This window comes from Mytilus californianus, unplaced genomic scaffold (genome assembly GCF_021869535.1).
Source record: "Mytilus californianus isolate M0D057914Y unplaced genomic scaffold, xbMytCali1.0.p SCAF_14, whole genome shotgun sequence".
Lineage (NCBI taxonomy): Eukaryota > Metazoa > Mollusca > Bivalvia > Mytilida > Mytilidae > Mytilus > Mytilus californianus.
In genome coordinates, this window is record NW_026262626.1 from 27,996,881 (window position 1) to 28,119,751 (window position 122,871).

At 32.4% G+C, this 122,871-nt stretch overlaps 1 protein-coding gene across 3 annotated transcripts; it reads right to left on the minus strand.

Annotated features, from left to right (window-relative positions):
• Nucleotides 1-8,948: 8,948 nt before the first annotated feature.
• Nucleotides 8,949-118,634, minus strand: LOC127724676 (uncharacterized). 3 transcript variants are annotated; one of them, XM_052231722.1, is made up of 20 exons: nt 118,426-118,630; nt 98,991-99,061; nt 98,324-98,451; nt 91,774-91,867; nt 85,960-86,062; nt 84,959-85,033; nt 79,074-79,140; nt 68,575-68,677; nt 58,869-58,910; nt 56,713-56,808; nt 55,384-55,458; nt 51,450-51,605; nt 50,543-50,729; nt 46,745-46,795; nt 45,149-45,204; nt 38,657-38,803; nt 38,205-38,272; nt 35,252-35,352; nt 18,013-18,148; nt 8,949-12,222 (listed from the first exon to the last, which is right to left on the minus strand). In XM_052231722.1, exons 3-20 carry the CDS (start codon nt 98,440-98,442, stop codon nt 12,174-12,176), a joined length of 1,725 nt encoding a protein of 574 aa, XP_052087682.1. In that variant the 5' UTR covers nt 98,443-98,451; nt 98,991-99,061; nt 118,426-118,630; the 3' UTR covers nt 8,949-12,173. The 3 variants fall into 3 exon arrangements, with proteins under 3 accessions (XP_052087682.1, XP_052087683.1, XP_052087681.1); XM_052231721.1 differs by lacking the exon at nt 8,949-12,222 and adding an exon at nt 17,270-17,851 and having other exon boundaries at nt 118,426-118,632; XM_052231723.1 differs by lacking the exons at nt 8,949-12,222; nt 38,657-38,803 and adding an exon at nt 17,266-17,851 and having other exon boundaries at nt 118,426-118,634.
• Between the last annotated feature and the right edge of the window lie 4,237 nt (nt 118,635-122,871).

Below are 122,871 nucleotides of genomic sequence, written 5' to 3' on the forward strand. Positions count from 1 at the left end.
TAGATCATGCCACTGTGTATTTCCAAAAAAATTTATAAAAATAAAGAAATAAAACGAAATGTTTAATTCATGCGGAATGACTAACCGGATAAAGAAAAAAAGAAATACGATGATTGGTACATATAAAAACGGGTTTTGAATATGATTTATATTGAAAGTAACTTTGAAGGAAGCACTATAAGCATCATATATAGGTCGAATCTTAACAAAATATATTGCAAGATGCCAACTTATATCTCTAAAATATTCCAAAAGTTTAGGAAATAGTTGCATAACATTCTTTATGAATATGGATTATAACAAGGTTGATCAATATTTACTCTCCAAAATAATATATGAATGTATTAAAGGCTGGATAAAAGCATGAGAAGGACAGACAGATAAACCAAAAACTTTTAACGAAATTAGAAAACAAACTATTTGGGCAAATAAATACATTAAATTTGATCGCAAAATTCTATTGGATAGACGTCAATTTGATTTGCGTAAATGGTATTTAAGATGAAAACTGTGAAATTTCACAAAATGCAATTTTGCAAAAATTGAAAATAAACCTCCTCTAAAACTTGATAGCTGAGGTAAAGTCCTTTAAATGCAAAGACAAAGATTTCGGTACAATGTCTTAGATTAGAGAATTCTGTTAGAAGTAGTGTCAATGTTAAAAGACAATGTTTGTCAATAAATAGCAATTATATTGACATTTCCTTTTTGTCAAATAAGTTATTGTATAACAAATTAATAAAGAAAAAGTCGTAAACCGATTGGTAAAGATATATGGTTGAATTTATCATTTTTATTACCATTACAAACATAATTTCATTTGAAATCAATATACAGTTTTATTTTTATCATTTAAAAGAAAATAAATTGAAGATGTATAGATAGAAAAATTTTCAAAGTACATTACCTACACAAAAGTTATCGTTGAGATGGAAGGTAACAAACAAGGTAAATGTTTTACTGAAGATCATTTTATTATTTCTTATAATGTTCATTTTTGTCACAACGTTTTGAGTAAAATTAATAATTTATTGCAAAAAATAAATATATAAATAAAAATACATTTAAAGATTTTTTTTTTGGCTATAAAATATCAGACAAACAATAGTTTGGCTTTACCTATCTCATAACTATTATTGGTTATTCAGTTTATAAATCATACTATGTATCCCTGAAAATGAAAAGATTAGATGTTTTTTGTCTATTTATTAGCGAATTTACAACAAGAATGCAATATGATAGAAAATTGAAAGAAGTTTAATTTATAATTAATATAAAAATAGACATTTATAAGTTTGATGCTTTATCATTTATTATTGCAATATAATTGTAAATTATATTCATATTTCTCGCACGTGTTTGTCAACAAACAATCGGAATTCCCACGGGAACAAACTGTGTTCCTCTTCTTGCCGATTTGTTACTTTATTCATATGAGGCCGACTTCATACAAGAACTTCTTAAGAGAAAGAAAAGAGGTTAGCAGTATCATTTAACTTTACTTACTGCTACATAGATGATGTTCTCTAACTAAATAATTCAAAATTTGGTAACTATGTTGAACGCATCTATCCCATCGAAATTGAGATAAAGGATACAACAGATACAATTAAGTCTGCCTAATATCTTGACAAATTGACAAGAGGGTCGGTTGAAAACAAAACTTTATGACAAAAGAGATGATATCAGCTTTTCAATTGTGAACTTTTCATTTTTAAGTAGCAACATTTCAGCAGCGCCTGCATACGGAGTATATATCTCTCAGGTGATACGATACTCCAGGGCTTGTATTTCCTATCATTATTTCCTTGAAAGAGGATTATTGTACACAAGGAAGCTATTAAACCAAGAGTCCCAAGTGGTGAAGTTGGAATCATCCTTCTGTAAATTTTACAGATGTCATCACGAATTGGTTGACCGTTACGGAATATCCGTTTCACAGATAATAGCGGATATGTTCCTAATGTCGTAACTACAATCACGTCCCATTTTCCCGAATGTGACCTACCGAAGTAGACATATTACCGGGTTTGCACTAACATGAGCAACAGGACGGGTGCCACATGTGGAGCAGGATCTGCTTATCCTTTCGGAGCACCTGGGATCACCCCCAGTTTTTGGTGGGGTACGTGTTGTTCAGTCTTTAGTTTTCTATGTTGTGTTTTGTGTACTATTGTTTGTCTGTTTGTCTATTTCTTTTTAGCCGTGGCGTTGTCAGTTTATTTTCGACTTATGAGTTTGAATGTTCCTTTGGTATCTTTCGCCTCTCTTTCACATGCTAAAGATAATACAACAAGCAATTGGTGGAAATAAAGAAATCTTATAAGTGTAAAATTAGGCAAAATGTTTAATATAAAAACGGAGGAGGTGTGTCATAATTGCCAATGCGACAACTCTCCACCAGAGACTAATCTGCAGTAGAAGTTTAAAACTCTACGTTCGCATACGATCTTAAACAATGAGCAAACCCCATACCATAAAACAAGCTATGAAATCCGAAATGGCAAATGATAAACAATTCAATCGAGACAACGAACGGCCTGTACAAAACTATAAACAATAACAAAATATGATATACAGAAAAAAAAACGACATTTAACGCTAAATGACAGCCTATTGACTTTCGACAGACACACACACATAATATGGCGGGGTTAACCATACTTGCGGGCGCCTATTCCTCCACTAGACTTGGACAGTGGTTTTACAGCATAACATAAGAAAAGAACTAAAAAGCACAAAACAGCTAAAAAAATATTAACGACACAAAGTGCAGATCTGAGAGTACGCGCAGTAACTACATGCTAGTTCAAAGCGATTTAGAACAAATAAAAATATTCATGTATGCAAGACCAACATTTCAATCAGTACACAACCACGTCCAATAGATCTAGTGTAACGACGTCATTAACAGTAAACAAGATATAATATTGTGCAATGCCAACATATAGGTATCGACAGAATGTAGGACTGTAAAAGTTCTTAGCTGTATAGTAATAATACTGAGTTGGGTTTAACTTTATTGATAACACAATCAATATTTATGCCGATAGAAAAACCATAATCAAAGATCTAATTACAGTGTAAACTCCGCCGTGTTGTTGATATTCCTGTATAAAATAAGAAGCCTTTTTTTAAGAGGTTGTCCACGACAGATGCCTGCAATATCTATTTGTGATTGTTAATTGTTTTGCGATAAACCAAGTCAAGGGCTTTCTCGTTTTAATTGCGTAAACCCCTGGGGGTTTACGCAGTATATATTGGACGACCTCCGTAGTCTTTCGGAACAACGGAAGTCTTTTCGGAATACATCTGTTCTTTTCTATGACCACCTGAGTAATAGGTAATTAATTGATATAATGAATATTCATTACCGTTATTCCGTTGTTGAAGAGATAATTGTTTATCGAGACTATATATATATTTGATATCCTCTGGGACTATTATACAATATATTTTGTCACAGATATCCTACATCAGTAGTTAATTGATAGAAGATGATGTGTGAAGTTTTCTGAAGCACAAGCTGTGCTCCAATGTGGGATAAGATTTTAAGCGAAAAAAATGACTGTCAGTGAATATATATAGGGTGTTTTTATGATTTTAAAATTTGGCCATTTGAGTGAAATAAAAAAAGAGCGCAGTCCGTTTAAGCAACTTTTAAATTCTTAACAGAATTAAGTACGGCCAAACGGTTGCCAGTTATTGCTCACCTCCACTTCATTTGAACTCTAGTGGATATATATATAGACATAGTTGTCTCTTTGGCAATCATACCGTTGCATATGTCCATATTTTTTATCAATGTTATATGAAAACAATGCCAGTTAACTCTGGAAATTAAGACGAAATTTAAAATGCAACTTTTGGGTGTGTTAAATCAGTGTCTGGCCAATTAAATGCAAAATTATGTCATATCAATACAGTTGATTGATGAATACGCGTTAGACTAAGTCCTTAAAATTATTCTATAGATCTATATTAAACGATTCAAGAACAATGACTTCTTATTCTTTAAAACTTATGGTCATTGCGATAAACAAAAATGGGGTTTGATATATTCCTCGATGTTTGCCATCGAAAACTATTGTAAATTACTACCGGTATGTGGTTTTCGAGAAAAGATTAGCAATATTGTGTACGTACTTATTTAGTGATGATTATCTTATCAAGTCAGAGATCCGTTTGTCTTCTCTTTTGTTGTTGTTGTTTGGGGGGAGTGAGTTTTCTAACCTGTGTCGACTACCCTCTCCAAAAAAATTGATAATAAATGAAAAAATCCATTTTTTTGTTTTTGTCATGTGAAACCCCTCCCCAAATAATCCTAGATAAAACATAATGTAGCAGGTGCACAGCTTTGTGTCTTATAAGTCTTATAGATGAAGTTTGAGGAATTCCGTAAATTCATTTACAAGAAGTTGCGGCAATCTGTATTCATAAGTCAAGTTAGAGGGTCTAGTTGACAGAGGCCCAGAGCGTGTTTGGCGAAAAATTAGGACAAAATGTAATAAGCAAAATAAAAACATACATAAAAAAACCAGCTTAGTACAAATTATTTTTCTTAAAATGAAAATCAATATCCTTATTTAACGGACAGGCGATTGCAAAAATAACATTTGTTTTTTAATTGCGTACTGGACATGAACTACATGTATACTGCATTGGCCTTTTCATTCCTGCTTCCTTATCAGTTTCTATCACACAGCCGTATAAAAACAACAAAGCTACAGCTTCTTTTTATTTGGGCAAATTTTCAAAAAGACAAGCTAGAAATAAGGTTTGAGTTTTTTGCCCGTGCATGGTATTTATAATTTGATCAAAAATATCATGAATATGATAGCCAATGACCAAACAACGAAACAACACCAATATTAAAAAAAAAAAAACCAGCACCTTAGAATGGAACATCCAATGGGTGACTTAGCATGTTGTCTTTCGGGAGAGAGGAGATAAAAAAAAATGATTCCTTTAACAAGAATATTTCACCCCACATTGAACAGTAGTTACATTAAGTAAACAATCAATGTCAGTTTCTAATTCTTATACAACAAAAATAATATAAAACAATACACCTTTATTAAACAATTATCTGATATTTAATGCCAAACAAGCATTTGGGTTTACGATTTCATTTCTTTTTTTAAAGAAAGCAACTTGTTGTTTAATGTTATGCACATCGTACAACCAACCCTTATCATTTTCATCGAAATACGAGGAAGATAAGCATGCACATCTGCTATCACTGATAAAAAAGGAACGAATGTTGGCATTTGTTGGGAAGTTTCATATCTTCACTACCTGTATGAAATAGATTTAATAGATATTGTGCAGTTTAATGAATATTATCGTAATAAATCAACATACTAGGCAATGTTATGAATACATTTTCACATGTTTTAAATGTTAAATTCGGGTAAGGAACAAAGTTTTTTATGACGAGTTCCTTGCAAACTTTCATATTAATCTGTTCGAACTTCCATTTACATTATGAGAACCTTGATATTGTATCAATTTATGTTTCAAATGGTGACTAAGATTAGGTGATGTGTCTTCATGTAAATGATTTTTAAGGGTATTAACAGCAGGATATAACGGACGAAAAGAAAGAAAAGTAGGGACTAATTTAAAATATAACAGAGCATATTTGTAATCATCACATGCATGTTAGTGAGATATTAGTGAGATTTTAAGGGGCATGTACAATGTAATTTTCGTGTCTGGTGTAGAAATTGTTTAAAATATTTTAAATTTGTTTGGTTTTGTCATTTGTACGTTGTGTTATTTTGTGTAGCCTTTATTGAATCTCATCTGAAGTTTCTCCTGTGGAATCTCATTTTCATCGCTTATCTTTTGTTTTGAATACGAACATATGTATGACTTCTGTTCACACTCACAATCTCAGTTATTTTATCGTCTTTCTAATTTTTTATATCGTAAATTCACGTGCTGGCACATTAATCCCTTACACATGATCAGGTAAGGCCTTTGCAATCTCACTATCAATTTAGTTCAACCAGGCCTTTAAGCTTATGTACCGGTAAGGATGTTTTCCTATATCTATAATGGTCCTTCCGTATCTTGCTCAAACGTATACTCGTACTGATAAAAATTCTACATGCCAAGTAAAAACATGTCATTAAAAAAGCTATTGAGATTGTCATCAAAATACCTTTCATATGTATTTAATATACAAAATGAAAAAAGCTATTGGGATTGTCATCAAAATACCTTTTATATGAATTTAGTATACAAAATCTACTATTTCCTTAAAACATATTAAAAATTTGTATTTTGAAAACTATAGATACTGCCTGTATAACTTTGATTTTCCAAAATGCGCAACTTTTGATATAATGGACATTTTGAAATACCTTGTTGTTAAGTTCTTAAAAAAACACCTGCAATTATTTAATGATAACTTTTTTCATGACACGAAGTTATAATTTCTATATGCTTTATTTTCCGAACAAAAATAGTTTATGACATCATCTGCCATTTATACAGAAGCCGTTATGTATTCATCACATTCGCATAAAACTGTATTCATTACCCCTTTCAAAACTTCATTCTCTGTTCAATTTATGTTTGGAAATCACTGTTACAAACCCTCATTCAAACCAATACAAACTTACAGCTATCATGTCGGATATTGCAAGTCACAGACTTTTCAAACCAGTTCGCCTTGGAAAAGATGAAAAAGAGAAAAGATCTTTTCTTAAACTTTCCTTTGCAAAACACAGGTCTCGATGGCGTCAACTTAGGCAATTTCCTTCATCATAAATTAGTTCAGTCGAATTTACCTCCTTATTTTAAAGATCAGTCTGTACCAAATGTCTTATACCTATACCAAACGAATTGCAACTAAAATTTTCAATTACAAACACGTTTTGCAGGATCTCAACATTGACGACTTCAAGTCTAAACCTCCTGATTGCACCTGTGCTAGTTCCCAATTCACAAATAATCCGGCTGGCCACGTTATTACCGGATACCTCAACATTGTCAATAACACTTCCCTGCGAAATTTGTTATCCAGAGGTCCGAAATATCGTGAGCCTAAATCCTTCAATTGGAAATACAACTTCAAAATACTGATGGATTCAGTCGATGATTATGCCAGGCAATGGGCTAAACGCGAGAAAGAAGACGTAGATACTCTTTCCGAATGGATTAAGGCTGTGAGGTCGTTGATACAAATCCGAATTGAAACTAAATGGGCCTATCAATACCCACGCTACGTCAATTTTTAAAGACCGAAATGTTGCAAAACACTTGTCCTACCTCCATGACAAATATGGTGTTGTCCCCGCAGATAAAGCCTCAAACAACATCGTTTTTGTGTGAAAATATCATTACATAAACTGCTTGATAAATGCATTAGGTATTGACAATTCACTTGGAAACTTAACATATACCCTCACGACACTTACCAAAGAGGAAATCCTGGATAATCATAGGTCTTTTCTATGTTCCTTTGGAATTTCAACCAAAGATGAAGAACTGGATTTTCTATCACTGTATTGGATACCTAAACTACATAAGTGTCCTTACAAATGCTGGGTCTTCCAAGTGCTCCACGAAACCTCTTTCTAAATTATTAACATTTATTTTATCAGCAATCAAAGCCGGGCTCCAAAGTTATTGTGAAAATGCCTATTCTAGAGGTGGCATGAATCAGATGTGGATACTAAAAAATTCCAAAGATCTTTTAGAGTACATACAATCTAAGACTCTCATCTTGCAATGATATTAAAACATTTGACTTTTCTACACTTTACACAAGTTTTCCCCATTCAAAACTAAAAGACAAATTGAAAGAGTTGGTATTACTTTGTTTCAATAAAAAGAATGGCGAACGTAGATACAAGAATCTTGTCTTGGGGAGGGATAAATCTTACTTTGTAAAGAATCACTCTGAAAAAAATTCTCTGAAACTGACATTATCAAGATGCTTGATTTCTTGATTGACAACATATTTGTTACGTTTGGAGGACGTGTTTTTCAACAGACTGTCGGAATTCCAATGGGAACCAATTGTGCCCCTCTTCTTGCCGACTTGTTTCTTTATTATTATGGGGCTGACTTCATACAAGAACTTCTTAGGAAGAAAGATAAGAAGTTAGCAATATCCTTTAACTTTACGTTCCGCTATATAGATGATGTTCTCTCACTAAATAATACAAAATTTGGTGACTATGTTGAACGAATCTATCCCATCGAATAAGAGATAAAGGATACTACAGATACAGTTAAGTCAGCCTCATATCTTGACTTTCATCTAGAAATTAACAATGAGGGTCGATTGAAAACAAAACTTCACGACAAAAGAGATGATTTCATCTTCCCAATTGTGAACTTTCCATTTCTATGTAGCAACATTCCAGCAGCGCCTACATACGGAGTATATATCTCCCAATTGATACGATTTTCCAGGGCTTGTGTTTCCTATAATGATTTCCTTGATAGAGGATTGCTGCTCACAAGGAAGCTATTAAACCAAGAGTTCCAAATGGTGAGGTTGAAATCATCCCTTCGTAAATTTTACGGACGCCATCACGAGTTGCTTGACCGTTATGGAATAACCGTTTCACAGATGATATCATATATGTTCCGTATGTCGTTACTACAATACCCTTCCCTTTTCACGAATGTTACTTACCGAATTATACTATCTACCGGATTTGTAATAACGTAAGCAACACGATGGGTGCCACATGTGGAGCAGGATCTGCTTACCCTTCCGGAGCACCTGAGATCACCCCCAGTTTTTAGTGGGGTTCGTGTTGCTTAGTCTTTATTTTTCTATGTTGTGTCATCTGTACTATTATTTGTCTGTTTGTCTTTTTATTTTTGGCCATGGCGTTGTCAGTTTGTTTTCGATCTATGAGTTTGACTGTCCCTCTGGTATCTTTTGTCCCTCTTTTAAAAGAGAAATGATACAACATAACTAATTCACAAAATTTATTTAGAATAACAGTCAATTTGCAGCACTTGATTATACAAAATACATTAATGTTACATTAGAAATTACCATACATTAATTCCTTTATAAATAACTGAGTTTAGTTTGTTTGCAACCTTTTCCTTATGTTTAAGTTTAGCATTTCTGTATGATTGTTTACACTTTTTACGTAATTGTGTTTCTAACGACTCGTATGAAGACGTTTAAACTTTCAGAGAATTACCATCATGTCGGTACTGACATAAGTTATAGTATAATTTTCTAAAAATTCCCCGTCGTAATAAAATCAAGAAATTATTAAGAATGGAGATTCCAAATCATTTTAGAAAAATAGAAAAATCATTATGTTGTATTCGAATTGATGCCCTTGAAACTTAATCATTTTTATCTTTTACATAAATCAGATCCAACACTAACCTCATTGGATCTTTCACTTTTCTAGCTGCATTAGCAAATGAATAAACATTATAAAGTGTATTTTTCAATCTCAATGGGGAATTGGTGTGATAGTCTAATTTTCTTGAGCTTGAGTTATATTATGATTTCCAGTTAGATAAACTTTGAATTCAGAAACACTTATTAGATTTCATAATATATTTACATCATTAAGAAAATCTAGTTTGTAAACTTCGATCTAGGCTTTGCCAGCATGCTATTGTTAGAAATGTAAAATATAATTGATTAGTCATTATAACAGTGATAATATAAGTGCTTATATAAGTAATCAGTTTGGTTGCATATTTTACCAATAACTTCATAATTTATTCCCTGTTCTTCTTGATCGAAAAAATTTAGATAAACGTTCATATATTATCATACAGTTCTATTAAAGAATAATTAAAAATGTAAAGTATGTACAAGTTGATTCAAGAACCAACAACGTAGAGCCAATCAGTCTTGGAGAAAGATACCACCATGTGGAATTCTGTGCACAAGTTATTCATCATTTTTGTATAAGAAAATCAACATTTTATAGTACATTACAAGATTTTGTGAGGTAAACAAATCCCACCTAAAATTATCAATATGACTTTTAATTTACAAGTACAGGAAGATCGAGCATACTTTGATTTCATCAACTCATTGCTTTCATTGAGGTTAAATTGGAATGATAATAGCCTGAAAATACCCCTTTCTGTTCAGATACACAAGCTAGACGTGCGTAAAATATATTTCAATTTATGTCTTTAAAAGAATAACATTTTCAAAGAATAAAAACGGACGATCTGTAAAGTTTCTCTAATTTTGGAAGATTGCACTTTTTGATATTATAAAACTCCACTGTACTACGAAATTTTTGTTAAAAAGTAAGAACCTTTCATACCTAGCCTTATGATAACAAAAACACGAACTCTTCCAGTGTCCAGTTTGATAGCCAATTAAATTATTGTACACATGTATTTAAAAAGAAATGCAAAGTAGCCTGTTTGCAGATATATGGAATATATTTCTATTTTAAAGACATTCAGACTAGGAACTTAAAAAAAGTAAAATTATGTCTTATTAAAAGTTTGAAGGTCTGGATGGGGTTTCTGAATTTCTGTATTCTTTAATGTGTTATGCTATTTTTCTCTATTCTTCATTTATGATGCCCATTATTCTCTAGACTGTAATCCTCATGTTAAAGAACATTGCTTTTATAATATTTGTAAAGAAATATCTAATGGGTAATTTGTAGTACAACAGACTATTATTGTTAATCCACAAACAAGAGTAATTTTACAATTTCCGTTAAAGAATGTTAAACTTCAGATTTAGAGGTGGCATACATGTACCTGTTAAAGAATAATTAATTGTTACGTAATAAAATTTCGCGTTCTGACATAATACACACAGGACAAATTTGAATAGGTAAACAGATAAATGTGAAGCAATAATACATTCATCCCATCAAATTGCGTAAAATTCAATAACATTGACCAGTTCATATCGAAATAAGAGTTAGGGATGAATTGGGTAGGGAGAAAGGGTAAAAATGAAAAACATTTTAATACAACTTCTTGTAAGTACTACAAAACTCTTATCACCTAAACGTTTTTGGTTAGAAGTATAAAAACCTATATGTCTGTATTGGCATAGTTTTCCGAGTTTCATTTGCGTATTTAAAGCAATAAGCAATAGAAAGTTTAATCTTCAAAATTCAACAAAATTATTCACTTAATACAAAATATTCTTCATTTTAAAGCGTTTGTAAACACATTATACACGGATACATATCAAGATCATTTCTTAAAATACTGCGAACATTATCATGCTGATTAATTCAGTGGTATTGTCAAAAATGGGTTGAAGTGAACCACGGTATAACAAACATTGAAATGCGTCACAAAATCCGATCACACACTATAGCCTTGTATCAACTGCAAATAAGTAAATTATTTACAATCATACAGTGAAACTTCTTTTTACAGACCACGTAAGGGAGAGCATATTAGTGGCATCAGAGGCACTTAAAATCAATGGCCTTATAACACAGGAATTAAGATAACAATTACAAGATTTCATGCGTCAAAAAAGCTTTTCTGGATGAAAAAAATTAAAGAACACTGCCTTAATGTTTTTGTGTTTTTATGGACAATAATGACTATAATATAATTGACATTGAAGACTATTAAGCTATAAAACTTCTGCAGGAACATCACATCAACAGGGGTTATTTATTTGATATGCTTATTATACTAGAATGCTGCTACATAATCATGGATCGTCCTTTATCAAAATTAAAGTAATTTCTTTAGAAGTGAAATCTAAGATAATTAGCGTCATTTAATACAACCCATTCAGTCATAAGTACTTTACTTGTCCGATGAAAACAATTCACAGGTTAACACTTTTTGTAAGGCACAAAATTTGCAATACCATACATAGAGCTCAAATTTGATAGTTTTCAACCAACCTTTACATACTTGTTGATCATTATATTCCTCTTTATCTTTACTTGCTTTCGTTCCAGTAGAAAGTTTAAATTCATTGTACAATACATGCAGTTTGAGTAATTGTTTTTCATGAGATATTTTTTTTGCTTATAATACATTTTTTTTATTTATAACATGTTTAGATATTTATAACACACTATTAAGTACAATAAAAAAAGTAATTTCAAAAGACTATGAATAAATAAATATGTTTATCAAAATCAATAAACCAAAGATTTCCGTAATGTGCATTCGAACGTGTATTTCTTGGAAGTATAGTGAGGTATACATTGATTTTAAATCTTAAAGTAAATCAGGTAAGCACCAAGATGTTCTTCAGAAAAACTGAAAAGAAGAATAAAGTTTAAATTAGAAAACGGAAGAATACGGACAAAAACGATACGATAAAATAAATGCACGTCTTATAAAGTCGAAGGACTTAAAATTGCTAATATACAACATCTGATGTAAACAATAACTGAATACCCGAAGCTTACTAGCCTACCTTAAGAATTCTTGAATGTATACGTACGTTTAAAATCTTAGGTGAGCACTGCATTTCCATTGGTGTGGTAATGAGTGCTTCGAAATTAGACTAGTTTTGTACCATACCAACACGGTGTGCGATTATGCTGGGTTTATTTTTTTGTTACAGAGAGTGTACGTTTTGTGTTTTAAAAAATTATTTATATCTTATAGATATCGTTTTTATTTCACATTTAGTTGCAAAAAAGCAGGCTATATAAAAAAAAAAAGATGTGGTATAAATGCCAATGAGACGACTTTACACCAGAAACCAAAATGACGTGTAAGTTCACTATAGGTCAGCAAACGGCCTCCAACAATGAGCAGAATCAATACTGCATAGTAAATGCCCCGAAATGACAAGTGTAAAACAATTCAAACGAGAAAATTACTAGCCTGATTTATGTAAAAACAAATAATCTAAAAACAGATATGACATACAGCAACAAGTCCATTTAGTCAGTGTGTTCAACTCAGCGTCTTTTTATCATTCTTTTTGAAAAAAAACAATTTTACTTTAATTAGAAGTTCACCGACGACGATACCAACAAAATACTATTTGTGGATTAATTTTTCAACAAATAGATGTCATTGCAATTAGGTACTATCAATACGTATTACTACTGATTGTCGTGTCTTGCATTTTAATAAAGACGAATTCATACACAACCTTATCTACAACATGATCATGTAAGACACAAGACAACGGCATCTTTCAATTGTTTTTAGTACTTGTCAGATATATTGATGATGTCATTCCGCTCAATTCCCCTTTAAACCAAGTGCTTGCATTTATTTTATTTTGTAATTATCAAATACCCATGCAACCACGCATCCGTTAATGCGTCATAGGACCCGACACTATTTTAGTGTTTCGGCAGTTAAAACTTGGGATGGTCATCTTAGGATGTTTTTTTTTTTAATATAATCACATATACAAATTATTCATGTATATATTGACATATTTATATTTTAATGCTTCATCAATAGATTTAGATATTATACCAGATCTGCCATCATCAGGGGTCCAACTGTCAATTTTATGTTAAAGTATTTTTCTTTGAAGCATATATCCTACACTTTAATAATGACTATACGCAACTAATGGTTTAACATTAAATACTTATACATATTCTTCGTCAAACTGCAATGAATGCCAGTGTTTCATGGTGCGTTTTTATTTTTTTTTATTTTACGTAAATATGGATTTTACTAAATTATTAAAACTAACGGAATATTTTCTTTTTCCTTCGATTTTATTTGCTTTAATTATAAAGTACGGTCAATTGATAAGGCATCAGTAATACTATCATCTATTTCGACGTTATCATAACCCTTATCTAATAATTTCACTTTGAAAGTTGTTATATTGCTTATTAATATGGTCACTTGTGTTTCTTATCTGCCATATTGCTTCACCTTTGATAAATCCTCGCAGTACATAATGTGAGTGACAGCTATTTCGATGCAGATATAGAAAAGAATTTGTTTCTTCAAAATATTTTTCAAGGTCCATTATGCCATGTGTTGTAAATCTTTGACCTTTAATTACACCAACATCTAAGAACGACATTTTATCGTTTGAGATTTCATAGGTGAGCTTCAATAAAGGGTTATCATCATTTGCTAGACGAAAAAAAATCTTTAATTTCATCTGATTTTCCATTGTATATTCTGAATCCATCGTCCTTATATCTGCCATGATAGAATATTTTGTTTATATGTTGAAATGCAGAAACTATTTGATTCATTATTTCAAACATAAATATGTAACAGATTTCCGATGAAGGGACTACACCCTTTGCCGTATCTATTATTTGTTTATAAATTTTCCCATCAAATTCAAATACATTGTGTTCTAAAATGAGTTTCAAACAGATGTACTAGACATTAATTGGCGGAGCATCGACTTTGAAATTTAAATTGTAAAAATTGTCATATTCTCGTTGAACTGCATTTAATAGAGCACCTTAAGGAAGATCAGTAAACATGTGTGTTATATCATACGAAACCAAAAGGCCTTTTGCCGTAGATTTTCATTTCTCAATGATATTAATGAAAGATTTAGTATATTTTATATATATGTAGACTGTTTATTAACTATCGGTTTAAAAGAATAACCTACTAAATGGCTGATAATTTCAGTTACGGATCCACACTGTGATACAATTGGTCTGCCAGGTGGAATTACATTTAATTCATTTAATCTAGCATGTTGTATATGTTTGAACGTCTCCGGTTAAAAACGGGGAATTTTTGGTTAGATATAACTTCTCCCTAAACATGTTTCTCTTAATTTTTGACCATTTGTTAACACTTTAAATGAATTTTTGTCGATGATGCCTTGGTTGTATAATAACATACTCAATGACCTGGGTTTTTAATTCTGCTATTTTAAATGAATCTAATTGGCGGTAATGTTGAGTATTCAGTTGTCTAAAATAACACATTATTGTAGTAAATAAACTATTTTTGACGTTTCGACCACTGTCCTTCTTCAGTTTCTTTATTATCCTGTTTCCCTACATGGTAGACATTTTACTTTCACAATCATTAAAATGTTATAGATTTACTTCCTTGGTGCTGTTATGACGTCATAATATTGTTTTATGAATGAAGGTCAAAGTATATGAATTAGATTAATGAAAGTTATTCTTTTTTAATGTTGATGCCAGATAGCCTAATTGTATTTAGTCTTTGCATCCACCGTGCTTTTATATATCTTCTGTAATTGGCAGATTTTTCGTAAATTTGTTGAAGAACTTGAACTGTCATGTCCCCTTTACAATGGTCCTTCTGATTAAAGTGTCTTTTCCCTGTTATATCTGACATCTGATATGTGCTCTTTTTTTCTTTCATTGAGGGATCTTTCAGTTTCTCCTTCATAGACATAATGATCCAATTGTCCATAGTGTAGTCCATAAACAAGGTTCACAAGTTTGTATCCATGAATATTGTCTTTAAGAACTAAAGTTAAAGACTTTAACATAAAATTTGCCTTTTTAATTACAATTGTATTATCATTTTTTAAATTGCGTAGTGCTATTCGTTCGCCCTAGTAAGATTGTTTTTTTCACATTTTTTTCAATTGATAGAAAAGTTAATTCAAGATTCGTTAAATTGATATAATTTTCCAACATATGGCACGTAGAAAATATTCCGTTAGTTTTGATAACTTCATATAACCCATATTTACGTTTAATAAAAATAACACGTATCATGAAACAATGCCATTTATTGCAGTTGGACAAAGAATGTGTACAATCTATTCAATGTTAAACCTTTAGTTGCGTATAGCAACCATAAAAGTGTAGGATATATGGTTACATGATCAAAGTTAAAGACTTTAACATAAAGTTGACAGTTGAACCCCTGATGATGGCCAATCTGTCATAATAACTACAGTCATGTTCGGTAATTCCGCCCGTCCGGTAACTCCGCCCGTCCGATAACTCCGCCCTTTACTTCCGTGTGCGTCCCTCCCGAAAAACTTTGAAGAAAACCATTTGCCTACGACAGGTCAGGTTCAAAGGGAGATAATTCAATTTTAAAACTATGGAAAGCCAAAAAACAAAATTTAAAACTCCTTCAAGATCCGGTATCTTTAAGAAATATGTATGTGAAAGTTTGAAACAAGCTTTCTGTTTTTTGGTGGTTTTTTATACGATTCTAAAGAATAAAAATAAAATATATTGACTCTGAAATAGAGTTTTGGGTTATATATTTTAATCACTATATACTGCAAAGACTTTAAACCCATTGACAAGGATGACGGTGTCTGTAGTGATCTTTTATATTTCGATGGACGTAATCAATCAATAACTGGTAAATTGTAAAAAGTAAGGAATATTGTAAAAACGAATTGATTCTAACCTTTACTTAATTCCTGCAGAGATAGGAAGATTATTTATAAGTTTTGATATGACTGTAGAACCTTCTGACTAACGGAATATTACATCCTAATCTTCACAATGATGTTATTTATAGATCCCATACACTTAGATACGATCAACATAAACTTATTGATCCTTTGAATATTTTATTCTTAAAGGTTATATATTTAGCTGTAGTTAGATCTTTAAATATTGTGTTTATCGGTACGAAATTGATTTTGTTTTAAATAGACTAAAACCTTACTAGATACATATTGCTATACAGTTTTATTATTTTGCATTGCAGAAGGTGATTTTTCACATATAGTTTATGAAGTATCAACACTCTGCCAGTTAGATAGTACTGGTTATATTTCAAATGAGAAAACATAATTTATTTTTTAGTTGTTATTGTCTTGCAATGAGCTTTTAGTAATGCGACTTCGTTAAGGTGCGTTTGAGTCTAGAAATCAGTGGTTTTCGTTGTTAGATTTTATCTGTTATACAACCACTGGTAAACGAATTTTAGTTTGAAACGGTAATTTTGATCTTAATATCATCTGCAAAGTCCTATAAACTGTTAAGTAATGATCAGTAAATCAGGAAATTTTCAGATTTATCGACTGCGGTAAATTCAGTACTTTTTAGACAATTTGCCCGATCGTCGATTCGTCATATTCGTTACGGAATAATAATAAAACATAACGAGAGGAAGATCTGTGTTGATTTGTTAGATTACTTCATATAAAGCCAATGTCAACGGTCCAAAAATAGACCAGAAAGAGTGCATGCAAGGAATGTCCCTTTAATAACTCAATAACCTCATATGGGATTGGTGTCAAAACTTACATATATGAACTCTTATGATTAAGAGATCTTAGTTGATTTTGATATCAATGTTTTTAGGTCAATGTCTATTTTAGAACCAACAGGCTGACATTATTGCAGAAAAGCTGTTTCCGAATTATGACCTCAGCAAATAAGTACAAATACATGGTTTTGATTGTTTTGAACTGTTTGATATTGATTTGACTTATAAACTCGATCCCTTTACGGCACTGCGTTTTTAGCTAAAATATTGTGAACTTGCTGAACAATGTTATTTAACATGTTTGATAAATCATCTTTTGAAATATATCGATAGCTTACAAAATAAACGTTTACTGTTGTTACTTGCTTATTTTAGACAACGACGATAGCCGAGGCCAGTTAGATGCATACGACTATTTAAGATACATTTTCTTTCCAAACTACTCCAGCAACGCTACAATTAAGACCACAAAAACACTTGCATCACCATCAAGATATTTGTTCGTTTCAGTGTTTCAGTGTTTCGGTGTTTCAGCGTTTCTTTCTTTTTTTAAAGACTATGTAACTCTTATAATGATTCTGTATGTCTACTATTGTCCAACTGTCATTCCTACAGAAATCACTGTGTTCCTTGCTTCACTACCCTTTAGATTCTAGAACTGGTGTTTCAAGCATTACATGAGATGCATGCCTTGTCAAGACAACCGATTTCCTTCTATTCAAACTTCATACGATTCGGATTGTTTTTAATTGATGACTGTCTGTTACTATAAGAAATATAAATCAGATTCATACTTAATATCGAAGTCACACGTCCAATAAAATCAAATAAAGCCGGATAAACAAATCGATAGCAATTTAATCTCTGGTTATAAACTGCATCTTGTAATTAAAAGCATGTTTTTGCCAATTATTGTTCTTTACTTACGGGTATCCTTGACGACGTAGACTGTTCTGAACGGATGTAATCAATATTGGTTGTTTGTCTTTACTGTGTTTTCCTTTTCCCGTGACTATTGTTAAATCCAAAGGTACTGCTTGTAATGGCCTTTCAGATTTTATTTCTATTAATACAAGTTACAAAAACGATTTTAAATTCTACAAGTAACTTTGAAAAAAGTCAGATTGATTAATTGATTGGTTGTGTTAAACGCAACTTTCAGCACATTTGGCTATTTAAAGGCTTAAAGGCTAACATTCTTTTTTGGTAGAGAATGCAAGAGAAACAGAAGAGAACGAACGATATGTATGTTACTAGCATATGGATTCTACTTAACTTTTCTTTATATATATATATATATATATATATATAAACGCCTGGAAAGTGTACAAATGAACACCAATAATAAAAAAGGAGACATTAAATGTAATTATCTATAAATATTTCGGATAACAGATATCCTTCATCAGTATGCTTTTGATGTTTAATGAATCATATCAGTCTATTCTGATTTAACTATAACAATCTTGAATTTTCTACATAAAAACGGAACACAAAAACGCTTGTACATTTCTAAAATTTCAAAAATGACGTAGATTATATAGGTATTTACAACAGAGACTGCTTGGAAATACATTCCAAATGAAAAGCACTGACCGATCTTAGCTGGTACAATATTTCAAATTTGACAACAGTAAAGTAATTACAACAGAGACTGCGTATTAAGACAGCCCAAAAAATTACCAGTTACATAAAGATTAACGAAAAAAAATAATAATAATAATTTTGACAAAGATTAAGTAATTGAACGTGGCTGCGTACTCAAACATCCCAAATGAATAGAACCCTGCGATTTAAACTGGTGTAATTCATTAATTTTAGAGATGACAAAGGTGAAGGAAAAGCAAAAGAGACTGTGTAATAATATTTAGTATAACCCAAATGAAAAACACTGCGCTAATTAGAACTATACCTTTTCATTTATCCTTTTTGGTGCCACAGTTTTTAATTTTCTTATCCAAAATCTTTCCCGAATGAATCTATCCTCCCTAAACCAAGCAGTGTTGTGGTCTATGATGGTAATGGTTAGTCGATTGAGATCTGCCTGAGTGTCTCCAGGGAATCGCAAATGTCGACTGAGAGGAAGGTATGGCTTGCATTCATAGTCGCTACGATGGCCATTCATTCGTTTGTGAAATGACTGTTCTGACTCACGAACATACTGTTTACCACATTTACACTGAAGAAGATACACAGCATTTGTAGTCGTGCAATTAACATTGCAGAATATGGTGTATTCCGTACCAGTGGAGTGACTATTAAAAGTCTGGGTATTCAGTATTTGTTTGCAAGTAAGACTTCGTTTGTTCCCGCATCCCTTGCAAGAGCACAAAGACGAAGAGCCTGCTTTAGAGGATCAATCAGCTCTCACCACTAGAAAGTCTTTAAGGCTTTTTGGTCTACGGAAAACCAGAACAGGTGGCTCGGGAAAGATCTTGGATGTTTTTCGATTTCTTTCCAATTTCCTCGGATTAGGTGTGATAACTTGTCAAATTTGGGATGGTAAGTCAGCACATACGGAACTCTTTTTTTGATCTTTCGGTCTTTTTATTGTAAAAACTCATCACGGCTGATGTTGTTAGCACGAGAGAAACCTTTATCATTTTTTTTCTTTTGTAGCCCCGATTGTTTAGGTGACCGCGAAGTGTTGTAGTCGTCGTTTTGCAGTTTCATTGGTGGAACAAATCCGTTGTTTTCGTATGGCCTGGCTGTAGGGAATGCTCTTGGTGCAATGTTTAGGATGACAACTCAAAGGAGAAAGATATTGATGTTTGTCTCTGGGATTGCAGTACAGATCTTAAAATATGATTCCATCCTTCACTTGCGCAGAAGTGTCAAGAAATGTGATCTTAGAGTCAGAGATTTCATAAGTGAATTTTATTGAGGGATGAGCATCGTTGGCATGTTGAAAGAACAAATTTAGTTCTTGTTCAGTATTTTCCCACTTCATGTTAATATCGTCGATGAATCGAAACCAAGAGAGAGGTTCATAAAGAGAAGAATTGAGAATTCGCTGTCCCCATAAAAATGTTGGCATAAGATGGGGCCCACTGCTGTTCCATTAACTTGGAGAAAGTGTTCACCATTGAATGTGAAGGTATTACATTCCAATACCAAAGTTAGAAGCTGGACTAGACATTCAGCTGGTGGATTTAAGGTGTTGAGGGAGTTCCAGACTTCCCTACAGGCTTCAATACCATCGTCATGGGGGATGTTAGTATAGAGAGAGCTAACATCAAGCGAGACAAGGATCGTTTCAGGTGGGAGTGGATTCAAGGATTCCATTTCCTTAAGATAGTGTGTTGTGTCCTGTATATAGGATGGTAAATTTTCTACATGTGGTCTTAAATGAAAGTCAATAAATTTTGATATTTTCTCTGTAGGGTGGTCTTTGGCAGGACAATGCATTATGATTCAAGTATTTCTTGATTCTTTTTAATAAAGCTAATGAAGAATTAACTTTTTTTTTATTATATGATTAATTTGATCATACCAAGAAAGAGTGGCGTCAACAAAAATACCAAGATCTTTTTCACAGTGACTTTCATTAATATGTTGGCATGAAGTGGGAAAATACTGAACAAGAACTAAATTTGTTCATTCAACATGCCAACATTGATAATCCTTCAATACAATTCACTTATGAAATCTCTGACTCTAAGATCACATTTCATTACACTTCTACGCAAGTGAAGGATGGAATCATATTTAGAGATCTGTATTGCAAGCCCACAGACGAACATCAATATCTTTCTCCTTTGAGTTGTCATCCTAAACATTGCACCAAGAGCATTCCCTACAGCCAGGCCATACGAATAAAACAGATTTGCTCCACCAATGAAACTGCAAAGCGACGACTACAAGAACTTCGCGGTCACCTAAAAAATCGAGGCTACAAAAGAAAAAAAATGATAAAGGTTTCTCTCGTGTTAACAACATCAGCCGTGATGAACTTTTACAATAAAAAGACCGAAAGATAAAAAAAAAGAGTGCCGTTTGTGCTGACTTACCATCCCAAATTTGACAAGTTATCAAAACTTAATCCGAGAAAATTGGAAAGAAATCGAAAAACATCCTAAACTATCCAAGATCTTTCCCGAGCCACCTGTTCTGGCTTTCCGTAGGCCCAAAAGCCTTAAAGACTTGCTAGTGGTGAAAGCTGATTTATCCTCTAAGGCAGGTTCTATCTCTTTGTGCTCTTGCAAGGGATGCGGACACAAACGATGTCTGACTTGCAAACAAATACTAAATACCCAGACGTTTAACAGTCACTCCACGGGTACGGAATACACCATATTTTGCAATGTTAATTGCAATACTACAAATGCTGTGTATCTTCTTCGGTGTAAATGTGGTAAACAGTATGTTGGTGAGTCAGAAAAAACATTTCACATACGAATGAACGGCCATCGTAGCGACTATGAATGCAAGCCAGATCGTAGCGACTATGAATGCAAGCAAGACCTTCATCTCAGTCGACATTTGCGATCCGCTGGCCACACTAGGGCAGATCTCAATTGACTAACCATTACCATCATAGACCACAACACTGCTTGGTTTAGGGAGGATAGACTCACTCAGGAAAGATTTTGGATAAGAAAATTAAAAACTTTGGCACCAAACGGGATAAATGAAAATGTATAGTTCTAACTAGCGCAGTGCTTTTCATTTAGGTTATACTACATATTACTACGCAGTCTCTGTTGCTTTTCCTTAATCTTTGTCATCTCTAAAATTATCATATTACACCAGTTTAAATCGCAGGGTTCTATTCATTTGGGATGTTTGAGTACGCAGCCACGTTCAATTACTTAACTTTTGACAAAATTATTATTATTATTTTTTTTGTTAATCATTATCTAACTGCTATTGGGATGTCTTAATACGCAGCCTCTGTTGTAATTACTTTACCGTTGTCAAATTTGAAATATATTACCAGCTAAGGTCGGTCAGTGCTGTTCATTTTGAATGTATTTCCATGCAGTCTTTGTTGCAACATCTTAAAACTGTCGTCACCTTTGAAATTTTAGAAATGTACCAGGTCATATCGCACATTACTATTTGTATTAGAAGCATATCTATGCAGTCTCTGTTGTAAATACCTATATAACCTACGTCATTTTTGAAATTTTAGAAATGTGCAAGCGTTTTTGTGTTCCGTTTTAATGTATAAAACTCAAGATTGTTATAGGTAAATCAGAATAGACTGATATGATTCATTTAACATCAAAATCATACTGATGAAGGATATCTGTTATCCGAAATATTTATAGATAATTATATTAAATGTCTCCATTTTTATTATTGGTGTTGTTTTGTACACTTTTTAGGCGTTTATATAATTTATTTATTGTGCACATGTATCGTTTCTTGTAACGATCTAGCGCCCTCGTAAAAAAGATCGTTGACTAATATTCAGATGTTTTATATATATATATAAAGACCAAAAGAGTGAAAAAGTATATTTTAACAAAACGCATTTGACTAACAGGTCGAACAACAAATGTTCTTAAACCCTGCTGACTGCCATTGGCGATTGCCAAATAAACGGATCACAGATGTAATAAATGGATCTTAATTAAATTTTTAATACTAAACAGAAAACAATTAACTTGCGGAAACGATGATATACCGCAAACAAAAGGTGCAAAGGTTTTTGTACACCATATCCGGATTTCGACAATTAATGTCTCTTCAGTGATGTTAGGAATCGAAAAGGTATTTGGAAAGCCATACAATTTACCTCAATTTTTGATAGACTCTTGAATTTTGAGGAGTCAAAATAAGATGAACGGATCATATAAACCCGAAAGCAAATATAATACAAGCCCAAACGAAAAAATATAAACAAGTCTAAATTGAAAACAACGTTCAAACCTATGATTGCGTTGGATAAAAACCGCAATTTTTATACGTGTGCATGCAAAACAAATTTCTTGTTAGAGGGGTCTTAAAGGGAAATCACACTATTTATACTACTAATATTAATTCATTGAAATTTTGCATGTAGACAGATCATACTTATTAAGATATTTTAGGTGAAAAAAAATTTGGGGTCACCGATGTTGTTTTCGAGATATGACGTCATCAAAACTTAAAGAATCGCGTTATAACGAAATATAGAAATACCGCTCTAAATTGTTAAAAAAAGACAAACTTATTGAAAAACCATGTTTAACTGGAATAACAAAAACAGTCAAATGTAACTTGTACCTTATGAACATTTATTTGTCTCGGTTTCCTTATTTTTGAAGGCATTTGAACATTTCCCGCCATTTTTAATTGCTATTTATAATATATTTTTCTTGAAATAAAAAAAATCTGCTAATGTTTTTCCCTTCAAACTTCTGCATAAGTTGCAGCTTCAGGGAAGATTTTAAAAGCTTAAATAAAAAAGGGGGGTCACCGATGTTTTAAATCCGCTAAAACGGAAATAATCTTTATTATTGAATTTTGGCGGGAACTATAGCCTTTTAACGTTATAGAACGACGTTGCTGGCATAACCATAGGCGGATCCAGGGGGGGGGGGGGTTTCCTGGAGGGCCCGGGCCCCCTTTCCTGGGAAAAATTTGGTTGATTATATAGGGAATCACTGAAGCATGACTGGAGCGGACCCCCCCTTAGGTCAGTCAGCGCCCCCCCTCCCCCCCCCCCCCCCCCTTATGAAAAGTTCTGGATCAGCCACTGATAACAGCATTTCTTGCAACGCTTGGGTTGAATTTAACCTTTTCACTACAAAATATGATATCATTTTTGAACAATTTTTAAGGTATTTTGATTATTCATTGATATCTTTATCAATCTATCGAATCGTTAAACATAGATACGGTAACAGTTTATTATAAAGTAATTGTCAAAGTTGAAGTCATCTCATTTTTTTAATTCCATTTTTTGTACGGGGAAAACGAATGTTTGCCTCATGCCGTATTATAGAAATAATTTTCGGCTTCCAGATAAAGAATCTTCTACCTCGAAAGACTGAGGGTATCCGGGCTGAAAAGTAACACGTTCCTTTTAGACTGCAGGCAGGATAATTTCGTTACCATAATTTCACTAGCTTGTCCATTCGCACCGGGAAGATAAAACCTGAAATGCCGTGTTAAAAATGCCACAAACTCAGCACGTTAAAAGAAACCTATTTTCGGTAGGAATTTAAAATTGGTTCCGTAATTACACAACGCTTCATAATTTATTGGAACTGTGGAAACCAAATTTTTTTCTGAGTTCTGTCATCCCGCACCCATTTTTCATACATCGTTTCAGTTTCATTGTACATAATATGTTCAATGTTCATCGCCTGTGTATTAAAACTTTATGTAATACGTATATTCTATTACCGTTCGATTAATCGCTCAACGTTGGTATGTTATGAGAAATACAATGCATCTGATAATTTAGAGTTAATTGACAATAAAATACACATCGCCATATTGTATATCAGGAACCTATAATGTTCCCAGTTCATATGTATTAAAAAAAATCTTTTAATTTGTAATAAACGGATCTAGTTTTTTTTTAATAAAATTTCTGTTTTTCCATATTTGACTTATAAATGGGCTTAGTTTTTCTGCCAGGAAACAATACATTTACTCTGGTTAGAATTTTTAAATTTTTAATAACTTTCTTAAACTATCCTGGATTTGTACCAAACTTGGTCAGAAGTTTGTTTATGATCATAAGATAGTATCCAGAAGTAAAGTTTGTAAAAAAAAAATCTATTTTTTCCGTATTTTACTTATAAATTGACTTAGTTTTTCTGCCAGGAAACAATACATTCACTCTGTGGTTAAAGTTTCTAACATTTCAATAACTTTCTTAAACTATCCTGGATATGTAGCAAACTTGGACAGAAACTTGTTTATGATCAAAAGCTTGTATCTCGAAGGAAATTTTGTCAAAATTTTGTACCTGTTTATCCGTATTTTACTTATAAATGGATTTCTTCCAGTTAACATTACATACAGTATGCAGTAAAAGTTTTTAAAACATTTATTAGATCCATAAACTATCCTAGATTTATACCAAACTTGGACAGAAGCTTCTTACAATCAAAAGATAGTATCGAGAAGAATATTTTTATTGATTTTTTTCCTCATTTTTGTTGAGCCTGCGATTAACAGCAAAAGTAGGCGAGACACTGGGTTCCGTGGAACCCTTACGAATTTTTTTATCAGAGGACAAATGAGAGTGTGGATAACCTTTGATGTAGAATAAGAGTTCGAGTTCCAGCTAAATTTAGAGTTAAAGTTCCAGTTTTATTTTTAGGTCGAATGTTAATTCGAGTAAGAGTTTTAGTTAAAGCTCGAGTTCCACATAGAAACTTCCGAGTTATACTGTAAGATAGAATAAATTCTGGTATGAGTTAAAATTTTGAGATCTGAGATCCGATGAAATTAAAAGAAAGGTTGCAGTTTCTATTTTCTGTTGGTGCACTTCTCTTTCTTGAATTGTATATTCTTTTATCACATTTATGTTTCAGTATGGTATTGCCTATATACTTTTTTTTGCCAAAACTGATTAATGATAGGTAATTTGAAAATAACTGATTGATTGTGTGTGCCACTTTCAGCACTCTGCTATATCATGTTGGCCTTTTTTTTTTAAAGAACCAAGGTATCAAGAGTAAATCAGCTACCTTTGTATTAAACAAATGGTTGTCCTTTACAGTCATGATCGGAATCTGACAATCTCCCTATATCACTGTTTGTTGACATGCAAGTGATCACATTGAGTGATCTGAACACTAACCTACATCTGAACTACTAGTTTTTGTTTTGTTTTTGTTTTCGTTTTTTTCTTGATTTTTGCAAAACTTTCAGTGGCAAATATTACATGAATATCAGCACAAAATATTTTTCTATATGAGATGAATACTCTTTCACAAGACGGACCTTAATGTGATGGTTACAGATTAGCACTCTGAAAGACATGTTACTCTACATAAATACATGTGTGTGTGTTAAATATTTCTCTTGTTGGAGGCTTGTAAAGCCAAATATACAGTGTGGATTTTTTGTTGTTGTTGTAGGCAGTACGGTCATCAATAGTACAAAAATAACTAGGCATAGTGTTTGATATTCCCAGATTGCTCTGACGTCTAGCGGCCTTATTTTTTAACTTGCTGGTCGTACACTTCGCTTTAATTGACAGTTTGAAGAAATACTACAAAATATGATTTATTTTTTGTGCCCAAATTATGTAAGCCTGTACAAAGCATTAAAGGAAGATTGAGTATAATGTACTATATAATACGGTGCTAAATTGTCTTTGATTTCGACAGCCAGCAACCGATGTAAAAAATTTTATCCTGAAATCAGCTAACTATTGTACAAATAACAGGTACACAAATAAATTTTTGCTTTATTTGTACTTGTACAAATAAAGTCTACTGTTACCCCGCTTCCATGTTGAGCAAGCGGTAATGTGGATATTTCTTTTTGCGTACCAGTTCATTTTGGGGTCCTCTTCGCGGTCCGCGTTTAAACTATGTCGATTTCTTTGAATAATTAGAGACAATGATTTAGATTTTAACAACTAAAGTTTGAAGAAATCTGCGAGATTAATAGTTATCTTATATGAAAATTTAAACTTCATAGTAAAACAAAATGTTTTTCTAAAAAAAAAAATTGACCGGACGGATTTCACATTCGCCGATGTATGCTTTGATTATACTGAAATGATCGACAAATAGTGTTATAAATATTTCTTTTGTTTTTAAATATTTTTTTTCTTCGTGAAACCAAGAAATCTGCGAGATCAATAAATATGTTAATATATGAAAATATAAAGTTTACAGTAAATAAAAAAAGTTTTTCTACAAAAAAAAAGTTGAGCTGACGGATTTCGCTACAAATAATTAGGGGGGGGGGGGGGGGGGGGGGGTAGGAGGGGTCCTGATCCCGAAATCCCGGGCTTAAAAACAAGGAATCCCGAGTTCCACATAGAAACTTCCGAGTTATACTGTAAGATAGAATAAATTCTGGTATGAGTTAAAATTTTGAGATCTGAGATCCGATGAAATTAAAAGAAAGGTTGCAGTTTCTATTTTCTGTTGGTGCACTTCTCTTTCTTGAATTGTATATTCTTTTATCACATTTATGTTTCAGTATGGTATTGCCTATATACTTTTTTTTGCCAAAACTGATTAATGATAGGTAATTTGAAAATAACTGATTGATTGTGTGTGCCACTTTCAGCAATCTGCTATATCATGTTGGCCTTTTTTTTTTTAAAGAACCAAGGTATCAAGAGTAAATCAGCTACCTTTGTATTAAACAAATGGTTGTCCTTTACAGTCATGATCGGAATCTGACAATCTCCCTATATCACTGTTTGTTGACATGCAAGTGATCACATTGAGTGATCTGAACACTAACCTAAATCTGAACTACTAGTTTTTGTTTTGTTTTTGTTTTCGTTTTTTTCTTGATTTTTGCAAAACTTTCAGTGGCAAATATTACATGAATATCAGCACAAAATATTTTTCTATATGAGATGAATACTCTTTCACAAGACGGACCTTAATGTGATGGTTACAGATTAGCACTCTGAAAGACATGTTACTCTACATAAATACATGTGTGTGTGTTAAATATTTCTCTTGTTGGAGGCTTGTAAAGCCAAATATACAGTGTGGATTTTTTGTTGTTGTTGTAGGCAGTACGGTCATCAATAGTACAAAAATAACTAGGCATAGTGTTTGATATTCCCAGATTGCTCTGACGTCTAGCGGCCTTATTTTTTAACTTGCTGGTCGTACACTTCGCTTTAATTGACAGTTTGAAGAAATACTACAAAATATGATTTATTTTTTGTGCCCAAATTATGTAAGCCTGTACAAAGCATTAAAGGAAGATTGAGTATAATGTACTATATAATACGGTGCTAAATTGTCTTTGATTTCGACAGCCAGCAACCGATGTAAAAAATTTTATCCTGAAATCAGCTAACTATTGTACAAATAACAGGTACACAAATAAATTTTTGCTTTATTTGTACTTGTACAAATAAAGTCTACTGTTACCCCGCTTCCATGTTGAGCAAGCGGTAATGTGGATATTTCTTTTTGCGTACCAGTTCATTTTGGGGTCCTCTTCGCGGTCCGCGTTTAAACTATGTCGATTTCTTTGAATAATTAGAGACAATGATTTAGATTTTAACAACTAAAGTTTCAAGTTTTAGGTGTAAATTTCAGGATAAAAACAATATATGTACATTGCCGGAAAATATAAAATTTATTTGTAATCTCTACGAAACAGGAGACAAGCTTGACGAGCCTCGCTTTTCGTCCTGTTTCTAAAGCTCATACAAATAAATTCTATATTTACCGACAATGTACATATAATGTATATGTATGCTTCTTTTACAGTGATGTTTAACTAGCGTTATTCTTATATAACGTTTGATGTTTCAACAAATAGGATTACTCTACGAATCATTGGTGTTCATGTGTTTGTGCCCCCCCATATCTACATTCCTCTAAATATACACATGTCATAATTACACTGGCCTGAGGGAAACTTAATTGATAATTAGAGGATGAAAGGATTTAATTAAGACAATCCAAGGCTGTTATCCCTATATTTTATTACTTTGTTGGTTTAATGATTAAAACGACGTTTTCTGTTAGCTTGATTTGAAGACAAATACTTTTTCACCTTATCATATCAATAAGAATTTTTTTTAGAAAATGACACCAGCTGAATTTAAGGATATTGCAAACTTTATTTCCACATCTGTACCTAGTGCTCAAATGTATAGCATTCTAAATGAAAACTGGAATCCACCTAGTTCTTTTACTTTTCATAAACAAAAAATGTACGGGTTAAAAAGTTTGACGACAACCCCGGACAGTTTGTTAAAAAACCGTTCAGAATTGTGTTAAGCAAATGGTGAATGTTAATCCCCCCCCCCAAAAAAAAAAAAAACCACCAAACAGCCTTATTAAGATCACAAGACTTGACCAACACACATGATAAGACGGCTAGTGGAATAGATGAAAGGGCTGATACAACAATTGCAAAACGGGTGGATACGATCTGTAATTAAATAATTAAACTAATCTAAAAAGTTTATTTTGAGTAACCATATGCCGGATGAACAAAAAATGTGCCAATTATTGAAAAAAAACATATTGTTTGGTATAACAAGAAAACTTCTCTAATGTTCAAAAACATTTCTTACAAACCCCTGGATGAGATATAAATAGTCAGAACTTTTTTGTTATTTGATAGATTATTTTAATATTTGAAGACCTTAGAAATATTAGACTATATTTTATGAAAATCTAACAAAAAAAAGTTGACCGGACGGATTTCACACTCACTGATGTACAGTTAACAATATTGAACTGATCGACAAAAAGTGTTATTAGTAATATCTCTTTTGTTTTACAATATTTGTTCATACAACTAAGAAATCTGCGAGATTAATAGTTATCTTATATGAAAATTTAAACTTCATAGTAAAACAAAATGTTTTTCTAAAAAAAAAAAATTGACCGGACGGATTTCACATTCGCCGATGTATGCTTTGATTATACTGAAATGATCGACAAATAGTGTTATAAATATTTCTTTTGTTTTTAAATATTTTTTTTCTTCGTGAAACCAAGAAATCTGCGAGATCAATAAATATGTTAATATATGAAAATATAAACTTTACAGTAAATAAAAAAAGTTTTTCTACAAAAAAAAAGTTGAGCTGACGGATTTCGCTACAAATAATTAGGGAAGGGGGGGGGGGGGGGGGGGGGGGGGGGGGGGGGGGGGGTAGGAGGGGTCCTGATCCCGAAATCCCGGGCTTAAAAACAAGGAATCCCTAGGTCCCGAATTTAATAAAATTTAAATCCCGTCATCCCGAACTTCGAAAAAAGAATTCCCGGATCCCGAAAGGATCAATCCCGAAATCCCGAGCTTAAAAACACCCGATCCCGGAGTCCCGATAAAGGTCCTACCACCCCCACCCCCCCTCAATAATAAAGACCAGATCAACAAAAAACGTTGATATTTCTCATATCTAACAATATTTTTCGGTGAAATTAATAAACCTTTAAGAAAAATAATTGTATAAATGGAATTGTATGTAAATACTAACTCAATAATAATAATAATAATAATAATAATATCTTTATTTAAAGAGAGTAACTCATTTGAATTAAACCCAATCGTAAGGTAATTCCAGACTATATCAAGACCACTTTCGGCTATTTTTTTGGCATTACATTTTGTCCGTTTCGAGTAGCATTTTCATTTTTGCACTTAAATCAAAACGTCGTTTGCTTTCTCTTGCTTTAGTGAACGTCCCTTTGAGCGGGCCGCCATTTTAGAAATAAGCAACCTTTACGACGGACTCGAAACGGCGACGTCATAATACGGTCACGACACTATAGCGGCGCCGAGAGCGATGCGTATAAACAATAGTGTGATTTCCCTTTAATACAGCACAAACAACATTTTCCAAAAGACCAAAAAAGTGAAAAAGTATATTTTAACAAAACGCATTTGACTAACAGGTCGAACAACAAATGTTCTCAAACCGTGCTGACTGCCATTGGCGATTGCCAAATAAACGGATCACCGATGTAATAAATGGATCTTAATTATAAATTTAATACTAAACAGAAAACAATAAACTTGCGGAAAAGATGGTATACCGCAAACAAAAGGTGCAAAGGTTTTTGTACACCATATCCGGATTTCGACAATTAATGTCTCTTCAGTGATGTTAGGAATCGAAACGGTATTTGGAAAGCCATACAATTAACCTCAATTTAGGATAGACTCTTGAATTTTGAGGAGTCAAAAAAGGATGAACGGATCATATAAACCCGAAGGCAAATATAATACAAGCCTAAACGAAAAAATATAAACAAGTCTAAATTGAAAACAAGGTTCAAACCTATGATTGCGTTGGATAAAAACCGCAATTTTTATACGTGTGCATGCATAACAAATTTCTTGTTAGAGAGGTCTAAATACAGCACAAACAACATTTTCCAAAAGACCAAAAGAGTGAAAAAGTGTATTTTAGTAAAACGCATTTGACTAACAGGTCGAACAACAAATTTTCTTAAACCCTGCTGACTGCCATTGGCGATTGCCAAATAAACGGATCACAGATGTAATCAATGGATCTTAATTAAGTTTTTAATAATAAACAGAAAACAATTAACTTGCAGAAACGATGATATACCGCAAACAAAAGGTGCAAAGGTTTTTGTACACCATATCCGAATTTCGACAATTAATGTCTCTTCAGTGATGTTAGGAATCGAAACGGTATTTGGAAAGCCATACAATTTACCTACATTTGGGATAGACTCTTGAATTTTGAGGAGTCAAAATAGGATGAACGGATCATATAAACCCGAAGGCAAATATAATACAAGCCCAAACGAAAAAATATAAATAAGTCTGAATTGAAAACAACGTTCAAACCTATGATTGCGTTGGATAAAAACCGCAATTTTTATACGTGTGCATGCAAAACAAATTCTTGTTAGAGGGGTCTTAATACAGCACAAACAACATTTTCCAAAAGACCAAAAGAGTAAAAAGTATATTTTAACAAAACGCATTTGACTAACAGGTCGAACAACAAATGTTCTTAAACCCTGCTGACTGCCATTGGCGATTGCCAAATAAACGGATCACAGATGTAATCAATGGATCCTAATTAAATTTTTAATACTAAACAGAAAACAATTAACTTGCGGAAACGATGATATACCGCAAACAAAAGGTGCAAAGGTTTTTTGTACACCATATCCGGATTTCGACAATTAATGTCTCTTCAGTGATGTTAGGAATCGAAACGGTATTTGGAAAGCCATACAATTAACCTCAATTTAGGATAGACTCTTGAATTTTGAGGAGTCAAAAAAGGATGAACGGATCATATAAACCCGAAGGCAAATATAATACAAGCCTAAACGAAAAAATATAAACAAGTCTAAATTGAAAACAAGGTTCAAACCTATGATTGCGTTGGATAAAAACCGCAATTTTTATACGTGTGCATGCATAACAAATTTCTTGTTAGAGAGGTCTAAATACAGCACAAACAACATTTTCCAAAAGACCAAAAGAGTGAAAAAGTGTATTTTAGTAAAACGCATTTGACTAACAGGTCGAACAACAAATTTTCTTAAACCCTGCTGACTGCCATTGGCGATTGCCAAATAAACGGATCACAGATGTAATCAATGGATCTTAATTAAGTTTTTAATAATAAACAGAAAACAATTAACTTGCAGAAACGATGATATACCGCAAACAAAAGGTGCAAAGGTTTTTGTACACCATATCCGGATTTCGACAATTAATGTCTCTTCAGTGATGTTAGGAATCGAAACGGTATTTGGAAAGCCATACAATTTACCTACATTTGGGATAGACTCTTGAATTTTGAGGAGTCAAAATAGGATGAACGGATCATATAAACCCGAAGGCAAATATAATACAAGCCCAAACGAAAAAATATAAAAAAGGCTGAATTGAAAACAACGTTCAAACCTATGATTGCGTTGGATAAAAACCGCAATTTTTATACGTGTGCATGCAAAACAAATTCTTGTTAGAGGGGTCTTAATACAGCACAAACAACATTTTCCAAAAGACCAAAAGAGTAAAAAGTATATTTTAACAAAACGCATTTGACTAACAGGTCGAACAACAAATGTTCTTAAACCCTGCTGACTGCCATTGGCGATTGCCAAATAAACGGATCACAGATGTAATCAATGGATCCTAATTAAATTTTTAATACTAAACAGAAAACAATTAACTTGCGGAAACGATGATATACCGCAAACAAAAGGTGCAAAGGTTTTTTGTACACCATATCCGGATTTCGACAATTAATGTCTCTTCAGTGATGTTAGGAATCGAAACGGTATTTGGAAAGCCATACAGTTTACCTCAATTTGGGATAGACTCTTGAATTTTGAGGAGTCAAAATAGGATGAACGTCTATATAAACCCGAAGGCAAATATAATACAAGCCCAAACGAAAAAATATAAACAAGTCTAAATTGAAAACAACGTTCAAACCATATATATATATATATATTATCAATTTATTTGGCAATCGCCAATGGCAGTCAGCAGGGTTTAAGAACATCCGTTGTTCGACCTGATAGTCCAATGCCTTTTGTTAAAATATACTTTTTTTACTTTTTTGGTCTTTTGGAAAATGTTGTTTGTGCTGTATTTAGACCCCTCTAACAAGAAATTTGTTTTACATGCACACGTATAAAAATTGCGATTTTTTCCAACGCAATCATAGGTTTGAACGTTGTTTTCAATTTAGACTTGTTTATGTTTTTTCCGTTTGGGCTTGTATTATATTTGCCTTCGGGTTTATATGATCCGTTCATCCTATTTCGACTCTAAAATTCAAGAGTCTATCCTGAATTTAGATAAATTATATGGTCTTCCAAATACCGTTTCAATCCCTAACATCACTGACGAGACATTAATTGTCAAAATCCAGCTATGGTGTACAAATTTTTGCACCTCATCTTTGTGGTATACCATCTTTTCAAGAAGTTTATTGTTTTCTGTTTGGTATTAAATTAATATTAAGATTTTAGTTTAAACTACAATGGTCATGTTCATTGACAGGCGGGAACATTGCATAATGTTAAACTCGATAAACCTAATGATGATTTTAACCAAGTTTGGTTCTAATTAGTGAGTAGTTTCGGAGAAGAATTTTAGGAGCTAACAGACGACAACATACGACAAAAGACAAGTAATAGACATAACTCACACTGTCATTGAAACTAGGAGAGATACAAAAGGGGGGATCGTAATTAAGGGCAAAAACTTCGACACATAGTAGAATAAAGAAATACGATTATGTAATAAACTTGTTTATAGATCTTATTTTCCTGATCTTGTTTGTTATTTTACCTCTATCTACACATGCTTCATATATATAATAGATAAAAAATAACCCTTTTGAAATTTCGTGCGAACGAAGATTTTTTTTTTAGGTTTTTTTTTCATCAGAGACGCTCGAACATAAAAAAATTGAAAGCCCGCGAGATTTTTTCCCGAACTCGCAAAAAGGATTTAAATGTTTTAATAGGCTTATAAATCCGATGAGATGACGATTTCAAAAATGTAGTTATTAAGGCTATAGCACAAAAACACATAATAAAAATAGTTTGTGAGGGGCAGTAACTCTTATCAGGAGTCGACTTTTTGACGATTTTGGTCAGATGACTTATTTGTAGATCTTATTTTGCTGATCACTTTGTCATCTCTACTGAGAATCTCTATCTTCTAAGGTTTTCGCAAAAATGCAATTGTTGTGAAATATCACAGACTATAAAGGTCATTTGACTTGTATAAAGATTTTTGGAGCTAATCATTTTGATTGTTGAAATTCCCTCTTTCTATCATAGTTTTCAAGGTTATGGACTTAAATGCAAAATAAATAAGATAGTTTTACTTTAGAACCATAATTCCTTTAAACGGTTGACTGCAACATTGAGTACATATACGTTAATTCATATGAGATCGTGTTTGCCATTGCAATTTTTCCTCTATGTATGATACAAAGCAGGGGACAAATGCATGACTAGTCATTCAACTTTTGCATTTCACCAATATGTTTTATTTCACAGCCATATCGGACAGGTTTTATGACTAGCGTATTTATAGGACTCATTTGTAAGCTAGATACTCTACGGATGATTGTGGCTTTTTTAGTTGCAATGGCCTAGCAGATTCAAGGACAAAATGTTCATAAATAAACGGACGATTGACGCCAATTGACGCTCACACTGGTCCTTTTAGGCCGGCCGAGCCAAAAATGTGTTGTTCATGTTTGTTATAACAATGAACACTTATTACTTAGTAGTGATACATATTTCCTCACTTCAAAACTGTCATTACGAATGTAGTAGGAGTAATCACGTCTCTAGGTTATATAGTTCAAAGGTTCAAACTTTAAGTTTCCTTGTACGTACACGTCTTATCCTGATTTATCGAATCAAAGTCTTGTAGTTTTAAAGTTCGATGCTTTTCCGCACAGTTGGTTTGCATTTTTACCCGTATGTGAAATAAGTGATTGATTTAAATAGAGGACTTACATGCCTCATAATTGTGCAAGGGAAGCAATAAAGGAAAATAAACGTGTTTAACACAATATTACCGTTTGTTATGGATGGTAGTAATATTTCCAACGAGTCTCTAGCTTCGTCTTGGAACAAATAATGTAGATCTAGCTGGCGATTTTTTTGAAGCAGCTGGCACCTGTTAACAAAAATTCAAAACAGTTTAATATTTGATTCGCAAATGTCGTTGAAAATACAATTTAAAGTAATACATTTAAACCGTTTAGTAGCCTATAAAAGGCCCCGCTATGATTAAATGTGACACAATTCAATAGAGAATGCCTTGTGAAAAATTATGAAAAAATATGGTAGACAGCAACCAAAAACAACCACCAAATTGCAGGTTCCTGGCTTGGGTCAGGCACATTCATAATGCTGTGGGCTAATAAAATTTGCTGGCGTTTTAATGTTTTACATCATGATTCTTTAGAATTTCCATATATTCATTATCTTTGATAATGATGAAATTAAATTAATCATTGTCGTTCTTTAACCGTAAAATAACATAAGAAACGAAGAATATATCCGCGAAAAATATACAATTTTTCAATTGTGTATATTTGCCTTTGGTTTTTGAGTGATTTTTTCTAAAACGGTAAACATTCCTTTGTTAGTCCATTAGCTGGGTTATTTTCTCGAACGACATTTATGATCATTGCGTCACTGAAAGGTTACCAAAGTCTACGAACCGATATAAATCGAAATTTGATCTAAAAGCTATCCTTGTATTTTATTCACATTATTGGAAATATTTTAAGTAAATACGATCAATTGCATTTTAAATCATGCGTTCTAATGACAAGTTTATATTAACATAATGAACCACAAATTATCACATGTGACTGTTAATCAGTGTTTAATTAAATATGATTGATTTCACAGATATGACTTGGAACTCAGTAACCGAAAATGACAGTAACTATTGATTTATGATGACATGTGAAAGGTGAAAACCATTCAGTGCATAACCAGTCGATATATACGTTTACAGGTAATTATAAAGTCGAATAAATACAAATCCTTCCTCTAAAGTTACCCATGACAAAAAAAAAGGGTTTTTTCACGAGACAAATGAAGTTTACAAAAAAAAAAGAAAAAAGGAGATTTGAAGAAATCAGTCGACAAGTACCTAAATATATTCCTTTCAGTTATTTTTGTTGTTGGGTGCTATCTGTTTGACTTTTATGCGACATCTCCTATGTTTATGTAGGTATTTGTGTCGAAAGTTTGATATCAGACCTAATTAAACATTCCATGATAGTTATTGTTATCCGTCGCATCGTAACTTCCAAGCAATTGGACAGTTGGATTTCGAACAAAACCACTTTTATGTTTCTGTATTTTTATTTTATTATTTTTATCATGTAAATATGGGTTTATATCTTTTGGTTATTTGTGTTGTTAGAATTATGTCTCATTGCCGTTTACCAAACATATTCTTAATTTACATGCAACAGCAATCAAAACCTTGGTTACATTAATTTTTATAAACTATTTAGTTATTTCTACTGTGAAACTTATTAACGATGTTAGCCGCTTTTTGATTTCACCCATAACATCAACGTAAATTTTGAGTGTCTAGTTGAGTGAAAGAAAATTATTTTAATAAAGGTTCGGGTCTCTCTTCCTACACTATCATATGACTGAAATAGATGGTTAGTTACTTTTAAATTTTAACTATTTGTTTAACAGATTTTTATGGAAAGAACTGCAGAACGTTTATTTACGTAAACCCACATTTCCCTTACAGACTTAACTCATATACATTTCATATTACTCTCAACGACAGTTTCGTTTAGGTAAAGCAACTGCTCATATTTAATATAACTAAAGCAAATGTAAAATTACTGATTGCAGTCAACGTGTCAAATTAGACATTTTTACGACGTTTCAATGTCATTATAAATACCAATTCAGCACCAAAATAACCATAGCTAAAAAGAAGACCAAGTTCTGGTCTGCGTCCGAATAAAATTCACATGCTCTTAATTCATAGAAATAAAGCAGTCACAATTTCCCTTAAAAGATTTTGTCAGGTATATTTGGTATTTTAAAAGTTTGTATTATGATTCAACAAACAATCGTTATTTATGGTTAAGAGCATTTTTGTAAATTAAAAAACAAATATTGAACTAGCTGTTTTTTAGAGAACCTCCAGGAGAATGCATCCAAGAGGTATTTTCAGAAGGACTGTAAACTCTATCAAACACATCATTAGTACTTTAATTATGATATACTAAACTGATAATACATAGATATTAGTATATAATCAGAAACAATATTTTTTCGTGATTGTTAATATTCTTTCTAGATTCAATATAAAAATAAGAGAATGTGGTATGACAAATCTCCACAAGAGATCAAATGACACAGAAATTAACAACTAAAGGCACCATACGGCTTTTGATAATGAGCAAAGCCCATACCGCATAGTCAGCTATAAAAGGACCCGAAATGACAAATGTAAAACAATTCAAACGAAAAAACTAACAGCCTGATTTATGTACAAAATAATGAACGAAAAACAAATATGGGACAGGCACATACAGAATGTGGCGGGGTTAAACATGTTAGCGGGCGCCCAACCCTCCCCCTAATCCTGTGACATATATGTACGCGAGTAAATTTCATCTATGTGAGTCTAGGTTATTATTGTACAGAGGAATGCGGGAATCTTTTCAATCAAATTGTTGCTTCAAATATTTGAATGCCAAGTACATGAATAATAAATTTCAACAACGATATGCTATTTTGTGTATACGTTGTTAATTTTTTATTTTTGGGATACTAATTTACGTATGTAGATTTCATGTGTAAAACGAATCGATGAACTTATATAATCCATGAAAAACACGTTGAAGTCATTTTAATAGTAGAAACTTATCAATCCACAAATTAAGGTACCCTTCAAAAGCAAATTTGTATCTTCAACAACGAAAATTGATACCAATGAAAGTAAATAAATCAACAGAACTGAATTAAAGTACTCACCGGGACAGTAACATTTGTTCTGCTCCCCAGATGTTTGCATCTTTAATTTTTGGTCCTAATTCTCTGCCCTATAAACAAAATGGATAACGGTACATTTTTATACAATAAAACATTAGGAAACAATTGTCTGTCATGTTGTTGTACAACCTTTCGAAAAAACAAAACCAAAAAAAAAAAACAGTAACAACAACAACAATAGCACGATATGTATGTGCAACTATTTTAGATTAATGGAAGTGGACGAAACTAAATAAAGATACGCGGAAATATCAGCCTCATTATGCTCAAAGTGAGATAAAAAATAACTTGAGTGCAAATGCATTTGCTCTTATAACTATTTTTAAACTGTGACAAATAGAGTGAAAATCAAAACAAAAAAAAACTGAATAATTATTATTCAGGGAAAGTAAATTGATTTTGCTCAAATTCTTTATCGATTCATATGATTATACCAATTGTGCTTTCTGAATTGCTTCACTGGTAGTCATCTTTTTAACAGCCGCTCTGATTGCTTCTTGGAAATATTTATGTCTTAACATTCTGAGCTGACGTCCTTTCCATCGATATTCTGTGTATTTCAATTCAAAATCAGTATGCATCTAAATATCAATTATATCAGTGAAACATATTTATTTTTAAATCAAGGGAAGACAATTTAATAAATACTTAGAAAAATAGAAAACAAGTTACATTTTATTCAGTGTAATCGAAATAAATAGTTCTAAACATAACACACATATTTATCCCATTGATGATTATTTGATTTGAAGTTACAAAAAATGTATTTAATTAATCAATGTCGAATCTTACCAAATGTCTTTGTTTCTCAAGCGATATTACATAATTAGTACCGATCAAGATCATGACAGAGTTATAGAACCACTATAATTATATATATCTTTAACAAGAGGGAAACTTTCTTATAGCACACGATATTTCTAAGTTGGTTAGACGAGAAACAGACTGCCGGTGCGGGATTTTCTCGCTGTGTTGAAGACCCATTGGTGGCCTTGGGCTATTTTCTGCTCTTTGGTCGGGTTGTTTTCTTTGACACATTCCCAATTTCCATTCTCAATTTTATGTCATATTCTTAAAATAAGAAGAGCCCACACGACGTTACATATACTTTTACTCGCGTTCAATAATCGGTTTACAAAAAGGTCTTTGATATCAACTGCAGCTTTCTCAGATAAAAAAAAATCTTGATATGGGTTTCCACCAAGCAAACACTGTATTTGTCCATGTTAGTAAACGACATAAACACACAATTACGAACTGTTTTACACTAGGGATGACAACGAGAACTCGAGTACTCGAATATTCACTCGGAAGGCCGAGTAATCGAATGCAAATTTCATACTCAGAAACTCGAAAAATTGTTTTTGACATTTGTCCTAATATTTCCAACATATAAAAATAAGAAAATGTGGTATAATTGCTTATGAGACAACTCTCCACAAGAGACTCAATGACACAGAAATTAACAATCATAGGTCACCGTACGGCCTTCAATAATGAGTAAAACCCAAACCGCATAGTCAGACATAAAAGGCCCCGATGTGACAAATGTAAAACAATTCAACGAGAAAACTAACGGTCTGATTTATGTAGAAAATAATGAACGAAAAACATTATGATATACAGCAACAAACGACAACCACTGAATTAAAGGCTCCTGACTTGGTAGAGGCACATACAGAATAGTTGTATATCGTTTAAAATTTACCCTTAATCGTATCATGTAAGTGACACTATTATCAGTACATGAAACCTAATACGACAATTGTTTATCGCCATCCTTCTTTTTGAATCTTCCAAAAACAGATATGCAGGAGTTGGAATTAAAAAACTATGCACAAGACAATTCAGATTCTGACAAGAATCCTATTCGATGATGGTGTGATAAAGCAACAAAACATATATCACTAATAGCTAGACGCATATTGGCAGTGTCTGTGATATCCGTTCCTTCCGACATTTTTTCATCTACTGGGCGAATTATTACTATGTCTTAACTATATCTTCACCTTTACCTTTTATGTTGTCTGTTGATCAATGTCGATTTAAAAAGTACATTTCGTGTTGTTTATGTTATAAAAACGTCCGACTTTAGACGTGTGTAGATACAGCATTTTGTATTGGTATGTAAACAAAACGTCGTAATCGACTCTATGGTGATGTTAAAGACCAACATATCTTTCTGAATAAGAACAGAGTTACACGAAAAACCAAAAGCAATAACAATGACACTTTACACTTTAACATTTATTACCGATATTTTTAAATTCTTTGAGTACTTCAAGCATTTGAACCGAGTACTTGAGTATTAATTCTAATAAAATTGCAACCCCCTCTTTATACAGAAAAACATGTCAAATTAGTAACATACATTATTAAAATTTTTATTGATTTTTTCAAATTTAAAAATTTAGGACACAAATTTACATTAATATTATTATACGAATTTTGAAGTTCAATCTGATGAAAAAAGGAATGGTAAAAATATAAAAACACATAATGTTCTAATAATTATCTAATAATTATCTGAAAAACTTAAAAGATACCAGATGCAATCAACGTCAAATACAAAAGAAATGGAGAAGACACGTGAAATCTGAGAAAACTTCTAGCATCATAACTGCAATTGCAACCTGAACTGGAACATGATGGGTGTTTGCTTTTATAACAGAATTGTTTTTCATGTCTGATCTTTCGTATACTTGCCCTCAAGTTTTCAAACCTTATATATTTATCTCTAATGCATCTTAAATTTGTCAACAAATCAGTGGTTGTTAAAACAAATCTATATTTTTGTACATAGTTAACATATGAATGGTTACATTCATCAATGTTGCACTATATTACGACTCTGGAAATTAATCTTTCGATCCTATATTCGAAATAAAAATTTGTAAATGCAAAAAAACAAAGATTTGTTTTTATCAAATAACAATTCCATTTGTCATCATCGTATACAAAGTCATATCAAGATAATTCTCAAAACAAAACAAAAACGACAACAAATCAGATTTAAAGAGTTTCAGAAGTGAATGTTTTAAAATCTACTCATGATATTGTTTGATATTGCTAAACAATTTATTTGTGAAGTTCCATTGATTTTATCAATATAACCAATGTCAAGTTATGGTGTCACGTTTGATGTTTACATTTTTGACATGATGACTTGGAAAATATCTGTGGAATTTTCTAGAAGTATATCTATAGCAACTTATGATGTTATCTGTTTCAATCATTGTATAAAGAAAGATACAGAAAAAAATACGTCATTTCCATTTGAAATATAATGCAGTGGTGACATTTTATTGTGGACAATATATATTATCATCCATGACAAATGTTTTAGTACTCGAGGAATAAACTATCTGTGGAACATCATACTGGTAAATAATGTTTTACTGTTGAATACATTACACACTTTGAGCTGTTGAATTGTCGTTTATCATTGGACATTAAGAAATTGTCCGAATCAAAATGAATTCACCGCAGTTTGTCAGTCTAAATTTGACTAAAAGACTAAAAATGACTGAGGAATTCATTCTCACACTTGATGTTCACATCTAAATGACCGACTTTGGCTATAAACTGTGATTCATAATATTACAGGAACAAATTTCCATTTAAAGAGAAAATAAGGAATGTCCCTTTGGTATCTTTCGCCTTTCTTTTTTTTTATTGGAGCAAGGGGACTTGCTCCAATTACATGAATAAGGTGGAAAAATATATTCTAAACTTGAGAACAAATGATTACAGTGTTTGAATTGTCCGAAAATTCGTTCCTGATAATACCTTTCACATTTGGATTGTATCCAGTGAAATATCCGGAAGACAACAGATTCAAACCAAGTATAAACTTTTAATTTACTTTACTTGGTGTCCTTGATGGCCAATGAAAAGACATTTACAATACCTTTGCAGTGAAGATAAAAGGTAAAATGTGAATAACAATTATGACATTTGAAGACACTTTATTTAACCTAGGATATTGATAATAACAGCCACCATAGCCTTGTTAATATGACAACTCTTCCAAATGCACGAATTGTAGCTGATGACTAATATTTAACGCATACACAGTCAAATATTTAATATCCAAAAGCGATATGTTCTAGTAAATGGAAAAGTAATAATAGCAAAATTACCGTTGAAACAGTTTAAAACATAAAATCAATCTCGAACCTCAAATTTTGATAATTGGAGGAAAAAGAACATTCAAATGTACCTGTTTCTAGTAGTAACAACAAAACAAATGGATCTGTTATAAAGAGATAAAAGTGTGTCTCAGTCTTTGATTTTTGTGGACGCTGTGCACCATATGAGGAGTTTTTTGTCGATAAAAGTGTATTTATGCAATGTTAAGAATAAGGTTTATTTCAATATAAAGATAAAAAAGATGTGGTATGATTGCCCATGAGACAACTTTCACCAGAGACCAAATGACGTAGAAGTTGGCAATTATACGTCATCGTACGGGCTTGAAAATGAGCAAAACATATACTGCATTCCAAGCTATAAAATAGCAAGATATGAAAAATGTAAAATTATTCGAACGAGAAAAATAACGGCCAGGTAATGCACAAAACAATTAACAAAATTAACGAAAATCAAATTGATAACAGCAACAAACGAGAACGAACCACTGAATAATAGAATGCTCGCTTATGTTCCCTTTTAATAATAATAATTCAATATTTTACTTTTACTTTTACTTTTGTATCATGATATGTTACAAAAAAAGATGAAGGCAATAAGCGTGTTAGTAAACGGATTTTAGTGACCAAAAATGTCAGTATAATGTTGATGTGAACAGTTAAACAATAACTACTGAACATTCTATGTTTTGTATACTGTTGTGTGTGTTTTTGTCTTTTTCGTTTTAAGCCATGGCGTAGCCCGTTTATTTTCAACTTATGAGTTTGAATGTCCCATTGATATCTGTCGTCTCTCTTTTGATGTTTATATCCGTTAACATATATTCCTATAGAGATCTTTAGAGATAAAATGACAATGGAAACATCAGAGGTTAACATAGGAAAAAAAGTATAACAAAATACCAAACTCCAAGGTAAATTTTAACGATACAGGCATTTTCCGAGGAAAATTGTGAGTAAAACATGTTTTATAGCTAGCTTAATCTTCCACTAGTATAACAGTTGTTCATAATTATGCTGTCTTGACAAAATTGGGTGAGCAACCAACATAAACATAATAGGTTCACGTAAACTGTGAAGACATACATTACAGATATACAACAGACCTGATTACAAAGTTCAAACAAACATACAAATAAATATAACAAAGACGCCAACAAAATAGGGAGTTGGAGTTGATAGTCAATTTGACAAAGACACCAACCAAAAAGTTTCTGTAGTTGATAGTAAAATTGAAAAAGAAGCCAACAATAAAAAATAGTAGTTAGTATTACATAAAGTATATAGTATACACTTTCTCGATTAAGTATAGATTAAGAAAAATATAAATATTTATCCATTAGGTCTTGGTACTTTCCGATGACTTTTTGTGAAAAGACGTGACGTTTTTTTACAAAACCAGGGCTGATTGATTTTTTTGCTCAAATACCAATGACATTTTACAAAGTCTGAGTAGCAGCTACAAGCCCTTGAATATGGTATGAGTTTAGAAATATATACACTATACGCGGGAGAAGTTGGCATTTTGTTGCTAAGGTGAGGGAAAATTAATCATTTCAAAATTGAAATCGTCTGGTTTTTTAAAGATTCTGGTATTGAGATGACCGGTGTAGTCAACTAACTTTTTTTCACGGATACTTTATTTCGCGTTTAACACTTTCAAGCCCAATTCGCAGCGATTTGATTTAGCGATTTTGAAATTTACTCGAGGTAGTTAATTAAGGAAAGATCCAAGTTTGACATATTCGCGACGATTTATTATCGTGTGATCGCGAAAATAAATCGCTCACAAAAATAAGTTTGTTTCCTGTATATGTCTAGAAAATAAAGCGAGAGAAGCTATGGTTTCTTTAATCTCTATATCAAGAGAATCAATTGATGGGAGCAGATAAAGAAAAAATGAACTGTTAATAATAGTGTAATCATTATACCTGTTTGTGAAATGAACAGCGGCTTATTTAATGTGATCACCTTGTGAATTTACTTTTGAAATAAAACATTTTCATAGAAAGAGTAATGCCATTGCTGATGCTCTTACCCGATTGTATTTATTGCATATTGCAGTTTTAAAAAGTTATCATTATATTATTTTTTTTAATAAAGGGTGTCTGATATACCTGTTATCTATAAAGGAAACTCAAATGTAATAAATGGCTATTTGATTGATACTACAATTTAGTGAATGTTAGCTGATTATAAAATGTATTAGACGTAAGACAACAAATCGAAATATGATTTTTGTTTATTGTTTTTCAAAACATTTATTAAAGCGAAATATTAAAATGATTTATCGTAATTACAATGTCGTCAAAATAAGCTACAATAAACATCATTGATGTGTTATTGGTTTGCAAGGGAATAATTCAACCTCGTTTGAATCCCTATTCATGATACCTTTACTTTAAACTTAGTGGAGATGGGTTGCGCATGTGTTTTGGTTTTTGTCATTTTTTTGTGGGTATCTCTCCGATTCAAGAGTTTCGATTTCAACTGTTGTATCTTCTATCTCGTTTTGAACTTCAAGCTCAGCAGATTTTATCAACACGTCCAATGTCACATAATGTTGTCAAGCTTGACTGATAATGTTACACCATTTAATAAAAAAAAACGAAAACAACAGCAGAATCTTTTAAAAGTACCTGCATTACATCTGAATTACATCATGATCCATATTTCTACACATATTGGAAAAAAAAACCTGATAAAAGGCAAAAAAAAAACCGCAAGGGGAATGACAAATCAGATCAATAAACAGATCAAATATAATATCCTCACCATAACATCTTTAATGCATCCTGAGATGGCATCCCCCAAAAGCTTTATTTCATGAGCTGAAATACAAAAAAAAGAAACAAAAATTGCAAAAACATCTTTTCTTCTAATGTAGAAATCATATTTTCAATCGGTACTCAAAACAAGATTCTTTTGCTGATACAACGCTTTATGATGGGCATAATAGATGCATGCAAGGTATGTTACTATTGAGAGATGGGAAGTTAACAACACGAAAACTGAAATCACGATGGTTGTCATGGATCCTATTTTGAAAACACCATCTGTATTAATTTCAAGATAAATATCCAGAAATTTAATAGTCTTTCTAGTTTTAGAGGTTAGTAGGGGTTCGCAATCGCTACTCATTGTAATATCGACTGTTTGTTGAATATCAATTAACAAAAGTCGACAAATATATTGTGGATCAGAAGGTCCAGCTATATAATATCAACGTCTTTGGTGTATTTACTATTTGAGTTAGCGTTGATCTTACAAAGTGAGATTTTTGAGAACTTTTTTTTAAAACAAAAAATCTGTACCTTAGTATTCCAACTTTTTGAAAGTACTGTTTAATAAGAACCTGTAGTCGATCTTTCAATTTATCATATTTGTTATTAACCACTACTTAAAGTCATATGAAACTTTAAATCTAAAAAAAAATGTTGAACATGTTTTATATACTTGAATGGCTAAGTTTTAATCTAAAAGAAGTGATAGTGAACTTTTTTTAAAAAGAAAATCCTTTATATATTATTAAAATATTCATAAATGTACTGATATTGAATTATTGACTTCCAAGACACTGATTTGCCGATATTTTTCCGTATGCAGTGACCTCAACTACGAGACCTCTAGTTATAACTTCGGCCACGGCAAGTGCGAGGGGAATACCGTGACGAAAGAACGTAAACACACGTGCTCTTGAGGGTAATTAGAAATAAGAGATTCTTAAAGAACAAATTTAATACAACAAATCATTTAATAACTGCTAAGGAATAGTTTAATTAAGAAATGGGAACACATGGAAAATATAAAAACAAATGTCATGGCTCTATCAATTAACTTATCAGTCACGCTTTCCATGTGCTCTGTTTTTATTGTTTATCAATGTCACGATCCGGTAAACTTCGGCAACACACTCGAAAGTTAATTAGCTTGCGATCAACAACCACTGAATGGAATATCATTTGTCGATAATACGCCATAGATGTGTAATAATATAAAAAAAAATACGTGCATGCAAGACTTAGTTTAGTATATATGCATGCATTGGTTCAATAGTTCCGATAACATTAGAATTTCAATCAAAACTGAAGGAAATAACTTGTGATACAGATGCATCTTTTTAGTATCCTTTTGACCTTTTGACCTCACATATTGGACTGTCTATGAACATTTTTTTATTGTTTTGTTTCATTAATGTTTCGTGTTTGATCAAAATTAATGTTCACATACCAATTCGAAATTTTAATAGCGAAATAAATATACTGTAACATTTAAAAAAAATACATAAAAGAAAACTGTATACTTTAAAGTTGATTTGATATATGTCTAACAAATTTTAAAGACTATAATACTTATCTATTCTATGCATACATTTTCCATTCATTTTTCCACAGTCTTGTTGTCCACATATCTCCTCTATTCCTAAAAACAAGAATTTCAAATGAATTTGATATAAGCCCAAATTGACTCCAATATGTCTAAAAAAACTGCGTTTCAGCCTGTTCAAATATAGAAATGAATATTATCTTTTCATGGGTCAATTGTGTTGTCAGGAAAGAAACGATAAGTACATTGCAATTGTTATGTTAATTGTTGTTTTCCCGAAAACAAGAACCATCAACCGAATATTTAAAACAAATAAAACCAAAGGGGAAAATCACAAAACATATTGGAAATCAAAACTATTAATTAAAAGAGTACACTTGCTATCAAGTACAAAATTATATCCAAATATATTGTTTTAAGTAATCAAAGTATTAATGCGGTTATATGCTCAGGCAATTTGATTAATCACATTTGACTTGCGATATGATTAATGACTGCTCGGGACGGTCCTAGGACGAATTTTAAGATAATATTAAAAGCGGACTTGGTCTCAGGACTTTATTTTACGAGATTTGAACAACGGTTAACTGCTGTCGCCTTGATTTATGACTGTTGAAAAAGTTAAATGAGACAGGTCCGCTACTGAAATTAACTTCGAAACCAGTCCTACACGAACGTTAACTTCAACCCAGAAAGCTCCAAATTATCCAGACCTGTTCAAAACTTAACTTTAAGTCTGTTCTGCTCCACATTTAGTTATTTCGTAATTGGGACCCCTTTAAGAAAAGGATTATTTTGTATAACAAAAAATCATAGCCCACACATTCAACTCTAGCCGTAGTTGTACTTTATCATGTTTATATTGAATATGCCAGTATCATGATTCAGTAAATTTGGTAACTCAGGATTTAGAGTTTAAAAGTATGGGTCACCATGCTGTTTTTCAAGCTTTGAATCTGGCAAAATTGCTCACTTTTACATATATTATTAGTGAAAAATAATTTGTTTGTGAATAAAAAGAAATCTATGGTATGGAATTCTGAAATGAGATATGAGAAGAAAGATTTTATAATATGCTTTAAGAAAATAGAAATAAAAATTGTGTCAACGAACTTGTTTTATTGCTATAAGAAAAAAAATGAAAATTTCTTGAACATCCCTTAAATGAATTTTTTTAAATAAAACTGCCAAAATAAGTTTCTTTTTTTATAATTAGAACTGATCTAGTCAGTAGTCTTGGCATGTCAAAATGGATTGTATTACTTTTTTTCTTCGTTATTATTGGTGAGCGATAAAATTAAAAAGGTAGAAAAGTTCAGACATTATATGCAGAAAATTATAGGACACCTCAGATAGCCGGGCACTATTAAACTTTACTTCGAACATTCCGTTCAAGATATGATCTATAAATCCGCTGTTAACAAAGTAAATTACGATGAAAAATACAGTACGGCATCAATTTTATCTAGGAGGGGCCCTTACAAAATGTGAAACTACGCAACTTAAAAAAGTTGATAGTATTCAAGCATATAAATTGATTTCTTCCAACCCATTGAAAGATCTTTTTATCTGTATTCGAAATAGAAGTTCACTTATTTTTATAAAATTTGCATGTAATATGTTATTATCGTTTATATAATGAAAAAGCCAGGTCTATTATGAAAATTGCTTATCAAGATGATCTGTCCGTAGCTCTGGAAAGAACTTATCTGTCCGCCTACTAGCATATGAATTTGTATTAAACGGTCATTTTGTTCTTAACATAATCTGAAAAGTCTGATCGATAGATTAGTCAGTCATCTTCACTCTTTCACATTTGCAAGCAATCTTTAGACTTATCCACTGCTTTAAATTGGTAATGGTCAGACAATTTGCTGGAAGTCAATCTAATACTGTTCAGCAACTACTGATTAGTCTGAACTTAGACTGAACATCTCTTAAAATGATTTCTAGCGTATTGTCTGAACAGTACTGATTTTACCGAAGTGAATAAGTCTGAAAATTGACTGAAAGACTGACTTAACATTCTATTGTTTTGTCTTTTAAGAGTTGTTCAGATCAAAATCACAATCTCAGATCACAATTGATTAACTAGGGGTGAGACTGGTCAAAGTCAGACCTGTTTACATGTCTGATCCGGTCTGGAGCAGACATGTCTTTAAGGCTGGTAAAAAGAAAACCTGTAAACAGGAGCTGCCTTGTTATAAAGACTGGATCAGTCCTTAAAAAGTAGAAATAGGTCTGACTTACTCCAGAGTATGTGTTTAGTATATTTGGAAAGCAGTCAAAACGTCTGTTCAAAATCAGGTGCAGCAATCTGTTAACAAAATTGAAGTACCACATTTATTCTTTTCTTTGATGTTTTATTCCCAAAAAGCCATTTGTACAGAAACCCCCGAGAAGCTTTCTTTGTTGAGTTTTATTTAGTATCTAGCAATGTTAAAGTTAGATATTTATTTGGAATTACAAATCTAATATGCAGATCACTGAATCTGTACACATACCAAAGATTGGTTTTCCATTATCTTGAAAAGAAATATTTACTATAAAATTCCATAAAGTATTTTTAACCCTAAACCAAATAGGGGTTGCACAATGACCTTATGTGATGACGAATCTGAGAAAGATTCATAAAATTATGATTAGTGGTTTAGGAGGAGTTGCGGTTACAATATGGGTACCCCATATAAAGCAATGGCAAAGTTCATGTTTAGGAAGAAACCCCAAAATTAATTTTTCGAGCATGGTTCAGACTTGGTCAAGCATGGTTCAGACTTGGTCGAGAATGATTCAGACTTGGTCGAGCATGGTTCAGACTTGGTCGAGAATGGTTAAGAGTATGTCGAGTGTGGTTCAGACTCGTATAAAATGGTTAAGTACTGGTCGAGTAAGATCGAGTATAAGTACAAGTTCAGACTGTTAAGTATGGTTCAGACTACAGTCGAGTAATATCAAGTAAATTTCAGACCAATTCAGACTGGTCGAGTAAAAAACAGAACAGTTGATAGAAAATGAAAAGATATGGAATAAATGTACATGGGACAAAATCGCACACAATACATAGAAAACATTGAAAATTATCAATGAACAGGGATTTTATTCCTGTTCTTCATCTTGACAGGTGATGTAGGGTCTTCAATAATGAACGAATCATTCATTCTCTACAACAAGGCCAAGACGGTTCCTATCGTCGACTTACAGATATAGGCCATTTCAAACTTTTACTGGTTTGTAGTGTTAGTGGTTAAGGAGGACGGAGTTGTGGATACAAAAGTGAAACATTGAACGAACGACCAAACGAACGGACCAAAAGGCGGACGGACTCTCCATCACTATATACATCCACTTTACCATGAAAGCGGGGGTACACATATTGATTTTATACTAGAAATTGGTCATTTCAGTAAAACTTTCACTGTTTTACGTCTAATTAATGCACAGGTACAATGCATAACAATGGACAAAACCTGTTCAACTACTTTTACAAGGCAAAAAGGAAGGTCGAATAATGCAGCCAGTAAACATTTTTTTATTCTGAGCCTGCAAATTGAAGATAATTTTATATATTTTACTTTTAATACATTGGCTAAACAAAAATAATTATTATGAGAGTCCCAGACACTTTATAAGTTGACAGTGTCCCACCAATTTCACGTGTTTTAAGTGGTAGTAAACTCGTAGTGGCACACAATGCATTGCAGTTCATTGAATCGATTGGTCAATTTTTCAAGCCCATGTTTACTTCTATGGGAAATTACTATGCAAATGTATTCTGACGTCAGAAAATGTAGTGGTCCCGACCTGGTACATGAATAGGAAAAATGAAAACACTGTCTAACTTACGCATGCAAATGTTGAAGTAATACTTAAAACGCTTCTCAGGCATTGACAGTAAGGTTTGCAAACGCAACATACATCTTTCATTACTTTCAAATTCTTTACATTTTTCATCAAACTCTTTATTATCATTGCGAAGATCCTGCAACTTTTTCTTATAGTCTAATAGTGTTGAAATGTATTCACTATACAACTACAACAAAGAGAGTTATAAAAAGAGCGTTTCGTTAAATAAGTTTTTATACATTTCTTGTTTAGGGTTAACATTAATATAGTTTTGTTTAAGGAGTACCTTATACATTGTTATACATGGTCTCTCTCTCTATATATATATATATATAGCTAGCAACAAAAAGTGTGCTTTGTTTAAGCCCGCTGCGTTTTTATGGACCTTTTCTAAGTCAGAAGCCTGTTGTTCAGTAAATACCGTTTGTTGGTGTAGTCCGTAGGTGTTTCTCGTTTCTCGTATTTTATATAGATTAGACTGTTGGTTCTCCGGTTTGAATTGTTTTACACTAGTCATTTTGGGGCTCTTTATAGCTTGCTGTTCGGTGTGAGCCAAGGCTCTGTGTTGAAGGTCGTACTTTGACCTTAAATTGTTAACCTTTTATGCATCGTGACTTAGATAGAGAGTTGTCTGATTGGCACTCATACCACATCTTCTTATTTATATTTGATACTACCTCTTTTTTAACTTTTATTTTGATGTTTCTTAATTGTTACTCCCTCCCCGTCGATGTTGATTTGCCACGTGGTCGTGAAAAAATAATACATATTCTGTAATTTATCATATTTCTGATGAAATTGTTTTCTTTATATCTTTGAACAATATTATAACATTCAGTATATTCATCTAAATCATGATTTGTATCTTTAATTTTTTGAAATCTTAAGGATTAACTGCTATACTTACAATAATGTTTTCTTTTTCAAATATTTTTGAAAAAAACATTTCAAGATCTGATGCTACATTAGGACCATTGACTAACAAATTCTTATGAAACTTGAACATTTTTTGTAATCTTGTTGCACATTCTTGCAAATCCTCTCCCACATTCATCATATATTTCTGTCAAATGAATGATTATCAAAATTAAATTTGGTAACATAAGATAAGATATGATGAAAAATATTTTAAAATTACTATTTAAAACAATCTTGTACAGTTTTATTTTTCAAACGTCTTTGAGTCTTTATTCAAATTCACAGTACCAGTGAGTCATTTGTATAGACTAAAGCTGAAATTGTGGAAATTTTCATCAAGCATACATGTACTATGAATGCTTTTAAATGGCTGCGATATATTTTGGCAAATGCTGATTGTTTGCCTTTTTAATTCAACATCACGGCAGGACATCTCAAACCAAATCAATATTAAAAATGTGTTGAAAATGAAGTAAATTATTTTTTTACAGATAAAACGACATCATTGATGTACATTGTCATCAAAATTGCTTTACTGACAGTGTTGTTTTGCATTTCAATTTGACGGGACTTCTTAAATGTTGATAAACCTTTTTTGAAGATTGATTTCAACCTTGAAATTCAAACAGATCTGGATCGTCAATTTTCTTTATAAAAACCTTGTATTACATGTAAAACAGGCTTATGTAAAAATGTGGTGGTGGTATGCCATAAATACTATACAGACGTTCTTAAGAATGAAATTTTAAATTCATCTACATTCAAGTCCTTGCGCTCCACAGAGAGTCATATAGTAAACAAACATATCATAACCACATTACAGCTTAAGGTCTCTTCTGAACATTTGAAGGTCCCTACTATGTATTGGTTACCTAAACTACACAAAAAAAACCCCAGCAAAATATCGTTTCATGTCGGCCTCTAGTAAGTGTTCTACAACTAATCTTTCAGTGCTGTTAACTAGTTCCTTAACTACTATCAAAGAACTTATCATAAACTTTTGTAATGAAATATATGAAAATAGTGATATCTACTATTTTTGGAGTGTAAAAAATTCTTTGGATGTTTTAGATAAATTGCGTGCTTTTTGATGGTCCTTTTGATTCTGTTGAATGTTTTGACTTTTCAATTCTTTACACTACACTTCCACACATTTTATCAAACGAAAGTTTTCCTATTTATTTAAATGGTCGTTTGGTACATCTGATTGCAAATATATTTGCTGCAACTCATTTAAAGCCTTCTTCTCTAATGAGAAAGGTAAATATGCTAGATATACTTACTGGAGGTGTGATGAGATGATTGAAGCTGTTAATTTTCTCCTTGATAACATTTATGTACGTTTCGGCAACAAAGTTTATCGACAGGTTGTATGTAATCCTATGGGCACTAATTGCGCCCCGTTGATAGCAGACTTGTTTTTGTACTGTTATGAATCACAGTTTATTGCCAAACTCAGTAAAGACCCGTCTAAATTGCTTTTAATTGATAAATTCAACAACACCGTTATCTTGATGATATTTTGTCGTTAAATAATCATGAATTTTCTAAATATACTGCCGTTATTAACCCAAAGGAAGAGACTTTAAATAAATCAAATGTAAACGGTAAAAACTGTCCTTTCCTAGATTTAGATATTTCAGGTATACACGGGAAACACCAGACTTACATTTACGACAAAAGGGACGATTTTTCGTTCCCTATTGTTAATTTTCTTTTTTGGATGGTGATGTTCCTTTAGCACCATCTTACGGTGTTTATATTTCCCAACTCGTTCGCAATGCCCGTGTCTGTTGTGACGTTTTAGATTTTAATGAACGTAATCTATATGCATGACTGATAAATTATTAAGTCGGGGATTTTGTTACCACAAATAACTTAAAACCTTTACTAAATTCTTTCATAGATATAAAGATTTGGTTTTGAGGTTTGGTTGTACTTGTAGAAAACTTATTTCAAACGGGATAGCACATCCTCATTTTTACGGAGATGTTGTCAACCGTGCCCAGAAATTTAGAAACGATCCTGGTAAATTTATCGATCCTTTGAATAAACTTATTCTAAGCGGTTACCAATTCAACACTGTTATTAGATCTTTGAATGTTTTTATTGGATTTAATATTGATTTTGTTATCAGCAAATTAAAAGCAAACTGAATATTATTGTATATATGCACTTTAATTGATCTACAATCTGTCGATACCTGTATCTTGGCATTGCACAAGGTCATGTTTTTCTCTGACTGTTTATGACGTCTTTACACTAAATCCATTGGATGTTGGATGTGTACTGATTGATAATTTAGTCTTATATGCATGATTTTTTTTAATAGTTGGTATTGGCTTTGAACTAGCTGTCAGTAACTGCGAGTACTCTCAGATCTGTACTATGTGTCTTTTTGTTGTTGGGATGTTCAAGTATCCAACCACGTCCACTCTGTGTTTTTGTTAGATGTATTTATATTTGTATCCATCTGATGAGTTAAGCCTTTTTCAACTGATTTTTATAGTTCGTTCTTATGTTGTACTGTTAAACCACTGTCCAAGGTTAGGGGGAGGGTTGGGATCCAGCTAACATTTTCAACCCAGCCACATTCTGTATGTATGTGCCTGTCCCAAGTCAGGAGCCTGTAATTCAGTGGTTGTCGTTTGTTGCTGTGTTACATATTTGTTTTTCGTTCATTTTTTGTACATTAATTAGGCCGTTAGTTTTCTCGTTTGAATGGTTTTACATTTGTCATTTTGTGACCTTTTATAGCTGACTATGCGGTATGGGCTTTGCTCATTGTTGATTTTGCAATTTGATTAGGAACTTTCCGTTTTGAATTTTCCTCGGAGTTCGTTATTTTTGTGATTTTACTTTTGGTGAAGAGTTGTCTCATTGGCAATCATACTACATCTTCCTTTATATATTTGCTGATGTATGTTAATTTTGTGAATTGAGCTTTTGTATGCGTTATTGCTATGAGGTTTGAATGCAGTTTCCTTTTTTTAATCTTTTGAACGGGATCATAAAAAGGATTTTGAATAAGGTATAGTTGTGGCCATGATCCAAATGCTTTATGCCATTACATTCCGTGCTTACAAGAGTGAAATAAATGTTTCATGCGCCAATACTACAGTTGCATCCACTCCGAAAGTTTAGAGTCAGTTTTTACTCTTCACAGTTTTGATGAAAAACATGGTTTTGTTTTGGTTAAATGTGTGTCCCTTTATATTAGCATTATTTATAATAGAAACGGATGCAATGTTGGTATACTATGTGAGCATTGAAAAGATTGTTACGTAATATGTCTTCAAATCATTCAGGTCCAGTTATATGACATTCAAATATATTTTATAAAAAAATTGAAAAAAACTTAAGAACATTCGCTCATTTTCGAAAGGTTTTCTGAGTTTTTGAAATTTTTGTCGTAACAACACATTTATAAGAAATTTGTAACAAATAAAACGTTCGTTTTAGGGGAAAACAAAGCAAAGCAAAGCAGACTTTTGTTCTTATTATCTTTGAATACGTTTAAGCTATTTTTTTTTTGTATATAAGAATGTCATCTTCCTATCATTATCTTTGCTTGCCGATTTATTACTTAGTTTTGCATTTCGTATTGTTATGTACTATTTCATATTCATGCTATTATTTTACTGTATTGATTTCAGTTATATAAATGCACATAAAATAATTAGTACTGGTATGATTGGTATTACATATAAATATATATAGCAAATATATATACTTGAATCTTTAGCGGCTTTCTCTTTTAAATACAAATAGTCTTTAACATGTGCATGTGCATGTAAAAGCAATCGAGTCTCATCAATACGTGAATGGTCAGTGAACATTGACGTCAACACATATTTTCTAACAGGATTATGGACGTCTTGTGATGAATGAACAGATTAAACAGGTTCTTTTAGAGTACGTACAGTGACAGTTCCCAGGCTTTCACTGTAATCTTCTTCGGTTAATGCAAGCTCCTTCATAATGCATGCTATCTGTTCCTGTTTACATGTATTAAAGAAATACAGAAATTTAAAAGAATGTAAAATCATAAGAAATAAACTCTTGGTGTCATTCTGAATGGACATACATTTTTTTTTTCATTTTGTTTCGACTGAAAAACAAACAAATGTCTTGTCGAAAATGAAAAAAAAGTTACATTATAACTGATGAAGATATTTTGCGTGATAAAACATAAGTTGAATTGCCTCCGCTAATATATATCATAAAACAAAATGTAGGACACAAATAAGAGGTTACTATACGAATAATTTGTAGGAATGTGTTGCCGTACATATCTATTACTTTATATATTTTAGAGAGGCGAAGGCTACAAAAGGGACATTCAAACTAATAAGTCGAAAATAGACTGACAAGGTTAAAAAAAACACAAACAAACAAACAAGTCACCAAACACAACATAGACTGAGCAACACGAAACCCACCAAAAACTGGGGATGATCCCAGGTGCTGTGGAAGGGTAAGCAGATCTTGCTCTACATGTGGCACCCGTCGTGCTACTCATGTTAGTACAAACCCGGTGATAAGTCTAATTCGGTAGGTCGCATTCGGGGAAAAGGGGACGGGATTGTAGTTACGACAATTTGAACATATCTGTTGTCATCTGTGAAACGGATATCCCTTAACGGTCAACCAACTCGTGATGGCGTCCGTAAAGCATTACACCTTGTAATTTATAACGATAAACAAGAAAAACGAAAAATAGGTGGCACTGTATAACAAAGACCTTAACTTGACTTTAACTTTTTTAAAACAAGACATATGTGTTACTTTACTGTTTTTCGAACGTTCCCTTTATATCTGTTTAACCTAGAATTTTGAAAAAAAAAGCAAATGAACAAAAATATCTAATTTGAATTTATAATGTTGAATCTTGTGATGTGTTATAAACGATTATATTAAATTGGCTTTGATCATCACTGAAAAGCCATTTACTATCGGAAGGCAATGGTGCAGAAAAATTGGTATCGTTAATGTTATGCAATTCAATATTGTTTAATTAGAAAGAAATGAATGTTAGACAATTTTGCTTGTATACTCATTACAAGTACATAGATAAGATCCAAGGGAATAACACATTTTTAATGCTCATAAGTAATAAAACACAGACGCGCACTACATGCACAATTTGAAAATTAGGGATTCATCAATGATTTTCGAAGCTAAATATTTTGGTAGGTATTTGTCTATATAAAACGAAATTTGTTAGCTCGGTATTTGATTTATATACGTACCTTCTGTGAAGAAAATGAGCTCACATACGAAGACACAATCACATCCAGCAGTTTTTTTCTCTCATCAGAAAAAAAATCCGGAAATCTATGATGTTCCTGAAAAATAAAGTACACATTAATTCAGGAACGTTCAAACTATACTTGTTTCGTGTAATATTGTTTTACCAATATTTAATCATGTTAATTGCAATAATTACAGACCTTTTTGTGACGTCTAATACAAGTTACAATTTATATGGCTCTACATGTATGTATTTCAGCACTCATTCAAGTTTTGAATTTGCATTTATGCAAAATCAAGTTTAGAAAAGTTAACACTAAGTAAAAGTCTTAAATGATTTTCTGCATTAATTAAAACCCCTGCTGAATTTTGACAAAAAATGGCAAACTGGATTATATTCAACTTCCCTAGATACCCAAGTGTCATTGACTTCATTTGTGTGTCCAATCGTCATGAATGTCAGATACGAATAGGTGCCAGCGGTAATATATTGGGTTCGGTGGATGGGAAGTTACATCGTTAATTAAAAAATGCTTGCACCGTTCTTATAGACCTTGTTTGTTATTTCTCGTTTTGTTTTAAAACTACAACTTTTTTCTGCAGTAACAGTTGCCCAAATCTCAATAAAAAGAATATTGTCTTGCATACACAGTCTACTAACAAGTTCGATCTTTTCCAACAAATAAACTTATATTAATTCCCTGCTCAACGGAAAGAAACACAAAACTGACGAATTCATATAGAAATTCATTCAAGATAGTTATTGTGCAGACTTGGTAAATTTTGAAATAATCCTGCCATCACTACATGTACTAATTAGATGATCGTGTACAGAAGATCAATTTACAAAATATTAATCTTTCAACAAAGACAAAAAATAAAAAAAAAAAACCACAACAAAAACACTACGAGTTGTGACATTTATATCATGTATATAATTATGTATATTGTTTTTATTTTTTTATCCCCCCCCCCCCCCCAAAAAAAAAAAGCACAAACAAACTAATAGACGACCCTATAAAAACATACTTATAATAAATACCGTAGTTACAATTAGAGTTATCGTGTAAGCAACATAATGTGATGGATAGATTAACCTATTTTCGAAGTCTGTAGATTTATTTCTTGTGCAATAGAGTAACTTTTCATGCAAAGAGAATAAATTGTAGTTTTGAATCATCTGGTTTTGGTGTCAAGAGATGATAATCTGTTCCTGAATATAAAATGCAACATAAACAGTCATTGTACGGACAGGTAAAATCAAAGATGCATGCTTTATGGAACCCAAACCGAGCTACCAATCTGTGTAAATTTCCCAAGTATAAACATTGATCAAAATATGATGGCGAAATGTTAATGCAGCTTTCAATACAAGCTACAACATAAAATTGACAGTGAGGATCGGTTGAAAAACTTTACGACAAAAGAAATGATGTTAGCTTCCGAATTGTGAACTTTTGATTTCTATGTAGCAACATTCCAGCAGCGCCTGCATACGGAGTATATATCTCCAAATTAATACGCAATTCCAGAGCTTGTATTTCCTATCATGATTTACTTGAAAGAGGGTTGATGCTGACAAGGAAGCTATTGAACCAAGAGTTCCAAGTGGTGAAGTTAAAATCTTCCTTTCGTAAGTTTTACAGACGCCATCACGAGTTGATTGACCGTTATGGAATATCCGTTTCACAGATGATAGCGGATATGTTCCTAATGTCGTAACTACAATCCCGTCCCCTTTTCCCGAATGTGACCTACCGAATTAGACTTATTACCGGGTTTGTACTAACATGAGCAACACTACAGGTGACACATGTGGAGCTGGAACTGCTTACCTTCCGGAGCACCTGAGATCACCCCCAGTTTTTGGTGGGGTTCGTGTTGTTCAGTTTTTAGTTTTCTATGTTGTGTTTTGTATACTCTTTTTTGTCTGTTGGTCTTTTTTTTTGTTTTTGCCATGGCGTTTTCAATGCCCCGCAGGTATCTTACGCCTCCTTTCTATACACGCTACATGTAATTACAAGCTTAAATATACTCAACTTTCCAAAATAAGTTACATAGACTTAATAGGACTGAAACTAATTTTGAAATGTCAGGTTGTGTTAAGTCAGAAATTTAGTGCAAAATAGAAAAAGTAAATACAAAATCATCTTACCAAATTCATTTCACCGCCTGGATACCTAACATTCACTAAATTCTAAAAAAAAAAATGAACAAAATATTAATCTGTAGTATTGTAAACAGCTCACAGTAGCACTAGTCTTAGAAATCAATTATTATCCGATAATGATTGCTGTAAAGCTTTCTTTTTGAATTTCAACACACATGACACACGCAACCATTTTTTATTTATTCAATTCTTAGTTAGCCTCGTTTTTATTAGGCAGTATTGCGTACCACTGCATCGAGTGTGATATTATATTTCTGATCACAAGACAGTTTAAATTTATAAAATATAACTGTACAGAGTGGAAAAATGTGTACGTGATGGAATTAAACTTTTAAGGGTTATTTTTTAAGATATGATGGCAAAATATATCATTCTTTTTTTATTGAACTGTGATGATATCGCGATCTTTCTTAGTAACGCAATCATGTATGATCACGTTTTTGTAAAGACACTATATCAAAATCAGATGATAAGTAAATTTGACGTCATTATATATATATGTACTATTTTATCAATGATAAACTGATGTCACTTGAACCACGCGTAACTTATGAAAAAAGTTATCAATCTGTTGAGGAAAGTTTATAACGTCTAAACTTTAAGGGGTAGGAGATTTTCGAGTTATTATTGAGATGTAAATAGAGAACATATGCAAAAGAATTTCCTACTGAGGCAAAACACAGTGCATTTGATATCGTTGTGTACTAACAGTAGAAATTCATAAAAGTCTGAATTTACAATTTTTTGTCTAAATTAAACTGAAATATTAATCGACATCCTTAAAGTGTCTGAGTTTACCTAAATATTTCTCGACAATGTCTGAAATGTTCTTGAAAGAGCATGATTTATTTTCAACTTTATTCTCGATTGTCTTAAATAATTCTACTGTATCGAAAATCTGAATAGTGTCTCATTTTTCATTTCAACATATTCTCGACACTCTCAGTTTGCATCAAAAGATAAATTTTGTAACCACATGGTCTAATGATTCTAAGACAAGCGTTTGAACTTTCAGGAGAATTGAATAAATATTTTAAGCTTAATTTTACATTTTTTTTAGCATGCGTGTTCTCATATCTTCATATCCTGAACAAGAATAAGTAATGCAATTCTTTTTTTTTTTTTTTTTTTTATACCAGGAAAGGGAGGAGTGGTTTTGGATTGCTACTTGAAAAACACGTATCGAAGTTTAAAATGGGGCATAAAATTAGCCTTGCAAATGGCAACCTTTAGAACCTCAAACAGTAGTTGCAAGGATGCTTTACCTGTAGAGAGTGTTGCACTCTCACTGCATAAAGCATCAGATTAAACATCCTCATTCTGACCGCACGTTCATGATATATGAATTTAAAAACCAAATACAATTAACATTGACATTTACTTATAAACATGTGTTAATTTAAAATGAAAGCAAATGAACCGAGGGTCAACGGACTCTGTTGGCGAATGGTTATAGGTGAAAATGTTGTTAAGCGAACAATACCCATTCCATGGTTATAGTTTGTTTATGATATTTCAACTTTATGCAAAAATGTGGAACTAAAACTCCATGGAAAAATGAGGGGATTACTTTCAAAGAAAAGAAATATTTTACCAAATTTGTTTTGATTTTTGATGAAATGGGGGAAAGGGATAATTTTTACGAATTGATCAATTGATGGCAGAACTGTGAATCTGTGTGGCTAGCCTATATTTTGAATAGGGAGGATATACTCAATGGATTGTATAATCACCAATCGAATTTAGAAAATGAAGTAACAAACAAAAACCTGAAAACCAGATGTGATTACATGGTACATGATTTACTTTGTGTCTGTTCAAAGTCAGGAGTCTGTACTGCAGTTATTACTATCGAATCTACCAAGACGACGATTACATAATAATGTTTTGCCTGCATTCAAGATAATTTTTGAAACTAGATTCTATGATCTCAAATCGATCGATATCAAACTTTCAGTCTATAATTAGAAATATATATGTATATAACTACAGCATTTCAGCTTGTAGTGTATGCCCTTATATTTTACAGTTGTAGGTTTTTTGCTTGTGCATGTTGTGAGAGAGCTGTCTACTACTAGTCTTTTATAATTACATTTGTTTCTATTGCTTTAAATTCATGTTTAGGTTAGCTTATTTGCCCCCTTCTATGGTTTTACTAAGAATTCTTATTTTCTGTTTTGCCCTGTGTTTGTTATATGTTTGTTGTGTTTTACTTCACTCGTGTCTTTACGTCGGGCAGTTGGTCCGATGACACAGTTATCGTCCATTTGATTTTTACAAATATAGTCCTTATCACATGTAGATAGCATATTACTTCCAAAAGTTTGTTTACATACTTTCTTTTTGTCTATTGATTTCTGTATATTTAATGCAGGATATATATGCTTTTAAATAACTTTAGGTGATGGATTTTTAGGTATAGTAGTGATTTTATTTAGTTTTATAAGGTCAATATTTAATATGTCTGAAGCTTCCTGAGATAGAGCAGGAGCGATTTTTTAAATTTTAATTCATTGTTTAAAAGAAATTCACAACGAAAATAACTGTGTTCCCGGACTAATTAACTACAGTTTTTATCAAAATTCTTCGACTGCACTACCTATTCCCGTAATTATGACCCAATTCAAAGCTTTGCCTTTCGGCCTATTTTTCTTATCTACGTTTAAACTTTATAATATCATGATTTCAAAAAACGATAAAATAACAAAAAAACCTCTCCACACTTCGAATATCCACGTGCTTAAGAAACCGCGTTTATAATATAAATTCAACTGCCTCTAATCGAAATTAAAATTTAGCTCATTTCACAATTGTGTTTAAGGAGGCAATGCCTCTGCAACTAGATTTTTCAACGAAAACGCATGGGATATCTACAGATATTCCCGTGCAATGCGAAAAAATAACAAACCTGCTCCAGATTATCTTCTAATGATACTGTTCGTTCATTAGTGAACGGTGGGACTTTTTATCTTTCCTTTTCATTACTTGAAAAACCTAAAGCCTCATATATCTTGTAACATGAACAAAACCGAAATGTAATATTCAATATTTAGGGCAAACTGGACGTGAATTTTTCAAACGAACACAAGAACATCTATACCTCTTCCGCAGACATAACATCATAAGAAATGAAAAAGTTTAATATACCAACATTTAGAAAAACACAAACAGAATATTAAATTTATAAAATTCAAACCACTTCAAACCGTCCTGAAACAGCCAGGACAATCACATAAACAGTTTGAAGATTCCCGTAAATGGGAACTGTCTTGAATTAAACGACTACAGACAGCGTATCCCCTAGGTCTACATGACAATATCATAGGCCAAGGGAACATATCTAAAACTTCCTATATTAATATCATGACTATTGTTGATTAAAGACAAAACAAACATAGGTCTCACGGCAAACGAATTAACCGCAATCAACGAAAAAAACATCGTTCTTATTTTACACTCGATGATTTTTTTTATCTATATTTGAAAACAATGGTAGACATCCCTTATTATGTAAACTTGGTCAAATATCAATTAGTAAATTACATAATATTTATAACGAATGCGATACAGTATCGTTTTTCAGTCCAAAATATGAGTGTACACGAACTATTACAGCCTATTGTCACCATAGACTGTTCCCTCAAATTGACAAACCTGAAGATCATAAAAAGTATTTCAAAAAAATAAAATACATTAATAAAGGTATTGAATTGATTAATTTGTCTAGTATTTAGAAATAAATAAAAGAATAAGTAATACGACCTTTTCTAGTATTAAGAACAAAATTCAAGTACTCGCAAAGCGTGTTGTGTTCGTGCTGGCCGACAAAGCAGCCAACAATGTGGTGGTGGTAAGACGTTAATACTACACCGAAGTCCTTAAGAATGAAATGATACATTCAACTACATTCAAGGCCGTACGCTCTACAGAGAGTCATAAAGCAAATAAACATGTCACAACCACAGCTCAGCTTCAGGCCTCTTCTGAACATCTGAAGGTCCCCACTATGTATTGGTTACCTAAACTACACAAAAAAAACGTAAATTATCGTGTCATCTCGTCCTCTAGTGAGTGTTCTACTACTAGAATTTCAGTGCTTTTAACGAGTTCCTGAACTACCATCAAAGAACTGATCATTAATTTGTGTAATAAAACACATGAACATAGTGGAATTAACCATTTTTGGAGTTTTAAAAATTCTTTGGATGATTTAGATTAATAATGTACTTTTGATGGTCCTTTTTTTTTTCTTTTTTTACTTGTTTTTTTCACAATCTTATCAAACAAAAGTTTTCCTATTTAATTAAATTGTCGTTCGATAAATCTTATTGCAAATTTATTTGCTGCAACTCATATAAAGCCTTTTTCTCAAACGAGAAAGGTAAATATGCTAGATATACTTTCTGGAGGTGTGATCAGATTTTATAGCCATAAATTTTCTCCTTGTCAACATTTATGTACGTTTCGCCAATAAAGTTTATCTACAAATTGTAGGTATTCCCATGGGCACCAATTGTGCCCCTTTAATAGCAGACTTGTTTTTGTACTGTTATGAATCACAGTTTATGGCCAAACTCAGTAAAGATCCGTGTAAATTCAATTTAATTGATAATTTTTTTTTGGACCGTGATGTTCCTCTGGCACCATCTTACGGGGTTTTTGTATCCCAACTCGTTCGTTATGACCCTGTCTGTAGTGACGTTTTGGATTTCAATGAGCGTAATCTATGCTTTACTGGTAAATTATTAAGTTACCACAAATTATTCAAACCTTTACTAAATTCTTCCATAGATACAGAGATTTGGTTTATAATTTGGATGTACCTGTAAAAACTTATTTCAGACGGAATAGCACATCCTAAATTTTACGACGATGTTGTTTATTGAGCCCGGAAATGTATAAACAATCCGGGTAAACTTACCAATCCTTAAAAAAAACTTATTTTAAATGGTTACCAATTCAACACTGTAATTAGAACTTTGAATATTGTTTTTATTGGTATAAATATTGATTTTGTTATCAGTAAATTAAAATCATACTAATAGTTTTGTTATACAAATATGCACTTTAACGGTACAACAATCTGTCGATCCTTTATTTTGGCATTGCACAAGGTCATGTTTTTCTCTGACTGTTAATGACGTCTTTACACTAAATCCATTGAATGTTGAATGTGTACTGATTGATATTTTAGTCTTAAATACATGATTTGTTTTATTAGTTTTTATTGGCTTGAAATGGCTGTCATTAACTACGAGTACTCTCAGATATGTTCTTATTGACCCTTTTTGTTGTTAGGAATGAGGGTTTGATAAATACCCTGACACGTCCTGTCTGTGTTTATGTTTGATGTTTTTCTACTTTGTATCTATCTGATGAGTTGATATAAAAATAATATGTGGTATGATTGCCAATGAGACAACTCTCCATAAGAGACCAACCGACACAGAAATTAACAACTAGAGATCACCTTACGGCCTTCAACAATGAGTAAAACCCATACCGCATAGTCAGCTATAAATGGTCCCGAAATGACAAATGTAAAACAATTGAAACAAGAAAACTAGCGAGCGGCCTGATTTATGTACAAAATAATGAACGAAAAACAAATATGATATAGAACAACAAACGACTAACCACTGAATTACAGGCTCCTGACTTGGGACAGGCACATACAGAATATGGCGGGGTTAAACATGTTAGCGGCCTTTTTCGACTGATTTTTATAGTTTGTTCTTATGTTGTGCTGTTACACCACTGTCCCAGGTTAGGGGAGGGTTGAGTGCTCACAAAATTGTTAAACCCCGCTACATTCTTTATGTGCCTGTCCCAAGTCAGGAGCCTGTATTTCAGTGGTTGTCGTTGGTTCCTGTCTGTCATATTTGTTTTTCGTTAATTGTTTTGTTATTTTGTTATAAATTAGGCCGTTAGTTTTCTCAATTGAATTGTTTCATATTTTTCATGTTGGGACCATTATAGCCGACTATGCGGTATGGGTTTTTCTCATTGTCGAAGGCCGTACGGTTGCCTATAATTGCTTACATCCACTTTATTTGAACTTTGGTGGATAGTTGTCTCATTCGCAATCATATCTCATCTCCTTATTTTCATATGTATATAACTCCAGCATTTTAAGGAAAATATTTGCTCACCAAGACGTTAGTGTTCAAATTAAAAAACGATGATCCATTTTTTGTATTATGTATTCAATTATTAGAATTATAGTCATTTCATACTCTAATCATTATGCACCCTCCATTTCGTACCCTGTCAATTTCGTACCTAATGAAATATTTGATTAAAACTATTAAAGTTTCCACGTGCTGCTTAATTAAACCAATCGCATGTCTCGAGAAAATGTCAACTATTTACATATATGATACGAAACAGTCAACATGTATGTTGTCTTTATATGGCACGAAATTAGCTACCAATTATTCCAAACATGCATTGTTATTATTTATAGTCTATCGGCCTGAATGAAAAAACATAACACATAATAGTCTATGGTTTAATGTTCTGACAAACTGCGGACAGCTGTCATGAATTCTTGTGCTCAATGTTGAATGCTGAATAGAAATGAAAATATGTAACTTGAAGTACTGGTAATAATTTTGATGTTTCAATAGTGATAACCCATATCTAGTACAAATTACTATCAGTTGAAGCAAACATTTATAAGTTGAGAAATGAAAAAAAAAGGTTAAGAGGAAATAAAGCGGATAATGCTTCAAAAATCTGCAAGTTTTTTTTAGTGATTTAGAATTGATAAGATAAGACTTAAATATTTTGTGCACCTTGATTATTGAAATGAGATTTCAAAATTCGTCAAATTTCTTGTATGTTTTACAAAAAAAAACCCTAAAGATTTGATTTTTATATCTATTATTTCAAACAAAGTATTCTTGAATATCGATGAAAGTTTTGCAACTATCCCTTGATAATTAAATTGAGATTTTAAAAATAAGTTAAATTTCTTGTTGCATATTTTACAAAAACAAGCAACACAAATTGATATATATATATATATTCTTCAATATCGTTGAACTTTTCATGTGAATTACTTTTGTTCATATTTTTTTATTTTTTTATTTTCTAATTTATAACCGTTTATTAGATATATGATCCATTGTTTTAGTGTATGCTAAAGTTTATTTAATAATACAAAACCGCATTTGCATCTCTACATAATATAATGTTCACATAACAAGTCAACGCTGGTATTAAAACAGTCTACGAGAACTGTGTAATCAAAATATTGTACTAAACACCCTCAAGTGCGCCTCGAACTGTGTAATCGTCCATCGAAAGTGATTATAATTATTTATGTGATAATTAAGGAAATATTATAAGTATATTGCCTATATTGTTGAAGCCTTATTATATTCAAAAACAGTTGTTTAAATAAAGAAATAATAATTAAGATCGAGAAATAACAAAACTTCATTTGTAACATACATTCATAATTATTTTTTTCTATGTAATCAATTTATCATAAATACATTTCATGTCTTACTGGATAAGTCCGGCTAAATGTCCTGACTTCCTCATTTACTTCAACTGTTTTAAAGCATGATAAGAACTGCTCAAATTCACTTTATCTAAAACTGTATATTTTGACATTTCTACCAAAGAACAGATTTATCATGCTCATAGTTTCAAATAACAATTTACAATACAATAGCAAACTAGCTTCATCGAGCGTGCATCTATCCAGGTGACATCGGATGCAGATAAAAAACTTTTGCATCTCATTGTACATGAATTTTGCTGCCCTGTGAATAATTCAAAGTTTGGGTGAAGTTCAAGATTATTTATTTAATTACGAAATAATTTGTGGTTGAAGTTTGCAACGTCCATTGGCCAACATTACAGACATATAAAGGACGATGCTGTATACTTAATTATTCTTTATTTTTCAGTATCTTTTCTCGTCTTTTTCATTAAGCCCATCAGGTTCTAAAGTATGGAGCTGCGGGATCCAAAAGTTTTCTCTTCTCCTTCTCGCCGTGGTGTCCCACTCAGTGTTCACTTCTATGATTTGGAAAGTAACATTATCAAAAGGATGTTTCTTTGAGCGAAGATGTCTTGTGAAGGGAAAGTTTTTGTTGGTTTTGTACCATGATCGATGGTTTGTTTTAGCCGAATATTAAATTTATCCAGTGTTTCTCCCACGTACTGAATAACACAGGTGTTACATATTAATACATAAATTGAGTTCTCCGTTTTACAGTTGGAATTTGTGTAGATGGTATAACTTTGTTTTGCAAAGGAGCTGATGGAAGAACTGATAGTATTGGCAGCTTTACAACAGAAGCAATTCCTTCTCCAACATTGTTTGTAGCAACTGGGAGGTGGAGTAGGTTGCTTTGTTAATACAGCTGTCACTAATTGGTCACGGATGTTTTTAGGTCTTCTGAAGGTCATGACTGGTGGTGAGGAAAATACTTTTTTTTCTAATAAGAGTAATTCTCTATAACTATTCAATGCTTTCGAACAATGGATGACACATTTTTAAAATCAGGATGGTAAGTGAGTAAAAGAGGTGTTCTGTTGACTCCTTTATTCTTATCATTATCCCTGTGACTGCATCTTACGATCCTTTACGACAGATAATTTAGCTTATCTGCAATCAATTCCATCTTCATGCCTAATATATCATATACTGTGTTACAACTCTAAATTCTACTGACGAGGAAAGGTAACACTAGGCCACCGAAAGCTGAATTTTTAGTTCATATAAATAAAAAAGAGGTAGTATGATTGCCAATGAGACAACTCTCCACAATAGACCGACCGACACAGAAATTAACAACTATATGTCACCGTACGGCCTTCAACAATAAGCAAAGCCCATACCGCATAGTCAGCTATGAAAGGCCCCGAAATGACAAATGTAAAACAATTCAAACGAGAAAACTAACAGCCTAATTTATGTACAAAATAGAAAAAAAACAAATATGAAACACAGCAACAAACGACAACCACTGAATTACAGGTTCCTGACTTGGGACAGACACATAAAGAATGTGGCGGGGTTAAACTAGTTTGAAGGCGCCAACCCTCCCCCTAACCTGGGACAGATGTGTAACAGTAGAACATAAGAACAAACTATAAAAATCAGTTGAAAAAGGCTTAACTCATCAGATGGATACAAATAGAAATACATCAAACAAAAACACAAAGTGGACGTGGACGAGTACTTGTACATCCCAACAACAAAAATTTACTCTAGACCACTCAGTCTAGGTGGACGAGTGGTCTGGAGCGCTCGACACAGTGCAGGCGGTGTTGTCATGATATACCAATAGCATGAGTTCGAATCACGGCGAGGGGAAAATAAAAATTTGCTTCTGCAAAATTGGAGATTTAGAGTAATTATATATATATATATATATAATTATATGTTATCTGTTGATGACATATATATAGCGTAAATCAGAACAGCTTTGGATGAAAGAGATGCATTCCTTTATTTTAAATGATTTTTGAAAAAATAAACAGTACATTTGTTACCAGTAGAAGTAATATCATTTGTAGTAATGAATGGAAGTTGACTATAGAAACTAACATTGTGGCGGCGTTTATCATAGCTCATAGTTTCAAATAACAATTTACAATACAATAGCAAAGTTAAAGATGATTGTACAACATTTCAGCGTATTAATTGTATATATAAAGAAATAGATACCTTATTCTTGTTGGAAGAGGACGTTTTAGCATTCTGTTTATTTTCAACCTTTTTCCCCTTTACATTAGCTGCTGTTTCAAGATCTGGATACTCTTCGTCAAAGCTGTGATGAATCAGATATGGGACATGTAATTTGTAAAAATATCAAGCAACAATCAGGCACAGTCCTATGTAACACTGTATTATGTATTATATTGTAAACAAATAATCTGTAAAAACAAGATCGAACTCTGTATTTTTAAAATAGCTATTATTATTCATAACGGCTATTCAATTTTACTGAATAGAAGTTAATCTCTTTCCGTAACAAAATAAATAGATAAAATATGCATATGCTATAGACGAATTTCTGATTGGTATATTATTTGGTCTTGGCGGTCGAGTGGTCCAAATAGTCGAACTACTGTATTACTAGCCTGTCAACACTAAGGTTGTGAGTTTGAATCCGGTACGTAGCAGGTGCGTTTGATCCCAATCTTAATTGATTAGGATTGTCAGTTATCTTACCGAAAGTCGGTTGTTCTCTCCGACCACTCCGGCGTCCTCCGCCAATAAAAACTAACCAACGCGAAATAGCACAATAGTGCTAAAAGTGACGTAAAACACAAATCAATCAATCAATCAAATAAACAACCGAACAATATATAAGTTTATAGTGGAATGTGAGACTTGGTCATGTGAAACAACTTATGTTGGAATATGATCAATTTCAACGGATGATACTTAAAATGGATATATGAGCAAACTGATTATGATTTTGTGAATTTTTTGGAAAATATAAACCAGTTCTGACTTTCATTTCCTAAATTATTTTATCAGTATAAATTCTCATTTAATACATTGCGTTTGTTTATGTTCCGGACCATATATTAAGTATTTGGACCGTACGCGTATGGTCGCGTATGGTTGGACCATATGAGTATATACTCGTTTGTTTATTAACGGGCCGGACCATATGAGTGTTTATACCATATAGGTATTTTTCGTATAAATTCAAATTTCCTTAACAAACACAGCTTGTTCTCTGAACCAAAATCAGCACAAGTTATTAACTGAAATACTTTATCTGTGTTACATATTGTCTGAATCTTGGTATATTTGTTGTTTTGCCTTCGCTATCTAGAGTCAATTTTAAGCACCTTTATCCTGTCGACAGTTTCGTCCGTACGCGTTTGGGGGCATGGACAATTTTTTTCTTTTTTCCGGGCGTTTAGATTAGATTTTCTTTAATTTCTTCTAATTTTCACTTATGTTCACGTAACTGGTGTGTTCATACGATCTTACAATAACAGTGATAAGAATAGAGAGGCAGCACGTATAAACTACTGTAATTGTAAATCGTATAAAGAGGTGCATGAACAAATAAATAACTAAAAATGATTTGAAATGTTTTAGAAATTTGGATTAAAAATAAACAAATTGAAAGACCAAAAAAAAAGAAAAAAGGAGGGTTCAATGCTTTAATTGCTAATGAGAAAAACATTTGACTTCTTGCTTAACAGTTTATTTTAAATTAGTTATTTTCGGAGTCATAAAAACAAATTAATATAAATGACCATGCAAAAATGCTTCTACTATAATTTTAACTTGTGAGTAAAATTCATTTCATTTCATTAATCACGTAACAATGATTACCAAATTATTATCTAAGTCAAAATTTCATTTTTAGAAACTCTTAATGTATAACATCTTGAAGAGTTATGCCTTACGCAATTACTGTTCAACGTTCATCGTATTCCGGACCATACGCGTATGGTCGGACCATATGAGTATATATGCATATGGTAGCAATAAACAGTTAGGAAAAAATGTTAAAATTTTCCCTCATAAATTTTACCATCCCCTTTTCATTGCCTTCTTGCAATATTAAGCTTACTGTTTGTGTCATATATGTGCATATGTATGTAATCAGAATCTTCCATAGATTTCATATCCAGTATATAAAATGGTTAAATATAATTTCTTTTTGGTGTATCCATGGCAACAATCTGCATTCTTTTGTTATAAAATATAGCAAAAAGGGGGGAAAAGATGTCACATATTTTCCCAAAATTTGACCAAAAGTAGAATTTCAATCACTTCAAGTAATACCTTTTCTGAAACTGTTTACATATATCTTTCAATAAATCCAATGAAAATCATATGTCTTTCGTCTCATTTTTTTGTAAAATTGCGTCAAAAACTTCGTGTAGAAAAAAAGTGTTTGTAAACATTACATTAATTTCTGGACCGATGACCGGTCTAGCTATGAAAATACGGAGAGTCAAACAGAAAATAGCCAATAAAACATGTAAAAAATAATCTTGATGTTCTTATAAACCACCTTTGAAGGCTAAATTAGTACTCAGCTGTCTAAAAATGAATTTTATTACACAATAACTTTCACAATTGAAAAATCCACCGGGGCCAAAATGCGAAACCAAACTCCTAACTGTGTATTGCTACCTATGGTCATGACCATACGCTTATGGTCCAAATACTCATATGATCCGGAATATTTATAAAGGAGATTCAAATACTGAATTTCCTTTGGTATGGTTTTCTATATATAAATAAACTAGAGGCTCTAAACGCCTGTTGCGCTAACCTGCATCTTTAACAATGGCCACTTAATAATAATAAAAATCATCATTAAAAAGTAAAACCTCTATTAAAAGTTATGTGAAAATTTCAGTCACGTTGACATATTTGTAGATCTCATCCTGCTGATAATTTTTCCTTTTTAAAGTTTCTGTTCATCTATAAAAGTTTTTAAGATAATAGACACCAAATGCACAAAAATGTTAAAAATTGTCATTTAAGGGCAATAACTCAAAAACAGATTCCGGCCATTATGGCTTATTTCTCTTGTCTTGCTGATCATTTGTGCTTTTCAAAGTTTCTATATATCTATTACAGTTTCCAAGATGATAGGCAAAAATGGGGAAAATTGTCATTTAAGGGCAATAAATTCAATAAGGAGTCGACTTCCGATTTTGTTTATGTTGCCTTATTTTTAGATTTTTGTCTTGCTGATCATTTCTGCTTCTTATAGTTTCCATCTATCTATTATAATTTTAAACTTATTAGACAAAAACGGAAAAAAAAATCGTAAAAATCGTCATTAAAGGGCAATAAGTAGTCCACATGAGATTTGGACTATGTTGGCTTATTTGTAGACCCTGTTGTGCTGATGATTATGCCCCACTTAGGGGCATTATGTTTTTCGGTCTGGGTGTCGGTTTGTCCGTTCGTCCATCCATCCGTCCGTTCGTCCGTTCATATGTCCGTTCGTTCGTCCGTCCGTCCGTTTGTCCGTCTGTTCCGCTTCAGGTTAAAGTTTTTGGTTAAAGTTTTTGGTCAAGGTAATTTTGGATGAAGTTGAAGTCCAATCAACTTGAAACTTTGTACACATGTTCCCTATGATATGATCTTTCTAATTGTAATGCCAAATTAGAGTTTTGACCACTTATTTTACGGTCCAGTGAACATAGAAACTGATAGTGCGAGTGGGGCATCCGTGTACTATGAACACATTCTTGTTTTTGTTGTGTAAAGATTCTATCTATCTATTTTAATTTTAAAGATATTAAACGCAAAAAATTACGGCCTTCTTCATTGGAAAACCTTGAAACAACAATTACATCGCTTGGATACATTACGTTATAATTACTGAATATGAACGTCATAGTTGTAATTGTAACGTAATATATCCAAGCGATGTAATTGTTGTTTCAATGTTGTAATGTATTCCAATGAAGAATGACTTATGGAAAATTGTGTTATAGTTTTTATTATATATGTTTTGTTACATCTGATGATCCATTTATTTGGCAATCGCCAATGGTTTAAGAACATCCGTTGTTCGACCTGCTATTCAAATGCGTTTTGTTAAAATATTTATACTTTTTCACTTTTTTGATCTTTTGGAAAATGTTGTTTGTGCTGTATTTAGACCCCTCTACCAAGAAATTTGTTTTGCATGCACACGTATGACAATTGCGGTTTTTATCCAACGCAATCATAGGTTTGAACGTTGTTTTCAATTTAGACTTGTATATATATATATGTGTTTTGTTAAAATATACTTTTTCACTTTTTTGGTCTTTTGGAAAATGTTGTTTGTGCTGTATTTAGACCCCTCTAACAAGAAATTTGTTTTGCATGCACAGGTATAAAAATTGCGGTTTTTATCCAACGCAATCATAGGTTTGAACGTTGTTTTCAATTTAGACTTGTGTATTTTTTTTCGTTTGGGCTTGTATTATATTTGCCTTCGGGTTTATATGATCCGTTCATCCTATTTTGACTCCTCAAAATTCAACAGTCTATCCTAAATTGAGGTAAATTGTATGGCCTACTAAATACCGTTTCGATTCCTAACATCACTGAAGAGACATTAATTGTCGAAATCCGGATATGGTGTACAAAAACCTTTGCACCTTTTGTTTGCGGTATACCATCTTTTCCGCAAGTTTATTGTTTTCTGTTTAGTATTAAATTTATAATTAAGATCCATTTATTACATCGATTATTCGTTTATTTGGCAATTGCCAATGGCAGCCAGCAGGGTTTAAGAACATTTGTTGTTCGACCTGTCAGTCAAATGCGTTTTGTTAAAATATACTTTTTCACTTTTTTGGTCTTTTGGAAAATGTTGTTTGTGCTGTATTTAGACCCCTCTAACAAGAAATTTGTTTTGCATGCAGACGTATAAAAAATGCGATTTTTATCCAACGCAATCATAGGTTTGAACGTTGTTTTCAATTTAGACTTGTTTATATTTTTTCGTTTAGGCTTGTATTATATTTGCCTCCGGGTTTATATGATCCGTTCATCATTTTTTGACTCCTCAAAACTCAAGAGTCTATGCTAAATTGAGGTAAATTGTATGGCTTTCCAAATACCGTTTCGATTCCTAACATAACTGAAGAGACATTAATTGTCGAAATCCGGATATGGTGTACAAAAACCTTTGCACCTTTTGTTTGCGGTATACCATTTTTTCCGCAAGTTTATTGTTTTCTGTTTAGTATTAAATTTATAATTAAGATCCATTTATTACATCGGTGATCCGTTTATTTGGCAATCGCCAATGGCAGTCAGCACGGTTTGAGAACATTTGTTGTTCGACCTGTTAGTCAAATGCGTTTTGTTAAAATATACTTTTTCACTTTTTTGGTCTTTTGGAAAATGTTTTTTGTGCTGTATTTAGACCCCTCTAACAAGAAATTTGTTTTGCATGCACACGTATAAAAAAATGCGGTTTTTATCCAACGCTATCATAGGTTTGAACGTTGTTTTCAATTTAGACTTGTATATATATATATATATATAGATATTGCGCTTTTTATCCAACACAATCATAGGTTTGCACGTTGTTTTCAATTTAGACTTGTTTATATATATATATATATAAATGTCTAAGAATATAACTTAAACACGCTAATTAATACATTAAAAAGTTCTATTAGATTTTAAATAGAAATACGTAATATTTCGCTAAACAAATTAACTTCATCAGGCGTGTGCATCTCTCAAGGTGAAATCGGATGCATGACAAAATAATATTTTTGTAGCTTGAACTACACAAAAAATGAGTAAAAGTTTAACAAAATTTAATGATGTTCTATAAGAAATATATGTTTGTAGCTTCAACTACATAAAGTTGGAGTAAAAGTTTAACATATTTATTGATGTTCGATAAATTGTATGAATTTCTATGAATTATTTTGTATGATTTCAAGATTATGGTTTTGATTTGTTTTTAAATCTTTTTTCGTCTCTCTCATTGAGTCCATCAGGTTCAAGAGTTCGTAACTGGTGCATCCAAAATCTCTCTCTCTTTTGTCTTCTTTGTGTATCCAAATTTTGGTTTTTCTCAATGATTTGAAATGTGACGTTTTCAAAATCATGTCCTGCTCTTAAAAGATGTCTTGTGATTGAGCAGTTTCTTTCTTTTGTATAAAATGACCGATGGTTATTTTATTTGGATGTTAAATGGTGTTTCTGTTTCACCAACATATTGCAACTTGCATGTTCCACACGTTAGAACATAAATACAATTTTGCGTTTTGCAATTTGATGTTAAAAATATGTTGTATTTTTTCTTTGTGACTGTGCTGACGAATTGGGTTTCGATGTTGGCGACTTTGCAGCACTTACAATTGCCCCTTCCGCATGGTTTATAACCTTCTATTGTCGATACCTCCTGTTTAGATACTTTGGATGTTACTAGAATATCTTTGAGGTTTTTGGGTCTGCGGTAAGCCATGACGGGAGGTGATGGAAACATCTCTTTTAAGGAAGGATCATTTTCAATAAGACGCCAGTGTTTGTGGACAATAGATGAAAGATTTGTCAGGTCAGGATGAAAGCTAACAACAAACGGGATTTTATTTGTCTGGGCCGTCTTTTCTTTGTATTCGAGTAGGTTTGTTCTTATAACCTCTTGATTTAATTTGCTGTCTGAGTTGTCCCAAACGGTGGTTTAATTTTGATTCCGATGAACAAATCCGTTTTAACCTGATAGCTTGGCTGTACGGAATGCTCCGGGAACAGTGTTTAGGGTGACAACTCTTCGGAGTGAGAAATTGGTGTTTATCAGGTTTTTTTGTGTGAAGGTCGGTTGTCATGACTCCGTTTTCTAAAGTTATGGTGGTGTCGAGAAACGCAATTTTCTCATTTGAAACTTCAGACGTGAACTTTATAGATTGATGAAAGTTATTACAGAAATCGAGAAATTCTTGCAGACGTTCTGCAGTTTCGTTCCATTTGATGTCGATGTCATCAATATAACGGAGCCAAAACAAGGGTTTGTATGGTACACTCGAAAGGATGCGTTCTTCGAGACTCCCCATGAAAATGTTGGCAAAAGAAGGTGCCATTTTGGTTCCCATACTGGTACCGTCAATCTGCAAGTAGTGCTGGTCGTTGAATACAAAATTGTTGTTTTCGAGCACTAGTCTCAGCAACTGAACCAGACAGTCTGTTGGGGAATGTTTATCCTGCGATTGTTCCATACTTGTTCACAAGCGACTACTCCTTCGTTTTTTGGAATATTGGTGTATAAAGAAGACACATCCATCGATACCAAAATTGTGTTGTTTGGTAAGGGATTTAATGAATCCATTTTCTCCAAATAATCTGTTGTATCTTGAATGTAGGATGACATTGTTCTAACATGTGGTCTAAGATGGTAATCAACGAATTCAGATATTTTTCTGTTGGATGGCCATTGGCAGATACTATCGGTCTTCCCGGAATCCCTTCTTTATGAAGTTTTGGGAGCAAGTAAAATCGACCGGCTGTGCAGGTTTCATCAGGGCGTAGATAGTCGTACGTGTCGTCATCTATGTGCTTTTTGCTATTCGCCCTGATGAAACCTGCACAGCCGGTCGATTTTACTTGCTCCCATCGGTCATTTTATACAAAAGAAAGAAACTGCCCAATCACAAGACATCTTTTAAGAGCAGGACATGATTTTGAAAACGTCACAATACAAATCATTGAGAAAAACCAAAATTGGGATACACAAGGAAGACAAAAGAGAGAGAGATTTTAGATGAACCAGTTACAAACTCTTGAACCTGATGGACTCAATAAGAGAGACGAAAAAAGATTTAAAAACAAATCAAAACCATTATCTTGAAATCATACAAATTAATTTTTAGTAATGCATACAATTTATAGAAATTCATACAATTTATCGAACATCAATAAATATGTTAAACTTTTACTCCAACTTTATTTAGTTGAAGCTACAAACATATTTCTTATAGAACATCAATAAATTTTGTTAAACTTTTACTCAAATTTTGTGTAGTTCAAGCTACAAAAATATTATTTTGTCATGCATCCGATTTCACCTTGAGCGATGCACACGCCTGATGAAGCTAATTTGTTTAGCGAAATATTGCATATTTCTATTTAAAATCTAATAGAACTTTTTAATGTATTAATTAGCGTGTTTAAGTTATATTCTTAGACATTTATATAATTTTGATTTAGTTACTGTATCAGTTTATTTTCACAAACTGATCCACGCCTAAATAGATTGGATGTTGATTGTTGCTATTTTTAGACATTTTATATATATATATATATATTCAGACGAATTATATATACCACTGGTGATCCGATGGATAAAATCTGTCGTAGAGTTGTCACTTGTTCAGACTTTCTTATAATATAATTATTTCCGCGACTGCATCCTACATTAATTTGTAAGATCCTCTACGATAGATAATTCAACTGATCTGTATATTCCATCTTGTTGCCTTATATATCATGTACTGTGTTACGACGCTAGATAAAATCTGACGAAGAAAGGTAACACCCGGATACCGGAAGCTTAATTTTTGTCGAGCCTAGTTGGTCGAGTGGTCTAGCGCGACGGGCATAGTGCAAAGCGATTTGGTGCTACAATATCTCATTAGCAAGAGTTCGAATCCCGGCCAGGGAAGAACAAAAATTTGCCTCAGTTTGTTTGGCAGTTATTCAGACGAATTATATATATATTTTGTTATCCTTTTTAGAACATGTTGAACTCAAATTCAGAAAATTGTTAGAATTTAAGAAATTTTGTATATATTTTTGGGTTAAAAAATTATCAGTAAGGTTTAATAAAAAACTTTCAAACTTTCAAATTAAAAGTAATAAGAATTATTAACACATTGATAACAGTCAATAACAAAATCGAATTGAAATTAAACACTACAAAAACAATAAGAAGAACTGTTTTCTTTCAAATAAAAATAAGGACAAATTTGGATTTACAAAAGAATTTTGCAAATCCCACATGGGACATAAACCAATTTCTGAAGTGAAACTCATTTTCAAATCGAATATTTGCTTGGTAGCAAATGGGGAGGGAATAAAAAAAATAATCAAAGATAAATCAGTTTGGTCGATCTCAACTATTCCGTGAATAATGTTTTTGTGTCACAAAATGAATAGAAAAAACACCTGAAATAATAATTCATAGTATCATATATTTGTAAGAATGACAATACTTTAAAAAAGAGATAATCTTATGTCATTTTCTGAGAGATTAAAATCTTCAACTGTGGACATAGTGCCTATAGTATCTAAAACACATATGCATGCACTTATAATATTTCAATAACATATAACTGTTCCTCTAATGCATTGGAGGAAGTAGCTAGAGAAGAGTTGATACGTACCATTTACGGACAAATAAAAATTGGAATGAAAAAATATTTGAATTTTAATCATAAGCGTCAACGCAAAGAGCACAAAAAAGACGCTGACAATCACACATTGACTATAGTGGAATCTTGCTAGAGTTCAAATGGACAAGTAGTTAATGATACCGACTTGAGAAATATCCAGTATTTTTTACCCATGTGTATACAACTGTGATGGAAATAGTCATGCTAGGAAGATGTTGTAGAATTGCTTTATAGGCATAATTGATGCAAATATATTGCACTATCTACTTCAACAATCTGTTTTGTTGGCGTCCTTGTATGAATTATTTGTACGTTTGTTGAGATTATCTTAAGTCTACTGTTTTGAATATCATTGATGTACATTTACACAATTTTAGCGGCTGGATCCCAATTATTTCACGTAAACCAGTTATGGGTGTTTGGGTTGTTCACACAATTTTGTCAATATTTCGGAACTATAAACAGTTGTCACAAAAGTGAGAGGTTTTGCAGATATAAAACCAAGTTTAACCTGCCATTTTTTTGGGGTTTTGGAAAATGCCTGTTCAAAGTCAGAATATGACAGTTTTTTTTCTAGTTAGTTCCGTTCCGTTGGTTGATACAGTCAAACAATTGGTTTTGTTAGGTTTTATTGACTTCTCCTTTTATTGATTTACCCTGCACTTGGGTGTTTTAGTTATTACTTTTTTACTCTCATATCAAAACTCTTTCTCTTCCAAAGTCAATGCGTAAGGAAAATACATTCTATCAAGATCATAACGATACAATTTAATGACACACAGGGACAAATGGTGATACACTGGGTGGGTCGGCTGCTGTCAAATATTAAAAGGACTAATAAATTTCCAAACACCACAAGAAAGGCACCCTAAAGCCACAAATGTCCCTATGTATCAGATGATCCTATCCTTTTTTCCTATCATTTTATTTTCCTTTAAAATCCGGGAAAAAAACCCAACTTTTAAATGGTTTTTGGATGATCTAAAATAAACAGGCAGTACTTCGACCATAACCAGAAAGAGAAACTCTATGTTGAACGAATGTTAAAATTCATTTTTCTTTTGTCGATTCGAAATTCAGCCTAATAATTTTGATTGTAAAACGAAGCTACATTCGTTTAACTAAACATATTTAATCTGACTCTGAGCATGTCAGTCTTTAATTGTGGATTGTTATGTCGCGTGCTCATGGATATGCAGCAAATGAGAGTTTGAACAATTGAAACCTCCTATAGTCAATCCTTCAATACTCCACGTTCTATCATTTGATTTTAGATGTGGTTAAAGACATATTTATACATCAAGTAAAGTGATGAAAACGATTTACCTTGTGGAATCTGTTCCTAGATACTTTAGAATATATTCACTTCCTTGTAGTAGATCAATATGTTTCTCTATAAATATAGTAAATATATACAAATTTTCATTACATTTTATTTGAATTTGTTGAACTTTTCATTGATTTATAGTCCTTTAAGTAGAAAGCACACACTTCGGTCATAGTTTCTATGTGTTAAGATGCTTTTTTTTAAATGATAATGACCGAAAGGTATAAAAACAAATTAATAATGAAAGTAAACACTCTTAAAATATTTACATCTTTACCAAAAAGTAAAATCACAAAAATACTGAACTCCGAGGAAAATTCAATCGGAAAGTCCCTAATCACATGGCAAAATCAAAGGACAAAACGCATCAAACGAATGGACAACAACTGTCATATTCCTGACTTGGTACAGGCATTTTCAAATGTAGAAAATGGTGGATTGAACCTGGTTTTATAGCGCTAAACCTCTCACTTGTACGACAGTCTTATCAAATTCCGTTATATTTACAACGATGCGTGAACAAAACAGACATTATAAATAAAATGGTCAAAATATGGGTACAGCAGTCATCACTGTGTTACAATATCAAAACAAACAATTATTTACAAAAAAGAACAAAAGCATCTATCAAATTAAAAACCACATTCATTGCTTCGCGTGTCTGACGTCAGAAAATGTAAACGTCACATAAGAAGAAATTTTGTCATTCAATGTTTATTCCAAACAATTTTATAATTTCACATGTGGAATGTTGGTATACAGGGTTAAAAAATCAAAAGTTATGTTAGAATTAATTTCAGAAATAGACCGAGATTTAAAATTGTCGAGAAGTTCTTTAGAATTTTTAAGAATCCACATATGGTTAATACCACTACGGGAGTAAAATAAATTTGTCGTTTGTCGTTCAAAGTATTTTCAAATTTATAATAGAACAATAACATAATGACATATAATAGAACAATAACATAATGACGGGATCTTTTAAAGTACAGAGTCACGTTATAAGAACCACAGAAACACAAAAAGTCGCATATACAAAACAGACCAGCAAAAATGAAAGATAATACAAACACATTGACGGGATGTATAAGTACCTAGCCACGTCAAATGGATATCACAGAAAACTAACCAAACAGTAAAAGTAATATTAATATTAGAACAAAGACAAACGAAAGAACAATATTACACGTTGTTAAGATGATAAACAACGTCAGTATGCAGAATCTATACTTCAAGACCATCATGTATTATTTGTGAAGTTGATACGGAATATTTATCAACAAATTCCTAACATTTAATACACTTAAAAATACTAATCAATAAAGGGAGAGAAAAAAGTAAATAATTCAATGAAATAAACAATATCATAGGATTTTAGTTGAAATACATGATTTGCAAGTACTACGCGAAAAAAAAATGAAGTTATCTGTACTCCGAAAGAAAACGACGAGGAATAAAATCACAAGAGGACAATCAGAAACCAGACAGCACCCTGGCAAAAAATTAACAACCCAGAAATAGCTGTCCATAAAACACTTCACCGAAAACTAACGATTGGGCATCACAAACCCCATAACATTCTGAGAGGAGGATGACATCAAGTGCTACGGATGGGTCAGAATTTCCTGATCTACTATATTCATCCGCATTTTACATAAACAACAAGTATTGTTAAAATTACTGACACTGACGAAATCTATTTGTTCAGCCGAAATATTTTTATTTTATATATATATATATAGAAGTCTATAAAAAGGACTAACCAGCAAATTCAATATGTACCGGATCGTCTAGAATAGGCGATACTGCGCAGACAAGGACAAAAATAAAAAAGTCTAAATATTTGCGCAACAGTACTAATATAGGATGGTAATATACGAAGGTGATGTTATAAAATCATGTTGACAAATATTTCAAGAGTCTATCCTAAATTGAGGTAAATCATATGGCCTTCCAAATACCGTTTCGATCCCTAACATCACTGAAGAGACATTTATTGTCGAAATCCGGATATGGTGTACAAATTTTTGCACCTCATGTTTGTGGTATACCATCTTTTCCACAAGTTTATTGTTTTCTGTTTGGTATTTAATTAATATTAAGATCCATTTTGTTAGATCTGGTGATCAATTTATTTGGCAATCGCCAATGGCAGTCAGCAGGGTTTAAGAACATCAGTTGTTCGACCTGTTAGTCAAATGCGTTTTGTTAAAATAGACTTTTTCACTTGTTTTTTGGTCTTTTGGAAATTGTTGTTTGTGCTGTATTTAGACCCCTCTACCAAGAAATTTGTTTTGCATGCACACGTATAAAAATTTCGGTTTTTATCCAACGCAATCATAGGTTTGAACGTTGTTTTCAATTTAGACTTTTTATTTTTTTTTCGTTTGGGCTTGTATTATATTTTCCTTCGGGTTTATATGATCCGGTCATCCTATTTCGACTCTTTAAAATTCAAGAGTCTATCCTAAATTGAGGTAAATCATATGGCCTTCCAAATACCGTTTCGATCCCTAACATCACTGAAGAGACATTTATTGTCGAAATCCGGATATGGCGTACAAATTTTTGCACCTCATGTTTGTGGTATACCATCTTTTCCAAAAGTTTATTGTTTTCTGTTTGGTATTTAATTAATATTAAGATCCATTTTGTTAGATCTGGTGATCAATTTATTTGGCAATCGCCAATGGCAGTCAGCAGGATTTAAGAACATCAGTTGTTCGACCTGTTAGTCAAATGCGTTTTGTTAAAAAAGACTTTTTCACTTGTTTTTTGGTCTTTTGGAAATTGTTATTTGTGCTGTATTTAGACCCCTCTACCAAGAAATTTGTTTTGCATGCACACGTATAAAAATTGCGGTTTTTATCCAACGCAATCATAGGTTTGAACGTTGTTTTCAATTTAGACTTTTTATATTTTTTCGTTTGGGCTTGTATTATATTTTCCTTCGGGCTTATATGATCCGTTCATCCTATTTCGACTCTTTAAAATTCAAGAGTCTATCCTAAATTGAGGTAAATCATATGGCCTTCCAAATACCGTTTCGATCCCTAACATCACTGAAGAGACATTTATTGTCGAAATCCGGATATGGTGTACAAATTTTTGCACCTCATGTTTGTGGTATACAATCTTTTCCACAAGTTTATTGTTTTCTGTTTGGTATTTAATTATTATTAAGATTCATTTTGTTAGATCTGGTGATCAATTTATTTGGCAATCGCCAATGGCAGTCAGCAGGGTTTAAGAACATCAGTTGTTCGACCTGTTAGTGAAATGCGTTTTGTTAAAATAGACTTTTTCACTTGTTTTTTTGGTCTTTTGGAAATTGTTGTTTGTGCTGTATTTAGACCCCTATACCAAGAAATTTGGTTTGCATGTACACGTATAAAAATTGCCGTTTTTATCCAACGCAATCATAGGTTTGAACGTTGTTTTCAATTTAGACTTTTTTTATATATATATATATATATACATCCACCGATACCAGGATATGTCTTTGTCCTTAATTTACTCGGGATCACAAAGATAAAGTTAAAGCCTCGGTGAATAATGTTCAGAAACTTTACTGCGGTTGATCCCATATCAAATATTCTGCGCCCGAATAAGTTCTTTAACAATTCCAATATTTCACGAAGCTCTTGGCAACCCATCCTGAATCTGATCGTTGCATCCGGTTTGTCGAATATCTACTTTTTGCTTTTAGAGTTCCCGTAGTGATTTTTCATTATGGCCTGAAATGTTGAATGAATTCCTTTTGTTTTGATTTTGCTTTACAGTATGATCGCAAGCTAACGTTTTCCTAGTGTCCTTGAGTTCTTTGTATTCATGTGACAGACACAGATGTGTTCGTTTAATCTTCTTCCATACAAAATATGATACGGCGTAAACGGATCCTATGCATCCGTTAAGATGTAAGTCATCAGTTGGTCATTCAGGGTGCACTCGATTTCTGTTTTACAACAGCGCTGGGAATGTGTAAGGCAATATGGACACGCCCTAATGTTTTCCTAGACGATATTTCATTTATGTGAGTTTAATAAGTCACTCTTACCACTTAGGCTGACATTGTTTATATTCAACATAGTTAGACGCAGTGCTCCGTGAATAGTCTCTGATTTGAATATTTGTAAAATCTGATATAGCACTTTCATATGTAGAAGCATGAACATAAATTAATAGTTTTGCCAAAGTTACACGACTGATATTCTAATATGAGCGAATGTGCTCTTAAATCGCTCATGTGATCACCTCTGAACATTTAACAGGTCTTCGTAGATATGATCGAGCCATTGGAACAGGATCAGAAAGGGGAACGATTTTTACGATATCAGACTTTGCCGACAATGGACCCAGTCTTAAAAGAGAGGCGAAAGATATCAAAGGGACATTCAAACTCATAAGTCGAAAATAAACTGACAACACCATGGCTAAAAAGAAAAAGACCAACAGACAAACAATAGTTCACAAAACACAACATAGAAAACTAAAGACTGAGCAACACGAACCCCACCAAAAACTGGGGGTGATCGCAGGTGCTCTGGAAGGGTACACAGATCCTGCTCCACATGTGGCACCCGTCGTGTTGCTCATGTTAGTACAAACCCGGTAATAAGTCTAATTCGGTAGGTCACATTCGGGAAAAGGGAACGGGATTGTATGTAGTTACGACATTAGGAACATATCCGCTATCATCTGTGAAACGGATATTTCGTAACGGTCAACCAACTCGTGACGAAGGGATGATTTCAACTTCACCACTTGGAACTGTTGGTTTAATAGCTTCCTTGTGAGCAGCAACCCTCTTACAAGGAAATCATGATAGGAAATACAAGACCTGGAGTATCGTATCGAATGGGAGATGTATACTCCGTATGCAGGCGCTGCTGGATTGTTGCTACACAAAAATGGAAATATAACAATTGGGAAGCTGAAATCATCTCTTTTGTCATAAAGTTTTGTTTTCAACCGACCCCCATTGTCAATCTATAGATGTAAGTCATGATATAATGCAGACTTAACTGTATCTGTTGTATCCTTAATCTCAAGTTCGATGGGATAGATGAGTTCAACATAGTCACCAAATTTTGAATTATTTAGTGAGAGAACATCATCTATGTAGCGGAAAGTAAAGTTAAAGGATACTGCTAACTTCTTTTCTTTCTTCCTAAGAAGTTCCTGTATGAAGTGAGCCTCGTATGAATACAGGAACAAGTCGGCAAGAAGAGTGGCACAGTTGGTTCCCATGGGAATGCCGACTGATTACTTCAACCATACTTGCACCGTCCAGTTGATTCGAAAAAATCAGTACAGTTAGCTTAAAGTGACCGTGATTCTTGCAATAGACCATTCGTATGTTTGCCAAAATCCTATTTTTCAATTATACTTTGTATTTAAATGTCAATTTGCTTAATTGAATGATTGGTCAATTCAGTAAGACGTCTCGATCTTTAAAATCAACCTTTTCTTTAATATCCTCTTTAATTTGTTTGGTTTTTTTTCTTCTTTTTTTTCCCAACTTTTTCTAGTTCATTTATATCATACAAGTTTCGTTTACTTTTGCGTGAGAAGGAAGCTCACACAGATGTGCATTAATTTGAAAAGAATAATTGAAATGGCCCTTACGTACAACAGTCGATTTCTGGAGGAAAACACATACATTATGAAAACACACGAAAGCTTAGACAAACATATCAAGATATTTGGTGATGCATTCTAGTTTAACCAATATTTCATGTATTCGGTGGCAAATGATTAGAAAAAAGAAACATTTCGATAAATGCATATGCTATATATGTAAACTTTGCATGAAGATTTCCTACCAAAATAGGGGGTTTCTTTTAAAATGTGTTATGCTCTCCATCTAATATCAATAAATTACCTCTAAAATGTTTCTCATATAGTGCCACTTCATCTTCGTCTGGATTTGAAATCTCAATTTTAAAGTTACAATACTCTGTAAAAAAACACCGGTACAAATATTTGAAATGTATACAGTTTTGTTAATGCCTCCATACATTTTTTTGCAAACGTGTCTTAAGTTTTCATAGAGTTGCTGCTTTTAGTTGAAATAAAAATAATGAACATTTTTTAAACTTTTGACACTAATGCTGAACCTTAAAAGCTCATCATCAAGAAAAACTATTATACAGGGGTAAATATCCCTAATGCGCTTCCAATTGAAGAACACAAAAAAAGTACGTCAGCAACAAAAATATCATGCTTTAGCAAATGACTGAACTTCACCATTTGTGCTGATTTAATGAGTAGAGGATCATAGAATTATGGTGTAAAAACTGTGCAGTTATTAAATGTATATAAAGAACCAAATTTTTAAAGAACTTATTTGTGAACAAAAGGATTTTTTACTCGAAAAAAGCCGTATCACAAAGGGCTTTTTGGGGTATTCTAATTAACGGAAAAACGAATCTCACTTCGTACCCCGAAAAGTTAACCATATATGTAAAAAATGTCTCAGCTTTGAAATGAACTATCATACATATCCATGTTTACGATATAAACAGAGGAATTAAGGAAAAACGCACCGATACCGCCTACCTGAAATGAATTGCGCAGGTGAAGATTTCATATACAAAATATTTATATAGTGTTCTGTCTAACAAAAAAGGGGAAGGGAATAAAGGACAAAATCAAACATACGTTTATGAAAGACTTCAATATTACAATCAATGTCAAAACGTACGCCTATGCTTAAATGCAGAAGCATTTGTCATCTATATATCATGATACAAATCTTATATATATAGGTAGTTCTAGTAGTATATATGTATGTATTTGTATGCAATTCTTTGATATGATACAAATGCGTCTGTCACTAAACTAATACGTATCGTAATCATGGTAATAATGATAAATTCAAACCACATTCAAAAAATCCCTGATGAGAATCATCTTCGTTGTGGCTGTCATTTTCTTCTTCGGCTGAATTGACCTGCGACGAATGTTCATGCGTGTTGCAATCAGTCTGTTAAATAAATGAGTAAATTACGGAAAATGACAAACGCAAATCTCTGCAATTTTTAAAATATTTCTGTCTCATTAAACAGCATTTACTACATTGTCACATAAAAAGAAACACAGCTTATAGTAATGTTTCTATGAATTTAAAACTTCAAAGCAAATATAAAGCTACTTTGATGAATTTAAATCAACTTTGGTTCATTTATTTTATTAAGAGGATACTACGAGAACGCTAAAAAGTAATTGGTCGAAGATCGAGAGACAACATAATAGCCAAAGTAGATAGAGATCATCAAGCAGTTTTTAACCACACACATCCATCATATTGTTCGACAAGTAAAATATTGGTGATTAGGCACAAATTGATATTGGTAAAAAAACGAAGAAAGGGGGACATAGGATTGAGACTTGACAAATGGAACACATCTATGGTTATATGTTTGCGATAAGAAAACTCACCAAAGATACCAGACTTGTAATTCTGTACGCAAGACGCGCGCATCGTCTATTAAAGACTCAAAAGTGCCACTCGCGTTATAACACTTGGATGGCCAAATCAAATACGAAGTTGTAGAACTTTAAACACCGAAAATTCTGAAAGTTGTGCCAAAAAACAGATAGGGTACTCCAAACGTAGGATAGAAACATCTTAGCGTTTGAAATAATTCAAAATTATATAAGCAGAAAATCACCCTACCAATAAAAAGTGCTGACTACTGGGCTGATGGTACCCTTGGAGACGAAACGTTTACCAGCAGTGGGATCGACCCAGTGTTGTACAATCTTAAAACTGATACGCTGGAAGCTTGTTTCGTCTACATCGTCCAATCTAAAATTTGTGCCAAATACGGCTGAGACGGTCGATTTCTGAAGGTTGGAAAACCTTAGTGTTTCGAATAATTCAAAATATGACCAGGTCAATAATATTTCATGTCAAATATTGACTACTGAGCTGTTGTTACCCTCGGGGACGAAACGTGTACCAGGTCATCGACGATACCAGACTTATAATTTGTTATGCCAGACATGCAGTTCGCTTTCATAAGTATAAGTTGAGATCGAATAAAAAAGTCACACAATTGTGTCAGATACGGCTAACTTTAAATAAATCTAATAAAGACAGCAATAATTGTCTTTTTCTAGATTCGGATATTTCAGTTTCACCCTGGAAACTATACACAAGATATTGCGACAAAGGAGATGATTTTTTCCCTGTTGTTAATTTTTCCTTTTTGAACGGTGTAGTTCCTTTGGCTTCTTCTTACGGTGTGTACATTTCACAACTTGTACGCTATGCCCGTGTCTGTAGTCGCGATTTATATTTCAATGAACGTAATTTATGTATTACTGGTAAATCATTACGTCAGTGATTTCGTTATCACAAATTAATATCAAAGTTTACTAAATTTTTCCACAGACACAAAATTTGTTCAAATAGTTTGGCTGTATCTGTAGATTTGTTATCAAAACGGGATATCACATCCTAAATTTTACAGTGATATTTTTTATAAAGCCCGTAGATTAAGATATAATCAATGTGAACCCATTGCTGCTTTAAATAAACTTATTCTTAAAGGTTATTAATTTAACACCGTAGTGCAATCTTTAAATACTGTTTTTATATCGGTACTTACATTGATTGTGCTATTGATAAATTAAAACATACCTAAATATACATGGCTATATATGTACAGTTATGAGTACTCATGAACCTACATCCTGTCGATACTGTTTATTAATTTTGGGGCATTGAACAAGGTCATGCGTTATATTCAGACTGTTTATGACGTCCTTACACTAAATCCGTTGCATGTTTATTGATGGATATTTTAGTCTTGGGAAAACATGATGTATTTATTAGTTGTGATTAATTTTGAACTAGCTTTCAGTAACTGCAAGTATTCTTATATCGGCGCTTTGTGTCTTTTGATTTATGTTAGTTGGTTCATTTGTGCGTCATACCGATTAATTGAATTAAACCATTTTTCAACTGATTTTCAAAGTTTGTTCTTATAGTGTGCTATAATACCACTGTTCCAGGGTAGGGGAGGTTAAGCGCTCATAAACATGTTGAACCCCACCACATTTATGTGCATGTCTCAAGTCAGTTTGTAATTCAGCGGTTGTTGTTGGTTTATGTTTGTCATATATGTTTTTTTCGTAAATTGAAATGTATAAAGTAGGCCAATAGTGTTCTCGTTTGATTTGTTTGACATTTTTCATGTCTGGCCTTTTATAGCTTACTATATGGTATGTTTTTTGTTTTGTATTGTTTAAGGTCGTAAGATGACCCACAATTGCTTTTATCTTCGTCATTGGCATTCATACCACATCACATATATTTATAAGGCTGTCTATGACTGAGGGTTGAAGACGTGATGTTTCAAATATTTGTCCCTGTCCCATAATAAATATAATAACGATAATATGCTGTTCATTTTTTTTTTTTATCCTGGAATTTTTACATGGTTTCTTATTTTATTAAATTGTCTTGTTAAGCCATTTCAAGAGCAGACGGTTTCCAAAAGAATAATAGTGTATCTGTTTTTACTACTAGATAGATACATTTTGTATATCTGTAAGCCTCTAATATATGACCGACCCCAAATCTATGTCCTGTCCTCAAATCTGTGTCCGTTATTATATTGCGTCATAGACGTCCCAAATATATGTCCTTTATTTCATCAAATCTGTGTCCTTTTTAGAAAGGTATGAACTGTCCTATTGGTTGACGTAATTATTATCAAAACATCTTCGAGGAAATTTATTTGTTGTCAAGGACATCTGTACTACTTTACAAATGCAACAGTAAAGTAGACGAGAAATGATGAGATTTGCTTAAAAACACGGTATTAAAAAGCAATTATTAAAAAAAAAGGAACAGCTTCACATTTAGTCTATATAAAGACAACAGTAGTATACCGCTGTTCGAAACTCATGAATCGATAGAGATAAAAACAAATCCGGGTTACAAACTAAAACTGAGGGAAAGGCATCAAATATAAGAGGAGAACAACGACACAACAAAAACACAACATTGAAAATGTAACACACACAGAAACGAACTATAATATAACAATGGCCATTTCCCTGACTTGGTACAGGACATTTTAAGAAAAAAATGGTGGGTTGAACCTGGTTTTGTGGCATGCCAAACCTCCCGCTTTAATGGCAACGTCAAACACAACACCAAAACGACAACATCACATGACAGGACCACAATACAAATAAATGGGAGAACATATAGGACAAAGAAACACACGAATAATAGCTAACAAAAGGTACTAGACTTACAAAACTTCCAAAAAGTTGCGCCTAACACGGCCAGGGTTTTCTGCCTTGGACAAGAACATCCTTATTATTTAGAATAATTTATAATTTTGCAAACAGTAAATTTTATAAAATGACTATATAATAGATATACATGATAAAACCGAAGTGGGGACTAACTACAGAATAAAAACGGATACATTACATAAAAAACTTAATCCAACATATAAAAATACACAGCTGAGTTAGCCAAAGCATCAACGCACAAAGTGACGTCACATTTGAAATTCTAAAAAAACACACAAAGTGACGTCACATTTGAATTTGTAAAAATATTTCAAAAAAATAAGATAGGATTAGGATTGATTCAAGATTAGATTTGTAATACTGACATTACATATTAAAAACGGATTAAACTTACAGACACCGTTAAAAAAATTGCGAAAATTCTGTTGCTCAGGAAGTGTAATAAAGTCCTGTTTTTGGAAACACCTACATTAATTTGGAAATTGTCTGCATAGGGAGAAAGTGCGTAAAATGCTTGTTGGGAGAAATATCTTTATAATCTCCTTGCAGTTAATGTTGACATGTATCCGACATTGCAAGATACTCGTTAGTAAACCTCATATGTTAATAGAAGTCTATAAAAAGGATCGGACCAGTAGGCAAATTTAAAATGTACTTGATCGTTTAGAATAGACGATACTGCGTAGATGAGGAAAAAACTATAAAAGTCTAAAGATTTGCGCAACGGTACTTATATAAGATGGTAATATACTAATATCACGTTATACAATCGTGTTGACAAATATTTCGGCTTAAAAATAGCCCTCGTCAGTGTCAATAATATTTACAATACCTTATTGTAAAAATTATTATACAAGCCCTTATAGCTTGCTGTTCGATGTGAGCCAAGGTTCCGTATTGGAGGCCTTACTTTGACAAATAATAGTTTACTTTTACAAATTGTGACCTGGATGGAGAGTTGTCTCATACCACATCTTCTTATATCTATATATATTTATATATATACAAGTATAAATTGAAAACAACGTTCAAACCTATGAATGCGTTGGATAAAAACCGCAATTTTATACGTGAGCGCAAAACAAATTTCTTGTTAGAGGGGTCTAAATACAGCACAAACAACATTTTCCAAAAGACCAAAAAAGTGAAAAAGTTTATTTTAACAAAACGCATTTGACTAGCAGGTCTAACAACGGATGTTCTTCGAACAAAATGGATCTTAATTATTAATTTAATACCAAACAGAAAACAATAAACTTGCGGAAAAGATGGTATACCGCAAACATGAGGTGCAAAAATGTGTACACCGTATCCGGATTTCGACAATTAATGTCTCTTCAGAGATGTTACATATGTATATGTAGCACAAGTATTATATGTATACATACATATACAAGTAGCACAAGGATTGAGGACACATTTGGACAGATAATTAAATTGTTGGTAATTCAGTTAGAGAACATATATTTAAGGCCGAAATTTTTACACGGACATATATTTACGAACGACGTAACGATTGGACACAGATTTGAGAAAAGGACATAGATTTAGGAAAAGGACACAGATTTCAGTAAAGGACACATATTTGAGAAAGGGACAAGGATTTGCAAATGACATAACGATTGGACAGATATTTGAGGCCGTACAAGAATTTGAGGCTTGCATATAAAAAGCATACTTGATTTTCTCCTACGCATTAAATCCGTAATACTGTCTTACTTCAGGTTACTTATAAACCGGACATTGCTTTTCAAGTTGACTTTTTGAATCTCCCTTGGAGTTCGGTATTTTTGTTGTTTTTCTTTTTACATGACGACGATGACAAAATACATTATCTCGACTCAAAAAGTTAACTTTATTTAAACTTGAGTCTGCAAGAAAATCGATTAAGTTATAAATCTCGAACTCCAAGGAAAATTTGAAACGGAAAGTCCTTTATTAAATGGCAAAATCAAAACCTCGAACACATTAAACAAATGGAAAACAACTGTCATATTCCTGACTTAGTACATGCATTTCCTTGTGTAGGAATTGTGGATTAAACCTTGTTTTATAGCTCGCTAAACCTCTAACTTGTATGACAGTCGCATAGAAATACATTATATTGACAACAAAGTGTGAGTAAAACAAACAGACAAAATAGGTAAAATGTAAAAAATTGGACTACATGACCTTTGATGCTCACTGACACAACTTTGTAACCCAATGAATATATTATGTACGTTCATAAAGAAGAATAACACAATACAACAGACTTCACAGAGATTTCCACTTAACCATAGCAGTTGTAAAACAAATAAAAATTGGTCTAAATTCAATATTGAAAATGTTTACATTCTTTAGACTTAAAATATCATTTAAAAAAAAAAAAAAAAAAAAGGAAAAGAAACATTTCAGCAGGCCTTTTGGTGGACTTACCTGCAAAGTCTGTCCGGCATACAAAATTGTCGGGTCTGGACTTTCATGGCGAAATCTGCATTTGTCTCCAAAAAGACAGCTATTTGGCTCTCCGCTGATGATATAAATAAGATTTCAATTACAACTAAAAATGGATGATATTTTATTATATTTTGATGATTACTATTGATATATTATCAATAGTTCTGGGTTTGGTTAACGTTTTCTATATGTAACATTTTTATAAGTCATTTTAATGTACATGACCTTGAAAGATCACTGCGTAAATCAACTTAATTTTTCCCTCGCTATGCTCATCCGAATTTAAAGTATATCATTACTACTTTTTTAGTATAAATAAGACAAAACTTTAATAAATATTTGGTTGCTCGCAGTAACTTGTATATTTATTTCTGGCAAACGATATTTGATAACATAATAATCTAAAACATGTTTAATTACAATATAAAATTTGACATTTTCATACAACAAATTGTCCAACACATCACAATATGAAAATAAAAATAAACTTTATATATATATATATATATATAGTTTATGATAAGATCTATTTTGTTACATCTTGTGATCCGTTTATTTGGCAATCGCCAATGGCAGTCAGCAGGGTTTAAGAACATCAGTTGTTCGACATGTTAGTCAAATGCGTTTTGTTAAAATATACTTTTTCACTCATTGTGCTGTATTTAGACCCCTCTACCAAGAAATTTGTTTCGCATGCACACGTATAAAAATTGCGGTTTTTATCAAACGCAATCATAGGTTTGAACGTTGATTTCAATTTATACTTGTATATATATATAGATATATATATATATAGATATAAGAAGTTGTGGTATGAGACAACTCTCGATCCAGGTCACAATTTGTAAAAGCAAACTATTATTTGTCACAAAGTAAGGCCTTCAATACGGAACCTTGGCTCACATCGAACAACAAGCTATAAGGGCCCCAAAAATTACTAGTGTAAAACCATTCAAATATCCATATGATCTATATTCATAAATATGGCAATAAACGGCAAACTGTACGTTGTATATGTTGTGTACAAGTTATCATTTTGTACAAATTATAATTTGTCCAAAAAAATAGTACAAATTATAATTTGTATTTTGACTTTGTACAAAAATTGCTTGTACAAATTACTATTTGTACTAAAAATGCTTGTACAAATTACAATTTGTACAAACTTTTACTAAAATTCACTTATAACTTGTACAATGATTTATGGTATGGATATTGTTATAAAAAATTAAGCATTGATACACACTATAGAATTTTATTCAATGACCACACAATAAACCTTATTTACAAAATATAAAAATAGTTCTGTATCATTTGTGAGTGAGTTATGGCATCGGGAATTGCACAACATCTTTTGCTTTTTACATTTGGATTTAGAAGTGCTGCTCCCCCCCCCCCCCCCCCCTTGCATTTACATGATAGAAAATCTGGCCACCAGTTTTTGGAAGATTTTTAATTGCTTCACGTGGCGAAAGATGTAGCTTAGAAACCGTTGCTACGAATACAGATGTGTCTTTAATAGCTTCAATTTGATTTCTCGATAAATATCATGTTAAAATTCCTACAGCTGTTCCAAAGCGGTACCCAAATTCTCCAGATTCAATAATTACGCATAAGATATATCGAGGATATGTTGGGGCACGATTATACTGAGGAGTTGGTATAATGACATTATTCCCCACAGCAAGTTCTGATAATTTCTGTTTCGTTTTCATGGTAATTTATTCGGCTTGGATCTGTTGGCCAGACAGCGCACGGTTCCTGGCACGTATGATTGGTTTGTCAACGTCAGTGTCATCCTAATTGTCGCTGGAGCTAATTTCTATTAGACTATCAGAATTGTCAATGAGGCCAATTTTTATTATTCTATCAGAATTGAAAATTGGTCCAATTTCTATTGTACTATCAGAAGTAAATGGCATGAATGTATCAATTACATTTCTTGTCTCCATCTTGGTATATTTGTATTTTGTAAATAAGGTTTATTATGTGGTCATAGAATAAAAATTCTATAGTGTATATCAATGCTTTTTATAACAAAATCCCTGCTATAAATTATTGTACAAGTTATAAGTGAATTTTAGTCGAATTTTGTACAAATTGTAATTTGTACCGGCACTTTTTGTACAAATTACAATTTGTACAAAGTCAAAATAAAAATTATAATTATATAAATTATGATTGTTTAAGATATATATAATATTTACAAAATACTTTCAGTGACAACTCTTCATCAATTTAAAGATTCAAATTTTTATCAAAACAGGTAAAACTGTGGAAGTTTTAACTACATGTACATTTATGACAGAAAAATAGACACAATTATAAGATTTCATTCTAAATCCATAACTATAAAACATCTTCTGAAAGTGTTTTGGATAATGACACTATTCCTGTTTTATATCAAAACTGATTGTTCTTTTTAGAAACCAATTATTTATTACTTCTATGTAAACCAGATATTTATCAACTCATATATTCGTGCCTTACGCCATTCAAATATAAGAATACTATGTCTAAGTTCGACGAGATGTAGATACATCTAAACCTCGGGTCACAAAATAAGCCCCTTTAAGAGCAAACTTATTCTTGCATTGTTATCATGCATCACTGTTTATGCTCAAATTAACTCAGTAATGATACGTCAAAATTCCAATATGACTGTTATGAGGGTTTTTTTTTTTTTGCTTACTGTTTGCTATTTAATTCATGTTTGTAATGTAGTAAAAAAAAATATTGCCTTGAATTTGACAGTTATATGAAATTAATCCTACATTTTATTGCAGTAAAAAATTGCTGGGTCATAAACATATACATGATATATCTTGGGTGTTTCACAGCACCGTTTTTTTTATTTGGTGTTTCTATAAAATATTTTTGAAACTTGAGGTAACATGGTTATTACAGCTTGTAATCAAGAAAAAAGGGGTGTAAAGTTTGATTGGTTAACTTCCAGTGATGGTTATTATCTTATATGCAATGAAATGTTATGTGAAATTTTGTCTGTATTACTAGACAGGATAAAACTTTACTCATGCCAAGTATTTCTTTATTTGAAACAAAGATAAATTCTGCACAATTTTTTTGAAAAGTGCCAATTTAACAAAGACTAATTGAGGAAAACAATGGTGGTATAACGCCTATTTAGGGGAGCTGCACGTGAACATTTGACCTTGTTTGTACTCTCATTTGTTAAAATGTTATGTTACTTCAGTGAAATACTACAAAAAAGAAATATTCTGAGTGGATTGAGTCTCAAAAACACATTTTTATAGAAAATGGCCTTGAAATAGGGCTCTACCATGAGTTTTAATAGGCAGAGCAGGCCATATTCAGTGTTTTGGGGAGTTTTTTTTACTTTTTCTCCTTATTTCCTTTAGTTTGCTATAAAAGGAACCTTTCCTATGTAATACTTAAAGAAATAAACAGTTGTAGGTAAATGAAATTTTTTTTGAAGCAGTAACAACAAATTATTCACTCAAGGGGAAGCATTTTATGTATCTCTCTATAACGCGCCGTAAACTTTACGTAAGGAAACCTCCATGGAGTAATTTATCTTTTATATGTATTGTTCATTCAGCTTGAACACTTCAATTATTCATTTATTATCACATTCTTTGCATAAATGTGTGATAGTTCCCCAAAAGTTTAATTTATGGGCCTAAAAAGTGCCAATTTAACAAAGACTAATTGAGGAAAACAATGGTGGTATAACGCCTATTTAGGGGAGCTGCACGTGAACATTTGACCTTGTTTGTACTCTCATTTGTTAAAATGTTATGTTACTTCAGTGAAATACTACAAAAAAGAAATATTCTGAGTGGATTGAGTCTCAAAAACACATTTTTATAGAAAATGGCCTTGAAATAGGCAGAGCAGGCCATATTCAGTGTTTTGGGGAGTTTTTTTTACTTTTTCTCCTTATTTCCTTTAGTTTGCTATAAAAGGAACTTTTCCTATGTAATACTTAAAGAAATAAACAGTTGTAGGTAAATGAAATTTTTTTTGAAGCAGTAACAACAAATTATTCACTCAAGGGGAAGCATTTTATGTATCTCTCTGTAACGCGCCGTAAACTTTACGTAAGGAAACCTCCATGGAGTAATTTATCTTTTATATGTATTGTTCATTCAGCTTGAACACTTCAATTATTCATTTATTATCACATTCTTTGCATAAATGTGTGATAGTTCCCCAAAAGTTTAATTTATGGGCCTAAAAAGATGAAATTTTGAGGAAATGAGAGGTATAAATGAACCAAAAGGGACCTTTTAATGAAGAAAAAGAGGTCCATTAGTGGTATTTATTGTCTGAGGTCAACGTTTATTTCATATTCAACTGTTTGTATGAAGATTTGACGAATATTTGATCATTTATTGGTTCACACTATATTCTAACATGATGCAGCATGATTTGGACATTTCAAAGAAATTTTGCTCAAATCGCTGTAGATATCGTCTTACACAATACTAGATTTCTCTCAAACTATTGAACTGATTATGACAAAACTTGCTACTATTGCTTGAAATAACCATTATTACAAAGGAAAAAAAACACATTAACTTTATTTCACAAAAAAGTCTTCTTCAGGGGAGCTGTACATGCACCTTTGACTTTGTATTTACTCTCATGTGTTATAATTTTATGCTATTTCAGTGGAATATCATAAAAATGAAATATTCTGAGTGGATTGAGTCTCAAAAACACATTGTTAGAGACAATTGCCTTGAAATAGGGCTCTACCATGAATATTAATAGGCAGAGCAAGCCATATTTAGTGTTTTGGGGAGTTTTTTCTTATTTCTTCTACTTATTTCCTATATTTTGCTATAAAAGAAAACTTTTCCTATGTAATACTTTAAGAAATATATACAGTTATAAGTAAATTAAATTATGTTTGAAGCAGTAACAACAAATTATTCACTCAAGGGGAAGCATTTTATGTCTCTCTCTGTAACGCGCCGTAAACTTAAGTTTTACGTAAGGAAACCTCCATTAAGTAAACTTTTATATGTATTGTTCATTCAGCTTGAACACTTCAATTACTCATTTATTATAACATTTCTTGCATAAATGTGTGATAGTTACCCCAAAAGTTTAATTTCTTGGCCTAAAAAGATGAAATTTTGAGGAAATGAGAGGTATAAATGAACCAAAAGGGACATTCTAATGAAGACAAAGAGATCCATTAGTGGTATTTATTGTATAAGAGTCATCTTTTGTTTCATACTCAACTGTTTGTAAAATTCCAGAAGAATGTAACCATTTTCACAATATATACTGTTTAAATGTTAACGCTTTTTAAGAAATATAATAACTTGAATCATGGACCTTATACTGCGGACCAAATAAGACCCTTGTCGCACCTACGCCACATATTATGTATTGTTTTATTTCAAAATGGTATCATACAATATATTACATCTGGTTTTTTTAATCAATTCAGATGAAAAGTAGTAAAGACTAGCCTAATAGCAATCGATTGTGTTGATATTGTTTCAATTAACTTCTTGGATTTAGACTTGGGAAAATGCTTACTATATAAGTTATCCTGTGTCGTATATAACATATTCAAATGAAAACAAAATCTTGTCAAAGACACCAGGCTTATAATTGTGTACGCCAGACAATAAGTATGACACTTGAGTATCAAAGAAACCTTTCAACGTCATTGTACAAAAAAAAATCGCTTATATATTCCGTTCTAAATATCTTTATTTTCAGCCAAAAATGACTATACAATTATATCCCAATGGTTGTTTATATTCTTTCTTATAGTCTTTGCAACTGTTCACCGTTAAAAAATATCTTTTTATTAAATAACAAAGGATAAAGTATGTTTTTTATCAAGTAGCTCGAAGTTATCTCTACGAAAAAAAAATGCCATACATTTCTTAGCTTTTACTGATTTTCATTTTTTTAATCGATTGCTGGTTTAGGTATGCTGAAAAATGGTCCAACAATCAAAAAGAAAGAATGTTTCAATCTGATGCAATAAAAGACTTCAAAATTCTCTTCCAATCCTGGTTATTGTTTATTTGAATATGAATGATTAAAAAAGACCGCGAATAACTTTACATGTAGATAGGCGACGCATATATTTTTAGCTATCAACATTGAATGACGGTGCGCGACATGTTCCTTTGTCATAAAGTCAAATATGCCAGTTTTGACGTTTTTGTGTACCACCATTAAAGACATTTCTGCACTAAACCGAACAGATTATTTCTATATAAATATAAAGCATTTTAATTAGTCTTTTAGTATCATTGGCTTATATCATACTTTCTTTTTTGTACGTTTTGAAATATAATTAGTTCAGTTTATGTTTACAAGATCACTCTCATTTATTATAAAGGGTACCTTGTATTTAGTATGTGTAAGTATGGTTTTTGTCTATTGTCTATTTCATAAGAAATGTTTAAACACACAATACAATACAATAAATGACAAGACATGTGACATTTAACAGAGACATTTAGGAAAAGAAAACATCAAATTTGATAGTTTTAAAAATAAATATACATACGTGAAATGTTTACACAATTTAATTGCAGATGGATCTAATTCAGTGTGTTTAAATTCACATTTCTCGCCGTTTCGGCATCCCGCTTTACTGTTGAAGTATTTGCAAACTGTTTCATCCATATTGCAGATCTGAGTGATTGAAAAATACTTTCATTGTCTTAACGTGCAAAATATTTACATCTCACTTCTAAGAAACAAGATAAAACAAGCGCCTTGGCAAACCAGAATCCCAATTATTTCAAGACAACACTATTGTTTTAAACTAAAGTGTACTGAACTTTTAAAATCGGGTCACTTTATATTTTGGAATATCGGCTGTATATTTTTTCTATGGTGTAAGGCCGTTCCAACTCATTTTCGTTTGATTCCAATTTGAACATACTGGTAACTAGGTGTTTCATTTCATATTAATCTAATGAATATTATCAGAATCATAGTTCAAACATTTTCTTAAAAGGAACCTACGCACTATCATTATGTTTCATTGTCCAAATTGATGTCGAAATCTAGAAAATGTCACCACTCTGATGTGGCCTTTTTTGTCTATGAATGTGAACGAATTTAAGGAATAAAATCGTCAAATGTTTTATTTCACAAACATTAGCCTCAACTCGAAACTATTCATCTTGAAAATTTGGAGTAGATAATAAGGCCTTTACTTAACTTACTTCTTAAGTACTGTTCTTTTTTTTTGCAGCTGTCTTAGTTCTTCTGAAGCATGGAAAAGCGTGTGATCAATCTGAATAAAAAGAATTATGAATGTGTGAAGGTTACTAGAATACGTCTTTAAAATCCAATGAAATGAAAATACGTATCAGTCGAGCTGCTATTACGTAATTAGAATATATTCCGAACCCGAAGAACAAAATAATAAAAGTCCAAAATATTGTGCCAAATCTGGCTAAATTAGTCCTTCTCAAAACTTTTAAAAGAGGCGAGGATACCAAGGGGACATTCAAATTCATAAGTCTAAGAGAAACCGACAACACCATGGCAAATATTAAAAATCAACGTAAAACAAAAAAGTTCACACAACACCATATAATAAACTGTAGACTGATCAACACCAACCGCACAGAAAACCTGCAGGGATGTGATAAGTATATTCTGTTTTAACTTTCGATTAAATATACTAAACTGTTGAGCCAGCAAATAAACAAATGCTAACTTTAAAACTGATTTGACTCCAGTTATCTTCAGTTGCGGACTTATTAAAGGCTACTTTATCGCCAATCATTACATAAATTATTGGTTTTTGTCTGCATTTCAATTATCTTAGAACTGATCATAGCTTTTAAATAGAAACTGTCACAAGTCATCTTTGACCAATCAAATTATCTGGTTGTCACGCTTATCCGATATTTTCAAATGATAAAAGGAAAAAATGAAAATGAAGACAAATGTGAGAATTTTTTGTTGTCTCTTCATTTGGAATTTGTCAAGACGTCATTAAGCTTTTTCGACAATTAAAAAGTGATTTTGCGCAAACAATGCTCCACTTTTTGGAGCAAGCTATTGCAGGGAAATGGTTTTAAGAATTTTCCCTTAAATAATATAATATTAAGAAGACATAGTAAGATTGATCAATGAGACAACATTCCACCACATTTAAAATTCCTTTTTCTACTTTAGATTTTAACTTATTACAATTGAATGATTTAACAGATGATTAACAAGTAATAAACTCACCAGCACATTACAACGATTATTAATTCAGATGAGCAATATATTTTAATCTGATCATTTATAATTGCATTGTGTTATTATCTAAGTTTGTTATCTTTATATGTAAATATGAAACAATATGACGACTCATAGATACGTGTATATATATAGAGAGAGATTTTGTTAAAATATACTTTTTCACTTTTTTAGTCTTTTGGAAAATGTTGTTTGTGCTGTATTTAGACCCCTCTACCAAGAAATTTGTTTTGCATGCACACGTATAAAAATTTCGGTTTTGTCCAACGCAATCATAGGTTTGAACGTTGTTTTTTATCTAGACTTGTTTTTTTTTTTTTTCGTTTTGGCTTGTATTATATTTGCCTTCAGGTTTATATGATCCGTTCATGCCATTTCGACTCTTCAAAATCCAAGAGTCTGTCTTAAATTGAGGTAAACTATATGGCCTTCAAAATACTGTTTCGTTTCCTAACATCACTGAAGAGACATTAATTGTCGAAATCCGGATATGGTGTACTAATTTGTGTACCTTTTGTTTGCTGTATACCATCTTTTCCGCAAGTTTATTGTTTTCTGTTTGGTATTAAATTATTAGTTCAAATCTATTTTGTTACATCTGGTGATCCGTTTATATGGCAATTGCCAATGATTAACAAGTAATATAGTTTTTATCAGCAGGGTTTAAGAACATCAGTTGTTCGAGCTGCTAGTCAAATGCGTTTTGTTAAAATAAACTTTTTCACTTTTTGGTCTTTTGGAAAATGTTGTTTGTGCTGTATTTAGACCCCTCTACCAAGAAATTTGTTTTGCATGCACACGTATAAAAATTGCGGTTTTTATCAAACGCAATCATAGGTTTGAACGTTGTTTTCAATTTAGACTTGTATATAGATATATGTTTATCAATAAAACGTAAGAGATGATTTGAATGTTCTCATTAAAATAGCAATATGTCCTTATAAGTTTTAAAAATTGAGAATGGAAACGGGGAATGTGTCAAAGTGACAACAACTAGTCTTAAGAGCAGAAAACAACTCAAGGCCACCAATGGGTCTTCAACACAGCGGTGAAAATCCCTCACTCGGAGGCGGGTTTTAGCTGGCCCCAAAACAAAAATGTATACTGGTTCAAATGGACGTCACACTAAATTCCGAAACATATAAATGAACCAAAATGAAAATAAAAAACACACAAGACTAACAAAGGCAGAAATGTTTGATTTTTGTGTTTAACGCCATTTCCACACTCTTGGCTATTTCAATAAGGCAACTCTGTATTGGTGAAAGAAGCCACGGTACCCGATTAGACACCAACGACATTCGACAGGAGGTCAAAATCTAATTCAATTGATATCAAAGTCGAATTCAACTTGCCACAAGTGGTAATTTCACCTACTAGTGTTTACAACCTAGCGATTGATGTAGACGAACAATTCTGACCACATGGTCACATCTCACAATTTACATATTGATGCAGAGTTTGACAGTTATCACTAAATCTTGCCTGTCAATACAGGACTCGAATTTGTAATCCACTCGCAGCAAACCACAAGTTTGTTGCAATCATATCTTAATTGACTAGGATTATCATTTTTAAAATATGGCTAAAGATAAAACATAGGAGTAAAATGTAAGTTTTGTCTATTATTTTGAAAACCATTATAGACCGAGAAAATCTGACGGAAGCAAAAATGGTCAGCATGTTGAGCTATACCAACTTTATACGTCAAAACTGTCACACGACTTCTTATGGGAAATGTTTCCCTTAAATGACAAATTTTACATTTTTTTTTTTCATTTTTGCCTATTATCGTGAAAACTAAATTCAGTAAAAAATCTCCCATTGACATGATTGACCTTGATGCATTTTTTATGTCTTGAATTAAATTTATACATGGTTTTCCTTTAGAAATCAGAAGCTTTCATATGTCATTCATTAAAGTCCAAATGTAGCCCCACCTTTTGCAACAATAGAAACATAGGGTCATGCGGCATTTTTGGGCATTCACATGGCCATGTTTTTAAACAAGGCAGATTCGCACTGAATTCCTATACTGACCCCAATTACTTTTCAACCCTGTAGTAAAAAAATAAAGTGCATTCAGCATTCATTTTTTTTTTTTTTTTTTTAACTCTAGCTTTCATCCATCTACCAAAAAATATTTATAACAAACATTAACTACCAATCAGAAGAGCACAGGTCTTCAGCGTTATACAGAAAGTTCTCCCCCAACTGGGCGGTCCCTGATGACGTATATTTATTTACTGAATTTACGCCCATAAGGGACATTTTTTCCTCATTTCCTATTTTTTTTTTGTATTGATCATGTAATTTATCCAATTTTCAAGTTTCAGTTTAATTACAAGATTCATAAATGCTAAATTTATAAAGATAGAGGAAAATTTATACTAAAGCCCATACTGCGGCCAATGTGTATTTTGTATATAAAGTTGCACATCGACTGTTTTCAAAAGAATGATGTAAAATAATATACTCAATAAATATGAATTGTTTTATGTGTTTGCTTTGACCAATATTGCAAGTACATCTAAGAACTAAAGTATTGATGTACTTTAAGTTAAATTTTGCCTGATATGGAAGTATTTGAATATATGCACTGAAAATGACTCCCAAGAGGCTTTTCAAAGGCTTTTTAAGCAGTTTCATATCCAAAAAAACAACAATTATGTTTCATTTTACTACATCTGTGTTTTAATTACTTGTAAATTTCAAAAACTGTAATTTACAAACATTCTGCAGAAATTCATGTTAACCCAACATCAGGATGGTTTCTTCGCCAAAACTTGACAGCCAATACAGAAGAAGAAAATGTGCCAAATATGAAAAAATTAGACTGAGTATGACCAAACTTTGCATTTGAAAGATTAAAGTAACAATTTAGAATATTTGAAAGCAATCATTTAGCATGGCAATCCAAATACAAACATTCCAACACCAGTTTGATAGAAGAAGGTCATCTAATCCTGGAAAGATGTCCAAAATGATTTTAAATTAAAGAAACGTAATGAATTATTAAAAAAAATGAATATCTTCATTCGGTCAGATTAATCGAGTGTTAAAATAGTTTAAATAGTGCTTAATAACAACTTGATCTGCAACTTTACATGGGGAACACTACTAAAAAAACACTTTTCAAAGGGAGGTGATTCTGATTTTGTATATGATTTTAAACTTTATTAGAAGAAATATGTGCAAAATTTGATGTAAAATGGGGAGAATATTTATGTCTTTCATCAATTTTATAACTCTAAAGAGTAATATCTAGTGTTTCTTTCAATCTGGACACAAAACTGATTTTTCCCATATACCCCATGCTTCCTCCCACTGTATACTCAGTGCATCCTTGCCAGCCGCATTTAAACATAGAATTTTGTATAAAAATAACTTTAACTGGTTCCAAAAGGCTTCCATTTCATTAATATTTACAGGAAATTAGCTATGGATTTTTGTGTGGCCTTGAAAATGTACAGTGACAGAGTGCATATTTTCCTATATGGGAAAATTCAGTAAAAAATCTCCTATTGACCTTAATGCAAATCTATGTCTTGAATTAATTTTATACCTGGTTTACCTTTAGAAATCAGAAGCTTTCATATATAATTCATTAAAATACAAATGTAGCCCAATCTTTTGCAACAATAAAAAAATAGGGTCATGCGGCATTTTTGGGTATTCACATGGCCTTGTTTACAAACACGGTTGATACGCACTGAATTCCTGTACTGATCCCATTACTTTTCAACCCTGTAGTAAAACAATTAAGTGCATTCAGCATTCATTTTGTAAATTTTTTTTAACTCTAGCTTTCATCCATCTACCAAAAAATATTTATTACAAACATTATCTACCAATCAGAAGAGCACAGGTCTTCAGCGTTTTACAGAAAGCTCTCCCCCAAACTGGGCGGTCCCTGATGACGTATATTTGGTTACTGCATTAACTTCTTTAATTGACCTTTTTTCCTCATTTTCTTTTTTTTTTTGTATTGATCATGTAATTTGTCCAATTTTCATGTTCCAGTTTCAATACAAGATTCTTAAATACCGAATTTGTAAAGAAAGAGGAAAATTTATACTACAGCCCATACTGCGCCCAATGTGTATTTTGTATATAAAGTTGCACATCGACTGTTTTCAAAAGTATGATGTAAAATAATATACTCAATAAAAATGACTTGTTTAATGTGTTTGCTTTGACCAGTATTGCAAGTACATCTGAGAACTAAAGTATTGATGTACTTGTAGTTAAATTTTGCCTTATATGGAAGTATTTGATTACTAGTATATACTCTGAAAATGACCATAAGAGGCATTTTAAAGGCTTTTTAAGCAGTTTCATACCCAAAAAAAAACAACAATTGTGTTTCATTTTACTAAATCTGTGTTTTAATTACTTGTAAATTTTAAAAAGTGTCAATTACAAACATTCTGCTGAAATTTCTGTTAACCCAACATCAGGATGGTTTCTTCGCCAAAAGTTGACAGCCAAAACGGAAGAAGTAAAATGTGCCAAATATGAAAAAATAAGACTGAGTATGACCAAACTTTGCATTTGAAAGATTAAAGTAACAATTTAGAATATTTAAAAGCAATCATTTAACATGGCAATCCAAATACAAACATTCCAACACCAGTTTTATAAATGAAGGGTACCTTATCCTGAAAAGATGTCCAGAATGTTTTTAGATTAAAGAAACGCAACGAATTATTAAAATAAATGAATATCTTCATTCTTTCAGACTATTCGAGTGTTAAAATGCTTTTAAAAGTGCTTGATAACAAATTGATCTGCATTTATACATGGGGAACACTGCTAAAACAATTTGTCAAAGGGAGGTAATTCTGATTTTGAATATGATTTTACACATTATAAGAAGAAATATGTACAAAATTTGATGTAAAATGGGGAGAATATTTATGTCTTTCATCAATTTTTAACTCTAAAGAGAATTTCTATTGTTTCTTTCAATCTGGACACAAAACTGATTTTTCTCATATACCCCATGCTTCCTCCCACTATATACTCAGTGCATCCTTGCCAGCCGCAGTTAAACATAGAATTTTGTATAAAAAATAAATTTAACTGGTTCCAAAAGGCTTCCATTGCAATAATATTTACAGGAAATGAGCTTTGTGATTTGTGTGAGGCCTTGAAAAAGTACAGTGACAGAGTGCATATTTTCCTATAAGGTAAATTCAGTAAATAATCTCCCATTGACTTTAATGCAAATCTATGTCTTGAATTATATTCAGACCTGGTTGACCTTAAGAAATCAGAAACTTTCATATATCATTCAATAAAGTACAAATGTAGCCCCATCTTTTGCAACAATAAAAACATAGGGTCATGCGGCATTTTTGGGCATTCACATGGCCAGGTTTACAAACACGGTAGATTCACACTGAATTCCTATACTGACCCCCATTACTTTTCAACCCTGTAGTTAAAAAAAATTAAGTGCATTCAGCATTCATTTTGTAATTTTTTTTAACTCTAGCTTTCATCCATCTACCAAAAAATATTTATTACAAACATTATCTACCAAACAGAAGAGCACAGGTCTTCAGCGTTATACAGAAAGCTCTTCCTGAAATGGGCGGTCCCTGGTGACGTATATTTATTTACTGAATTTCAACCGATAAGGGACCTTTTTACCTCATTTCCTCTTTTTTTTGTATTGATCATGTAATTTATCCAATTTTCAAGTTCCAGTTTCACTACAAGATTCATAAATGCTGAATTTGTAAAGATAGAGGAAAATTTATACTAAAGCTCATACTGCGGCCAATATGTATTTTGTATATAAAGTTGTACATTGACTGTTTTCAAAAGAATGATGTAAAATAATATACCCAATAAATATGAATTGTTTAATGTGTTTGCTTTGACCAGTATTGCAAGTACATCTAAGAACTAAAGTATTAATGTTCTTTTAGTTAAAGTTTGCCTTATATGGAAGTATTTGATTATATACCCTGAACATACCCCCCGGAGAGGCTTTTCAAAGGCTTTTTAAGCAGTTTCATACCCCAAAAAACAATAATTATGTTTCATTTTACTAAATCTGTGTTTTAATTACTTGTAAATTTCAAAAACTGTCAATTACAAACATTCTGCAGAAATTCCTGTTAACTGAACATCAGGATGGTTTCTTCGCCAAGACTTGATAGCCAAAACGGAGGAAGTAAAATGAGCCAAATATAAAAAAATAAGACTGGGTATGACCAAACTTTGCATTTGAAAGATTAAAGTAACAATTTAGAATATTTGAAAGCAATCATTTAGCATGGCAATCCAAATACAAACAATTTCATCACCAGTTTGATAGATGAAGGTCATCTAAACCTGAAAAGATGTCCAGAATGTATTTTAATTAAAGAAACGCAATGAATTTAAAAAAAAAAAATATCTTCAATCGGTCAGATTATTCGAGTGTTAAAATACTTAAAAAAGTGCTTAATAACAACGAAATCTGCAACTTTACATTGGGAACACTGCTAAAAGAAACACTTTGTCAAAGGGAGGTAATTAGGAATCTGCGTATGATTTTACACATTATTAGGAGAAACATGTGCAAAATTTGATGTAAAATGAGGAGAATATTTATGTCTTTCATCAAATTTTTAACTCTAAAGTGTAATTTCTATTGTTTGATTCAAGCTGGACATAACACTGATTTTTCCCATATACCCATGCTTCCTCCCACTGTATACTCAGTGCATCCTTGTCAGCCGCAGTTAAACATAGAATTTCGCATGAAAAACAGTTTTAACTGGTTCCAAAAAGCTTCCATTGCATTAAAATTTACAGGAAATGAGCTTTGTGATTTTTGTGTGGCCTTGAAAAGTACAGTGACAAAGTGTATATTTTCCTATAGGGTAAATTCAGTAAAAAATCTCCCATTGACTTTACTGCATTTTTTATGTCTTGAATTAAATTTATACATGGTTTTACCTTTAGAAATCAGAAGCTTTCATATATCATTAATTAAAAGTACAAATGTAGCCCCATCTTTTGCAACAATAAAAACATAGGATCATGCGGCATTTTTGGGCATTCACATGGCCTTGTTTAAAAACACGGTAGATTCGCACTGAATTCCTATACTGACTCCCATTACTTTTCAACCCTGTAGTAAAAAAAATAAGTGCATTCAGCATTCATTTTGTCTTTTTTTTAACTCTAGCTTTCATCCATCTACCAAAAAATATTTATTACAAACATTATCTACCAATCAGAACAGCACAGGTCTTCAGCGTTATACAGAAAGCTCTCCCCCAAACTGAGCAGTCTCTGATGACGTATATTTATTTACTAAATTTACTCCAATAGACAGAAAGAAACTTTAGATTGCAAAATTGATCAGCAAGACAAGATCTATAAATAAGTTTGATGGTCAAAATCGTCAGTCGACTCCTTACTAGAGTTATTGCCCTCTGATGACGATTTTTTCCATTTTTTTTTGCGTTTTTGTTTTATATCTAAAAATTGTTATAGATAGATAAACTTTAATAAGCCAAAATGATCAGCAAGACAATATGGAGGAATTCGTCCGACATCTCCTTCTTGGAGCAATTGCCCTTTAATGACGATTTTTACGATTTTTTCGCGTTGTGCCTTATATGATAAAAATTAAAATAGATAAACAGACACTTTAATATATCACAAAAATTATCAGCAAGGCAAGGTTTACTAACAAGTCAATTTTTGCCGATACAGTTAGTAGACTGTCACTTGATTTGACTCATAAATCATGTCAATACCGAAGTACTGACTACTGAGCTGATGATACCTTCGGGGAGTGATAGTCCACCAGCAGAGGTATCGACCCAGTGATGTAAAAAATTGAAAACAACACGTTTAATAATTTCATGCGTCCGAAGCGCTTTTCTGGATTTACCTTCATCAGGAACGCTCAAAGTCAAACATTTGAAATCCGAGGGATGTATAAGTACCGAAACAGATGAAGAGCTATATGACAAAAATACCTAAAACAAATAGCCAAATCAATCTAAGGTCAACTTTGCCTGAGGGAGTTGAAACCTTAGTTTCTTTATAATTTCAAGATTTATAAACGGGCAATTTTAGAAAAGTTTGTTATAAATCATGTCAATACCGAAGTACTGACTACTGAGCTGATGATACCCTCGGGGACTGATAGTCCACCAGCAGAGGTATCAACCCAGTGATTTAAAAAATTGAAAACAACACGTTTAATAATTTCATGCGTCCGAAGCGCTTTTCTGGATTTACCTTCATCAGGAACGCTCAAAGCCAAACATTTGAAATCCGAGGGATGTATAAGTACTATTTTCAAATACTTTCGAATATTTCGTTTTCTCATTGGAAAATAGATAAGAATGCCTGTTTTCAACGTATATAACACGAAAACAGTAACAATTTTCTGACTCCAAGCCGACATGAAGAAAGTTTGCCAACAATTATCAGAATTTGACGAGCTACAACGGAATTGAAATTGTGATAAAATCAAAATACAAAATATCCTTGTTAGGTTATTTACTGTGTATATGAGATGGATAAAGACCGAACATTACATGTAAATGGACGCAAAAACAATCATTTAAACCTACAAAAGAGGGACGAAAGATACCAGAGGGACAGTCAAACTCATAGATCAAAAACAAACTGACAACGCCATGGCCAAAAATAAAAAGACAAACAGACAAATAGTACAGATGACACAACATAAAAAACCAAAGACTTAGCAACACGAACCCCACCAAAAACTTGGGGTGATCTCAGGTGCTTCGGAAGGGTAAGCAGATCCTGCTCCACATGTGGCACCCGTCGTGTTGCTTATGTTATTACAAATCCGGTAAATAGTCTAATTCGGTAAGTCACATTCGTGAAAAGGGAGGGTAATGTAGTTACGACATAAGGAACATATCCGATATCATCTGTGAAACGGTTATTCCATAACGGTCAACCAACTCGTGATGGCGTCCGTAAAATTTACGAAGGGATGACTTCAACTTCAACATGTTTACCAGTAAGTTCTGTTTAAGATATACTTTTTAATCAGTGTCCTCATGATAAATATGTGGTCAACTAATCCGAAATTACTAGCACATTTAACTTACATGGAAAATAATTATGAAGGCTATCATTTAGAATGTTATTAAATAAATTGCTAACTAATTATAAGCTAGTTGAATGTATTGCAATATCTCTACATTTTTAATCCCGATTTAAATATTGGTAAAATGTACCCTGTTTTACAAGTTTTGGATCAAACCCTTGTGCTGGGTTTGTTGCTAGTGCTGTGTGTATGGAGGAGAATGTGTCCGTCCCTGTGCTTGTGGTGTATGCCTTTATATTTTACAGTTATAAGTTGGGTTTTTTTTCTGTGAGTAATCAATACACATCTACTAATTTTCATATTGATTGCAGACTTCGTTGATCGGGGTAAGTGGATGCAGTGGAATGTGTACCCATGCTTGTGGTGTATACTCTTATACTTTAAAGTTATGGGTTTTTTTGCTTGTGAGAGAGCTGTCTTTTATATTGGCAAGATGTAAAATTTACCCTTGGATTATCAAAATGTGCCACAGGTCAGTATATGAATTCGCCTTGAAATCCACATTTCAAATAAATCTTTATCGCTAGAACAAGACTTCGTACCCTTAATTAACCGTAACTTCAAACCCCTCAAGTACAAGGACATGATCATTAAAATCCTCATCGTATTTACTTAAAAAGTCTACAAATCCTAGCATCAAAATCCCCTAAAATTATAACCTGATCTCTATCTCGACCTAAAATATCAGAGTCATAGTCTTCATAAAAAGAGGAATAAATCGGGGTCATGCATGCAAAACATCGTGATATAAACCAAACCATATTGTTAGATTTCGCTTAAAGTAGGTGCTTCGAATAGGAAATGTTTTATTGTAATAAAGAAAAGTAGTAAGGCAAAAAATAAAAGCATATTTACGTTCAAGGGAACGTACAAAGTAAACTTCTGGTTTTTTTTCCATTGTATATGGCCGATGAATTCTGACTAGACGGAAAAAGGTGAAAAGGTAAATGAACCTTTCCTTGATGTAAAAAATGAGATGTGGTCAGATTGATATAAAAGAACTATCCATCCGAGACCAAATGACGTGGGCAACGACATATGTGCTCTACCGAGGCAGAAGTCTGTAATTCAGTGGTTGTCGTTGTTGTCTGTCATCATAACATAAACAAAATTATTTATTGTTTTATCCTAAATCTGGCCGTTGGTTTCCTTGTTAATATTGTTTTACATTTTGTAATGTTGGTGCGTTTAATAGTTTACTATGCGGATTAGGTTTTGTTCATTGATAAGGGCCGTACAATGTCCAAAAGTTGCGAACATACACGTTATTTGGTTTTTGGTTGATAGTTTGTTCATTGGTTATTCTACCACATCTTCATATTTTTCAATAAACCAAACAATCAGTTTCTTTATATGTAGTTATGAAAAAGTTGTTCGTAATTTACAATCTGTAATTTATATTTTGTTTAACTAAAGCAGAAGATAACTATAACCAGATATTTGTACAATGATCATTACTTTATATAAGATGACATATGTATGCAGACAGCTTATTGAATTTTAAAGTCACTTGTTGTTTGCTTGACCTTGAAACTATCAAGTTATTTAATATGCCAAATATTTGTCAAAAGTATCAGTGCTAATATCTTTTTAAATCTCAATTTACCCTCAATAATATGAGAGTCAAAATTTTGTAAGGAAGCTGAATATTTCATATTATGTAACATGCAAGACCGATATAGGAATTTGATAATTTTGCATCCATGAATTAATTGTCAACCATCCTTAACGTATTATTTTTAACAAACAAGGAAAGTCTGATGCGAAAATTAAAAAAAAAAAGGATGTAAATAATATTTTCATAAATTTGAAAATATAAGCGGACCATATCTAAAAGTGCTATTCCTAGGAAATAAGCGTTTGTAACTTTATCTCTGATTTTTCGTGGTCTGTTATTATGTACATATCATTCTGTAGTTTAGATAAGAGATGTAACTTCCATACGTTCAATTTGGAGTCTTTTGTATTGTGTTGGGAGCAAATTATTAATAAAACGGTCAAATACCTTGAACTTTATACGGTTACATCGAACTTTCTATGATTACTTCGAACTTTCAAAAAGAAAAGAATTTTAAACAGAATCGAATCCTTGGTCGGAACTATTGACATTCTAAATTGACAGGCACTCAAATGACAAAAACAACACATATGTAGCTATTGATATTTTAAAGAAGTAAAAGATGCCGACACGTTTTGTCAAATATTTGATAAAACCCTTTGTCCGTATTATGCGAATGCATTTTCGCTTAATCAATATTTGAAGCAAATGTTATCACATTCATTGTTATCAAGGGTTTTCCTACTTAATACGTACGTAAGTTACACGAATATTACCGAGGTTAACTGTAGATCATCTTAAATCATTTGTAATCTGTTTATTTCCGTTTTGAATTTTCCATTGAGTTCGGTATTTTTGTTATTTTACTTTTTTTATACTAGTATATGAAAAAGGATTTAAAAAGATATCAAAAATCAATTATATCTTTTTGCGGAAGTACTTGATTGTATAATATGTTATTTTTTGTGTCCTGTGTCTATACAAATTGCATTCGGTGTCTGTTGATTTTTTTCTAGGCATGAGTCATGTTAGTCAGGACATATTAACTGTGCAATTTTCAAGTATCATACTGACCGAGTCAAATGACTGAATTCTCTATCAAGTTTAAAAGACAGGAAGTGTAATTTTGCAACCTCTTTCAATTGATTGTATTACGTTTAGTGAACAAAACAAACAAATAAAATATGAAAAACACTATGCAATTAGCAATGGATAGGGAGTATATGTCTCCCAGTTGATACGATATTCCAGGGCTTGTATTTCCTATCATGATTTCCTTGATAGATGGTTGCTGCTCACAAGGGAGCTATTAAACCAAGAGTTCCAAGTGGTGAAGTTGAAATCATCCCTTCGTAAGTTTTAAATTTATACGGACGCCATCACGAGTTGGTCGACCATTATGGAATGTCCGTTTCACAGATGATAGCGGATATGTTCCTAATGTCGAAACTACAATCCCGTCCCCTTTTCCCGAATGTGACCTACCAAAATATTACCGGGTTTGTACTTACATGAGCAACACGACGGGTGCCACATGTGGAGCAGGATCTGATTACCCTTCTGGAGCACCTGCGATCACCCCCAGATTTTGGTGGGGTTCGTGTTGCTCAGTCTTTAGGTCTCTATGTTGTGTTTTCTGTATACGTACTATTGTTTGTCTGTTGGTCTTTTTCTTATTTTGTCAGTTTATTTTCAACTTATGAGTTTGCCTCTGGTATATTTCGCCTCTCTTTAACAGAAAGGATACTGAACACCAGTAAAAAAAAATCCGATTTATCAGAACCTAATACAAAAATCAAAGGATAAATGTGAGAATTTTGATATAAAGGATTTAAAAAGGACACGTTTCAAGCATGCACAAAACAATAGCCATAATAAAACCCATCTAAGTATGACGTTAGATTTAATCTACAATACCACTTTAACTTGTATATAGTCAATTAAGCAAAATAAACCAATTTGATCTAATGCCTTTGAATGGGTATAGAAATCATAACAAAGAGTCTATAGAAACAAACTCGAACTAGCCTGACAGACTTTTAAAATAATTATTTACACATCAGAAATATTTAGATTCTTTATATGTGTAAGATTTTTCACAATATTTAATAATGCCTATTTAAATAGTTATAATAGCAGAAGTCAGAAAAACATAATGTAGGTACAAAGTGCCCGCGTCAGTGTTACAGTTTTAATATACAGGTCCGATCAAAATTTCAAACCATATATGTATCAGAACAGATTAAATTCCATATCTTTATAAAAAACTTTTGAATTCCGTAGGCTGATTACATTTATCAAAGATAACTGAAAATATGAGGCATTTACTATTCATACGTTATTGTTATCTATCACTGATACCAGCTTATATCATGTTGATTTAATTACGTAATATTGTTCATTGTTACAATCAAAATATTCAAATAGACACACATTAATTCTAACACGTTTTAAAATAATATCACTTTTCAACGTGTTTATATTGTTTCTCTATTTTGCAATGAGATTGTGTGGCAATTCATAACAATATTTGATCAGTTTCTCATCCATTTATATATTTATAATGTCTTTCTAAAGCGGGAGGTTAGGCTAGCCATAAAACCAGGTTCAACCCACCATTTGTTCTTAAAATGTCCTGTACCAAGTCAGGAATATGGCAGTTGTTATCAAATAATCCGTTTCTATGTATGTTGGCGTTTGTTTTTGATGCAGTTCAATGTTTCTGTTGTTCGTTGTTTTCCTCTTTTATATAGTTGATATGTTTCCCTCGGTTTTAGTTTGTAACCCGGATCTGTTTTCTCTTAATGGATTTATGACTTTTGAATAGCCTTACACTACTGTTGCCTTTATTTATTATCATATAAATAAGAAAATTGTGGTATGAGTGCCAATGAGACAACTATCCGTCCAAGTCACAATGTGTAAAAAGTAAACAATTATAGGTCAAAGTACGGCCTTCAACACGGAGCTTTTGCTCACACCGAACAGCAAGCTATAAAGAGTCCCAAACTGAATAGTGTAAAACAATTCAAACAGGAAAACCAACGGTATAATCTATATAAAAAACGAGAAACGAGAAACACTTATGAACCACACCAACAGACGACAACCACTGAACAACAGGCTCCTGACTTAGGACAGGTGAATAAAAATTATCTATATATAACACGCAGTTGTGTTCCTCAATGTATAGATGTAGCATGATCTAAGAAATCCTTTAGTTCAAACCGGGGAAAGGGGCCTTCTTCATTTTATAATGAGGTGTAAACATTTGCTCTGATCTCGAACCCCACTGTTAATTTGAAATGAAGTTTAATAATAAAAGCTATGATCCTTAGCTTTTGTTTTTTTTTTTATTTGCGTGTCTCGGTTTTCAATATGAATCAATATAATAGTTCCGATCCTTTCTTTTCCGTGGTAAGGGAACGTATTCTATGTCAAGGCTTAACTCGTGAGTAATTTTTAAATAATTTCCTCATTACATCAAAACATCAAAGGTGCAATACAATGATAAAACGGAACATTTTGAGAGAATCTTGATTTTTATTCAGAGCCAAGGAAACAAGAAAGATGCAGTTTTCGGTGTTAAAAAGGCTGTAGTCATTTTTGCTATTTTAGCTGCTTTTTGTCTTTGAGTTGGACATATCTGTACGCTTTAACTTCATTGAATTCCTTTTACCTATCAATTAACAATGTATCCCCTTGTGTAATGTTCTAGTATTGCATCATTTAAATAATGCAAAAAACTAAAGATGACGAACTGGCTCTCCCTTTTAGTGTATACCCAAATTCCGTATGTCCACTTGCAACCAACGTTATATTGCTAGGTCTGCCATTTGCGTCACGAAATATCTTTCCAAATTACTAACATCTATTTTATCAGCAATCAAAACCGAGTTTTATTGTTAAAACTACCTTCTCTAGAGGATGTATGAATCAGATGTGGAAGCTTAATAATTCAAAAGATCATTTCCTTGGAAGTTGTTGAAGAACTGACAGTTCTAACATTTTTAATTTCACTTTTTAATATCTTCATAGTGTGTGAATGTCAAACAGTGAAAGCCTTAAAGGTCGTTTTTCGTTTAATTCCCTGAAGGTTGTCAATTTTAACCATCTACTAAAACTATTAAGCAATTGATAACAATAAAATTTTGTTTTATGTACCATTGATGAATTCTTTATACACAGTAGACTTAAATTTTGAACTCCATTTTTCTCCATAGTTAGTAAGCGATCGATATGTAATACATCTCATTTTGAAAGGATCCTCATTAATTTTTTGGGGATACAGAAAACAAATATTTTAAAAAATGGTATAGATATATTAGTATCTACACAATGTTTCTTCTATAACCATACATGTATAAGGACATTATTATTTTCATACCTGTATAACATGTTACCGGTATTAAATTCCATACGCTGATTACAGTTTTTAACAAAGATAACTGAAAATGCTTCATTTTGAACCCCCCCCCCCCCCCCACCAGACTGTGACTTCGAGATGAAATACAATAATAATATAAGTCCTGTTCCTTTGTTTTCTTTCAAGTGCGTGTAGGGGTTTTGTTATGAATCTAAAAAAAAAGTTCTATTCCCTTATAGGGTAATACATCCTTTGGTCAGACACAACCCTTTAGTCATTTCTAAATCATTTCCTCATTACAACAAATATGTAATACTCGAATAAATATATTTGCATCTAAAATTTTGAGACGATAATCTATTATTTTATTAGTGCCTTAGGTGATCTTACGTATCACTATTTCACTATTTCAACCTATTTTGATATGACACACATGTCTTTGGAATTCTGAATAACGTAATAAGAGTGTGCGAAAATATTAAGTTTTGTTATGCACGTGTTTGTATTTGTTTGTCGTCCGACGAAATCAGAAATCACCAAAACAAAGACACGTGGTATAAAGACATTATAGCGTATCTTTAAACTGGAGTACTACCAGATAATCAAAATCTTAGCAGAAACATTCTTATTACGCACACGTTTTATGTACTAGACAATGATATGTTATTTCACTTGTATACTCAAGACAAGAAACGATTAAGGAACTCTGAAATACGAATGCAAACAAATTTGTGAAAACTGTATTAGAAGAAACACAAAACTCTTTATTGACAGGAAATCACATGGGAATCAATCGTACTATTTCAAAAACATGTTTACGATATTACTGGCCGACATTTAATTCAGATGTTGTTGACTGGGTAAAGTCATGTACATTATGCAGTCAGAGAAATAGGCCCATACAAAAACAAAAGCGAAACTAATCCCCATGCCGGTTCCAAGTGAGCCATTTCAAGTGGTTAGTACTGACATTTTAGACCCGTTTCGACCAACAAAGGTTAGCGGTAATAATTATGTGTTGGTTTTCATATGCTATATGACGAAATATGTAGAACTTATTCCAGTTAAGGATATCAGAGCAGTGACTGGCGCAGATGCATTCCTCAAAATTATAATTTGTCGACATGGAATATGCAAAACTTTCCATTCAGACCTTGGCAGTAATTACTTATTAAACATCGTCCGTAAAACTTGTAATTTATAGGACGTCAAGAAAACACAGACCACAAGCTTTCGTCCAGAATGCAACAGACAGAGCCAGAGAATGATGTCCACAATTTTAAGTTCTATATCAAAAAGGAATTGATGGCGATGAAGACAACAGGGACAGATTTTTACCCTATATTCAGTTTTCTTATAACAGCAGCCCATGTTTGGATAGTACAGAATACACACCGTCGAATTCTTTTTATTGCATGGACGCTATCCTAGGATATTATTAGACGTAAATGTCAACAACTTTGACATTTCCGTCAAGTGCCGAGATTACATTATTTATTTACTAGAAGGACTCGAGAAAGCACGAGAAACTGCAGAAGAAACATTAAAGGAAATAAAAAAAGTGATGGAAAAAAAAAGGCAAATAAAAGGACTCACGGACAAGATTTTACAGTTGGCGATGTAGTTTATGTTAACCGTCCTGTGGTCATCCCGGGAACACACCGAAAACTTCTTCAAACTCGGGTTGGATCATTTTACATCTCTCATAAACTATCCCCTATCCATGTTAAGATTAGGAGAAAGTCTGATCGGAAATTGATTATATGAGGGGAAATTGATTGAAACAGGGTTCATGTTAATAGGTTAAAACATGGGTTTCTATGGAAAGACAGGCCCATCGACCCCGAACCACCCCTAGGTGTTGATGCAATAGAACCCGTTATTTTAGGTGATGAAGAGATTCCTGCCAATACTTGTTCCCAAGACAATAGAACAGATACACACACATCATCTCAAAGTAGTGGCATTGTTTTCAATAAAGATTATAATTATACTGTTTATGAAATTGAAAAGATTTTGAGGAAGAAATTTGTGAAAGGTAAATGGTTTTACAAAGTGAAGTGGAGAAATTTTGATGCAAAACATAATTCTTGGGTAGAATTTACTGATTTAAATCAATCATGTCAAGATTATGTTACTTCCATGCGTACAAAGATTTAAATGATAGAGTAGTCAAAAGCAATGATATGTTAGCGCTATATTTTTAAAAAGTATAATGTTACCAGTGAATACACTGTCTATACCATTATGATTTTTTTTGTGTCATATACATTAATTTTATGTTTATTTTGTATGTTTCACTTGCATATTTTAGCACTAGCGTATTTAATAGATAATCATTATTTTCGTTTTTAATTAATAACACGTAAATGATAAACGTTTTAAAATTCACACAAAATTATCTATATTCTCATTGACTGAAAATAAATTTCTCACATATCAATTACCTGATCACCCATTGTTGCGAGTAAATTTTGTGAAAGTTGTATTCATGATATCACTTGTTTACATGAAACATCGATTTGAGTTATTTCTAATATAAAGTTGAATTATGAACAATAGTTCCCCAATGATATAAGACGCTATGTAACAATAACAAGAAAACGACGCTTTTTCATTCTGAAAAAAAATCATTATAATTATAGTCTTTTTTGTTATTTTAACTGTTTTATACCCTTGAGGTGTACATTTCTGTCCAGTTTAAATACCATGAATTCATTTTTCCTATCAATAACCCATTTACCCCCTTATTAGCATTGCATCAGACTGAGTTAAGTTATGCAAAACAGTACCAAATAAATATTTCTCATAATACTGTTATTAGTCATTACGTCTTTAAAACTGCGTATCATCGATTTCAATTTAGTTTTACTGCCTCTATTTGTTAAAACCCCAACAGTTGCTCAACATTAAATCATGTTTCTAATTGACTTCTACGGATTTAGAATTTTAAGCTTAAAGGCCAATTGAAAAAAAGTTCAACTTGATTTCATAAAGAAAAGCTAATGTCAACGCACCGAAAAAAAAACGCTATTTTTAGGACAAGCAAAATCATAAGTTTTTCAATACCGCTTTGTTTCAAACAAAATGTTATCTGCGACTGACATCGTTAAGAAGCGCAATTGATCTATTGACAAAATAAATTATGTGATTTCTTTCTCTTTTTGATTTGTTTTTTACCTTTTTCACTTTTGTATTTGTATTCCTCGAAGTGAACCGTGCGTTAATTTGTAAGTCTTTTATCTGTGTTCAAGTATTGTCATAGTTTTATGTAGGGTGTTTCTTGGAGATGGACTTTATGATTAGGGATTTGATGGAAACATATAGTACCTAAGGTTCTTAGTTGGTTATCTTAATGATGTTATATTGACTGACCTGTGTGTAAAAGTTAAAATAACAATGAAATCGTCCCTATCTTATACGCTGTACTGACATAGTCCACATATCTTGTTAATCATAATCATTAATGTAACACTATTTACTTCCCGTTTGTGTTCATTTTTCTGACTCAGTCAGTATAATTTCGGTGTGTGACCGATTTACAAAAGACGCTTCACTATGGTAACGGGATGCATGATGTCACAAATCTTTACTCTGGTTGGTCGAAATAACGGAATTGAACAAAAACCAACAAAAGAAGGTATATGCTACAATAAAAGGAAAATATTACGGACATAAAATCAAACTTAAAAATGAAATTATCCAGCTAAATAAAAATGTATTCAGGTAAAGTAGGTGTCATTATCACCTCGGGTTGGCAAAAAACCGGATTTTATGAGTATTGCCCAGGCCATTTTGTTTGGAGGAGGGAATTTTCGACAAAGGTCAAACGGAGGTCAATACAACTAATAAACAGTTGCACACGATATTTGTATTGTCAGCTAATTAATTATAACTCCCACATCAAGATTGTGATGAATACTTCAATTAAGAAACGTTTTTAATTGAATTGGGTATGTCATTAGGTAAGAAAATAAATGTTATTCATCAAGTGTAATCCAAGAGATAGATGACAGAAAATAGAAAGAAGAAAAATCCACATTTATTGTGTGATTTGTTTGTATATATAAATGACCTAGTTAACGATCTGAATATTCATTGATTTCATGACTACGAATAGATTTGTGTGGAATCCTATAAAAAGCATGCACAATGATTTGTATGTAAACATTATTGTTGCTTTGTGTGAAAGTCAGCTGTAACGTTTTTGGTTTAAAATGCGTATATTTCAGAAATTAATCAATATTTAAAAAATATGTTTTGATAACGATAGACCAATAACTAGATTATTCCGGTTTACATCTGCCTACGGTAAACGATGTATAAAGGGAAAATAATAAAAGTGTTGGGTGCTTGACATGACCTGTCCACTGTTATGACTCTGACTATTCGTCCGATCCAACACATGCATGCACGGTCTCATTTATCGAGGAGAGACACCGCCATTTTAGGAGTCAGCGTGATATCTTCCGAACGTTTTTTGTATTAAAACAGGAACATATATAAAAGGGCATCAGAAATGTTTAGATTGCATGTATATTTACCTTCGTGATAATATATTCGAGAATATATGTTCTTTTTTTTGTACAAAAGGATATCGGTATAGTAAACAATACACTGTATTATTTGATATTTTTATTTGTAAAAACATTATAGAAGAAATAATGTACAATGATAGTATATTTCAATATACTAATGGTCCTCACTTTTTGCGCGCTGGACGGCGGAGACCGACCTCCCCTCTGTCAAAAAATCATAAAATCGAGTAGTTGACATTCATATTTACTAGGCATATGAATATATAAATGGAAATTCTGAGAAGATATATCATTTCCCGTGTGTAAAATAGGATTTTTTAAGATAAGATAATATGTTGCGACATCATAGAAATAAACATGGAATTAGTCAACTATATCTACAGAGCAATGATGTATATCCTCCGCCAATTCCGCCGCCTCCTCCTCCTCCTCCTCCTCCGCCGCCTCCGCAAAAGGAAGACAGCCTGCCGCCGCCTACGCCGTCTCCCTCGCCGCCTCCGCTTCCGCAAAAAAGGAAATAGTCTGCAGCCGCCGCACCCGCCCGCGAAACGAGGATGCAAAACACTTTGTGTTTAAACATCCATTCACTATGTCAGTGAGCGGACCAAAATCCTGTGGCAAAACATATTTTGTGAAACAACTCCTTCAGAATGCACAATTTATACAACCTACTTTTCAAAGAATAATTTGGCTATACAGACGTTGGCAACCACGTTACCACGAAATACAAAGGACTGTTAATCCACATGTTGAATTTGTACAAGGGATACAACTTGATTTAATGAAGGATAGCTATCTTGATCCAAGTGTAAGAAATATGATACTTTTGAACGATTTGATGTCGACATCAGCAAAAGATCCTACAATAACTGACTTGTTTACAGAAGGAAGCTATCATAGAAATTTATCAGTTGTAGTATTAAATCAAAATCTTTACTTCAGTAAAGATCTTACGCAGGGAGAAAATTGTCATTGCTTGGTATTATTTAACAATCCTGTAGACAAACAACAAATAGTGACTTTAGGCAGACAAATGTATCCGGGTAAAGTACCACATTTGTTAGAAAATTTTGAAGAATCAGCTAGTAAACCATTTGGTTATTTTTTTCTAGATTTACAACAAACAACACCAGAATCGAAACGACTTCTTTCCAACGTATTCCAGCAACAATCACCAAAAATCATTGAAGTCATTCCTTCTTCAAAGGAGATAAAAGCAGACTAGAATTCAGTAGTTCCTTATTCTTACGAAGACGATCCTAGTGAGCAGACGCATGAAAGTATGCCCTCTTGTGACGATTGCGGAGTAGTGCTAGACAGTATGCACGATTTACACAGACATATCAAACAATGGTGACTAGAAAAAGAATCTTTAAAAAGGAAAAGTGACGACGAAGACCTTGATGACGAAAATTATCCAAAAAAAAAAAATGAAAACTGAATGGATTGAATATGATAGTGGCTCAGATGATAATAATGAAGTTGGGGACGGGAATATAGACGAAATGCAAAACCTTACTAAGTACAGCTATTGATACAACAGAAGAAACTTGGGATAAGAAATATGACAAGTATGTGAACGAGGGAATGAATAAGGACGACGCCTTTCAACGATGTAATTACAAAATACCCCTCTTGTCCAACAGCAGTTTTTTAAACGTTATTCTGATTTGTTAAAACTGATCGTTCCACTGAAGGAAAGTAAAGTACATTTTGGCATTGTACGACAAATACAGGATGCAGTTGACGACGATAAAGATTATGAAACTCAAATTCGGCGTATTCTCCTGAAAAATCGGCATTCATTTAACGAATGATTCGATAATAATTACTATGTAATAATAGTGAAAATGAGGCTGGCGACGATGATGAGGAGGATGGTGATACTGACCACGATATACAGAAAGAACATTAATGTATTTAACCTACTGTATTACACGAACTTCGTTAAATCCATAGTTATACTTGTGTTGACAACATGTGTGCATGGGAGAAATATCGAAAGGACATTTACTATAATCCAACAAATCCTGCTAGCTTTTCTGGACCAGACAAACTTCATAACTTTGTACAAAAAGAGAGGAAATACAAACTAAGTAAATATAAAATACGAAAATGGCTACAAAGTCAGGAACCATACAGTTTACAACGACCATTAAAAGACTGCAGAATAGAACGGAAATCATAGTTGCTGGCATAGATGACTAATGGTTTGTCGATCTCATGGATATGGTTAAGTTTTCAAAATACAACAAGGAACATAGATACGTATTGGTAGTCATTGATGTATTCTCCAAGTATTTATGGCTACGTAAATTTAAAAAAGGCGAATCAGTGGCAACTGCATTCCAAGACATATTCAAATTAAGCTGGAAGATTTCCAAATTGAATAAGAACGGATATGGGACAAGAATTCAAAGCAAAAACAGTTCAGGCAGTTTTTAGAATGGAAGGAATAACTCATTTTTATGCCTTGAACGAGGTTAAGACATCTGTGCATGAGCCTGTTAGAAAAACAATAAAACAAAAATATATCGCTTTTTTCCATGTTTTCGTACAAACAGTTTTACAGATATATAGACAAGCTTCAAAGTTTTGCAGATGGATACAAAAAAACCATTCATAGCACTATTGACATGTCACCCATGGAAGTGAAAACAGAAAACGAAGAAACTGTTAGATTATCGACTTCTTTCCAGGCCGGATTCTGAAAATTTGAAGAAGCATTCCCGCTTCAAGTTTAAACTTGGAGATAAAGTAAGGCTTTTCTCCTGAATAAGACACAAAATGGACAAGTAAGGATTTTACATTATCAAGAAGATTTTGGAGAAATATGACACCTTTTTGTCGCATCAAGGAGCTACCATGGAGATGGAATAGGTGGATCCTACTACCAATCAGAACTTCAAACAATTCACATCAAAGACGATTCCTTCTTAACAATTCTGATGCCCTTTAATATTTGTTCCTGTTTTAATACAAGACACGTTCGGAAGATGTCACGGTGACTCCTAAAATGGCGGAGTATCCCCTCGATAAACGAGACCGTGCATGTGTAGGATCGGATGAATAGTCAGACTCATAACACATGTAACAGTAGACAGGTCATGTCAAGCACCAAACACTTTTATTATTTACCCTGACGAGTGTATACATCGTTTACCGTAAGCATGCAGATGTAAACCAGAATAATCTAGTTATTGAAGTGTCGTTATATTCTTTAAATATTTATTAATTTCTGAAATACACACATTTTAAACCAAAAAAGTTACAGCTGACTTAC

Coding starts and splice junctions, on each gene's coding strand:
- LOC127724676 (XM_052231721.1), bottom strand. CDS start 98,442: ATGGATGAAACAGTTTGCAAATACTTCAACAGTAAAGCGGGATGCCGA. Junction 86,063..91,773: donor ATGCCGGACAGACTTTGCAG/GTAAGTCCACCA, acceptor TTTATTTAACAG/ACTGATTGCAACACGCATGA. Junction 46,796..50,542: donor TTACTTCAACATTTGCATGC/GTAAGTTAGACA, acceptor TCTTGTTTTTAG/GAATAGAGGAGATATGTGGA.